Here is a 144,179-nt window from a genome sequence, read left to right on the forward strand (position 1 = left end):
TTGTTAATAAACATGTCTATTGCATTCACTCTTTAAAATAATGCTTCCCTCATTGTGTGCATCTCTAAAGAGCGCTATGGTTGTCATTCTGAGGCTACAGCAGTGAAGTTGTCAGCAGCTTCATCTTCATGTTGCAGCTACATTTATCATCATGAATTGCTGTGTATAGTTATGATGAGTGACTCTCAACGTTCCTCATTTCTGTCTACTATGGATGCATATGTGGCGCCCCTGAGGGTTCAGTCGCCTCAGAGGTACTGCATCTCATCCAGAGGTGTGGTATCCCACTCTCAGGTAAGGATGGAGTACTGCCCGGGACCCACACACTTGCATCCATTACACTCCACTTCAGAGGGAAGGGCGAGATTGCTCCTAAGGGAGAGCACAGTCCCTGGTCCCTGGCTGGAGGGTGGAACCATGTAGTGGGTGTAGGTGGAGGAAGTAGTTTAGGGGAGCACTTCAGTAGGAGTATAAGAAAGCAAGGAACCATCTAGAAGGGTTGAGTCCTGCTCAGGAGAGCAGTGGAGGAGGTCCAGGCTCCTGGCTCCAGTGCTTGGAGCAGGAGTTGAGAGGAGTGGGGCCTAGTAAGAGAGGCCCAGGAGAGAGAAAGAGGACGAGAGCAGAGGGACGGCTACAGAGACAGAGGGGATCCCAGGGGCATGGGAAGTGCAGGAAGCCACCCGTGCACCCGAATCTGCAGGAACGTGGAGGGATCAGGCCACAGAGGGGACCGGCCCCTAACTAGTGGAGAACTACAAGGCTCAGCTAGAAACCAGAGGCTGCTGCACTTTCAGGGAGCAGCTGCTCACAACCGCAACTAAATCGCCGAAAAGGTAGCCACATAGGATTTAGGGGACTGCAGGTTGCCCGCCAAGTTCCGAGGCTACCGGCTTGGGACACTGGATGCGAGGCGCAGGGCAGGAGGGTGAGAGCCAGCGCAGGAAGACGACTGAGGATGACACTCAGAATGGGGTCCCGTTAAGTACTCCTGAAATACCTGGGGGATTGCTGAACCCCTTCCTTGGTGAACGCTGGATGACGTGGGAGGTTACAAACTGGCCTTGGTAACCTGGAGTCTTGAACAACTGTGAGTAAATCTTGAAGACTGCACCCCACTGTGTCCTAGAATTATTATCTGCGCCATCCCCTGCACTACACTGCACAACAGCAACATCTACCTCATTAATCATCACTGCACCACCCTGGAGCTTAGCTGTACCTGTGGAGAGCTGAACCAACTCTGCTGCGTCACCATCAGCTCCAGAAGATCTGCACCGCAGCGGCGGCACCATATAGCCGCATACCACAGGTGGCATCACAAACATTAAACTATAAAAACTATAATTCCCTTTTGTTGACCGTCCTGGGTCACGGACCGGGTCACTGCCACCCTGACATCCCCTGCACCGACCAGCCCGGCACCGAGTACCCCACCGCCCAGGGGGCGCGTCAAACTTGCCATCACGAACAGGATATGAACCAACCCGTTATAACCGGGTATTGTGCACCTAGAGACTGTGTTGTATACTGAATGTGGTGCCAGCCCCAGAAGAACGGGTGCCATTATGTGTATTACCAAGGACGACAAGAAACCTCCCAGAATGGCGCCAAAAGTGCAGCCCGCCCCATGCGCCTGTGGCCCTATACCTAGACCTGTCCAACAGCCTGGGGAGGCCATCCCCAGATGGGGCCGACAGGAAGCAGCCATGGAACCGCCCCAGAAATGGGAGAGGAGAAGAGAAACCTTGGAGATAGGGCGGGGTCTCCAGCACAGCAGCCAGACCGCACCCGGCAGGCACTATGGAGGGAGACCAGCCTCAAACTCCGGCCCGTGGCTAGCCGCCTGGAGCAGTATCCCTCAACCTGGACGGAGTCGTGGCTAAATTGTCCCTGGAGGATACAGGGATTCCTCCGTGATGAGGTAGAAGAGCTGGGCCGGTGGATGGAGGAGGCCCAGCAAGCATCCGTCGCTATATGGAGAAGCCAGTTGCTGGAGAAGTTGGTGACCTGGCAGCAGTCAGCGCTGAGTTCCATCAGCAGCGCCCCAGCCCCGGCGGAGCCCCTTCTGGAAAGGGAGGCGATGGATAGTGACGGAGCAACCGCGGGAGCAGGTAGGAGCAGCATCCCTGTCCCGGGCGCCGGTCGCGCTGATCTACTCCTGGTCCCCCTACAGGAACCTCCTTCCCCAGGCGCTTCTAACACCGACCTGCTCCTGGGCCCCCTGCAGGAGCCACCTGCCCCCACACCAGAATGGGTGTACAGACGTGTGGACTGGGATTGGTCGGCGAAGGTGGAGAAGGAGAGTGTACACTTGCCATCCGAAGAAGATGACCCGGCTGGGCCATCTAGTGGTGGGTCAAAGTTCCCCCGGAGGGGGCCCCACTACTGAACTGTTAGTTAGAAATAAAGAGACTGTATATAGTTACCCGGAAGGGTAAAGCAGGAAAGATACGTGTTTGAAAAGTTTTGTTTATTTGCCTAGTGTACCCGGTTAAGGCACAAAGAACTGTCAGGCTGAGGACTTTGAGCAGCCAAAAACTTTTAAACTGTATATAGTTTGCACTTCTTAAGGTGCTTCTTATTGGTTTTATACAGACCACGGAACAAAAACCCGTTTGGCGTGGCCGAAGACATGGTCCAACAGCTGGATCACAAATTCCCTGCAGCCATGCCGAGGGCCTACATTGAGCGTTTTCGGACAGGTCCCTCAAATTGCACCTTCTTCAGTGAGATGGACACCCGGTTATAGATCTCACTGTATTGAGCTGAAAATTGTTTTATAGATGTGAAGAAAGTTTTATAATGTTTTATATATAAAGATAGAAACATGAAAATTTCAAGAAATGTGCCTCCCATAAAGGGAAGAAAAAGTTGTGTATTATTCTTCTAAGTGAATGCATTCTAAAATTTTGTATGTCTAAAATACCTTGTTTTTACTCTGTTCCATCTCGCGGACGTGCTGTGTTTTACCAGGGGGCATGTGGTGCCCCTACGGGTTCAGTCGCCACAGAGGTACTGCATCTCATCAAGAGGTGTGGTATCGCACTCTCAGGCAAGGATGGAGTACTGCCTGGGTCCCACACACTTGCATCCATTACACTCCACTTCAGAGGGAAGGGCGAGATTGCTCCTAAGGGAGAGCACAGTCCCTGGTTCCTGGCTGGAGGGTGGAACCATGTAGTGGCTGTGGGTGGAGGAAGTAGTTTAGGGGAGCACTTCAGTAGGAGTATAAGAAAGCAAGGAATCATCTAGAAGGGTCAGCAGTGGAGGAGGTCCAGGCTCCTGGCTCCAGTGCTTGGAGCAGGAGTTGAGAGGAGTGGGGTTTAGTAAGAGAGGCCCAGGAGAGAGAGAGAAAGGATGGGAGCAGTGGGAAGGCTCCAGAGACAGAGGGGATCCCAGGGGCACGGGAAGTGCCGAAAGCCACCCGTTCACCTGAATCTGCAGGAACAGGGAGGGATCAGGCCACAGAGGGGACCGGCCCCTAACTAGTGGAGAACTACAAGGCTCAGCTAGAAACTGGAGGCTACTGCACTTTCAGGGTGCAGCTGCTCACAACCGCAACTAAATCGCCGAAAAGGTAGCCACATAGGATTCAGGGGACTGCAGGTTGCCCGCCAAGATCCGAGGCTACCGGCAGGAGGGTGAGAGCCAGCGCAGGAAGACGACCGAGGAAGGCACACAGAATGGGGTCCCGTTAATTACTCCTGAAATTCCTGAGGGATTGCTGAACCCCTTCCTTGGTGAACGCAGGACGATTTGGGAGGTTACAAACTGGCCTTGGTAACCTGGAGTCTTGAACAACTGTGAGTAAACCTTGAAGACTGTACCCCACTGTGTTCTAGAATTATTATCTGCGCCATCCCCTGCACTACACTGCACGGCAACATCTACCTCATTAATCATCACTGCACCGCCCTGAAGCTTAGCTCTACCTGTGGAGAGCTGAACCAACTCTGCTGCATCACCATCAGGTCCAGAAGATCTGCACCGCAGTGGCGGCTCCATATAGCCACATACCATAGGTGGCGTCACGAACATTAAACTATAAAAACTATAATCCCCTTTTATTGACCGCCCTGGGTCACGGACCGGGTCACTGCTATTGTGACATCCCCTGCACCGACCGGCCCGGCACCGAGTACCCCACAGCCCAGGTGGCGCGTCACATGGACCTAACTATAGGGCCACGTTTACTAACTCATGCCTACCTGGCAGGGATTAGGAGCGCTTATCACAAGTCACCAAAAGATGGGATGTCAGTATAGCCAGATCACAAATTAGCTGGATGAGTCCCATGACAGGTGGCATGGTAGAAGTTCAGAACGGGCACTTTTTAATGTACAAGTTAGATGATTGGCTGTTGGTCATTAGTAAAAAAAAATCTTGGATTCTAGAAAACCCCTTTAAAGCACATTATAGACATAATGGTGGAGAGTTTTATTGCTTTGATTGTTAGATGCTAATAACTGGAATGTCTGTAGAAGAACAGAGAAAATAAATAGCTGATTCATCACAGCATTAAAGCTGTGAACAGCAAGCTGAAAACTTGTGACTAACACCTCTCATTCTATGTAACTTTTTAATATCCATACATAAATATATACCGTAGTGGTATCTGTTGCTAACAAAGTACACAAGTTAATGTGTTAACATGTAATAATTTCATTTTATGAAACAAGAAATTCCTAGGCATTATTATGATTTATATGTAATTTTCCCAATAGTTTTGACATGTTCTAAGTATGGAAATGATAATAAAAACAAATGGCACTTTTCTACGATAAGTTCATATTAGGACTATTTTCAAATGCGTGTACTACAGGCTCAAATTGCACCTGCATTAAGGATAAATATTCCTGCTCAACTGCGGGACTAAAGATCCAAGCTGACTGCTATGTGTATCGCCATGAAATTCAGATCCTTAGACCCGAGGTTGGGCTGGGACTGCAAGCCTAATAGGAGCACACAAATGTGGCTATAATTGGCTTGTCTGAAACAGCTTGAAACTGAAATTCCCTTTTTTGCTTTTCCTACTTGTTAGTCGCAGGTGATTTATCAGATCAATACTTACTATACTCTTTCAGATAAAAGTCAGTGGTATTGGCCACCTGGTTTCACAGTTTTAAGGTTGAAGAAAACCTAAGTCCATCAAGTTCAAACTATAACCTAAAATATTTATCCAAGGAAGGAAAAAGCACCATGAGGCAGATGCTATCTGCTCTATATTAGGTGAAAAATTCCTTCCTTATTCCAAGTATGGCAATCATAATGGTTCCTTGGATTAATGTCCCATCACAGAGGTTAGTAGTCATAACCTGTAATATAATATTTATCAAAAAAGGCATCTAGTCCCTTTTATAACTAAAGGAAACCTGTCAGAAACTTGAACTGCCTGAAACCATTAACACGACTTTGCAGCTCTTTATAAGATAACTCAGGTCATCCCTTTATAACACCAAAGTGATGCTTCAGCAGCAAGAAGTTGCATTTCAGTCTGGAAGTGCATTGGGGCGTGACAATGCACTTACAGCTGTCATGGGTGTGTCAGAGGTGACAGACAGTCGCCCTGCAGTTGGTTGCAGGAGATCTCTATGTTTGGCATTACAGACATCTTCTTAGATGCTGGCTGTCTCTAGGACCCAGCGCCTACCTCCCTCTGGCTAATTAGCTCCCTGGCCTGGGTGTATAAATACCTGGTGTGTCTGATAGGGAGGTGCCGGCGATATTCATTACTACTTGTGAGGCTTTAGGAAGAGCAGTACTTCGTCCTCTCTGGAGCTTGAGGCCGTGTGCACATTTGTTTGGAGTCGTCTAAAGTCAAACAATTCCCTCCTGTTTGTCTACCCTTGTCTATAGAGTTTAGTGGAGATCGACTAGTGCTCATCTCCTCCCTTCCCTAGCCTTAGCCATACGCCAGAGAAAGTCAGGGCAAGGCACGCATGCAGTGATTGGTGAAGAGCCAATATAGGGACGGTAGTTGAGACAGTGTGACACTAGACCAGACTAGGAGGTCTTCACTTCCCCTTTCCCTAGTTTCTGGCTCCCTTTCCCTCTTTCCTCTTTGTTGCACTAAGTCTTTCCCACACCTTGCGTGACACATGGGGGCAAGATGGAGACAACGGGGCCAGGATTTTGACAATGGGGCTAGGATGAAGACAATAGGGCCCAGCTTTCCCTAGTGTATGGGCTCCCTTTCCCTCTTCCCTCTGTGTTGCACTAAGTCTTTCCCACACCTTGCATGACAACAGCTCCTTGGCAAATGCTATATTCCAGAACCAGCAGCACCCTCCCTTAGCTGAGTGACAGTTCAGTGGCTGTGTACCAGAGCAAACAACCTGTCAATCAAGAGGGTGCTGCTAGTTTGGGGTCGTAAAGGGATCAACTGGATTATCTTTTAAAGGGCTACACAGCCATATTAAAGGTTCTGGATGGGTAAAAGTTTCTGACAGGTTCAATTTAAGTGAATTGACCATTATAACATGTTGTGGCAGAGAGTTCCATAATATCACTTCTCATACTGTAAAAAATTGCCATCTGTGATGATAATTGAACTTTCTTTCCTCTAGACTAGGGATGGGGAGCATCAAGACAGAGGGCCATTTGAGACCATCGATGTCCTTTTCTCCGGGTAGATTCCTGGGGACCACAGTGCTTGGGCTGACAGCGGTGTTTTGATTGTCACCGGCCCATCAATTTCTTCTTGCTCTATGAGCACACACATGCAGTGTTCTACTGAATGATGAGGCGTATGCAATGAAAGATTAAGTCCTGACACCAGTGCAAACGTCAGGATGCACTTTGTGGGCGGAGTTAGCGTGCAATTTTTACGGACCCCGAAGGATGGTATAAATATCCAAATGGCCCTTGGCAGAAAGAAGGTTCCCCACCCCTTCTCAACAAATATAGGTAGCCCCCTTGTCATTATTACTGGTATAGCAGAAAAAAAGATCATTACAAAGATCTCCATATTGCCCCTTCATATATTTGTTATAGATGAATGAATCTTTTGAAATTTGAATTTGCCATCTTTGGTGAATTTTGCCCCAAAACTTACATCAAATAAATTTCCCGTGAATCTCAGTAATACAAAGCCGTCAATTGCCTGGGAAATACGTGTGTAACACTCTGAGGTCTCTTAGGACTCTATTGAACCCCTTTAGAGCTTTTTAATTCAAATGCATTATGTATATATATTCTGGAATGCTACCAGGAATTATACTAGTGGGTTTTGTGTTCATGAATTCATGAATTCCAAGTTACCGCAATCTAGAGTGGCAACCAAAAGTTTTGCATTTTTTTAAAAGTGTAATTACTTCTGTCTGGTTGTTGTGATGCATTTTCTCTGGTGATTTTAGTAAACCAGAAGCAAATTGTTGTCAGCTATAAGGACAAAAATAGTGTTTGACATTGTTTTATCCCTTTATGTGTTAGTTTTCAAAATTTGCTTGGCCAAATGTTTTGCATATTTTGACATGGGTAGTCGAATTTTGCCTCCTTCTTTTTCTATGTGTGTGTTTTTAGGTTAAAACATGGCAAAGACAAAGCCAAATTTATCACCAGATGTCAGGACTCTTTTGCCTGAAGTCAGGCAAAAGCCAAAAAGAAGTAGCTATGGAATTCAACTGTTCTCAGAGTCAAGTGTCACGTATATTAAAGAAAGAAAAAGAAGGTTATAGAACAGCTGACAAACCTAGAAGTGCACAACCACGGAAAACTTCCTCAAGAGCTGATCACATTATTAAGAAAAAGTCAGTATCTGATGTCCATCAAAGTGTCAATAAAAGTGCTTGACAGATATCGCGCAAAATGAATGAAGAATATGGGGTCATAGTGAATCGCGAAACTGTGGTGCGACGGCTAAGAGCAGTAGGGGTGAATGCACGAGTTACAGTCAAGATGCCTTTCATCTCTGCAAAGAACCGGAAGGTCCGACTTGAGTTTCCCAAAAAACACAGCCAATGGAAAGAGACAGATTGGTCTAAGGTGTTGTAGTCGGATGAATCCAAGTTCAATCTGTTTGGGAGTGATTAATGTTGAGCGAGAACTAAAATGCTCGGGTGCTCGAAGCTCGGGCCGAGCTCGCCGTGATACCCAATGTTAGTCTATGGGAGACCCGACTATTTTTGCGGCTGCACCCCCGGCAGTCTTTTAAAAGCCTAACAAGTGCCCAAAACGATAGTGACAGTGCTCAAATGACATGGGGACAGCATGGGGATCACCCCAGGAAGCATTTCTGACCCCCAGGTCACTGTTGTCAACAACGTGGTCAGAGGTATGAAGCCACTTTTACAGGCTCATAATAAAACGTTCAAAAACTAAAGTGAAATTTTTTTCCCATGAAATATGTTAAGGAATTTCTTTTCCAGGGTAAAGACTTGTGTATAAGGTAAAATAAATAACCAAAACCAAAAATACTCGTCAACACCTTGGGCTATGTTCACAAGTAGCATTTTTTATGCGTTTTTGCACTTTTGTATTGCTTTCAACTGTGGCAAATGCATGCACCGGGAAATGTCATTTTAACATTTTACAACCTTATCTGGCCATGTGCTGTGTGACACATGCATACAGTGCTGAAAAGACATGGGGACAGCATGGGGAAGACCCCTGGAAGCATCTCTGACTCCCTGGTCACTGCCTAAAAGTGTGCCCATCAGAAGTGATCCTTGCCGCATCAGAAGATGCAGACTTGCAACTATCCTCGTTCAAGTCCTTGTCCCAGGGCAGTGTTCAATTGTACCTCCCCCATTCCTTGCAATGCAAGCGCAAATATTCAGCCAACCACCCACCCACCCACCCGCAGCCTGCAATACCATACTGCTAGCTTGCACTTGAAATGGGGCCTTTTAGTTTTGAGGAGGCCGAAGCTGACCACTACCTCATGGCTGCTTCGGCAGCGAGGTATCCATACTCAGCCCCAGCCGCCCGGCGGCCGGGTGTCCACGCTCGGTCCCCAACCGCATGGGGGCGGCCAGGTGTCCATAAACGGTCCCCAGCCGCCCCGATTTCTCTGCGGAACATCCCCACAGATTTTGCTTAGCCTGGCCTACTTTAGGGCAGCATTGGACGAGCCCACCAGAGAACCAGACTCCTCCGGTGGGCCCTGGCTTCTCCATCAGGGGAGTTGAGAGTGCCAAGGTGAGGAGCATGATGATGATGATAGAAGTTAGCATCTGCTTTGTTTTCTTGGAATGCAAGCGTAAGTGTGCAACCTGCCACCCACCCCCAGGCTGCAATACTATACTGCTAGCTTGCTTGCACTTGAAATGGGGCCTTTTAGGCATGTGGAGGCAGACGCCTGCCACCATGTCATGGCTGCGTTGGCGGCCCTTTTATCCATACTCAGTCCCCAGCCGCCCGGCGGCCGGATGTCCACACTCGGTCCCCAGCTGCCCCGCGGCCGGGTGTCCACACACGGTCCCCAGCCGCATGGGGGCGGCTGGGTGTCCATAAATGGTCCCCAGCCGCCCCGATTTCTCCTGTTACCGACCCACACACTTTTCTTAGACTAACCTGCTTTAGGGCAGCATTGGACGAGCCCACCAGAGAACCAGACTCCTCCGGTGGGCCCTGGCTTCTCCATCAGGGGAATTGAGAGTGCCAAGGTGAGGAGCATGATGATGATAGAAGTTAGCATCTGCTTTGTTTTCTTGGAATGCAAGAACATGTATGTAGTAGCGGCTAGGCCTTAGGTGGTCAGCGTTTTGGCGCATATCCTACCTCCTACGAGGATTGCTGGTTGTTTTCCTGCTACTATCGAAGTTCTATGACTCCGGTTAAAACAAAGCTTCAGGTGATAAATGATGGATGAGGTGGTGGCAAAGGAGAAAGAGCAGGAGGAACAGGGACCATTCACATCAATATCAGGCCAGTCAACCACACATGTCTTATAGGATATGTTTCTGTACCAAAAGGAGCGGTTTGAGGCACTCCAATGCCCCTTGGAAGTGACATGGAGGTCAGAGGGACTTAACTAAACCGTTTTTTCCATTTATAGCAACTGGGTCTCCTGTACACTGTTGGCCTAAGCAGTGAATGGAAAGGCTTTCCAAAAATTATGAGGAACTGCAATGCCCCTTGAAACAGACGTGGATGACAGCATACTAAAAACCTGCTACCCATTATTGGGGAGTGGGTCTCCGTTAGTTTTCGCCTTTGCATTGAAAAACAAAAGCTGACTAAAATTAGGAGGAAATGCAATGCCTGTTGGAAAAGTCGTGGAGGTTAGAGGTAATTAAAAACAACATTTCAATGCCCCTCAGAAGAGATGTGGAGGTCACAGTAGCTTAACAAGTCGGTTTAATGCCCCATGAAAAAGTGGTGGAGGTCACAGTAGCTTAGCAAGACGCTTTTAATGCCCCTTGGAAGAGACATGGAGGTTGCAGGAGCTTAACAAGACGGTTTTAATGCCCCTCGGAAGAGACGTGGAGGTGGCAGTAGCATAACAAGACGCTTTTAATGCCCCTTGGAAAAGTGGTGGAAGTCGCAGTAACTTAACAAGATGCTTTTAATGCCCCTCAGAAGAGACGTGGAGGTCAGAGTGGTATAACAAGACGGTTTTAATGCACCTCAGAAGAGACGTGGAGGTCAGAGTGGTATAGCAAAACGGTTTTAATGCCCCTTGGAAGAGACGTGGAGGTCAGAGTGGTTTAACAACACGCTTTTAATGCCCCTCAGTAGAGACGTGGAGGTCCCAGTAGCTTAGCAAGATGCTTTTAATGCCCCTCAGAAGAGACGTGGAGGTCGCAGTAGCTTAACAAGACGGTTTTAATGCCCCTTACAAGAGCCATACAGTACAGCATATTACAAACATTATTCCCATTATTGGGAAGTGGGTCTCCCATAGTCTTTGCTTATGCCTTCCAAGCAAAAGGTGCCAAAAATTAGGACGTAGTAACTTTCAATACCCTTACAAGAGCCATGCAGTACAGCATATTACAAACATTATTCCCATTATTGGGAAGTGGGTCTCCTATAGTCTTTGCTTATGCCTTCCAAGCAAAAGCTGCCAAAAATTAGGACGGAGGATCTTGCAATGCCCCATACAAGAGCTATGCAGTACAGCATATTACAAACATTATTCCCATTATTGGGGAGTGGGTGTCCCATAGTATTTGCTCATGCCTTCCAAGCAAAAGCTGCCAAAAATTAGGATGGAGGAACTTGCAATGACCCTTACAAGAGCCGTGCAGTACAGCATATTACAAACATTATTCCCATGATTCGGGAGTGGGTCTCCCACAGTCTTTGCTTATGCCTTCCAAGCAAAAGCTGACAAAAATAAGGACGGAGGAAATTTCAATAATGGCAACACGGACCACGGTCAACCTGGTGGTATAGTGGTGGTGGAGGCTGAGGATAAGGAGAAGAACATAAAACAGCCGAAATGAGGAAGCGTATACCCATGTGTGGGTGTGAAGCGGTGCATGTGAATGCACCTCCCGAAAAAACACAGTGGATTTGACTTTATGTTACTCTTGTGGTGGTGATGAGAAGTCTGGCCCAATTCAGCACTTGTTCATTTTGATAAGGGTCAGCTTGTCAGCATTGTTAGTTGACAGGCGAGTACGCTTATCAGTTATAATTCCCCCAGCGGCACTAAAAACACGCTCTGATAACACGCTAGCGGCAGGGCAGGCCAGGACCTCCAAGGCGTTCAGAGCGAGTTCATTCCAAGTGTCCAGCTTGGTTACCCAATAATTAAAAGGCACAGAGGAATCATGGAAGATGCTGGTACGGTCGGCAAGGTACTCCCTCACCATCTTTTGAAACTTTCCACTCCTTGTGAGAGTACCCAGCGCCTTGTGAGAATAAGAGAGTGAAAGTTCTCCTTGTAGCGGGGGTCTAAAAGTGTCACCAACCAGTAATGACTGTCACCCAACATTTTGACAACGCGAGGGTCACGGTTAAGGCAGCGTAACATAAAGTCAGCCATGCGTGCCAGACTGGTAATGGGCAAGACTTCCGTGTCCTCACCAAGATGACGACTGACCATGCTCTCCTCCTCCTCCTCCTCCCCCCCCCTGTCCTCAGGCCACCCACGCTGAATAGATGGAATGACAGTTGTACAGGTACTACCGTCTACAGCGCATGACACAGGCTCCTGTTCTTCTTCCTTCTCCTCCTCCTCCTCTCCCTCATTGTCCCCCAATGCACGTTGGGATGAGATGAAGCTGGGCTGTGTGTAATCGACCGCTACGGCTTATTGATCGGCGGCGCCAGCTGTTCTTATTATATTTTTTTCAGCACAGGCTCTCACTTTCTGGTATCATCCCCTTATTTAGTGCTTTAGGTTCCGCTGTGGTCATTAGCTTATGTTAGCTGTAGGGACCTATTTGGTTATCCATTAGGATCGTACTTTTATCCTTGTGGGGGCACCATTCAGTGTGGGGAAATAGGTACTGCTTTTTGCCATACTCTGCTTTTTCAGCCTTTTATGTGCTTCACTTGCCTTTACACATTTACCCTGTTATTTAACTAGTGCATTGCAGGGTCTAGGCATCATTGACCATCACAGATATTGCACTGAGCCTGTGCGCTCTGTATTTCTTCATTCATTGAATTATCATATATAGTATTTGTTGTATCATTATATACGTGATTCTATTATAATATATCAGCTGGCTCCTTAGACAGTGGTGTTTTTCCACTATTTTATGGTGTTTTATATGTTTGTTAGTTTGTTACTACATGTATATGTGTCAGGAAACATTTGTATTTAATAAATTGACATATTTTCATAGATTGATATTGCTATTGATCACTATCTATTTATTTATTTCTTGATCATTTTGGTGATCACTATTAGTTAGCATCTCCTCTTTCCCAAAAATAATTTTTCACTTGTTAGTTCATGAGATGCTGCAGGTAGATCCCGTTTATTAGATGGTGCCCTCCTCATTTATGGTGGTTGGTGGCTTATTGATCCATCTCATCATACTCTGTCTGCAATGCCTCCTCTTTAATTCTCTGCAGAGATCGTTGCAAAAGACAGACAAGTGGGATGCTGAAGCTAATGATGGCATCATCGCCACTCACCATCTGGGTGGACTCCTCAAAGTTTGTCAAGATGGTACAGATGTCAGACAACCAGGTCCACTCCTGAGGTCTTATGTGTGGAGTCTGACCTGAATTTCGACGGCCTTGTTGCAGCTGGTACTCCACAACTGCTCTCTTCTGCTCACAAATCCTTTGCAACATGTGGAGGGTAGAGTTCCAATGTGTGGGAACATCACACACCAGTCGGTGTGGCGGAAGCTGCAAACGCTGCTGCAACACAGCAAGGGCGGTGGAGGCTGTAGCTGACTTGCGAAAATGAGCTGACAGGCGGCGTACTTTGACGAGCAGATCTGGCAACTCGAGGTACGATTTAAGAAACCGCTGAACCACGAGATTAAGCACATGAGCCAGGCATGGTACGTGTGTGATCTCGCCTCGCCTCAGAGCCGCCACCAGGTAACGGCCATTGTCACACACGACCATGCCTGGATGTAGGTTCAGCGGTCTCAGCCACAGATCTGCCTGCTCTTTCACAGCTTTCCACAACTCACAAGCAGTGTGAGGTTTCTCACCTAAGCTTAGGAGTTTCAGCACAGCCTGTTGCCGCTTGGCGGAGGCAGTACTGCAGTGCTTCCAGCTTGTAACTGATGTGGTGATATCTGAGATGGAGGCTGAACATGAGGAGGAGGAGGAGGATGATGCGCAGGAGCTGTACACTGTGGGGGCAACTCTGGCTGACATAGGGCCCACAATCCTCGATGTGGGGAGGATGTGTTCCGTCCCAATGTCCGACTGGGTCCCGGCTTCCACTATGTTTACCCAGTGTGCCGTCAGGGAGATGTACCGTCCCTGGCCACAAGCACTTGTCCACGTGTCCGTTGTCAGGTGGACTCTCCCAGTAACTGCGTTGTTGAGGGCACGGCAGATGTTTTGGGACACGTGCTTGTGTAATGCGGGGATGGCACACCGGGCAAAATAGTGTCGGCTGGGGACTGAGTACCGAGGGACGGCCACCGCCATAAGGTTGCGGAAGGATTCCGTCTCCACCAGCCTAAAAGGCAGCATTTCCAACGCAAGCAGTCGTGAAATGTGAGAATTTAGGACTGTGGCCTGTGGTGCGTTAGCTGCGAATTTACGCTTTCGTTCAAAGGTCTGGGATATGGACAATTGAACGCTGCGGTGGGACGTGGACGTGGACGTTGATGCTGTTTCTTGAGAAACTGCCATAACAAGTGAAGACTGAGAGGAGGGGGCATCTTTGCATGCGGTATGGACAGGGGATTGCCTTGCACACACAACAGGGGGTTCTATTGCACGCACAACAGCGGAAGAAGCAGTGGTGACACCCGCTGACACTGGTCGTGGACCCTGGGGTTCGCCCCACAAAGTCGGGTGCTTTGCTGCCATTTGCCTGATCGTGCTGGTGGTGGTCAGGCTGGTAGTTTTGTCACCCCTGCTGATGCTGGCATGGCAGGTGGTACAAATGGCCTTTTTGGGGTTATCAGCAGAGTCTTTAAAAAAATTCCAGACTCTGGAAGACCTACCACTTGTACTGGCAACGTCCCTCGTGTTGGTTTTACAGGGAACGGTTGCCCGCCTTCTGTCTGCGGCCACCACACTGCTTCTTCCTGCCTCTTGGGGTACTCTGCCTCCCTCCCCCTGTGTGCTGCTGGCCTCACTCTGCATGTCCTCCTTCCACGTTGGGTCAGTTACTAGATCATCCACCACCTCCTCCTCTTCCACTTGCGCACCATGATCCTCCTCCTCACTTCCTGGCAATTGTGTCTCGTCATCGTCCACCTCTTGTGACAAATTGCCAGCGTCGACTTCCTGTGGCCGTGGCTGTTCAAATATTTGGGCATCGCTACATGGGATCTCCTCTTCCACCACTTCAAGCGGAGCAGGCGAGGGGCACAAATCAGGAAATGGACCAGTGAACAGCTCTTCAGAGTGTCCAAGTGTGGGATCAGTTGCTGTCTGACGACACTCGGCATGGTGGGAGGAAGGAGCATCAGGGTGAGGAGGAGTATGTGGTCGGGACTCACGGCTACTAAGAGTTGACCGTGTGGAAGACACGCCGGAGGTGGTAGTGCCCAAGTAACTGGAAGTATTATCTGCTATCCAATTAATAATCTTTTCACACTGATCAGTTCGCAATACTGGTGTTGCTCTTCAGAGTGTCCAAGTGTGGGATCAGTTGCTGTCTGACGACACTCGGCATGGTGGGAGGAAGAAGCATCAGGGTGAGGAGGAGTATGTGGTCGGGACTCACGGCTACTAAGAGTCGACCATGTGGAAGACACACCGGAGGTGGTAGTGCCCAGGTAACTGGAAGTATTATCTGCTATCCAATTAATAATCTTTTCACACTGATCAGTTCGCAATACTGGTGTTGTTCTGTGCTTCCCTAGCAATTCGGTCAAGAAGTGGGAGCGAGAAGATGTGGCTGTTGGTTGTGGCACATTTTCACCTTAGTCACGGCCCTGTCCTCTGCATGCACCATCACCAGAACGTCCAGTTCCACGTCCCTTGCCACGCGCCTTGCCCATTGTAAAGGATGTAAAATAGCTTACACTCGCACTATCAATGGAAAAAGGGTAATAAAAAGTAGATTAGAACCGTGGAAGAGGAAAACCACAGTTCTATTTCTCTGGCCTACACCCAACTCTTTTAAACAATCTGAACAATCAGGGAGAAAATATTACTGTTTTTCATTACGGAAAAAATACCAAAAGCTGAATAATAGAGATTTTTTACCGTGGAACAGCAAAACCACAGTTATAATTTACTGGTGTATGTATACCAGACTTTTTAAAATATATATATATTTGCGGCTGAACAGTGAGCGACACACTCAAACTGTTTTTTTTAGATACAAATGGCCCAAAAGTCGATAATACAGAGGTTTGAACCGTGGAACTGCAAAACCACACTTGTATTTCTCGGGCCTACACCAGACTATTTTCAACAGATATATTTGTGTCTGAACAATCAGGAGACGCTATTTTTTTTTTACGGCAAAAAATGCCAAAAGCAGGATAATAGAGATTTTTTACAGTGGAACAGCAAAACCACAGTTATAATTTACTGGTGTATACCAGACTATTTTCAACAGAAATATTTGTGTCTGAACAATCAGGAGACACTATTATTTATTTTTTTACGGCAAAAAATGCCAAAAGCAGGATAATAGAGATTTTTTACCGTGGAACAGCAAAACCACAGTTATAATTTACTGGTGTATACCAGATTATTTTCAACAGTTATATTTGTGTCTGAACAATCAGGAAACACTATTTTTTATTTTTTACGGCAAAAAATACCAAAAGCAGGATAATAGAGATTTTTTACCGTGGAACAGCAAAACCACAGTTATAATTTACTGGTGTATACCAGACTATTCTCAACAGATATATTGGTGTCTGAACAATCAGGAGACACTATTATTTATTTTTTACGGCAAAAAATGCCAAAAGCAGGATAATAGAGATTTTTTACCATGGAACAGCAAAACCACAGTTATAATTTACTGGTGTATACCAGACTATTTTCAACAGATATATTTGTGTCTGAACAATCAGGAGACACTATTATTTATTTTTTACGGCCAAAAATTGCGAAAAGCAGGATAATACAGAGATTTGACATCTGGAACTGCAAAACCACACTTGTATTTCTCGGGCCTACATGAGACTATTTTCAACAGATATATTTGTGTCTGAACAATCAGGAAACACTATTATTTATTTTTTGCGGCCAAAAATTGCGAAAAGCAGGATAATACAGAGATTTGACCCGTGGAACTGCAAAACCACACTTGTATTTCTCGGGCCTACACCAGACTATTTTCAACAGATATATTTGTGTCTGAACAATCAGGAGACACTATTATTTATTTTTTACGGCAAAAAATGCCAAAAGCAGGATAATAGAGATTTTTTTACAGTGGAACAGCAAAACCACAGTTATAATGTACTGGTGTATACCAGACTATTTTCAACAGATATATTTGTGTCTGAACAATCAGGAGACACTATTATTTATTTTTTACGGCAAAAAATGCCAAAAGCAGGATAATAGAGATTTTTTTACCGTGGAACAGCAAAACCACAGTTATAATTTACTGGTGTATACCAGACTATTTTCAACAGATATGTTTGTGTTTGAACAATCAGGAGACACTATTATTTATTTTTTACGGCAAAAAATGCCAAAAGTAGGATAATAGAGATTTTTTACCGTGGAACAGCAAAACCACAGTTATAATTTACTGGTGTATACCAGACTTTTTTAAATATATATATATTTGCGGCTGAACAGTGAGCGACACACTCAAACTGTTTTTTTTAGATACAAAATGCACAAAACTGGATTATACAGAGATTTCACCCATGGAACTGCAAAACCACACTTCTGTTTCCTGTGGCCTATACTAGACTCTTTTCAACAGATATATTTGTGTCTGAAAAATCAGAGACACACTTTTTTTTTGGGGGGGGGGGACACCAATAGGTTAATAAGATGTGTATTTGTACAGTGTGAAGGAGGAAAAAAAAAGAGGATTTAGATGAAAAAAAAAGGATTTTTCCTGGCCCCAGAGACCTGGAGCTAAATCCAGCAATTTCAAAACAGGAGCACACAGGACTGTAATGCAGCGTTTGCTGGTATAACCCCATTGCATCTCCTATACAGCCTGCCTGTCTGCCTGATATCTGGGATGGATATTAGTCCTGAGAAGGACTGTTTGTTTGATCTGGCAGCCTTTACAGACCCTACACTAACTATTTCGCAGGATAAATCTCTCCCTAGCTCAGCAGCGCTGTCCCTACACTGTCTAATCCGGAGCGACTGTGTCCAAGATGGCAGCGCCCGGTTTTAAATTCTCGAGGTGACGCTGTGCGGCCTGCCAATCACTGTAATGCCCACAAACAACATGGCTGCGGCATTACAGTGACTGGCTGGCAATCCCTGCATGTTCATTGGCTCTGTAAAGAGCTCCAAACAAGCAGGGCGGAGAGCCGAGCTCCCGCCCGAGTAACCCGGAAATGCTCGGTGCTCGCCGAACATCCCGAGTAGCGTGATGCTCGGGCGAGTGCCGACCAGTATCGAGCATGCTCGCTCAACACTAGTAGTGATAGCAAGCACTATATTTACCGCCCAATTTGAAAATGTGGATCTGCTTTTCTCTATCTGCTATTGGCCCTCTGCATGGAATCAATGGAAATATGAATGCTACTATGTACAAGGATATACTGGAGAATGTAATGCTGCCACATAGTAAAACCAAAGTAGGCATGGGATGGAGATTCCAGCAAGACAATGATGCTAAGCACAGTTTCAATTTAGTAAAAAATCGGTTATCTAAAAAAATGTTCGCCTGTTGCAATGGCCAAGCCAGTCACATGATTTAAACCCTATAGAGCAACTTTGGGGTGAGTTAGGCTGACGAGTTGGGGCCCGTACCCATAGCAATAAATATGAATTGTTTGCAGATTTGCAAATGGAATGGAACAAGATCCCTCAAGATGTCTCGAATACCGTAGTGGCTTCAATGCCCCATCAGTGTAGTGCAATAATTAAAACAAAATGTTACGCTACAAAATACTAAGTTATGGCATTGTGATTAATGAATTACTCTCGATGTTGTAATCAATAAATAGTATATGTAAAACTTTTGACAGACAGTTTTCTTTAATTTAATGACCATACCTACTGTATATTCAAAAGCATTTTGGTTCAAATTAAGGTCTTGCATGATGACAACTTCATGCACTTTCAATTCATCACCAGGGAAATGGCATCACAACAACCAGACAAAAGTAATCAGACTTTTAAACAAAATGCAAAACTTTTGGTCGCCACTGTATCTGTTTATTGGAAAATGGATGGTAACTGGTGGTAATCAGCTGCTGTATTCAGGTGGCATGTATGGGTCTAGGGCTGGACTTTTACAACAAGGAAATGTGCAAAAATATATATATTTTTTTACAACACACTTTATGAGGCAGAAATTTGGGTTCACCAGGAGGCACACTTTTCATGACACACAAGCCTTCATTTCAGGATTTTTCTTTAGTAGCATAATTAGGACTGAGAGGAATTAAACTGCCCTCCTTGTATTCAGTTGGTAAAGAATAAAAAAATATTGTGTTGTTAAAGCACTGTTACTGCATTGTATCACATATCATTTAATTTACAGTCATGCTGACTCTGCAGGTCCAGAGCTTCCCTATATCACTTGAATCTCCAAGGGAGGGTGGGGGAGAATCATATAGGGCGGCCAGCAGAATTGTCTCTGGTCAGCATTTTCCCTCCCAAGTGCCACAGCAAAAAAAAGGCCGACCCCAAAAGAGATGCAGGGTGTGTTATAAAGATGGAGCTAGGAGGGAAACCAGCCACCAATATGACACATGTCCTGATAAGTCTGGCCTCTGCATTAGGGAATGTTTCCGTCGCTACAATACATCTATAGAATAAGTGGATTTATTTTTTTTGTTTTTATACTTGCCACCTTCTGCCATTTTCTCTCTAATCATTTTTTATTTCTTCATCACCCATTAATAAGTTGGAGTACAAAAAAAAAAACAAATGAAAAAGTTAATGCGCACTATACCCTTAGATGAATACTGTAAGGGAAATTTGCTGAAATAGCATACCTTTTTTTGCCAGTTTGACTATGCCATGTCATCTAAAGCAGTCATTCTGAAATTTCTACTGTTTGATGTTATAGACTTGACTGTTTTTCATAGAGGATACCTAGTACATGAGCTGTTCCTGGTCTATAAAGAATGGGCTTTCTTATTATTTTATTTGGGTTTTATAAAACCCATTATACCTGCTAAAACTGCCCTCATGTACTGTGGCATACTGCCTCTTTATGTATTCTGTAAAAGGATGGGTTGTTCTGCGCAGATGGCGGTTCCTACCTTGCCGTGCAGGGACCTGTTCTAGTGTGCCAGCGTCACATGGCACATCCATCCCTCATATAGGGATTGATTGTGCTTTAGAGATGTTGTACAACTAGTCCCTTTTCTAAAAGAGTGGCAATAGCCCTGTGAATGTGTTCAGCTTTGCAACATTGTTACAATCCTCCATTTTGAAACATGTTGCCTTTCATTTCAATGCAATTTTTTCCAGTTCTAATGAAATAACTGTGGCATGCTCTGTGAGCACGGAATAGTCGTATTTACTGGCAAATGTGGTGCTGGGTACCCCATATATATGAATTTGTGACTTAAAAAGACAGGGTGCTCCATCTCTTTTGGGTCCGATCGTTCAGTCAAACTATACTAATGGGGTTATGTTTGAGCTCAAGAGGAATAGCTTGATAAATTTTGGTTTCCATTTCCTCACCTCTCACTACTATGTATTGAAAATTTGTCCTAAAAATTATGCTTTTGTGAAAAAAAAAGAAATTTTGTTTTTTCACACTCATTTTGAAGTAAATCCTTTAACAAAACATGGGTTAAAAAGGGTTACTCATTATAGCCATAAAATAATTCATTAGGGGGTGAAGTTTAGAAAATGGGTTCAATTGTGGAGTTGCTGCTGTTTTGGCACATCAAGAACTTTATTTCAGCCAAATTTGTGTTCTAAAATTCAAATAGTGCTTCTTCCTCTCCAAGCCCTGTCATTTATCCAAACATTTATTGTCACACTCAGAAGAAAGTGGGTAACAAACTAAGTGGTCCACTTTTTCCTGTTACCTCTTGCAAAAGTGAAAAATTTGGCTAACACAACATTTTTGTAAAAAAATTGAAATATTTTTATATGACGATCTAATGTTATCACATTATGTGTAGTACCTGTGGGTTCAAAATCCTCACTATACCCCTGGATAAAATCTTTGATGGGTGTAGTTTCCAAAATGATAGCACTTGTATGGAGTTTCCACTGTTTAGGCACATCAGGGGCTCTCCAAACATGACATGGCGTCCGCTATCATTTCCAGCTAATTTTGCATTGCAGAAGTTGAATGGTGCTCCTTCCCTTCCGAGCCCTGCCGTGCACCCAAACAGTTTTCCACCACATATGGGGTATCAGCGTATTCAGGAGAAATTGCCCAAATTGTATTCTGTATTTTCTCTTTTTACTTTTTTGAAAGTGAAAAATTTGGGCATAAAACAGAAGTTTTGTAGTAAAAAATATGATTTTTATTTTCTCGGCTCAACGTCATAAACTTCTGTGAAGCATCAGGGGGTTCAAGGTGCTCACCACATATCTAGATAAATTCCTTGAGATGTCTAGTTTCCAAAATGGGGTCACTTGTGGGGGATTTCCACTTTTTAGGCACATCAGGGACAACATGTAATGCAACATGGCGTCCGCTACCGATTCCAGCCAATTTTGCGTTGCAAAAGTCGAATGATGCTCCTTCCCTTCCGATCCTTGCCGTGCACCCAAACAATAGTTTTCCACCACAAGTGGGGTATCAGCATATTCAGGAGAAATTGCACAGCAAATTGTATTGTCCACTTTCTCATGTTAACTTTGTGAAAATGCTAAATTTTGGGCTAAAGTAAACTTTTGTGGGAAAAAGTAAAATGTTCATTTCTTCCATTCACATTCCATTAGTTCCTGTGAAGCACCTGAAGGGTTAATAAACTTCTTGATGTGGTTTTGAGTACCTTGAGAGGTGCAGTTTTTAGAATAGTGTCACTTTTGAGAATTTTCTGTCATATAGACCCTGCAAAGTCACTTCAAATGTGATGTGGTCCCTAAAAAAGTGGTTTTGTAAATTTTGTTGGAAAAATGAGAAATCGTTGGTCAACTTTTAACCCTTATAACTTCATAATGAAAAAAAAATTTTGGTTCCAAAATTGTGCTGATGTAAGGTAGACATGTGGAAAATGTTATTTATTAGCTATTTTGTATGACATAACTCTCTGATATAAAGGCATAAGAATTGAAAGTTTGAAAATGTTTTTCACAAATAAACCCAAGTCATATCGAAGAAATTTTATCTATCATGAAGTACAATATGCCCCGAAAAAAAAATCTCAGAATTGGGATATGTTGAAGCATTCCAGAGTAATTACCACATAAAGTGACAGTGGTCAGAATTGAAAAAATTGGCGTGGTCATTAACCTACAAAGTGGCTCGGTCCTTAAAGCCCCCGTCACACTAAGCGAGATCGCTAGCGAGAACGCTGCTGAGTCACAAGTTTTGTATTGCAACAGCAACCTCAGTAGCGATCTCGCTACGTTTGACACTTAGCAGCGACCAGGCCCCTGCTGTGAGATCGCTGGTCATGTCGAAATGGTCTGGACATTTCTGTGATCGTTGAGGCCCCGCTGGGTAGCATGCATCAGTGTGTTTGACACCTTACCAATGACCTTGTTGACGACTCAGACATAGAAACACATAGGCGTGCATTGTTATACAGATCGTTACGGGTCGCTGCATCGCTTCTGCGTCGTTGGGAAGATCTGACTGTTTGACATCTCACCAGCGACCACATAGCGATGCAGCAACGATCCCTGACAGGTCGTATCGTTGTCGGGATAGCTGTAGCGTCGCTTAGTGTGACGGGGCCTTTAGGCGTTAAAGGATAAGTAAAAACTTATGTTGTGGTTGCTTATCACCCAAGTGAACCTCAATCTATACATTTGATAACAAACCCCTATCACTGTTTTATTATTCTTTCTCTCTCCCCTTGCTCCCATCCATAGAGATTTTATATTTTCATTGACCTCACATATACTATCACGCAGAATTAATTTTTATGAGCTCATTTCTGAAAAGCTTACAGCCCTGTAAATTAACAGCCAGTCACAGTTCTCATCCAGCCATGTCTCCGTTACCCCCAGTATCATAGTTTTCTTCCAACAATATTAAAGTCTCCATCTTGTTTGTGAGTCTTTTGGCATTAGTGTACATGCACTTTATGCATTTTTCTGTATCTATAATCCACCTCTTTTTACTAATTGTTATGAACCCTCATTCCAGCCCCATAAGCCATTGGTGAACTACCTATTTTTATGACTGGTAGTCTCTGAAGATGAGTAAATCTTTTAAAATGTTAAGTCTCCAGCTTCACCAAATATTTCCCAAAAATTTGATTTACGGCGAATCAGTTTCACACAAATCACAGGTACTGCGATTGCCCTGAAAATTCGTGCATGACAGTTTGAGGTCTCCAGCGAACTTTCAAAAATTGAACGCAAATTCGATTCACATCTAATGGATTCGCTCATCTCTAGTAGTCTCCCGTTCCTGATTATTTGCTACTTAGGGAAATCATGTCCAATGGCTGCTTGTCCCTCTCCGCATTAAAAAAGCATGGATACTTGGCCAAGTTGAGCAAGCATATTTATGGTGGAATTAAGAAAATTAGCTGTCCAACAAGCAAGTTTTTAGCGGACACCTATCTGATGTTAGTAGGCAGATGAAGCTGAGGTTTTTTTAAATTTCAAAGTTGAAAGGAGGAAGGATATCTCAGTGCAAAAATGTAAAAATTCCCACTAAAGCAATCCGTAAACGTCAGATAGCTATTGATGTCCGGCATATTCAGCTAACAACTTTCTCTGTGGACCCCTTTATATCTGCATGCATGTTTATTTCTACAGGGAAAGGAGAATAAATAGCTAACCATTTATAGTGTTTATAAAAAGCTTGTCGTAGGGCACGGGTTAGGCCATGGGTGGCGTAAATATCCAGCATTTCAGGTGGAGTCCATCATTTGATATTGCACACAAAGATTTTTGAAGACTTTAGAAAATTTCCATTGGATGAACGTGATCCTTTTATTTTCTCTTGAGCTACTGGTGAACTTGATGAGATCTTGTTAGCAGTGTCAAATGAGTAAAAAAATGCAGATGTCTCAGTATCTGACAGTGTTATATAGCAACATATCTAGTAAAGCTGAAAAAAGACAAACATCTATTAAGTTCAACCTCTCATTCTCCGCATGTATTGATCCAGTACAAAGCAAAATGAAACTGTTAGGCTCAGTTCACACCTCCTCATCCTTTTTGTCAATTTCCTTGTAGAAAAAAAAAAAGGTTTTATAAACACATTAATTGGAGTTAAAAGTTAAATGTATAATAATATTCTTTTACAATTGGACATAATAATTTCCAAAAATAGCATACATCATTAAAATAATGACAGGCATTTTTTTCATTCCCCCAGAATAACCTTTATCGAATCTTTTCTATTAAACCAAATTCAAGACAAAGCTAAGTGAGAAACAAACTGTTCTCCCAAAAAACCTCAATATTACTCAATATTGTATTCAAGTACTCAACATAATAATATTACCATCAAACAGGAACAGTTAGTATGCCGGGTGAACCCGTGATTTATTTTATAGATATTTCCCTTTGAATGAATCTACATGTCACACCCCTAAAGATAAAATTTGGAACACTGTTCTTTTATGATCCAAAAAAGATAAATACATGATTTAAAATCCAGACTACTTTTTTTTCCTGAACCTGATGTGTAAATATTAATAATATAGCAATATATAAATATATAATATTGTATATAGTAATAATTGCAAAATTAATTCTGTATAGTCTAAGGCCACGTTCACACGTTCAGTATTTGTTCAGTATTTTACATCAGCGTTCGTAAGCCAAAATTAAGAGTGGAACAGTCAGAGGAAAACAGTCTTCTGGAGCCGTTTTACAGATGATATCCTGTTTATCTGGTCCGGGGACCTTTTATCTTTAAACCAATTTTTAACAGAACTTAATACCAACGATTTTGATTTAAATTTTACCTCTACAACCAGCATCGACCAAGTTAATTTCCTGGATCTCAATATTTATATTCACCAAGGCCAATTATGCACACACACTTTTTTTTAATCCTTCAGATGCCAATAGTTATATCCATTTGGATAGCTGTCACCTCCCCAGTTTGCTTCTTAATGTTCCAAGAAGCCAATATATGCAGCTACATACAAACTGCTCACAACCGCAGGATTTTGACACTAAAGCTAAACTACTGACTAAAAAATTCCTTAATAAAGGTTATGAGGAGCAATTTTTGAACACAACCAAGAACCAAGTGAGAGAGATACCTTGCTCTGAACTCCTCACTAATAATATGAATCTGAGAAAATAAGACCCCTCCAACTCCAAGAGTAATATCCCCATTATTTCAACACACAACTCGAATGTCTGTATACTTAAGAAAATTGTCAAACGACATTGGAACATCCTAAAGGGTGATAAAATTATAGGAGAATTAATTCCCCAGGTCCCCAAATTCATTTTTAGAAAAGCTAAGAAGCTAAGCAATATTGTGGCTCCCTCAATACAACCCCCCCCAACTACTCTCCTAAAAAACCCTCCCTTTAACATCGTAGGTTATTTCCCTTGTAAAATATTTAAGGTGTGTAAAACACTTCACACAACAAAACAGAAATCAATCACCCATGGGAAAATTGAATACACCATAAATGATCATATCACCTGTAACAGCAAAGGAGTGATATATGTTCTAAGGTGTCCATGTAAAAAACTATATGTGGGTCGCATCATATGATCCCTGGACAAAAGATTAGACGAACACCTTAGGATTATTAGAAATCAATTTGAAGGCCATCCCCTAACAAAACACTTTAGAGAAAAACATGGGGGTTCTACCAATGACATATTAGTTACCGGTATTCAGATAATACAACAACATTGGAGACAGGGAGACTACATTAAACAAATGTCTAGGGCGGAAAGCAACTGGATCTTTAAATTAGATTCTATGAGACCCAGAGGCTTGAATAGTGAAATTGAATTGTTTGCTTTTAATTAACATAAATGAACTAATCAGGACCAGCATACAGTTATATGAAAAAGTTTGGGCACCCCTATTAATCTTAAGCTTAATGTTTTATAAAAATTGGTGTTTTTGCAACAGCTATTTCAGTTTGATATATGTAATAACTGTTGGACACAGTAATGTTTCTGCTTTGAAATGAGGTTTATTGTACTAACAGAAAATGTGTAATATGCATTCAAACAAAATTTGACAGGTGCATAAGTATGGGCACCTCACCAGAAAAGTGACATTAATATTTAGTAGATCCTCCTTTTGCAAAAATAACAGCCTCTAGCCGCTTCCTGTAGCTTTTAATGAGTTCCTGGATCCTGGATGAAGGTATTTTTGACCATTCCTCTTTACAAAACAATTCCAGTTCAGTAAAGTTTGATGGTCGCCGAGCATGGACAGCACTGTTCAAATGATCCCACAGATGTTCAATGATATTCAGGTCTGGGGACTGGGATGGCCATTCCAGAACATTGTAATTGTTCCTCTGCATGAATGCCTGAGTAGATTTGGAGCTGTGTTTTGCATCATTGTCTTGCTGAAAGATCCATCCCCTGCGTAACTTCAACTTTATCACTGATTCTTGAACATTATTGTCAAGAATCTGCTGATGCTGAGTTTAATCCATGCGTCCCTCAACTTTAACAAGATTCCCGGTGCCGGCATTGGCCACACAGCCCCAAAGCATGATGGAACCTCCACCAAATTTTACTGTGGGTAGCAAGTGTTTTTCTTGGAATGCTGTGTTTTTTTGCCGCCATGCATAATGCCTTTTTGTATGACCAAACAACTCAATCTTAATTTCATCAGTCCACAGGACCTTCTTCTCACCATTCTTCTTCTCTGCCTTTCTGATGTTTTTCTTGGCCTGCCACTTCTGGCCTTAACAAGAACTGTCCCTGTGTTCTTCCATTTCCTTACTATGTTCCTCACAGTGGAAACTGACAGGTTAAATCTCTGAGACAGCTTTTTGTATCCTTCCCCTGAACAACTATGTTGAATAATCTTTGTTTTCAGATCATTTGACAGTTGTTTTGAGGAGCCCATGATGCCACTCTTCAGAGGAGATTCAAACAGGAGAACAACTTGCAAGTGGCCACTTTAAGTAGCTTTTCTCATGATTGCATACACCTGGCTGTGAAGTTCAAAGCTCAATGAGGTTACAAAACCAAAAAAAGTGCTTTAGTAAGTCAGTAAAAAGTAGGTAGGAGTATTTAAAACAAGAAAATGATAAGGGTGCCCATACTTATGCACCTGTCAAATTTTGTTTGAATGCAGATTGCACATTTTCTGTTAGTACAATAAACCTTATTTCAAGGCAGAAACATTACTGTGTCCAACAGTTATTACATATATCAAACTGAAATAGCTGTTGCAAAAACACCAATTTTTATAAAACATTAAGCTTAAGATTAATAGGGGTGCCCAAACTTTTTCATATAACTGTATATAAAGAAGCACCAGGCAATGAGGGACCATCCCTAATGAAGGATACCGCTGATATATGAAACGCATAGGAAATTTGGCCCTCCATGCCTCCTATACAGATCACCGTCACGTGACCATAAGAGGACCGATGTCACGCAGGTCCTCCTGCTGTAACTACAAGCACACCAACACTGACAGTTCGCGGCACTCTCGGAGTTTCCGATCGGGACTCCCCCAAAAGCTCCACCCAGATTCAGGTCCTAAAAGCCTCGGCTCCCCCGGTGGATCTCAGAATCACTAAGAACTCAGAAAGGCCCCGAAGCAGATTATCCTCAGCTACCGCGGTATCACTTGCATACAGCCAAAGGTATGCCTCTGCATTACCAATGTGAAAGGACCTGTATTTAACATCACAAAGTGGAGTCTTTTACCTCACGTATTCCCGTACTAATAGGCTAAGTAAGGTATTTCACTGCATATTAATATATACTTACCAATGCCTGTAGAACAGTTCTAATACGGTTACCTGCCTTGCAGACCAGCAAGCCTGTACCAATTAAGCACTAATATAGCTCATTCACTGGGTCAAATATTGTTGCACTAGCTCTATGACTAACTTATACCAAGGCTGAGGTCTCCTCACAAAAGATACTACAGAGTACTTCAGCCAATCTCCACAACAGGGAGACAGAGACTACCTCTAGGTAAATCGCACTGAGCTCTAGGACCTAATAGGTTGAGCCTCAGGGTTTATCACTAACCTTCACCCTTATATCTAGAGCGCCTATGATTACCTCCATTTACTGAATCTCCTGGACTTCACTGACAAGCCGCCTACTCTCCTCTACAGGTAAACTAGACTAACCAATAGACTGTAGCCTGTTTTGCTGATAATCTCAATACTAATATCTCTGTCCGGTCAACAGCACTAAATAGGACGCATAATCTGACCACCCATTTCCAATCAAATATGTCTATCCACGCTGACCTCTATCAACCCCCAGGTAAATCCATACCCATATCCATCCGCCAATTTGTATTAATCATTGTATATCTACCTAATGTCCTCTGTTATAGGGAACCATCTACCCTTGGATCTCCTCCTAGTACTACTACCCCCCTTGGATATCCACGGATTAAGAATATAGGATTTTATTTTAAGAGAAAACTTATTTTAAGTACTTCAATAAAAATAATTTTAATAAGGTCACATATATCTCTCTCTTTTATTAACCGGTTGTCCCTGGGCTCCAGAAAACTGGCGCAGGTAACTCCAAAACTATTTGTTATTCCAACCATAGCTTATGGTCGCTATTTTTACCTGCAGCAGGTCCATCTGGGTGTTTTTACTAGCACCCCTACCTACTATACCTTTTATTATACTCACCCACGGCGAGGTCCAGTTCAGTGGGCGGTGCTCACCTTGATCCGGCACCTCTTCTCTTCTTGAGTTGCTGTCGTATTCAGCGCAAATTTGTTGTAGATGCTACAAATTTGTCTTCAACAAAATGACGCCGGAGATCGCGCTATGAGCAGGCGCTCATTCCGGCACCATCCTATTTAAATAATGCAGGTGACGTGCTGCAGGGAAGTGGTGGAAAGGTGAGTAGAAGTGTTTGTTTTTTTATTTATGGATGGATGGATATACCAAGATATACTAAGATGGGGGACCAGGATTGGGGAGCATATACCAGGATAGGGGACCAGGATGTGGGGGGAGCATATACCAGGATGGGGGGACCTTATATCAGAATGGGGGACCATATACCAAGATAAGGGAGCATATACCAGGATGGGGTAGCATATACCATGATGGGGAACCAGGATGGGGTAGCATATACCATGATGGGGAACCAGGATGGGGGAACATATACCAGGATGGGGGAGAATGTACCACAATGGGGGACCAGGATGGGGGAACATATACCAGGATGGGGGATCAAGCCACACTCCTCCTCCAGCCTCTATGGAGATCACAGTGTATTCAACAAAATGGCTCTGTATAGCGAGGTATGCGCACGTGCTGATTCCGGCGCCATTTTATTTAAATAACGCAGGTGACAGGCTGCAGGGAAGTGGTGGAAAGATGAGTAGGATTGTTTTTTTTATTGATGGATGAATGGGGAGCATATACCAAGATGGGGGACCAGGATTGAGAAGCATATACCAGGATGGGGGGACCATGTACCAGGATGGGGGATCATATACCAAGATGAGGGAACATATACTAGGATGGGGGAGCATATATCATGATGGGGGACCAGGATGGGGGAACATATACCAGGATGGGGGAAGCATATACCATGATGGGGGACCAGGATGGGGGAACATATACCAGGATGGGGGACCAAGATTGGGGAGCATATACCAGGATAGGGGACCATATACCAATAAAAATACTCGCCACCTGGACGTACAATGGGTTTAATAGCTAGTATAAATGTAAAAAGAATAAAACTGGAGATGTTATATTTACATTTTCTTGTGAAAGTATAACTTTTTCCACTTACACTTACAGTAACCGAGTTCCTATTGAATTTATACAAAGATAGACTTTTGGTTTTTAGTAAATTGCGATAATACAACAATATATTTAACACGTCTCATTGCCCTATCCAAGAATATTTGACCCACTGCTCTACGGGCTGGGCTTACCCTGGCTTACCCTGGAGGATCGTGACTAAGTATCTACCAGGTATTCACTAGAGCCTCTGATGGTGAGGATAGGCTGTGTTGCCGGTAAACACCAGGTACCACTCCAGGGCAGTCCCCGGGACTGCAGCAGCTGACAAGAAGGTCAGAGACTCGAGGAAGAGGTACAGGTGGACTAGAGAAAAGCATGGTCAGTGAGTCCGAGGTCGGGTCAGGCAGCACAAGATAACTATACAAAGCCAGGATCAGGAGTGGAGAGGTCAGACAGAACGAGTAAACGAGCCAAGTCAGTCAGTCCGAGGTCGGGTCAGGCAGCACAAGATAACTATACAAAGCCAGGATCAGGAGTGGAGAGGTCAGACAGAACGAGTAAACGAGCCAAGTCAGAAAAAGGGAAGACACACAGATTGCTGGAGGTGGACAGGATCCAATGTTCGGGCGAGGAGTGTTAGGAGGAGCTGCCTAATAAAGCCCTGCTAGCACGGCATAGGCTGGAGAACCTAATCTCTGCAGAACACAGCAGGGTTAAGTTCCTGGAGAGACCCGACACGTCCCCCTAAGGCTAAATGAATTCCACAAGCTGATGCAGCAGTGCTGAAAGAAGCAGACTCGGCTGGGCAGCCTGATGCAAGGAGAAACCGCATGATGTGTACAGGAGCTCTGAAGAGGCATGTGAGTTACCGCTGTGACACACACATTTCCCATCAACTTTTCCTGTAGGTACTATAGAATGTTGCCATTTTTCGGCTTAATTTTCTGCAGCATCCCGCAGCGAAAACACACTAAAAATACACATGCGTTTTTTACCTACAGATTTTTTGCATCTAACATAATTCTATGGGGGAATATCTGCACATAAAACTCAGTGTACCCGCAAGAGAAATTGTCATGCTGTTGATTTGAAATATGCATCACTGGCAGTACATGCTGCGCTAAAAAAAAAGCACAGTGGATATGAGATTTCTTAATAATATACCGTACTTATACATTATAAGTATATGTCTATGACACTTCAATAGTCATACTTATCCTGTTCTTTTTTACTCCTCTTTTTTGTCGTTGGACCATTATTAAAGGGAATCTGTCATCCCCCTGGGCAATACCAGACCTCTACTATATGCATCCATGGTATATAAAAGTAAATCTATACATACCTGTATGGCACATAGTAGAGGTTTGATTGCAGATAAATCTGGTTTTGTAAAGTCTGATTTCCAGAGGCTTGGCGTCCGGGGGACGCCAAGCAAACCTCTCCTATCTGCTTACTATTCCCCTAGATCGCCGCCTATCCACCCCTCCCCTGCACGTCACAGGGCCCTGTGACAGGCCCTGTGATGTGCCCTGCTTTGCCTCCCCTCCCGCGCATGCACAAAGCGCCGCTCCCATGGAGTGCGCTTTGTTTCCCTCTGGCCCCGTTTGGGTGCGTATGGGAAGGGGGGGAAGAAGGTAACTTGCCAATTTTATAATCAGTTTACCACTTTTGGCAAAAAAAATTGAAAGCTAATGCTTACTACAATTTAATTTTTTTTATTATTATTATTATTATTGCTACTGAGGATTTTTAACCTTTGCATACCTACGATACATATTTAGACATATTTGTATGCTTTTCTAATTAACTACTTTCTTTCACAAAGAAAAGATTATGTAATTTCACAAAGGTTTGCCAAAAAATGTAAAAGGCTCTGGGACGCCAGTAAACCACATGCAAATTCAAGAGGGAGATAGTGGTACAATGAAAGAGCTAGAGGCCAGGAAGAAGACAATTCAAGGTAAATGATATAAATAAAAATGTAGAGCCAGTAAAGACAGTGAAGAGAAAGCAATATAAAGAGGTGATCAAGAAGGAATCAAGTATTTATTTACAGCACTGGAACTGTGTATATCTTGAAAGCTTCAGAATCTCAATACTGGAAAGGTTGTAATTGCTCATAAAATACACATAAGGGAGAGGGGAAAGAGAGAGAACCCCACTGACCATAAGAGCTTACACTCTACTGGAGAGATAGTGCTCCACTGACCATGAGAGCTTATACTCTACAGAAGAGAGAAAAAGAGAGAGGACCCCATTGATCATAAGAGCTTACACTTTGCAGGTGAGATAGAGAGCCCTACTGTCACAAGTGTGCCGCAGCCTGCTGGGACCTGTGGTGCATGTGGGATCAGAAGATCACTGAGATTAGCTGATCACAGGCCCTCTATGGAGTCTACACAACCATTCAAATAAGTGGTTAAGGTTTATTGTTTCTTTTGGTATGGAAGGGGTTAAGAGTCTGCTAAGATTACATTTGGCTTTGGTCTCAGCTGCTGCTTATTGGTAACACTCCCCTTCACTATTTAAGCTCAATCCTGGCTTCCTCCCATGCCATCAATAGGTTTTTCTATCCTGTACCATACTTGCCCGGAATAGTGGTGGTGTTCCTGGAGAAGCTTTAGAGTTCTTGGAGAAGTTGTTTGTGTTCCTTTTGATTTCTGTGGACTTCCATTTGTTTTTGTGTTTCCCTTTTTTGCTACTTTCCCTGTGTTGTCTTATTGTAGTAGTAAGACTAGTGTCTTGCTGCCCAGCTCACTATCTAGGCTTAAGACCCAGGGTCAGCCAGGGCTTCGGCATGTGATGGCACACAGGGGGGGAGGACCCATCTAGGGCTAAAGGGAGCGCAGGAGTCAGCATAAAGTGAGTGTTGAGGGGTCACCATCTTCTCCCTCTCCTTATCGTCAGGGCTCCCTTTTACTAGCTTCTTCACCCTCTCCCTTTGCGATGGAAGCCGGGCATCTCCTTGCCCTGGCGTGACACCTGTTGACCATAACAGCAGATACTTACCCAGTTACTCTGGAGATGGAAGATGACTCTTCCATACAAACTGTGCACCACTGTGCATACTGCATGCTGTGAAGATTCACAAGTCTGCCGTCACCTGCAGTGACTGCAGTCTTGAGCCCCAAGCCTGCATGTTAGTGTTATACTGACAAGCAGACTATTAGACCCTACTTCTGGCATGATCTAATAGGCATAGTCATATGGTAGATATGATTTCCATAGCAACTAGAGATGAGAGAATCTGTTCAAAGCCAATGGAATTCACCTTGAATTTTACAAAAAATTCAGATCCTCCTGAATCAGAATATTTTGTGATTTGTGTCATGCTAATCCTTATGTCAAGCTGATTTGTAGAGGGACAATAAATGGGTGAAGAAGAAAGAAAATAATACTCATCTGTCCACTGCCACAGCCCCCATTGGATCATCCACTCATCTGCCTCCAGCATCTTCTTATCCGTGTCATTCAACATCCTCTTCCTTAAATTTTTGCTGGGGCTTCTAGCACCAAGTAGGCCTCTAATGTGACAATGGAGAATTTGTGTCTCCAAAGGCCAACTTAGCTCATCAGGCGAGAAGCACATTGTAACATCACTATGTGCATTCTGACGTCAGAGGCCTACTTGGTGCCAGAAGCCCTGAGTGAAGGTTGAGAAAGTGGACATCACGTAGCATGGAGAATAATAGAAGCTTCTGAAGGGAGCAGGATGAGGAGCTGCAGCAGTGAGTATTATTTTTATCACCCTACATTTATTATGCTTTGGTGTCTATGTAGCACCCTGAGGACTCGGCTGCTACAGGGGTATTGCACCTCGACCCAGAGGTGTGGTATTCCACTCCCGGGTAAGGATGGAGTGTGGAACTGAGCTAGTAGGCTGCAGGATCTGCCACGACCCTCACCAAATCCACTAGAAAGGCACACCAAGCATAGGGTCAGGGAGCCCAGAGGAGGCTTGACCACCAAGAGACCCGAGGGAGCCGGCCAAAAGTGGATCCCTGGTGGGAACGGCCAGAGGAAGGGAGAGTCAGAAAAGAGCTCAGGACCACGCTCCGGAATTGCCTGGGGGTTGGCCGAGTCCAGGACCTGGTGGACGCAGCACGGCTCGGGTGGTCACTCAAGGCCAGAGTGACCAAAAGAACACCAGTAAGTAAAAACCCTGAACTGCATCTCCTGACTCTGAATCTTCTTTCTGCATCATCACAACCCCCATCATCTACACCTGCTGCCCTGAGGCCATACCCCTCCCGTTGGGGGTTATACCATCACTGCTGCACATATACCACCGGCCTCAGTGGACTGCTCTGCAGCGGCGGCTTCAAAGCCGCACTCAACGGGTGGCGTAGTCGACAATCAAGTTAACATCTACTGCCATAGACTGCCACTTAGTTTGACACCCTGGGCACAGACCGGGTCACCGCCACAAGGACTACTACCCCCATCGAGATCCGGCTCCGGGTATCCCCTACAACACTGGCCCAGGGGGCGCGTCAACTTTTGGCGTAGTCGGCAGGATAACGTGCCCGCAACCACCGGGTACTGCGTGCCTGAAGAAAAGTTCGCATTTACCTCAAAAAGAAGTCTCCCGCCGATTCCAGAGGGTCCCCGCCATCGGACGCCATCTCGGATCGGTTCCCGCCATTTGCCCGTCATCTGCAGCTTTTTCCCGCCATCCACGGAGTTTCCCGCCACTGGGAGACGATTCCCGCCATTTCAGAAGATTTCCCGCCCTGGCAGAGCGGACGCCATTATGGGCGTGCCAGAGGGTGGCAAGAGGCCACCTCCCATCGTGGGCCAGGACCAAGAATGGCGCCAAAAACGAAGACCGCCCCCACCAGCAGAGACTGTGATGCTTGAGATGTCCATCAGCGTGGGGGGTCTGCCCCTGGAACTGACAATCACCAAGTTACCCCAGGACCGCCCTCAGTATGGGCGTATACAGAACAAAAGAGAGAAGATGGGAGCAGCTTGGAGAAGTCTGGAGGAGTCGTACCCGGAGATGGAGGCGGAGGCAGGCAGCACCGACCCAGCGGTCAGGAGCCTGTTGCAAGCGACAACCCCAGAAGGCCTGGTGTAGATCCTGGCGCAGCTCCCCAGAGATCGGGAGCATGCACGGACCGCACTGGAGGGCTTGGCTCAGAGGATGGCCCGAGTGCAGCGAGACGTACTGGCCACATGGAGCAGAGAGATGGCCCTGCAGGCAGGAACCCGCCAACGGAGTACGCCACCCGAGACGAGGAGTCAGACCGCCTCTGAGGATGGCGCAGGAGGAATCAAGGCCGGAGACGATGCCGAGGAAGGAGCTAAACAAACGGAGGCAGGTAAAGGGGACGTCACTACCCCGAGCCGAGAAGCCGTGAGCCTGCCCCAGCTCCCCGTCGCAGAGCCCGAAATTTCCCCTGCCGTGCCCGTCGTTGCACCGTCACCGCTCCCGACTAGGCCTCAAACAGAAGACGCGGCCGCGCTCCCCGTGACGTCACGCGCCTCAAATCAGAGTGTGACCAAACAGGAAGCGCCACCGGCCTGGTCGCAAGGCCGAGTGCCCCCGGGCGCCGCAGTACCAACAGCGCCCTCTACCTCCACTGAGCCACCGGCCTGGTCGCTGGGCCAGGTAACCCCGGGCGCCGCCGTCTTCACGGTGCCCTTTACATTCAGGGTGCCCCAAGCCTGGTCGCAAGGCCTGGTGAACCCGGGCGCCGCCACCACCACAGCGCCCTCAACGTCCACAGCGCCACACCTGGGTGAAGACCTATTTGCCCAGCACACATGCCCGGATGGGCAGCCCTTTGTGTGGCCACCGGAGTTCCACCATCCCCGACTCCGGAAAGAAAGACCTCTGGATGAGCCCCTGAACCCGGCTCCGGCGCCCGTCAAGATCACCCCGCTCTCGTTAGAGGAGGCGCAGTTCGAGTGGGACCCCGCAGGAGGAGACCTCATCGGGTTCACTCAGGAGACCCGGGCGGCCGCAGCTGAGCGTGCAGAGTGCTGCCGGCAGCAGTTAGAGGTCTTTGACAGAGAAAGAAGAGAGAGGCGGGTCCGTGAGCAGCGGCTGCAAATAAAAAGTGCAGAACAGAAGAGCCGGACCAGGAGGAACCCCCGTGCAGCCCACGGTCCCCGTGCCACCGGGACTGTAATTAAATTCCAACTGCAGCACGGGTGGGTCTTCATCAGAGATCATCACACCCCCGGCGACGTCTTCGTGACCAGAAGAGATGTCGAGTCCCACCTACCGGAGGGACACAGAGGTCGTGACCTTTACCTGGGTGATGAGGTCACCTTTACCCGGCACCAGTGTGCCAAAGGACCCTATGCACTTCATGTACATCGCCTGACGGAAGAGGAGTTGCGGTGTGAGGAAGGTCAAGAGGACCCGGACGGGTCTGAAGCCTACCCTCAGGAAGGAGCAGGAGGGCATCGTCACCATTAAGAGGTGAACTGAAACTGTAAAATAGTTACCCGTAAGGGTATATGCCATGCTGCTAATTTAAATATGTTCCCCGTTGGGACAAGTGTGAACTGTTCCAGTGTGTCCCATTTCCCCACAGGCTGAGGACTGTGAACAGCCATTCCTGTTCCCCACTGGCCGAGGACTGAGAGCGGCCACCTCCCTTTGTATATAGTTGCGCTTTCTAAGGCGCCCCCTACTGGTTTTATAGGAACTGTGTTTTTTTTCCAGAAGAGACTGTTGCACTTTATCCGGTCACAAGTTGCACCGTGGCCGGAGGAACAAGAATGTTAATAATGAAAAGTTTTATATGAAGAGTTTATTGCTGCTGATAATGTTTATAATGTTTAATATGTTTATGATGTTTTGAAAAAATTGTATGTTTTGGAATGTTTATTCTTTTACAGCCCGAGGACGTGCTGTGATTTACCAGGGGGGAATGTAGCACCCTGAGGACTCGGCTGCTACAGGGGTATTGCACCTCGACCCAGAGGTGTGGTATTCCACTCCCGGGTAAGGATGGAGTGTGGAACTGAGCTAGTAGGCTGCATGCACTCCATACATCCCATTTCCGGGGGACAGAACAACGGTACACCCACCAGTATATGTGCAGGTACGACAGCGTCTGTCCCTGGCTGGAGTGGGAGGGGGGTGGAACATCCCAGTAGTGTAGGGGCAGATAGGGGGAGTACTCTGGGTAAAGCTAGGAGCCCATTGGGTGCTGGTCACCTGGGTTCACACATAGAGGGAGTATATAAGGTGGGCACCATCTTAGATCAGGGTTGAGTTCAGAGAGTCAGGCAAGAGGAGCAGAGCAGAGGAGCTCAGCCAGGAGGGCTGACAGGGAGCTGTGGCTCCGGCTGGGCCCAGCTCCAGAGCAAGGCCTGCAGAGAGAGAGAGAGAGAGGAGTCAGAAGGACCCAGAGAGAAAGACAGAAGGAACCCCAAGAACCCAGAAACAGACCAGAACGGGTGAGGGGTTGGCGGACATGGGTACCGGAACCCGAACTGGTGGAGGCCACTTATCCTCAGCCAGGAACCGGAGGTCGTGGTCAAGATTTGCCACGACCCTCACCAAATCCACCAGAAAGGCACACCAAGCATAGGGTCAGGGAACCCAGAGGAGGTTTGACCACCAAGAGACCCGAGGGAGCCGGCCAAAGGTGGATCCCTGGTGGGAACGGCCAGGAGGAAGAGAGAGACAGGGAAGCTCAGGACCACGCTCCGGACTGCCTGGGGGTTGGCCGAGTCCAGGACCTGGTGGACGCAGCACGGCTCGGGTGGTCACTCAAGGCCAGAGTGACTAAAGCAACATCAGTGAGTAAAAACCCTGAAACTGCATCTCCTGACTCTGCCTCTCCTTCCTGCATCATCACAACCCCCATCATCCACACCTGCTGCCCTGAGGCCATACCCCTCCCGTTGGGGGTTATACCATCACTGCTGCACATATACCACCGGCCTCAGCGGACTGCTCTGCAGCGGCGGCTTCAAAGCTGCACTCAACGGGTGGCGTAGTCGACACTTAACAACATCTACAAAGACTGCCACACACTTAGTTTGACACCCTGGGCACGGACCGGGTCACCGCCACAAGGACTACTACGCCCATCGAGATCCGGCTCCGGGTATCCCCTACAGCACTGGCCCAGGGGGCGCGTCATCTACATAAGACACATTTGATTTGCACCTAATAATTTTGGTGCAAATCAAATTTCCTGGTCAAATTCAAGCAAACTGCCGAGTCCAAATGTTGGCAAATTTTCTCATCACTAACAGCAAACCCTCAGCGCTCCATGATCTCACTGTGTCCTTACCATTTATGTGACATATATACAGATTAATGAGGAAACCTACTCCACATCAGGTTGTATATGTTCATCCATTTACAAGTGATTAAAAATGGTTGGAAAAAATAGTGTAAAGTATTAGTATTTTTTAGATTTTATGAGATGCTTTAATACTTTTTTTATAGTCAGATAATCATTAGATTATTTTTAATAGATATTAACTCTGATTCATCAAACATATTCTGGCATAAAACTGTTGGAAATATCAAACAGTATATAGAGAATTAACACCGGCACTATAATTTCATTTAGAATTTATTAATTCACAACTGGATAAGTCCAAAATATATCAAAATACTCGAAATAAGCAACACCTGAGTGACGGCATATATAGCTACATTTACCAAACATGTTTTTAATGGACAGAATGTAACCTGATCCCTAAGTGAGCTAATAATCTGTCTTGTCTCTCAGGATGGATTTTAGCAGTATGTTAGCATAAGTGATGCATTCAGAAGGCAGATGAGAGAAAAATAAGTGGCTTATAAGTTGAGAAAGCGGAATTTGTTTCTTTGTAGTCAGATATAATACAAAGTTCATTATATTTACTTTATGCAAAGGTTGTTAAAATGACAGTGACCATTTAAATTGTGAGCCTTATTGGGGACAAAAACTAATATGAATACTAGTGACCTTTGTGTAGCATGGCAGAATATGTTCACACTAATAAGCAACAGGAAATAAATAAAAAAATGGGGACAGTGCAAAAATATTAGCAAAAACATCTGCAATATTTGAATATGCTGTAATTGATTTTTTCTTTTATTCACATGCAGTCAAGGTAGCTGGACGGCAAAAAAAACTCCACATACCTATTCCTTAATCAAAATTCAATATGTGCTCCCTCGGAATCTTAAATCATTGGAATAACTATAGCCATTGCAGTTTTAAGTTTCCCAGAGGTAAAGGGAACCCAGTCTTAAACAGCGTTCATGTTTGAAGGGAAAAAAGGGAGGAGTAGTATATTATCTAGCTGTATTTCCTCTCCACTATATAGAATATCTGATCTATTACACCACTGTCTATCCTTTGGTTAATTCTAAAGTAAATGTAGTACCACAACAGTTTACATTACTACTGTCCAAATAATAACCTATATGCAAAAAGAGCACAAATTAACATTATTCAAAATAGCGCCACAGTTTCTGAAATGTTTTGAAACATACTTATTAAAACTACTAAAATAAAAGGAGAGTAAGTACAGAAAGTAGGAAACAAGGAGAAAGCATAGAGCAGGGGTGGGGAACCTCCGGTTTACAGTGGGTACGGAAAGTATTCAGACCCCTTAAAATTTTTCACTCTTTGTTTCATTGCAGCCATTTGGTAAATTCTAAAAAGTTATTTTTTTCTCATTAAAGTACACTCTGCACCCCATCTTGACTGAAAAAAACAGATTACGTCCTGACATTGGCCAGTGCTAGCATCAGGAAGTTCTTTTGTGGGTGGAGTCAGCTCGCTTTGTGCTTGATTTCCACTGATGAAGACAGTAGCTGCAACCCCAGCATCTCCTGTGATGTACAATGAAAGAAATAATTATTTGATCCCTTGCTGTTTTTGTAAGTTTGCCCACTGACAAAGACATGAACAGTCTATGATTTTAAGGGTAGGCTAATTTTAACATTGAGAAATAGAATATCCAAAAAAGAAATCAAGAAAATCACATTGTATAAATTAGATAAATTTATTTGCATTTTGCAGTGAGAAATAAATATTTGATTCCCTACAAACCATTGTGAGTTCTGGCTCCTACAGACCAGTTAGACGCTCCTGATCAACTCATTACCTGCATTAAGCTGTCTTATATAGTCACCTGTATAAAAGACTTCTGTCCACAGACTTAATTAATCAGTCAGACTCTAACCTCGACAACATGGGCAAGACAAGAGGGGATTGTAGGGAGAGAAAATAGGAAGCGCAGGCTTCTAAGTGTAGTAGTTAGATTCCAAGGGTATATACTCAGTATAAATCCACTCACCTATTTGGTATCTTGAGGTAAAGCATGTAAATCCAATCAGTGGATCACTCCATTCCTCTTTCCATTCAGTTTGCTGCAGAAATCTGGGAGCTGATGAGAGCACTGGACAGAGCTTTCATAGGCAATACCACTTTGTAAATGTTTTTTCCCAGCAATATGCGCTCCTGAAGGATGATGATGGAACTTGATATTCGGATTCAAAGAATTTTTATTTCAAACTAAAATACAACCGGTTTTGACTTCTTTGAGTCTTCCTCAGGTATAACATCATGTCTTCTAAAATGTTATTGAACATACTAAAAGTGTGATTTCATACAGAAATGTAAAATCCTGCAAAAATGTACATTATGACAAAATTTAAAACCTTTTCTTTCTTCATATTGAAACCATTATCAAATACAATTTAGTAGAAAAAAAAAAATATATATATATATATACACATATATATATATATATATACATACATACACATATATACACATACATGCATATATGCATATATACACACGAAAAAATATATACACACATATATATATATATATATATATATATATATATGCATGCACATGCATACCTGTCGACATTTGCATGTCAAATACCCTCTATAATATCATTTAATCCATCTGGGTATAATGTACCCAGACGGAAGATCCAATATGATTCTTTCCGGTTTAAATTTTGTACCCTATTAGTACAATTCTCAGGTATTTGCTCCAACGGGGTCACGGAAATATTAAATATTTTATTATGCTTCAAACATAAGTGCCGAGATAAGCTCTGTATATATATATATATATATATATATATATATATATATATATATATATTATTTTTTTTTTTCTACTAAATTGTATTTGATAATGGTTTCAATATGAAGAAAGAAAAGGTTTTAAATTTTGTCATAATGTACATTTTTGCAGGATTTTACATTTCTGTATGAAATCACACTTTTAGTATGTTCAATAACATTTTAGAAGACATTTTATATATGGTAAAATTATAATTATATTTATAGTGTTTTTAGAAAAGAAAATGCTTTCTGTGTGAAGGAAAGGAGAAAAAAAAGAAAAAATTTGTGTGTAAAAAATTTTTTTTTTTTTTTAAAACTGTATGAAAGTCATTTAGTATATGGGTTTTGTTAGATTCCTCAGAGTGCAAAATCCTGCATATCTGAGTATCTGGGTGTGTCTGAAAAACAGATCTTTCAGTCTCCACCCAAAATAACAAGCAGGGATATCTGCTATAAAATGTGTGTAGATAGATCTGTTTATATGCATGATGTTATACCTGAGGAAGACTCAAAGAAGTCGAAATCGGTTGTATTTTAGTTTGAAATAAAAATTCTTTGAATCCGAATATCAAGTTCCATCATCATCCTTCAGGAGCGCATATTGCTGGGAAAAAACATTTACAACATGGGCAAGACCAAAGAGCTTTATAAGGATGTCAGGGACAAGATCATAGACCTACACAAAGCTACAACATCATATGTAAGATGCTGGGTGAGAAGGAGACAACTGTTGGTGCAATAGTAAGACATCGATCTGGGGCACCATGCAAAATCTCACCTCGTGGGGTATCCTTGATCATGAGGAAGGTGAGAGATCAGCCTAAAACTACACAAGGGGAACTTGTTAATGATCTCAAGGCAGATGGGACCACAGTCACCAAGAAAACCATTGGTAACACATTACGCCTTAAAGGTTTAAAATCTTGCTTTGCCCGCAAGGTCCCCCTGCTCAAGAAGGCACATGTGCAGGCCTGTCTGAAGTTTGCCAATGAACACCTGGATGATTCTGTGAGTTATTGGGAGAAGGTGCTGTGGTCAGATTAGACAAAAATTGACCTCTTTGGGATTAACTCAACTCGCCGTGTTTGGAGGAAGAGAAATGCTGCCTATGACCCAAAGAACACTGTCCCCACTGTCAAACATGGAGGTGGAAACATTATGTTTTGGGGGTGTTTCTCTGCTAAGGGCACAGGACTACTTCACAGCATCAATGGGAGAATGAATGGAGCCATGTACCGTAAAATCCTGAGTGACAACCTCCTTCCCTCCGCCAGGACATTAAAAATGGGTCATGGCTGGGTCTTCCAACAAAGGATTGGCTCAAAAAGAAGCACATTAAGGTCATGGAGTGGCCAAGCCAGTCTCCAGACCTTAATCCCATAGAAAACTTATGGAGGGAGTTGAAGCTCCGAGTTGCCAAGCGACAGCCTCAAAATCTGAATGATTTAGAGATGATCTGCAAAGAGGAGTGGACCAAAATTCCTCCTGACATGTGCGCAACTCTCATCATCAACTACAAAAAACGTCTGACTGCTGTGCTTGCCAACAAGGGTTTTGCCACCAAGCATTAAGTGTTGTTTTCCAGAGGAATCAAATACTTGTTTCTCACTGCAAAATGCAAATAAATGTATCTAATTTATACAATGTGATTTTCTTGATTTTCTTTTTTTTGGATATTCTCTCAATGTTAAAATTAACCTACCCTTAAAATTATAGACGATTTATGTCTTTGTCAGTGGGCAAACATACAAAAACACTGTATATACCCCAGCATCTCCTGTGAGGTATATGCCCCAGCGTCTCCTGTGATGTATATATCCCAGCGTCTCTTGTGATGTATATGTCCCAGCGACTCCTGTGAGGTATATGCCCCAGGATCTGCTGTGATGTATATGCCCCAGCATATCCTGTGATGTATATTTTCCAGCCCCAGTATCTCTTGTTATATGTGTGCCCTAGTCCCCATATTTCCTGTGATGTACAGTGGGTACGGAAAGAATTCAGATCCCTTTACAATGTAAAAAATTTTTCAAATGCATTAAAAAAGAAAAACTGAAATATCACATGATCATAAGTATTCAGACCTTTTCTCAGACACTCATATTTAAGTCTCATGCTGTCCATTTCCTTGTGATCCTCCTTGAGATGGTTCTACTCCTTCATTGGAGTCCAGCTGTGTTTAATTAAACTGATAGGACTTGATTTGGAAAGGCACACACCTGTCTATATACAGTGGGTACGGAAAGTATTCAGACCCCTTTAAATTTTTCACTCTTTGTTTCACTGCAACCATTTGGTAAATTCTAAAAAGTTCATTTTTTTTTCTCATTAAAGTACACTTTGCACCCCATCTTGACTGAAAAAAACATAAATGTAGAAATTTTTGCAAATGTATTATAAAAGAAAAACTGAAATATCACATGGTCATGCTCAGACACTCATATTTAAGTCACATGCTGTCCATTTCCTTGTGATCCTCCTTGACTTGGTTCTACTCCTTCATTGATGTCCAGCTGTGTTTAATTAAACTGATAGGACTTGCTTTGGAAAGGCACACACCTCGCTTTATAAGACCTCACAGCTCACAGTGCATGTCAGACCAAATAAGCTCAAAGGAACTGCCTAAGGAGCTCAGAGACAGAATTGTGGCAAGGCACAGATCTGGCCAAAGTTACAAAATAATTTCTACATTATTCAACGTTCCTAAGAGCACAGTGGCCTCCATAATCCTTAAATGGAAGAAGTTTGGGACCACCAGAAGTCTTCCTAGACCTGGCCTTCCAGCCAAACTGAGCAATCGTTGGAGAACAGCCTTGGTGAGAGAGGTAAAGAAGAATCCCAAGATCACTGTGGCTGAGCTCCAGAGATGCAGTAGGGAGATGGGAGAAAGTTCCACAAAGTCCACAAACTATCACTGTAGCCCTCCACCAGTCGGGCCTTTATGGCAGAGTGGCCTGACGGAAGCCAATCCTCAGTGCAAGTCATATGAAAGCCCGCATAGAGTTTGCTCAAAAACACATGAAGGACTCCCAGACTATGAGAAATAAGATTCCCTGGTCTGATGAGATGAAGATAGAACTTTTTGGTGATAATTCTAAGCGGTATGTGTGGAGAAAACCTGGCACGGCTCATCACCTGCCCAATACAATCCTAACAGTGAAACATGGTGGTGGCAGCATCATGCTATGGGGGTGTTTTTCAGCTGCAGAGACAGGATGACTGGTTGCAAATGAAGGAAACATGAATACGGCCAAGTGCAGAGAAATCTTGGATGAAAACCTCTTCCAGAGTGCTCTGGAGCTCAGACTTAGCCGAAGGTTCACCTTCCAACAAAACAATGTGTAACATACCTGACGGTGTCCATGCATAGTGGTCCATCTCCCACTGTGCAAGAGCGCGCACTTGATCTCCAGTCCAGACTGCTAGCCTGGCTTCCCTCCATGCTGTCTGCTTGCCTCTGTTTCTGCTGCTTAAGGGCGCCGCCCGATCACTTCCTGCTTCTTGTAGCTGCTGCAGGCACACCCCTTGTGTGTCGTCAGCCTATTGCTGTCTGTCACCTGGTATTTAACCCAGCTCCTCCCTGGAATCCATGCCTGAGTATTGTGTTCTGTCAGTTGGCTTCCGGTCACTGATGTGCCAGGTCATGTCTATGCTTCCTGCCTTGTGATATCAGTTCCCGTGTCTGAACTGTGTCCTGTCTGAACTATCTTCTAGCCTGTTGTCTTCTGCCTATCCTGGAGGCTGTATTTCCAGGCCAGTGTGAACACGCTCCTAGCCTGTTCTTTCCGCCTTCTAGGGGCCGCATACCTAGACCCGTTCCTGTATCTTGCCTGTTCCTGTCTGAACACGCTCCTAGCCTTTTCGTTCCGCCTTCTAGGGGCCGCATACCTAGTCCCGCTCCTGTATCTTGCTGCTGTGTCTGTTCTTATCTGAATACTCTCCTAGCCTGTTACCTGTTTTTCTCCATGTCCGTACCTTCCCTTTTCCTGCAGAATCTGATCCCGTACCTAACTGCTACTCGTTGTCCCTGTACTCCCGTTCGTGAGTTTAGAGTCCACTCGCTACTTCATTGCAAGTATCCTGTGTGTACCTGGTTCTGCCTTTCCCTTCCAGTCTGTTCTCATGTGAACAGAGCCCTGTCCACTCTGCTCTGCCTTGCTCTCCGCTCCGGCGGTTCTTGCCTGCTCTTCCTTGCTCACCGCTCCTGCGGTTTCCGCTCTGCTCTGCCTCGCTCACCGCTCTTCTCTGACCCTTTGCTCGCTGCTCCGGCAGTCTCGCTCTGCTCTCACCCTTTGCTTGCTGCTCTGGCAGTCTCGCTCTACTCTGACCCTTTGCTCGCTGCTCTGGCAGTCTCGCTCTGCTCTGACCCTTTGCTCGCTGCTCCGGCAGTCTCGCTCTGCTCTGACCCTTTGCTCGCTGCTCCAGCAGTCTCGCTCTGCTCTGACCCTTTGCTCGCTGCTCCAGCAGTCTCGCTCTGCTCTGACCCTTTGCTCGCTGCTCCGGCAGTCTCGCTCTGCTCTGACCCTTTGCTCGCTGCTCCAGCAGTCTCGCTCTGCTCTGACCCTTTGCTCGCTGCTCCGGCAGTCTCGCTCTGCTCTGACCCTTTGCTCGCTGCTTCGGCAGTCTCTCTCTGCTCTGACCCTTTGCTCGCTGCTCCGGCAGTCTCGCTCTGCTCTGACCCTTTGCTCGCTGCTCCGGCAGTCTCGCTCTGCTCTGACCCTCTGCTCGCTGCTCCGGCAGTCTCGCTCTGCTCTGACCCTTTGCTCACTGCTCCGGCAGTCTCGCTCTGCTCTGACCCTTTGCTCGCTGCTCCGGCAGTCTCGCTCTGCTCTGACCCTTTGCTCGCTGCTCCGGCAGTCTCGCTCTGCTCTGACCCCTTGCTCGCTGCTCCGGCAGTCTCGCTCTGCTCTGACCCTTTGCTCGCTGCTCCGGCAGTCTCGCTCTGCTCTGACCCTTTGCTCGCTGCTCCAGGAGTCTCGCTCTGCTCTGACCCCTTTGCTCGCTGCTCCGGCAGTCTCATCCTGCTCCTCTCTCGCTCACCGCTCCAGGCGGCCTTGTCCTGCTCTTCTCTCGCTCACCGCTCCAGGCGGCCTCGTCTTGTTCTGCTCTTGCTCGCCGCTCTGGGCGGCCTCACTTTGCTGTTTGTCCACCGCATCTGCGGTTCTGTTTCTGAGTCCCAGTCTGTACTGGGTCCTATTCACTCGGTGCTCCAACCTGTCGTACCTGCCAGTACCTCCCTGCCTGCATACCAGTCGTGCTTACCAGCATCCGCCAGTCTGCATACCAGTTGTGTCTGCCTATACCCAGCAGTCTGTGTGCCAGCCTAACCTGCCTGTTCCTGTATTCCCCTGTGTGGGTCAACAGCCGTATCCGGGGTCTGTCCTGGAGTAGCACCTGGTCCCTCTGCTCGGTTCCTCCTTGGTGCACTGGCGTCGTATGCCGTCGTGCGACCCTGGTCGGATCGGGTGGATACTTAGTTACGCCCCTCCAGGCATTCACTCTCCGGCACGGTCCAGTGGAATCACTACATATACACGCACACGCCACACAGCCCGGGCGTGTGCATTACAGCATTCTCAGGCCATGGTTCCCGTTGAGCCCCACGGCCTTCGCTCTCTGAGACCTTTTCCAGCGAATACGTGCATCTAGAAGAAATTTATTTATTTCTTTTTTTGCTACTAGCTGAGTTCCAGGCGAATTTCGCACCCGTCCAGATGGAGCTTTCTGCACCCGTTCCTGCAGATCCGCCATGGTACTATGGGGATCCAAGACAGAGTCGTGCATTTGTGGAGCAATGCATGCTACACTTCAAGTTCTACCCTCTTTGTTTTCCCACCGATCGGGCTAAGGTGGGATTCATGATGTCTTGCCTAGCGGGTGATGCCTTGAAATGGATCACCCCCCTATGGGACGCACAGGATCCTATCGTCCTGGACATAATGGCCTTCCTGGTGGCCTTTCTAATGGTCTTCGATGACCCTAATCCGGAGGCTCCTGCTGAAGCTTCACTTCCCAATAACCCGGAGCAGCCCCGTTGGGTAATGTGTGTGGGTAGCGCACTAGTCTTCCTGCCCGAAGAGACTACTGCCCACCCAGAATCCACACAGGATGACTACGCTCTCCAGAATACTTCTCCCAACCTCAAGAGGCAGTCCAGACGTGCTAGGCGTAGAGGCAAGCCGTCACGCCAGGGTCTGTCCTCCCAATGACCTCCTGACCCCAACCTTGAAGTCCCTGCTGAAGCTTCACTTCCCTGTATCCTGGAGCAGCCCCGACGGGTTATGTGCGTGGGTAGCGCACCAGTTCTCCTGGCCGAAGAGACTTCTGCCCACCTAGAATCCACACAGGAGGACTTCTTGCACCCGGTATCTGATGCTTCACCAACTTTAACCGGTGAGCCTGTCCAAGGGTACTCCGAAGCAGTGATTACCTCCGAGTCTGTGCATATCTACTACCTGGCGGAGGACCCCCTGTTGCCTCCTGAATCCTCCGGGATACCACCTGATGACAAATGGAGAGAGACTTCCCTACACCCGGTACCCGATACTTTGTCCGCTCTGTCCTGTGAGCCTCACAATGGGTACCTCAAAACGGTAGTTAACCCCGAGTCTCTACACCCCTCCGACCAGGCAGAGGACCTCCAGTTGTCTCCAGAACCCTTCGAGGTGCTACCTGGTAGCGAATAGACAGAGTCTTCCCTATACTCTGTACCTGATACCTCGCCCGCTTCGTCCAGTGAGTCCAACCTAGTGTACTCCGGAGCAGAGGTTATCCCCGAGTCTCTACACCCCTCTGACCAGACGGAGGACCTCCAGTTGTCTCCTGAACCTATCGGGGTGCTACCTGATAGCGAATGGACAGAGACTCTCCTATGCTCGGTACCTGATACCTCGGCCGCTTCTTCCAGTGAGTCCGACCTAGTGTACTCCGAAGCAGAGGTTATCCCCGAGTCTCTACACCCCTCCGACCAGGCGGAGGACCTCCAGTTGTCTCCTGAACCCTTCAGGGTGCTACCTGATAGCGAATGGACAGGGACTCTCTTATACTCGGTACCTGATACCTCGCCCGCTTCTTCCAGCGAGTCCGACCTAGTGTACTCTGAAGCAGAGGTTACCTCCGAGTCTCTGCACTCCTCCAACCCAGCGGAGGACTTCCAGTTGTTTCCTGAACCCTCTGGGGTGCTACCTGATAATAAGTGGAGAGAGACTTCCTTGTGTGCTGTTCCTGGTACTCCACCCATTTCGTCTGCTGCTGAGGATGGCTGGATAGGAGGTAGCATCCTAGCTACTCAGATGAGATCAGTTTTTCCTGTGAACAGTGGAAGTGATCTCCTTGAAGTGAAGGATTGGCCCTCGAATTCCCTGCGGAACATTCTGGCAGGCCTGAAGAAGAGGGGGCGTAAGGGGGGGTACTGTAACATACCTGGCGGCGTCCTTGCATAGTGGTCCATCTCCCACCGTGCAAGAGCACGCACTGGATCTCCAGTCCAGTCTGCTAGCCTGGCTTCCCTCCATGCTGTCTGCTTGCCTCTGTTTCTGCTGCTTAAGGGCGGCGCCCGATCACTTCCTGCTTCTTGTAGCTGCTGCAGGCACACCCCTTGTGCATACTCAGCCTATTGCTGTCTGTCACCTGGTATTTAACCCAGGTCCTCCCTGGAATCCATGCCTGAGCATTGTGTTCTGTCAGTTGGCTTCCGGTCACTGATGTCCTGTCTATGCTTCCTGCCTTGCGGTATCAGTTCCCGTGTCTGAACTGTGTCCTGTCTGAACTATCTTCTAGCCTGTTGTCTTCTGCCTATCCTGGAGGCTGTATTTCCAGGCCAGTGTGAACACGCTCCTAGCATGTTCTTTCCGCCTTCTAGGGGCCGCATACCTAGACCCGTTCCTGTATCTTGCCTGTTCCTGTCTGAACACGCTCCTAGCCTTTTCGTTCCGCCTTCTAGGGGCCGCATACCTAGTCCCGCTCCTGTATCTTGCTGCTGTGTCTGTTCTTGTCTGAATACTCTCCTAGCCTGTTACCTGTTTTTCTCCATGTCCGTACCTTCCCTTTTCCTGCAGAATCTGATCCCGTACCTAACTCCTACTCGTTGTCCCTGTACTCCCGTTTGTGAGTTTAGAGTCCACTCACTACTTCATTGCAAGTATCCTGTGTTTACCTGGTTCTGCCTTTCCCTTCCAGTCTGTTCCGTGTGAACAGAGCCCTGTCCCCTCTGCTCTGCCATGCTCTCCCTTCCGGCGGTTCTTGCCTGCTCTGCCTTGCTCACCGCTCCTGCGGTTTACGCTCTCCTCTGCCTTGCTCACCGCTCCTGCGGTTTCCGCTCTGCTCTGACCCTTTGCTCGCTGCTCCGGCAGTCTCGCTCTGCTCTGTCCCTTTGCTCGCTGCTCCGGCAGTCTCGCTCTGCTCTGACCCTTTGCTCGCTGCTCCGGCAGTCTTGCTCTGCTCTGACCCTTTGCTCGCTGCTCCGGCAGTCTCGTTCTGCTCTGACCCTTTGCTCGCTGCTCTGGCAGTCTCGCTCTGCTCTGACCCTTTGCTCGCTGCTCCGGCAGTCTCGCTCTGCTCTGACCCTTTGCTCGCTGCTCCGGCGTCTCACTCTGCTCTGACACTTTGCTCGCTGCTCCAGCAGTCTCGCTCTGCACTGACCCTTTGCTCGCTGCTCCGGCAGTCTCGCTCTGCTCTGACCCTTTGCTCGCTGCTCCGGCAGTCTCGCTCTGCTCTGACCCTTTGCTCGCTGCTTCAGCAGTCTCGCTCTGCTCTGACCCTTTGCTCGCTGCTTCGGCAGTCTCTCTCTGCTCTGACCCTTTGCTCGCTGCTCCGGCAGTCTCGCTCTGCTCTGACCCTTTGCTCGCTGCTCCGGCAGTCTTGCTCTGCTCTGACCCTTTGCTCGCTGCTCCTGCAGTCTCGCTCTGCTCTGAGCCCTTTGCTCGCTGCTCCGGCAGTCTCGCTCTGCTCTGACCCTTTGCTTGCTGCTTCGGCAGTCTCATCCTGCTACTCTCTCACTCACCGCTCCAGGCGGCCTTGTCCTGCTCTTCTCTCGCTCACCGCTCCAGGCGGCCTCGTCTTGTTCTGCTCTTGCTCGCCGCTCTGGGCGTCCTCACTCTGCTGTTTGTCCACCGCATCTGAGGTACTGTTCCTGAGTCCCAGTCTGTACTTGGTCCTATCCACTCGGTGCTCCAACCTGTCGTATCTGCCAATACCTCCCTGCCTGCATACCAGTCGTGCTTACCAGCATCCGCCATTCTGCATACCAGCCGTGTCTGCCTATACCCAGCAGTCTGTGTGCCAGCCTAACCTGCCTGTTCCTGTATTCCCCTGTGTGGGTCAACAGCCGTATCCGGGGTCTGTCCTGGAGTAGCATCTGGTCCCTCTGCTCGGTTCCTCCTTGGTGCATTGGCGTCGTATGCCGTCGTGCGACCCTGGTCGGATCCGGTGGATACTTAGTTACGCCCCTCCAGGCATTCACTCTCCGGCACGGTCCAGTGGAATCACTACATATACACGCACACGCCACACAGCCCGGGCGTGTGCATTACACAATGACCCTAAGCACACAGCTAAAATAACAAAGGAGTGGCTTCAGAACAACTCTGTGACCATTCTTGACTGGCCCAGCCTGAGCCCTGACCTAAACCCAATTGAGCACCTCTGGAGAGACCTGAAAATGGCTGTCCACCAACGTTCACCATCCAACCTGACAGAACTGGACAGGATATGCAAGGAAGAATGGCAGAGGATCCCCAAATCCAGGTGTGTAAAATTTGTTGCATCATTCCCAAGAAGACTCATGGCTGTACTAGCTCAAAAGGATGCTTCTACTCAATACTGAGCAAGGGTCTGAATACTTAGGATCATGTGATATTTCAGTTTTTCATTTTTAATAAATTTGCAAAAATTTTTACATTTCTGTTTTTTTTCAGTCAAGATAGGGTGCGGTGTGTACTTTAATGAGAAAAAAAATGAACTTTTTAGAATTTACCAAATGGCTGCAATGAAGCAAAGAGTGAAACATTTAAAGGGTTCTGAATACTTTCCGTACCCACTGTAAGACCTCACAGCTCACAGTGCATGTCAGACCAAATGAGAATCATGAGCTCAAAGGAACTGACCAAGGAGCTCAGAGACAGAATTGTGGCAAGGCACAGATCTGGCCAAGGATACTAAAGAATTTCTGCAGTACTCAAGGTTCCTAAGAGCACAGTGGCCTCCATAATCCTTAAATGGAAGAAACTTGGGACTACCAGAAGTCTTTCTAGACCTGGCCATCCAGCCAAACTGAGCAATCATGGGAGAAGAGCCTTGGTTTGAGAGGTAAAGAAGAACCCCCAGATCACTGTGGCTGAGCTCCAGAGATGCAGTAGGGAGATGGGAGGAAGTTCCACAAAGTCAAATATCACTGCAACTCTCCACCAGTCAGGCCTTTATGGCAGAGTGGCCTGACGGAAGCCTCTCCTCAGTGCAAGACATATGAAAGCCCGCATAGAGTTTGTTCAAAAACACATGAAGGACTCCCAGACTATGAGAAATAAGATTCTCTGGTCTGATGAGACGAAGATAGGTGAAAATTCTAAGCGGTATGTGTCGAGAAAACCAGGCACTGCTCATCACCTGCCTAATAAAATCCCAACAGTGAAACATGGTAGTGGCAGCATCATGCTATGGGGATGTTTTTCAGCTGCAGAGACAGGACAACTGGTTGAAATTGCAAATCGAGTTTTAGGACAAACCCATCTCCTGAATGCCCATCTACACCTTTCTGATTACAGGCTTGTCTGATTGAATACTAGCTGGTCGTATTGCACAATTGGCCTCCATTTTGCAAATGTGGCAATGATTGCTCAAATAGGATGATTGCAGTGGTGTCATCCCCTTCATTTGAGGAGATGGGTTTGTCCTAAAACTCGATTTGCATTGGTTTGTGACATCACGGTGATCTATATGTATATCATCCTGCCTTATTGCATTGTATACACTTTCATAGGTGCATGTGACCTTTGTATGTCTGCCCTCATAAAATATTTTGGGTTTTGTGCAATATTGGCCACCGAAGACATTCTCTAATATTAGCCTGTGTGGGTATATGGATTTGGATTCTTATTTATTCTCATGATCATGTTGAGAGGTTTCTAAAGTAGATGGATTTATAATCAGTGGACTCTCCACTAGATTTTTTACTTCTGTTTTAATGTTTTTGGTATGTTCACGACTTTGTATATGTGTCTATATATATAAAAATAAATTGGTTTATTTTTGTACTTCTCTATATACTATTTGAGCTATTTTTTCAGGTGATCACTGCTTAGTTGCATGCCTTCTTTTTTCCTTGGTATATGCACAAACATGGCAGTGGAGATGGCTCGTATGCTTTGTAATAGTTAGATCACAGATGTCCATGCAAACACAGTGCACCGCATGTTACGCAAGTGGCCCAAAAAAAGGTGAAGAAACCTCAACATCAATATCGTCATAAGAAGCATCATCTCGAGTTTGCAAAAAAGTACAAAAAGTCGGCAGTAGAGGATTAGAAACGGGTGATAAAGTCAATGACTGGGCTCTCATGGGTGAAACAGGTCTGGAAGAAACAAGCAAAAAAGGGGCTAACGGATCGAAAAATTGAGGGAACTGTCAAGTTCGGTGGAGGAAGCCTGATGATATGGGATTGTTTCACAGCCAAAAGTGTTGGATACTTGACCAGGATCAATGGTGGTCTCAATGCTGAGCTATATGTGAGCATCCTACGAGACGAGTTACTTCATACACTCGAGTACTATGGGTATGAAGTAGACAACGACCCGAAGCATACATCCAGATTGGCAAAGAAATGATTCAATGACATTGAAGTAGAGGGGCTGGATTGGCTCCTCACAGTCCCCAGACCTCAACCCAATCAAACACTTGTGGGTAGAGTTGAAGAAAAAGCTGTATACATACCTAAGTGAGTTGACCAGTATGCATCAACTTTACGAACGCGTAGAAGAGACCTGGGAACAGATTTCGGTCAAGACATGCTTGAAAGCCAAATGTGGATGTACAAAATACTAACAAAATAATAAAAATTAAAATTCAGATTTTTAGGAGAAAAACAGTAACAATGCAGTGACATGACAATAATCTGCATAAGTAATCATATTCTAAATAGTTGCAAGTCAAATTTATGTATGAAATAGCCAACATGATTGTCTATAAAATGATGGTAGTCTAACGTTCGAAGCAGTAGTGGATGATGAGATATGGTGCCTGAAAGTGTTACCATTTTGCTTATCAGTGTATTTACAGCAGTCTCAGAGTCTCCTATGTGATGTATATGCTTCAGCCCCAGTGTCTCCTATGTGATGTATGTACAGCATTCTCAATATCGCCTATGTGATATATATAGAGCAGTTTCAGGGTCTTCTTTGTGATGTATATGCAGCAATCTCAGTGTCTCCTATGTGATGTATACTCAGTCATTTCAGTGTCTCCTATGTGATGTATATAAAGCAGTCTTGGTGTCTCCTTTGTGATGTATATAGAGCATTCTCAGTGACTCCTATGTGATGTATGCAGCAGACCTCCCACTTACTGAGTTCTATAAATGTAACGTGAGCAGTCATGAATTCCCCACTGTAAGGAGACCTGCAGTGTAATATACATCTGTGTTCAGAACTTACTGCTGCGAGCCGTTCTTTTTAAAATTCATTGAGCACAGTCAAGGGAGCTCAAGACTGACGCAAATCTGGAAAAGCAGCTGCGTGTAGTATCATCATTACCCTCACACATCTCACCAAGGAGAAGCAGTTCCACGGAACACACTATTTATGAGTTAATTAAAAGTTTGATCAAATTTAGCAGGATAAATTCCAAGTTGGTAATTTTGTATGACCCCTGAATGAAGGTATAAACATTCAAATGGTCCCTGGTAGAAAAAAAGTTCTCCACCCCTGGCGTAAAGGGAAACGGGCTTTAGGGTGCAGGTTGTATGCGGTGTCAGTTTACACATAATATTATTTTGTATTTAAAGGGAATCAGTCTCCTTGATCCCCCCCCCTAATCTGAGAGCAGCATGATGCAGAGATAGAAACCTTGAAACCAGAAATGTGTCACTTACTAATTTTTATAAAATCACTGTTTTATCAGCAGGAGATCATCATCAGAGGACTAGTAATCCTGCTACCATATAGTGCTCCATATTCATAAACTCTGCATAACCAACTCCCACCACTGATTGGCAGCTTTCTTCCTATGCACAGTAAACCCAGAAAGCTGTCAATCAGCGGTGGGGGCGGGGTTATACAGAGCTCAGCATTCACTGAACTGGTAAATCTGCAGCAGAAAAATTTTGTGTGTGTGCGTGTCTGTATGTGTAGTTTTTAACTCTTTATGGACGTGTCTATTTTTTGATTTTTGTGATTTTGCTTTTTCCTCCCTTTGTTACAAGAAATATAATAGTTTATTTTTCAATCCATGTAGCCACATGAGGGCTTATTTTTCGTAGGACGGGTTTTAGTTTTGTATGACACATTTTATTTTACCATAGAATGTACTGAAAAACAGGTAAAAATTCTTATTTGGCTGAAATGATGAAAAAAAAAACAACTTAATTCTGTCATTGCCTTTTAGGTTTTGTCTTTACAGCGTTCACTGTGACGTAAAAGTGACCTGGCAATATGATTCTCCAGATTAGTACAATTACAAAGATACCAAACTTATAAGATCTTTTCATATTTTAATGGCAACATTTTTTTATAACCTTGTAATATACAAAAAATATACAAAAAAAATTGTGTCACTTAGACCTATAACTTTTTATTTTTTCTATGGAGCTGGGTGAGGAATTAAATTTTAGAGAGCTAAGCTGACACTTTCATTGATACAACTTTTGGGCACATATGACATTTTGATTGTTTTTTACTATTTTTTTCAGAGAAGTGCATCAACCGAAAAATGGCAGTTCCAGAGGTGTTTTTTGTTTTCAGTGTTTTACATATTACTAAAACTGATTTCAGATTTTGATAGGTGTGAGTTTTTAAATACAACTACACCAAATATGTTTTATGTATTTATTTAAAAATTTTTATTATTATTTCTATATTTTTGAATGGGACAAAGGGTGATATTTAAATTTTTATTTAAAAGCAAAATAATTTTAATTTCATCTTATTTCTTAGTTCCCTTAGAGGACTTGAACCTGTGGTTATTACACTACGATATACTGCAATACTACAATATTACATATGGAAAAAATGATAATCTGTCTAGCACTCAGTCTTCAAATTTACAAATAAAACAGAGTTTTATTAATCCATTAAAAAGTTGATGTACGAAAAACACACGTTTAAAAACAGGACATTATAAAAAAAGTCCTACGCATTTCGAACCTGAAAATATAAACTGTTCCAGTGGCTAAGAACCATTTATATTTCTTTCTTTTTGCATACTTTTTTTTTAGAAAATTGCTATTGGCACCTTCGAAAATCTAGGTAAACATCTGAATAACTATAAGGGCCATTAAAAATTGAAGAATAGATTAAAAAAATCATTAACAGCGTCAGGTTTCATAACGGAAAAAACAAACGTGATTATTTTTAACTCTTTTCCATGTAATGTTACCACTGGCATAACATGAAGCTTATGGGCACAAATGCAAAATCTCCAACCGGGCCCTTAACTATAATGGGTCTGTAAAAGTACTGATCTTCTAATATGCATTGAAGGGGCCAATTGGGCCCCTTAGAGTCCAGGGCCCGGGTGCACCTGCCAACGACTGTATCTACTATAGTTACATCCCTGAATGTTATATATGTTTTTTTAACTGCTTTCTGTAGATTTCAGGTATAAATAAAAGTTATTTTTTTTCTACAGCAAATCTGAGCAATTTTCAACAATCACTGAACAGGTTAACGATGTACAATATATTGGATTTGTTGAATAAGTGCATTCACTGTTCAATCTGATTTGAAAAAAGAAATATGTTTGAAAAAGATTTTCCCACTGCATCTCACTCTTGTATCTCCTGCCATCATGCATCATTCCCAAAGTGCATGACAGAAAAAGGCACTTTATGGTGTTAAAATCAGAAAACGTCTCTGGAAACACTCGAGAAGCACATAACATGTGAGCTCCCCTGAGAAGATTTTAGCTTCTAACCAGCAAAATCCTGAGGGCAAAGTGGTGCAGCGGGGAGCAAATACGAAAACATCAAGAAGAACTTAGACATGTGCTTTCAATAACAACGTTGAGCTGCGGAATACAAGATATCAAGATACAGGTGTCTCGATTTAATTTCATACAACAATATGACAATGAAACGAGGCTTAGGAATACTTGCCATTCCCATCACTTCATAATTAGAAAAGTTTTCTAATTGGAATATTTTGTAAGGCTAAACAATGTATTTCACGTTAATTCCGAAAAGATACAATATGTTTTATGATTGTAACCAATACGGAATTGTGTTTCAATAACGTCCTCACACTAAAAAAGAACACATGAGACCCTGTAGCTTTTTGAAGAATGTGAAATTTAATGTGGGACTTTTAGTATTTGTTTTACCAGTTTTTAATAGAAAAGAAATGGTTTTCCATTAAATCCATACCAATAATCTACTCAGGCATTCATGCAGAGGAACAATTACAATGTTCTGGAATGGCCAACCCAGTCCCCAGACCTGAATATCATTGAACATCTGTGGGATCATTTGAAGAGGGCTGTCCATGCTCGGCGACCATCAAACTTAACTGAACTGGAATTGTTTTGTAAAGAGGAATGGTCAAAAATACCTTCATCCAGGATCCAGGAACTCATTAAAAGCTACAGAAAGCGACTAGAGGCTGTTATTTTTGCAAAAGGAGGATCTACTAAATATTAATGTCACTTTTCTGGTGAGGTGCCCATTCTTATGCACCTGTCAAATTTTGTTTGAATGCAGATTGCACATTTTCTGTTAGTACAATAAATCTAATTTCAAGGCAGAAACATTACTGTGTCCAACAGTTATTACATATATCAAACTGAAATAGCTGTTGCAAAAACACCAATTTTTATAAAACATTAAGCTTAAGATTAATAGGGGTGCCCAAACTTTTTCAGATAACTGTATAAGTACACAGTGCTATATACTATTATGAATGCAATATATTAAGAGGATAAAAACTTTGATGGTAGATCTGCAGTAGATATAACTGTGATTTTGTTAGAACCCTCCTGTTTGTTTTTTCCATCTTGTGTTTTTGGGTCACGTGACCATCTGCCTATATTTTCCAGCTCTGCCCTTTTGGCTGTGCTGGACTTCAGTTTTGTTTGACTGTTTTGCTAGCCAGGTGCTTCTGTGCCTATCTCTGTCAGTTTGCTTGGTCCTTCTGGGACCTCTAGTACCTTTTTGTCAGTTTATCTTTTCGTGTTCTGCAACAACCTTCTCTGTTCAGGTGGTGTCCCATTTTTGTCCCAGTCCTTAGTTCTTTTAGGGACCCCTTCCTTTATGCTATAGGTCTTCGTTCAGACTAGCCGAGGACTAAGCCGGGTCTGTTCGCAACGAACAGGCAGCCCGCTACATCGTAGGGATTCAGCTTAGTCTTAATGTAGGGAGAGCTTTCCCCTTTCTTTCCTTAGTACTTGTTGCAGATCACAACAGATTTTATGAAAATGACACCAAGCAGCCTAGTAAGTGACACATAGCTGGAATAAGGGTCTCTGGCACTACATTATGCTGCTCTCAGATGGGGTAGCAAAACCTGGTAACAGATTGCCTTTAATCCCTTCATGACATCTGTGTTAACAGGTGTTTACAGTGAGAGGACTTAAGACAGGTACATCATAGATTTCTGTCCAGAGTGAACATTTAGATAATGGAGTTAGGCTAAGTTTATGTGGCGCTGAGTCCCAAATGTGACTCTGAATCACTACTCAAGGACAAGCCGAGAGACAGGGTAGTCAATAGGTCCGGGGTCAGATACAAAAACAGCTTGTAATAAAGAGACAAAGGCATAGTCAGTTCACTGTCCGAGGTCAGAATTCCAGGATGGTAACGGATCAAGACAAAGGGGATAGGCAAGGATGGTCAAAGGCAAGGTCTTAGGTCGGGCAGCAAAAGATCAGAAACAGAGCACTGGAAAACAAGGTGCACACACACCATCGAGCTAAAGCTATGACTGGCAATAATCGAACACTAACAGCCAGCTAAATAGCCAGATAATCATCTAGAATGGGAGACACCTGAAAGAAACCCAGCATGCCCCTGCTCTGATTGTCGGCTGAAGTGTAGCTCACAATACTGACAGCTCAGCATGCCCCTGAGATTGGATGGCTGAGCTGTCATTAACAATACTGACAGCTCATCACGCCCCTGCCTCAGTTTGGACTGTTGTGCTGTCACTCATATTACTGACAGCTCAGCACATCCCCACACCAAATTGGATAGTTACGAGTCAATCACAATACTGACAGCTCAGCACTACCCTGATTCTATAGGGTGGCTAAGCTGTCACTCATTGTGTCAAAGACACAGTGATTGGTGGAATTGTGACAGTACCCCATCTTCTAGGGGGGGGCGGCCGGACCCCAGGTTTCCCAGGAAACCTATGATGGAAGGCCCTGAACAAACGGTCAGACTTCACAGAACGAGATGGAACCCAGGATCACGCTTTGGGCCGTATCTCCTCCAGAGAACAAGATATTAGAGGAAATTTCAGACCCTCCGAGAATCCACAATTCTCTGCGCCTCATATTTCACACCTCCATCAACAGAAACCAGAGGAGAAGGGGACGATGGAGACAAAACCAAAGGGACAAACATTTTTAACAGGGATCTGTGGAAAACATTCAGAATGCAAAGAGACGAAGGAAGTTTTAATCTAAAAGCCATCGGATTGACACCCTCCAGAATCTCATAAGGGCCAATAAATGGCTCCACATGGTGTGAATGATCAATTATCCTTCAGCTCTTTACTTTGTATTGTTCAGACCATGTGGAGCCATTGTTTGTAGCTTGTAGATCCACTTTGTCTCCATCTGGAGAATCAATTTATCCCAATCACCCCCCCCCCTCGGTGGGGCAATTATCTTGTCACAAACAATGGCTCCACATGGTCTGAATGAGCAATTATCCTTCAGCTCTTTTCTTTGATTGTAGGGTATAATAGGGATAGGAGTGTAGGGAGAGCCGCCGCAGAGTGGGAGTGCCAATTGCGCAGGTGTTTTAGGGTGCCAACCTCCACTGACAGGTAGGGATAATTTTGCTAGTATCTTACTAGGGAATGCTAGTCCCTCTCTCCTTCCTTTAGATGTGTCCCTGCCCTTGCCACCCCTGCCTTGGTTTTTCGTCCCTTTGTGCTTTCTTTTGGACATGATGTGTGCTCATGATTTACATTGCCTCTTGACCGCTGACTTTTTTTGTCTTGTGAGGACTTTCAGCCATGGCCCCCCTTGGGGACTGGGTAGCACTGTATATATTGTGCTGCATATGGAATGTAATGGGAGTTGTTTCCTGGATGGGCAGTTTAGCAAGGAAACACCCCCTGACTGGAGTGAGGATGGGTACCGCAGGTTGAGTGTGCCGGGTTCCCACCTCTTCCATCATGTGGGCAGTACTTTTCCCACACGATGTGGCCACTCCTCCATGCATCATCTGGGTTGCGCGCACCTGTGGACGCGTGCACTGGATGTAGCGCTTGCGTGTCACAGCCGGCACTTGCGTTCCACATACCGGATGTGATGTAGCCGAAACCGGAAGTGACGCGCCCGCGCGACCAGGGAGCGCGGTCAGATATAAAAATGATGATAGGATCACCTGTAAAGTGTGCTGCCTGTGATAGGCTTGGCAACAGACACCCCTTTCTCCCCTGATGAGCGACTGAGGTGCTGAAACGCGTTGGGAGCGTTGTATTAGATGTGGATGGCGGTCGCAGAGGTATCGATGCCCCACTCCAGTGAGCTGTCCTGCTAATGAAGCGTGAACCGACAACAGGCATGTTGAGGCTGTTCCAATATTGTATTAAGTTTGAACCCTCACACAAAATCACTGGTTGTCAGAGATGTTGCACGCTTAATGGGATATGGTATTTGACAGCTCTATTATTTTGCTGGCCATTGTCTTAAGTATACATGTGGGGCACATTTGTTGTGCAGGCCTTATATACTTTTGTCTATAACAAGTACATATTTATGATAGGTAGCTTTGTGTCACTATCATTTGCAGGCACAAATTGTTTTTAGGTCCTAGGGACGTCTTATATCTTTTTTACCTACGTGTTTAATAAAGGTTATGTTTTAACCTCTTTCACTACTTTATCTGCTTCATATTATTACTCCCTACAGATATCCCTAAGTTTCTGGATGACAACCTCCATCCCAGGGCCTTTATAATTTATCCTAGAAAATTCACCAAAATGGGGATGAAAACCATGATTCCAAAAAAAAAAGGCGAGATTTCAGTGGACTGATTGACCCAACCGTTAAAGGCGAACTCAGCAAGGGGTAAAAATGAGGACCAGTCCTACTGCTAAGAAACAACAAAACACCTTGAAACATCTTAACATTTGTTCCAACGATTGATTTGTTTTCTCTGTCTGACAGTTGGTTTGAGGGTGTTTGGCAGAGAAAAACGACAAAAAAGTCAACCCCAATTTCCAACAAAAAGCTCTCCAGAATTTGGAGACAAATTGCACCTCCTATGAGATACAATGTTAAGAGGAATTCTATGCAATCTCACCAAATGACTGATGAACAACCTGGAAAGTGTTTCATTACTCGGCAATCACGATAAAGGAAAAAAAGCAGCCCGATGTTTATAGCTGCTGTCCCCCCTCCTTTTTTCCTCTCAATCCCGTGCTCCACTTTGAGACATAGAGTAGGCGATGGGGAAGTTATTTATACTCCCTCCTAGATCTCTGTTCTGCGTAGCCGCTGTATTTCACGATGGCACGCACTGTGACTCACATCTAGCTTATGTGGTTCAGCACTTCTGGGTGATTTCCTGGTTGTGCGTTCCACATTGGCACGCATACAAGCAGGAGGGGAGATCCCTCCTCCCCCTGCTTTGATCTCTGGCAACTGCTCTTCTGGTGGTGCGTCTCAGCGTGACACGCACAACGGATGTTAATTCATTTCCTAGCAGCTATACTACCAGCCGTGCGTTCCAGCGTGACACGCACGCTGGCTGTGCACATGCATTGATATTGCGCTCTATATGTCTCAGCTTGTTTTCATCAAGCTTGTAAGGAGCACAGGGAAAGCCTGGCATTGGGATTGTGTTGGCCCTCTCCTTAGACCCCATAGTGGATTCATCGCTGAGGGACATTTACTGTGTCCGGTCCGGTCTGTATATCCACATGCTCTTTTGCTTGACCATTGGGTGTGGGTGTGTTTTGAGGTGTATATATACTAGATATTTTGGACATTGACTCTATACCCCTGAGGAAGCCAGAACCTAATGGTGTAACGCATAGGGTTATGCAATGTTGACATCCCCCTTTCTCTCCACTGTGACCTTACATGGTTGGTATACTTTATCTATTTACCTATTCTCCCCTTCCCACTATGACCTATTGGGTACTGTCCGCTTTAGGGAGAACATAGACATATCTTCTTTCCTCCTGTTCAAATTATTTATTTATTCTATATCTTTATAATGTATAATTTATTTGGGGGATACATTTTAGCCATATGTCTACATTATTAGAATTATTTATTCTTATACCATATCGGTGGTGCATTTTTTGATATATGAATTTATGTGTATTCAGTACTTTTTGGATATATGCTAAAACCTTTTTAAGGGGTCATCTTTGTCCAGATGTTTGTTTTTCTGTTTTATATGTCCTTTTAACTATGTTTTTTAACAAGTGGTGTTGTATGTCCTGACTATAATAAAATTTACACTATGTTTTCAATACACTGCCTCTATACTTGATTATTCATTACGCTTGGTGCCTGTTCTCCCTCCACTTCCTTTCTTTCTACATTGTCTCTTTTGGGACCTTGGCACGAGTGTATGTTTAGATATATGGTGGTGCTGGGCCATATCCTTGCGTCTGAAAAAAAATTTCGGCTAGTGTCCAGTGATGCAGAGCCGCGTTGGAAGAAAACACATTAACAAGATAACTTCACTGTATTCAAACAATACAGTTATATGAAAAAGTTTGGGCACCCCTATTCATCTTAAGCTTAATGTTTTATAAAAATTGGTGTTTTTGCAACAGCTATTTCAGTTTGATATATGTAATAACTGTTGGACACAGTAATGTTTCTGCCTTGAAATGAGGTTTATTGTACTAACAGAAAATGTGCAATCTGCATTCAAACAAAATTTGACAGATGCATAAGTATGGGCACCTCACCAGAAAAGTGACATTAATATTTAGTAGATCCTCCTTTTGCAAAAATAACAGCCTCTAGTCGCTTCCTGTAGCTTTTAATGAGTTCCTGGATCCTGGATGAAGGTATTTTTGACCATTCCTCTTTACAAAACAATTCCAGTTCAGTTAAGTTTGATGGTCGCCGAGCATGGACAGCCCTCTTCAAATGATCCCACAGATGTTCAATGATATTCAGGTCTGGGGACTGGGATGGCCATTCCAGAACATTGTAATTGTTCCTCTGCATGAATGCCTGAGTAGATTTGGAGCGGTGTTTTGGATCATTGTCTTGCTGAAAGATCCATCCCCTGCGTAACTTCAACTTTATCACTGATTCTTGAACATTATTGTCAAGAATCTGCTGATACTGAATGGAATCCATGCGTCCCTCAACTTTAGCAAGATTCCCGGTGCCGGCATTGGCCACACAGCCCCAAAGCATGATGGAACCTCCACCAAATTTTACTGTGGGTAGCAAGTGTTTTTCTTGGAATGCTGTGTTTTTTTGCCGCCATGCATAATGCCTTTTTGTATGACCAAACAACTCAATCTTGGTTTCATCAGTCCACAGGACTTTCTTCCAAAAAGAAATTGGCTTCTCCAAATGTGCTTTTGCATACCTCAGCCGACTCTGTGGCGTGCTTGCAGAAACGGCTTCTTTCGCATCACTCTCCCATACAGCTTCTCCTTGTGCAAAGTGCGTTGTATAGTTGACCGATGCACAGTGACACCATCTGCAGCTAGTTGATGCTGCAGCTCTCTGGAGGTGGTCTGAGGATTGTCCTTGACTGATCTCACCATTCTTCTTCTCTGCCTTTCTGATGTTTTTCTTGGCCTGCCACTTCTGGCCTTAACAAGAACTGTCCCTGTGTTCTTCCATTTCCTTACTATGTTCCTCACAGTGGAAACTGACAGGTTAAATCTCTGAGACAGCTTTTTGTATCCTTCCCCTGAACAACTATGTTGAATAATCTTTGTTTTCACATCATTTGACAGTTGTTTTGAGGAGCCCATCATGCCACTCTTCAGAGAAGATTCAAACAGGAGAACAACTTGCAAGTGGCCACTTTAAGTAGCTTTTCTCATGATTGCATACACCTGGCTATGAAGTTCAAAGCTCAATGAGGTTACAAAACCAAAAAAAGGGCTTTAGTAAGTCAGTAAAAAGTAGGTAGGAGTATTTAAAACTAGAAAATGATAAGGGTGCCCATACTTATGCACCTGTCAAATGTTGTTTGAATGCAGATTGCACATTTTCTGCTAGTACAATAAACCTAATTTCAAGGCAGAAACATTACTGTGTCCAACAGTTATTACATATATCAAACTGAAATAGCTGTTGCAAAAACACCAATTTTTATAAAACATTAAGCTTTAGATTAATAGGGGTGCCCAAACTTTTTCATATAACTGTATATCTCCACATTATTGTCAAAATCTGTATTCAAACAAGCAACACTCACATTCAAATCAGCCCTCACCTACGTTAAACAGGCCTACTTCACAACCCTCATATCTTCCTTATCCTACAACCCCAAACAACTATTCAATACTTTTAACTACCTCCTCGACCCTCCACTGCCCCCTCCGACCTCCCTCATTGCTGCTGAGGACTTTGTTACACACTTCAAAATTGACCAAATAAGGCAAGCCTTCATTGTCCGACCGCCACAACTTCTTTGTTTTCCAGACCCTTCCCCTTTAACCTCCCTCTCCAACATCACCGAATGAGAGCTTACTCGCCTCCTCTCCAAATCACACCTCACCATTTGAGCACTTGACCCCATCCCATCCCACCTCCTCCCCAACCTCACCCTCACACTCATCCCATCTCTTCAACCTATCACTAACTTCTGGTACCTTTCCCTCTGCTTTCAAACATACCACAATCACGCACATTCTCAAAAAGCCATCCCTTGATCCAACCGCTTTGTCCAGCTATCGCCCCATATCGCTGCTCCCATTCACCTCCAAACTCCTTGAGCAACAAGTTCACGCTGAGCTCTCCTCTCACCTCTCATCTAACTCTTTCTTCGACAACCCACAATCTGGCTTCTGTCCCTACCATTCCACCAAAACTGCCCTGATAAAACTTACTAATGACTTACTTACAGCCAAAGTTAGCAAACAATTCTCCATACTCCTCCTCCTAGACCTGTCCTCTGCCTTTGACACAGTTGACCATTGCCTCCTACTACAGATTCTCTCTTCCTTTGATGTAAAAGACCTTGCCCTAACCTGGATCTCCTCATACCTTTCCAACCGCATATTTAGTACCTCCCACTCCCACACTACTTCCTCATCCTGCCCTCTTTCTGGAGTCCCTCAAGTCTCCGTCCTAAGACCCCTACTCTTCTCCATCTATACCCTTGGCCAGGGACAGGTCATAAAGTCCCATGGTTTCCATTACTACCTGTATGCTGATGACACTCAGATCTACTTCTCTGGCCCAAACTTCACCTCTCTGCTATCCAGAATCCCAGCGCATCTATCAGACATATCCTCCTTCTTCTCCTCTCGCTTCCTTAAACTAAATGTGGACAAATCTGAACCATCATCTTTCCTCCATCTCGCGTATCTTCCCCATCTGATCTATCTATCTCAATAAATTACATCACTCTTTCCCCTGTACCAGAAATCCACTGCCTCGGCATAACCCTCGACTCTGCTCTGTCCTTCAAACCACACATCCAAGCCCTTGCCACCTCCTGTCGCCTCCAGCTCAAAAATATTTCCAGAATACATCTTTTCTTCAACCTTCAATCTACTAAACTGCTTGTGCATGCCCTCATCATCTCTCGCCTCTACTACTGCAACATCTTCCTCTGTAGCCTACCTGCTAACACCCTTGAACCTCTCCAGTCTGTCCTTAACTATGCTGCCTGCCTAGTTAATCTCTGTCCTCGGTACTCCTCTGCTACCCCCCTTTGCAAATCTCTTCACTGGCTCCCAATTGCTCAGCGTTTCCAGCTCAAACTACTAACACTGACCTACAAAGCCATTCATAACCTTTCTCGTCCGTACATCTCTGAACTAATCTCCCAATACATTCCGTCACGTAATCTCCGGTCCTCCCAAGACCACCTCCTCTCCTCCACCCTTATTCATTCTTCACCCAATCGCCTCCAAGACTTCTCCCGAATATCACCCATCCTCTGGAATTCTGTACCTCAACATGTCCGATTATCCGCCACATTCGGATCCTTCAGACAGAATCTGAAAACCCATCTCTTCAAGAAAGCTTACAACCTGTAATGACCATGCTGCCGCGTCACCACCAACAGAGCGGCTGCAACCCCACAACCTACTGTCTTCTTCCCCATCCTGTAGAATGTAAGCCCGCAAGGGCAGGGTCCTCTTCCCTCTGTATCTGTCTATCATTGTTAGTTCATCTACTTTAAGTGAAATCTGTATTTTGTATGTAACCCCAGCAAGTTCAGCACCATGGAATCAATGGTGCTATATAAATAAATAATAATAATAAAAAATGAGCCTGTTTGCTGAATCAGTCAACCACCACCCAAGTAACAGTTTTTTCCATTAGACAAAGGCAAATCTGTGATGAAATCCATGGACAAATGAGCCCACAGTCTTTCTATAATAACAGATTTTAGCATGTGCGTAAACTTTACAAGTGGATACAAAATCTTTAATATCATTATTTATACACAGCCACCAAAAGAGGCTAGTAATAGCCTTCTGTATAGCTGTGATCCCAGAATGACCACTCAAGATGGAATCATGAAACTCCTGCAACAGGAGCAATCTTAGATACACAGGTACAAATAATTTGAACCCTGGTGTAGTGGACGTTGCCAATGACAGGATCAAGGCTGCCTAACAAAGCGTCAGCCCTCACATTCTTGGACCCCGGCCTGAACATGATAGAAAAACTGTGGTATTGCAGTAAATAGATTCAAGCCCACTACAAAATATAGTGGGAAAAAAAGTTTTTAAAACTATAACAGATAAACATACAAAACAATCCATTTTCTTTATTTTTACATAAAGAAATGTAAAGAATAGAAAAAAAATTATGATATTTTGCATTGCCACATCTGCAAATGTCAGATCTATCAAAATATAAAATTAATTAACCCTAATAGTTAATGATATACAGCAAAAACAATCAAAATTGGACTTTTGGTCACCTCATATCCTTCCAAAATTCATTAAACACATATCAAAACAGAAATATAAAAATGATATACAGTATGTGCAAAAACTGGCAACACAAACCAAATGTTTTTCACAGATTTATTTATTTTTTTTTACCCTATTCATAGTGGCAAGGAGAGTCATCTTGCCAGGTAATTTTTATCATACAATGAACGCTGTAAAAGCAAAACCCCCCAAAAAATAATATCGAAATTGCATTTTTCACCTTTTCAATCCACATGGAATTTTCTTCTTGCTTCCAGTATAGTAGAAAAATTAATCATTTCATGTAAAACTGCAACTCATTGCATGAAAAACAAGTCTTCATATGGTTATTTCAATGGAAAAAATAAAAACGTTATGACTAGTGTTGAGCGAGCACTAAAATGCTCGGGTGCTCGAAGCTCGGGCCGAGCTCACTGTGATACTTGGATGCTCGACCCGAGCAAAGAGCCCAATGTTAGTCTATGGGAGACCCGAACATTTTTGTGGCGGCTCCCCCGGCAGTCTGTAGAAAGCCTAAAAAGTGCCCAAAACGATTGCGACAGTGCTCAAATGACATGGGGACAGCATGGGGATCGCCCCTGGAAGCATTTCTGACCCCCAGGTCACTGCTGTCAACAACGTGGTCAGAGGTATTAAGCCACTTTTACAGGCTCACAATAAAACGTTCAAAAACTAAAGTGAAAGTGCTTTCCTGTGAAATATGTTAACCCCTTAACGACCATGGGTCTTTCTGTTTTTGTGTTTTCCTTTTTTGCTCCCCTTCTTCCCAGAGCCAGAACTTTTTTAATTTTCGTTCAATATGGCCATGTGAGGGCTTATTTTTTGCGAGACGAGTTGTACTTTTAAACACCATCACTGGTTTTACCATATCGTGTGCTGGAAAATGGGAAAAAAATTCCAAGTGCAGTGAAACTGCAAAAAAAATGCAATTCCACAGTTGTTTTTTGGGTCCTTTTTTTACCACGTTCACAGATTGCAAAAACTGACCTGCCATCATTATTTTCCAGGTCGTTACGAGCTCATAGACACCAAACCTGTATAGGTTCTTTTTTATTTAAGTGGTGAAAAAAAAATCCAAAGCTTGCTAAAAAAAACAAAAAAAAAGACGCCATTTTCCGAGACCCTTAGCTTCTCCATTTTTCGGGATCTGGGGCCAGGTGAGGGCTTATTTTTTGCGTGCTGGGCTGACATTTTTATTGATACCATTTTGGGGTAGATCCGATGTTTTGATCGCCCGTTATTGCATTTTATTGCAAAGTTGTAGCTACCAAAAAACTGTAATTCTGGCGTTTAAAATTTTTTTCTCGTTACGCCGTTTACTGATTGTATTAATTCTTCTTTTATATTGATAGATCGGGAGATTCTGAACGCGGCGATGCCAAATATGTGTATGTGTTTTTTTTTTTATATATATATATTTTATTTTGAATGGGGCGAAAGGGGGGTGACTTAAACTTTTATATATTTTTTATTTTTTTTATTTTTTTAAAAACTTTTTTTTTACACTTTCTGCTTGCTTCTATAGTCTCCAGAGGAGACTAGAAGCAGCAGTTGTCTGATTGCTTCTACTGCATACAAGCGATGAGCAGATCGCTTGTATGCAGGAGAAATGCTCACTTGCTATGAGCGCTGACCACTAGGTGGCGCTCATAGCAATTGAGACATGACAACCACAGGCGTCTGCGGCAGACCCTGAGTTGTCATGCCCACTCATTGGTGACCCGCGATCACGTGACGGGGTCACTGATGGGCGGGGCTTAGGACTCCCGGAAGCGCGAGTTAAATGCCACTGTCAGAGATTTAACATGTTAACAGCCGCGGGTGGATTGCGATTCCAATAAACAGGTGACGTGCTCGCTTCAGTGCGGGCTCACCGCCGGAGCCCCCCGCTGAACCGGCCTTCCCGACCTGGTGCGTACTATTACTGACCAGGTCGGAAAGGGGTTAAGGAACATCCTTTCCAGGGTATAAGGTAAAATAAATAACCAAAACCAAAAATACTCCTCCACACCTTGGGCTATGTTCACAAGTAGCATTTTTTATGCGTTTTTGCACGTTTGTATTGCTTTCAACCGTGACAAATGCATTCACCGGGAAATGTCATTTTAAATTTTACAACCTTATCTGGCCATGTGCTGTGTGACACATGCATACAGTGCTAAAAAGACAAGGGAACAGCATGGGGAAGACCCCTGGAAGCATCTCTGACACCCAGGTCACTGCCTAAAAGTGTGCCCATCAGAAGTGATCCTTGCCGCATCAGAAGATGCAGACTTGCAACTATCCCCGTGCAAGTCCTTGTCCCAGGGCAGTGTTCAATTGTACCTCCCCCATAACTTGCAATACAAGCGCAAGTATGCAGCCTGCCACCCACCCACCCCCAGGCTGCAATACCATACTGCTAGCTTGCTTGCACTTGAAATTGGGCCTTTTAGGCATGTGGAGGTGGAATCTGGCCACCACGTCATGGCTGCGTCGGTAGCCTGGAATTCATACTCAGTCCCCAGCCGCCTGGCGGCTGGGTGTCCACGCTTGGTCCCCAGCCGCCAGGGGGCGGCCGGGTGTCCATACTCAGTCCCCAGCCGCCCCGCGGCTGGGTGCCCACACACAGTCCCCAGCCACGTGGGGGTGGCTGGGTGTCCATAAACGGTCCCCAGCCGCCCCTATTTGTCCCGGTGCGCCTTATACACAAGCGCGCATACCAAAACATTACCTGTGCCCTCCCCAGTGCATTTAGTGGGAAGGACAGCCTAACCACAAACACGTGGACAAGTGAATGTGGCCAGGAATGGTCCATCTCACTGACGCCTTCACACTGAGTTAATATTGTGGAAGCCGGGACACAGTTGGACACTGGGATGCAACACGTCCTCCTGACATAGAGGATTGCGGGTCCTGGGTCAATCAGGCTTCAACACAAAGTTCAGAAGGTAGACAGCAGCAGTGGTCGGCCTCCTACACAACGAGTAAATTATTCATGATCATGAGGCCATCTACCTCCTTAGCTTTCTGTTCCTTGGAATGCAAGCGCATGTATGTAGTAGCAGCTAGGCCTGAGGTGGTCAGCGTTTTGGCGGATATTCTACCTCCTTCGAGGATTGCTGGATGTTTTCCTGCTACTATCCCAGTTCTATGACTCCCGTTAAAACAAAGCTTCAGGTGATGAATGATGGATGAGGTGGTGGCAAAGGAGAAAGTGCAGGAGGAACAGGGACCAATCACATCAATATCAGGCCAGCCAACCACACATGTCTTGTAGGATATGTTTCTGTACCAAAAGGAGCGGTTCAGCTACACAGTTATAAGGCATACAGTGAATGCAATGCCTACCAAAAATTTCGAGGCACTCCAATGCCCCTTGGAAGTGACATGGAGGTCAGAGGGCCTTAACTAAACCGTTTTTTCCATTTATAGCAACTGGGTCTCCTGTACACTGTTGGCCTAAGCAGGGAATGGAAGGCTTTCCAAAAATTATTAGGCACTGCAATGCCCCTTGAAACAGACGTGGATTACAGCGTATTAAAAACCTTCTACCCATTATTGGGGAGTGGGTCTCCCTTAGTGTTCGTCTATGCATTGAAAAGCAAAAGCTGACAAAAATTAGGAGGAAATGCAATGCCCGTTGCAAGAGTCGTGGAGGTTAGAGGTAGAGATGAGCGTTGTTCTACTCGAACTGTTCGCCAATCTCAAATTCGAGCTGTTTTGGGCGGTGTTCGAGCCGTTCGGCGAACACGAACAATTTGAGAAAAATTCGGCTGTTCGAGGTTATGTTCGATAACTGTTCGTGCACCAAAATCATAACTGGATTTTTTCTCAGTAATGATGAAAATTAATGTTAATACGCAGTTTGAGTGTACAGCGGGGTGGGGGGAGGGGCAGGGGATGGATCTCTGCAGGAATAATGAAGAACTCCATTTTCTTTTCTCTTTCCCGCATTTACAGTGGGGAGGTGCAATCTGTCAGCCTATCAGCAGCGCACACACGGAGCGAAGTGCTTTTTTTCACACAAGCAAGGGCATGTGTCATTGGCAGTGTATGTCACATGTCCTTGCCCTATAAGACCCAGCCATTTTCCCTGTCGCCACCATTTTCTCACTGCTGCAGCTGCGTGTTAGACGGCACCGCTGTTGCTGTGTGTGCTATACCTTGTTAATTTCAAGCCAATTTTCGCACAAATCTACAGATAGCTTGGGAGTAGGGAATAGTTGTGATTGCAGTCCTTTTAAGGACTAGGTTACAGCATTTCCTACGACTTTTATCAGGCAGGTCTGTGCTCCTAAATAGATAGATTGTGGGAGTAAAGACTAATTGTAATTGCAGTCCTTTTCAGGACTAGGTTACATCAGTTCCTATCAGTTTTTGCCAGGCAGGTCTGTGCCAGTGCTGTGCAAGTTTTTTTCAAAGCATTTGGCTGAATCTAGCAAAGCTAATCCTTTTTGGCCTATTGCAGAGTTTGTTAGTCAGTGGAGTAGCCTATCTGTGTTGCAAGACATACCACCTGTGTATAGAATACCAATTTTTTTACTGCACCTAGTGAAGTAAAATCTTTTGGGCATAGCATCATTCTATTAGTCCATCTATACTGACCTCCATCAGGTTGCAAATTGAATATAATTTTTTTCTGCATCTAGCTCTGAAAAAATATTTGGGCTTCTAGCAGTGTGTGGGACTTGTTCTATTAGTCCATCTATACTGACCTCCATCAGGTTGCAAACTGAATATAATTTTTTTCTGCATCTAGCTCTGAAAAAATATTTGGCCTTCTAGCAGTGTGTGGGACTTGTTCTATTAGTCCATATATACTGACCTCCATCACGTTGCAAATTCAAAATAATTTTTTGTCTGCATCTAGCTCTGAAAAAATATTTGGCCTTCTAGCAGTGTGTGGGACTTTCTCTATTAGTCCATCTATACTGACCTCCATCAGGCTGCAAATTAAAAATAATTTTTATCTGCATCTACCTCTGAAAAAATATTTGGCCTTCTAGCTGTGTGTGGGACTTGTTCTATTAGTCCATCTATACTGACCTCAATCAGGTTGCAAACTGAATATAATTTTTTTCTGCATCTAGCTCTGAAAAAATATTTGGCCTTCTAGCAGTGTGTGGGACTTTCTCTATTAGTCCATCTATACTGACCTCCATCAGGTTGCAAATTAAAAATAATTTATATCTGCATCTAGCTCTGAAAAAATATTTGGCCTTCTAGCAGTGTGTGGGACTTTCTCTATTAGTCCATCTATACTGACCTCCATCAGGTTGCAAATTAAACATAATTTTTTGTCTGCATCTAGCTCTGAAAAAATATTTGGCCTTCTAGCAGTGTGTGACTTTCTCTATTAGTCCATCTATACTGACCTCCATCAGGCTGCAAATTAAAAATAATTTTTATCTGCATCTACCTCTGAAAAAATATTTGGCCTTCTAGCAGTGTGTGGGACTTGTTCTATTAGTCCATCTATACTGACCTCCATCAGGTTGCAAATTGAATATCATTTTTTTCTGCATCTACTTCTGAAAAAATGTTTGGGCTTCTAGCAGTGTGTGGGACTTGGTCTATTAGTCCATCTATACTGATCTCCATCAGGTTGCAAATTAAAAATAATTTTTATCTGCATCTAGCTCTGAAAAAATATTTGGGCTTCTAGCTGTGTGTGGGACTTGTTCTATTAGTCCATCTATACTGACCTCCATCAGGTTGCAAACTGAATATAATTTTTTTCTGCATCTAGCTCTGAAAAAATATTTGGCCTTCTAGCAGTGTGTGGGACTTTCTCTATTAGTCCATCTATACTGACCTCCATCAGGTTGCAAATTAAAAATAATTTATATCTGCATCTAGCTCTGAAAAAATATTTGGCCTTCTAGCAGTGTGTGGGACTTTCTCTATTAGTCCATCTATACTGACCTCCATCAGGTTGCAAATTAAAAATAATTTTTTGTCTGCATCTAGCTCTGAAAAAATATTTGGCCTTCTAGCAGTGTGTGGGACTTTCTCTATTAGTCCATCTATACTGACCTCCATCAGGCTGCAAATTAAAAATAATTTTTATCTGCATCTACCTCTGAAAAAATATTTGGCCTTCTAGCAGTGTGTGGGACTTGTTCTATTAGTCCATCTATACTGACCTCCATCAGGTTGCAAATTGAATATCATTTTTTTCTGCATCTACTTCTGAAAAAATGTTTGGGCTTCTAGCAGTGTGTGGGACTTGGTCTATTAGTCCATCTATACTGATCTCCATCAGGTTGCAAATTAAAAATAATTTTTATCTGCATCTAGCTCTGAAAAAATATTTGGCCTTCTAGCAGTGTGTGGGACTTGTTCTATTAGTCCATCTATACTGACCTCCATCAGGTTGCAAATTGAATATCATTTTTTTCTGCATCTACTTCTGAAAAATTGTTTGGGCTTCTAGCAGTGTGTGGGACTTGGTCTATTAGTCCATCTATACTGATCTCCATCAGGTTGCAAATTGAATATAATTTTTTTCTGCATCTACTTCTGAAAAAATATTTGGGCTTCTAGCAGTGTGTGGGACTTGGTCAATTAGTCCATCTGCACTGACCTCCATCAGGTTGCAAATTAAAAATAATTTTTATCTGCATCTAGCTCTGAAAAAATATTTGGGCTTCTAGCAGTGTGTGGGACTTGGTCTATTAGTCCATCTATACTGATCTCCATCAGGTTGCAAATTAAAAATAATTTTTATCTGCATCTAGCTCTGAAAAAGTATTTGGGCTTCTAGCAGTGTGTGGGACTTGGTCTATTAGTCCATCTATACTAACCTACACCAGGTTGCAAATTCAATATAATTTTATTCTGCATCTAGCTCTGAAAAAATATTTGGGCTTCTAGCAGTGTGTGGGACTTGTTCTATTAGTCCATCTATACTGACCTCCATCAGGCTGCAAATTGAATATAATTTTTATCTGCATCTAGCTCTGAAAAAATATTTGGGCTTCTAGCAGTGTGTGGGACTGGGTCTATTAGTTCATCTATACTGACCTCCATCAGGTTGCAAATTAAAAATAATTTTTATCTGCATCTAGCTCTGAAAAAATATTTGGGCTTCTAGCAGTGTGTGGGACTCATTGTATTAGGCCATCTATACCAAGCTCCACCAGCTTTGAAATTAATAATAATTTTTAGCTGCATCTAGCCCTGAAAATAATTTTTCCCAATAGTGGTAGCAATAGAAATATGGGGCGCGCGCCTGGCTAACAAAAATATAAGCTTCATAACACAAAACACCAGCCTAGCGCACTGCATTAATAAGATGGCATCATCGTCTCTCCCAGTGCTAGGCCTACTACGCAGGCTAGCATTCCTGTGCCTAAAACACAATGTATGGGTCCGCGCTAGCCACTATGCTGAGGGGTATAAAGCTGCTGCTAACGCTTTATAACAATTCAATTGGCAGATTTTCACAGAGCTCTTCCACAACGCCCACCCATCGGGCAACAGTTGCCCACCCTCCCTATGGGATCCAGTGGCGAAAAGTTGATGCCATTAATCAGAGCGTCAGTTGCCCCGTCAACGTGGCAAGCATACGGTAAGGCATGGGAAGAGTGGACACGACTAGTAGCAGGCAGACGGGTTGACCAATGTGAACAAGCCAGATCGCAAGTCACCATAGAATTTCTCCACCAGCTAATGATGAGGGGCATATCAGGAGCGTCAGCGCAGCGGTGTCTGACCGGAGTAGCATTTCACTTCCAACTACTGAATTGGGGAGATGTGACAAAGATTCATCATCAGACAATCCATAAAAGGGTGGAAAAGGGGTCAGCCAAGTCAGGAATGTAGACGTCCCGTCCCGTGTCACTAAAACTGATTTCTCACATCATATCCCTAACACCACTAACATGACACTCACAATTTGAAGCAACACTAATGTCTACTGCATTTGTGATCGCCTTCTTCGGGGCGCTATGTATAAGCGAATTAGTCCCTCAATCCAAAATTACCACCAGTGGAGGCTTATTACACCAGGACGTAGTCATAGCCAATAATGCAATACGTCTACGCATACACCAATCGAAAACGGTTCCAGCGGGCAGGGGTACTTGGGTACTTCTACAACCCACAAACGGTACACTGAGTCGGGTAACAATAGTAAAAACATATCTAACCATCAGATCACAAAGTAATTTCTTCCTATCACACATTGATGGAACGCCATTATCAAGATACCTGTTCCAAGCTATATTTAATAAATGCATAACATCGGCAGGGAACCACCCCAAAGATTACGGGACACACTCATTCCGCATAGGTGCGGCCACGGAAGCAGCAAGAGCAGGACTGTCAGAAACGGAAGTTCAGAGGATAGGGAGATGGCGATCCACGTGTTTGGCGAGATACATAAGACTGGACTTGTTATCCTAACGTGGTTTGTTTCTTTTACAGGTGACGCTAAGCCAACAGTGTGAGTGATAGGCCACTCGTATATATATTGGGCACAAAAAAGGGCGAAAGTCCGCCCAGGCGGGAGGAAATTAGAGTTTCATAACACATATTTCAACTGGAGAGGTATTAGAGGCCTGCTATGGCCACAGGTACTAATGGAGGTAATCAAGGTAGGGAGAGAGGCAAGAGGTCCGGTCATCTTAGTTATACAGGCCGGGGGAAACAACCTAGGTCATCACAAGAGTGCATAACTAATGGCAATAATGAAACTAGACACTGAGCGCTTCAGAGAATTTTTCACAAAATTAGCTATAGTATGGTCAGAGATTGTGCCAATAGCGGTATGGCAAGGTGCGCGAGACATCACGGCCATCGAATGGACAAGGCGGGTAATAAATAATCGGATGGCAAAATTTAGAAGAGACAGAGGCGGTGTAGTGATACGACACCGACAACTGGAAGGACATAAAGCAGGCCTCATACGGCCCGACGGTGTTCACTTATTAGATATTGGACTGGACATATTCCTGTCAGGACTCCAGGACGGAGTGGAACAAGCGTTAAGAGTGATGGGTGGGGGTCAGAGTCCTGCATACGAGTACGCTGGATCCTCCGTGGCCTGGAAATAGAAAGGACATGTTGGAGAGTTACACTTGTTGGCCAACTTGCCGGAGTGGGGACCCAGGGCATGCTGCAACAAGCTGAATTATTTTAGAAATAAAATGCCTTTCTAATGGAATGAGTATAAAGAGTTAATAAAGCTGTGACCGATCCTCACCCATCCAGTTGTAAGAGTTACATTATTGTATTGTCCATGAAAGGGGGGCGGTAGGGGGGCTGAGCGTCTGGGTTTGGTTGGGGGTCCCCACAATCTGCCTAGGCTAGATTCATTTAAAAATTCTTATTAGATACACAGGCGGTGCAGCTTGCTTCGCAGCTGGGCTACTACGCCCAAAGTATTGCCTAGGCTAGATGCAGTTAAAAATTCTACGCTGACTAGCAGACACTGAAGATTTGGAGCAGACCTCTGAGTAAACAGCTCTTCAGACTCAACCATCTGTGTTACCCCAAGCCATAGTGTATGTAGTTTCTTACAGTTAAAAGGGGGGGGTGCGACCCAACCCACCTGGAATTGACGATGCCAACGTCACGTAAGACACAGCAAGGGGACTCCCAAAATTGTGGCACAGACACCACTTAACCCTAGAACGCATACCTGTGGCCTTGCAGGCCCGCCCAGTTAATTGTTTTCTATTTTCTGCAAGATTATTTTAGTTAGAATTTTGAAACTCTAGGTATTCTTCATGTATATAGTTGTTTGTCATTTGAGTTTGAGTTATTCCATGTTATTTGCACACGGGCCTAAAGGGCCCCAGGTATGTGAAAGTGTAGATTTTTATGGTCATGCGTTCTAGGGTTAAGTGGCATCAATTGCCCCACTGTTGCTTAAAACGGTTGGTGAGGTGATTTTACCAAATCCCCAAGCTTTTATTCTCCCAAGGATGACACAGGGGTAGAAATGTCCTTGCGAATCCATGATTTGTTCATCTTTATGAACGTGAGTCTGTCTACATTCTCAGTGGACAGCCGCGTGCGCTTATCTGTCAGCACACCACCAGCAGCGCTGAACACAAGTTCAGAGAGAACGCTGGCTGCATGGCATGACAAGATCTCCAAGGCGTGAGTGGCGAGCTCCGGCGATTATTCCAGATTGGAATACCAAAATGAGCAAGGGTCCAGTGACACAGTCATGGCTTCGATGTTCACTTGGAGATTCTCCTGTACCATCCTCTCTAGGCATTGACTATGTGTCAGACTTCTTGTCTCCTGTGGCCCTGCAAAGGATGGTCTAAAAAAGTGGTGAAACGATTCCACAAAATTGCTGTTACCAGCAGATACTGTGTTACTGTTACTGTTTGAGTGATGAAGACTCGACAGTCCCACCGTTGGCAAGTTGGACTGTGAGATTCACTACATGCACCACTGGTGTTTTGTGGAAAAGCACATGTAAGATTCTGCAACAGCATCTGCAGATACTCCTGCATTTGTCAATACCTTTTTATGGCAGGAATTATTTCGGCAAATATACTTTTGTACCGGGGATCTAAGAGTGTGGCAACCCAGTAGTCGGGATTACTTCGAATTCTGACAATCCGGGGGTCATGTTGCAGGTAGTGCAGCAAGAAGGCACTCATGTGTCTTGCGCATCCAGAAGTACCAAGTCCTTGTTGTGTTGGTAGCTAGGTAAGAATCATGCTTCCTTCCTCTGCCCTCTCCCTCCAACCTCGCACAACAGAAATGTGATCAAGGTCTCCCTCATCTGATGAGTCTTCCATGCCCATCGCCAGTTCGTCCTCCACTTCTTCCTCGGCTCCTGCACCTTCCTCAACAGTTTGGCTGCTACCATGCGCCCTGGTTAATCCCTCTCCCCCACCCTCCCATGCCTGCCGCCTTGGTGCTGCCAACCGTCTGGACCTTGGAGATGTTATCCCTTCCGCATACGACTCCTCCTCTACTTCCTCCACCTCCTCTTGTCCCACCACCTGACTCTGAATTCTGTTTAATGTGTGCTCCAGCATGTAAATCACCGGAATAGTCATGCTGATAATGGCATCGTCGTCAACACTAAACATCTTCGTCGCCATTTCAAAACTGTGCAGAAGGGTGTGTGGCGCCCCTGAGGGTTCAGTCGCCACAGAGTTACTGCATCTCACCCAGAGGTGTGGTATCTCACCCTCAGGTAAGGAAGGCGTATGGCTCGGGACCCTGACTCCTGCATCCAACACATACCCGCAGTGGGGGTAGGGCGAGATTGCTCCTAAGGGAGAGCACAGTCCCAGGTCCCTAGCTGGTTTGAGGGTCCTATGTAGTGGGTGCTTAGGGGAGCAGCTTAGGGGAGCACATGACAAGGAGAGTATAAATAGGAAGCCATCTTAGAAAGAGCAAGCCAGACAGAGGAGGAAAAGTGACAGGAGCAGAGACTAGGCATGAGCTCTGCTCCGGAGGCGGGCCTAGCCTGGGAGGCCCAGGACTGAAGGAGAGAAGAGAGGAGTGGGAGCTGGAAGGCTCCAGGAACCGAAGGGACCCTACGGCTACGGGCCGTGCAGAAGGCCACCCGTACTCCCGCTGCTACCAGGAGGTAGAGGGGTCAGGCCAGATAAGGGGAACCGGTCCCTCAACTAGCGGAGAAACAGCAAGGCTCAACTAGAAACCGGAGGCTGCTGCATTTCATGTACTGCAGGCCAAAGTCCACACCAGTCTCACTAAGAAGGTAGCCACATAGGACCCAGGGGACGGAACACACGTCACCCGCCAAGGCCCGAGGATACCGGATAGAAGTGTCACTGGGTGTGAGGTGCAGGGAGAAGGCCAGAGAAAGGACACACAGAAGGGGGTACTGCTAAGTACTCCGGAGCTATCTGGGGGTGGACTGAGCCCCTCACTGAGTATGCACAGCACGACGGGGGAGATTGCTCTGGTACCTGTAATCTGGACTACAACCACTGTGAGTAATATCTTGAGACGGCATCACACGGACTCTGTGTTCTTTACTGACTGCACTACAACCACCATCATCCACCCACACTGCCCTGAAGCTACACTCTTCCTGTGGTGAGTAATAATACCGTTGCTGCAAAACCACCAGCTTCAGAGGACTGTTCCGCAGCGACGGCCCCTTTGGCCGCACTCCACAGGTGGCGTAGTCAGACATTATAAAATCCATATATACAAATTACCCTTGGATTGACCGCCCTGGGTCAGGGACTGGGTCACCGCCACAGTGACTACAACCCCCAGCGTCTACCGGCCCGGCTCAGGGTACCCCATGGCCCAGGGGGCGCGTCAACTTCATAGGTCCCTGATCTGAGACTACTCCTGCAGCGTGATTTGCCCCACCTCTGGATCTCATTGGCCCAGGCTATACGTCAGAACGTATTGCACCAGGGCTTGTCGGTGCTGCCACAATCGCTGCAACATGTGCAGAGTTGAATTCCACCGTGTCGGCACATCGCATTTCAGCCGGTGAACTGGCAGGCCCAACGACTTCTGTAGAGATGTAAGTCGTTGAACTGCGGGATGCGAACGGCGGAAGTGAGCACACAGCGACCGTGCCCTCTGCAGAAGGCCATCTAGTCCGGGATAGTGGGCTAAAAATTGCTGGACAACCAGGTTCAACACGTGAGCCATACAAGGCACGTGTGTGACATTGCCCCGGCGAAGTGCAGGTTTGCAGCATTGTCGCACATGGCCTTCCCTGGTTGCAGGTCCAGTGGAGACAACCTTTCATGAAACTGGGTCTCCAGAGCTGACCACAACTCCTCAGCTGTGTGACTCACATTTCCCAGACATTTCAAAGTAAACACTGATGCCGTTGAGCCCTGCTGCCAGCATAGTAAGGAGGTGTGCAGGATTCCTTCTGCGCAGTTAGAAAGCAGGTGGCATTACCAGACAGGCTTTGGGTGCAGGTGGAGGACCGAGAGGAGGTTGAGGAGGCAGAAGCAGTGGAGGAACTTCGAGATAAAGAGGATTGACGCACAACTCGTGGGGACGGTAAGACTTGGACAGCAGCCCCTTGTCCTGCTGTCACCATAGTTACCCAGTGCCCAGTCAGCGACATGTAACGCCCCTGTCCATGCCTTCTCGTCCAAGTGTCTGTGGTGAAGTGCACCCTGTCACACACAGAGTTTCTCAAAGAAGCGGTGATGTTGTGTGCGACATGCTAGTGGAGCGCAGGCACACCTTTCTTTGAGAAGTAGTGCCGACTGGGCATCTGGTACTGGGGCACTGTGACGGACATAAGGTCTTGAAAATCCTCTGTGTCCTCCAGGTGGAAAGGCAGCATTTCTGTAGCCAACAGATTGCAGATGGTGAAATTCAACCTCTTAGCTTTCTCATGGCTAGGAGGAAATGGTCTTTTACTTTTCCACATCTGAGGGACCGAGGGCTGGCTGTTGTGCTTAGACGGTGTTGAGTAGGGTGTCCCCGGCAAACTGCCGGTCTGTGAGGAAGATGCAGGTGGACATGTTAGGTTGCCTTGATCCAAAGGTGGTGCTCTCGATGTCGGAGAGCGCTCAACACTAGCAGGTGTTTCCACTTCCCAATGAACTGACGACCTGCCAATCACACTGGCTGTTGCGGGTAAAGAGGTGGCAGGTCTGCGTCCAAAAACATGTGTGACTGCTGTCCCCCCAGTCACAGAGGATGAAGAGGCTGCGGATGCACAAGATGGGGCAGACGGTGGTTGGCCCAGCCGGCTAGGCCGCATTGTAGCACAGTGAGCTTCCCACTGCAACTTATGCTTCATATCCATGTGACGGTACATGCATGAAGTACTCAAACTATGGATTTTTTGGCCTCTACTTAGCTTTTGCTGACAAATATTACAGCTAACACGAGTTGGGTCATCCTTATCGATCTGAATAAATGCCCAGGCTATGCAAGGCTTAGAGCCCATGTGACCTGAAGAGCCACTACGACTTGTGGTCAGAGGCAGAGTTGTGGTTGAGGATGCAGTTGTTGACGTGCTTCCAGTACTCCGTCTCTGTTCAGGAAGGCGCAACCTAACCTCGTCGTCAATAGCATCTGTGACGCCCCGCTGCGCTTGGTATCACAGATCCTAGAAGAGTGCATTGATGGAATCCTCCACAAGAGGCCCCCATAAACATTCACACATCTCCACCTTCCACCTCAGACCAGCAGAGGGAGCCCGTTAGGGATATAAATAGGGAAGGTGGAGCTAGGCAGTTCAGTTCCTCTGAAGAGTTCCTGCAGTAGAGAAGCCTAAGAGAGGTCAGTCTGCAGTGGAGCTCAGTCTAGTCTAGAGAACGCAGTTAATAGTTCAGCCGTGGAGCACGAGGCTCCTGCTTGCTAGATTCAGGGAGCCCAGATAGAGCTTAAGGTGTGCCGGTGCCGTAAGATCAGTGAAGCGCGGCAAGCTGCCGTTAGTGTGTATAGCCTAGTGAGGGCCCGAGTAGGCCGAAGGCGAGTGGCGAGTTAGTACATAAGGGTCAGAGGAGCTTAACCAGCTCACCCCGAAGCATTTACCGGACACAGGATCCGAGCTTACCGGTATCTCTATGACCCAGTAAGGCATAACCGGAATCCCTGGAGAACTACAAGTCCCAGGATCGCTAAGGTGCTGATATGTACCAGAGCCAGGAGACGCTTAGGCCCCGCATACTGGGAGCGTGAACTCCAAGAGAAGGCCCTACCACAAGGTCAGCCAGCGCAGGACAGAGACAAAGTTAGGCCTAGCTCCAGGCAGGTCAGAAACTTACTACGCAGAGGCAAGAAACAGGAGGCCCTACACCCGCTCATTGGGGAGGATCCTGATATGCACCCTTCACCCTACAGTGCTCCGTGATGTGCCTGAATTTCCACCAGTAAAAGGTACTGAAGTGACTACCGTGTCCGTTCCCGTTCTTGCTCTGACCCAGCTGGGTCTCGCCTGTCCTGCATTCCCCCTGCATACGCTGCCCTGAGACCTAGGTCCACCTGTGGGGAGCTATACCATCGAGCTGCCTTATCACCGGCCTCAGTGGACTGCTGCAGCGCTGGTGCTTGTCACCAGATACCACAGGTGGCGTCATGAACTCTTATAAAATTAACAATTATCCACCCTTTTAAAGAGAGACCCCAGGGTACGGGCTAGGGAGCCGACCACCGCGACATCCCCAAGGCCAGGCAAATGCCCGGGTACCGAGTCATCCCCATCCCCAGGGCTAGTCACATCCTCCTCCACCTCCCCTGCTGACCTCATCGACTGGCTGACTGTGGGTTGACAGTAAGTGGGATCTCCAACCTCGTCATCATCACCCTGTGTGTTATCACACCCGTCGTCCTCAGAGCCAACCTCTTCCTGCCCTGACCGAAAAGTCAAGTTGTCGCTCCAATCAGGTATTTGAGTCTCATCATCGTCTTCATCATTGTCTCCACCAACAGGAGTTACAGTTTGGGAACAAGGGTATACATTATGCTCAGAACCTTCTTCATCTGGTCCTGGATCCGACTTATAAAGATTCTGGGCATCAGATCAGATCATTTCCTCATCTGGATTAACAGAAGCTCTGGAGCAGACCTCCGTTTCCCAGGCTATAGTATGAGTAAACAGCTGTGCAGACTCAACCATCTGTGCTACCCCATACTCAGACGGGCAGCTGGAGACTTGGGAGCTGTGAGGAAGCAAGTGCGATTGGGGTGACACCTCTGAGGACTGGAGCATTTGTGATGTTGAAATTGAGGTGATGGAGAGCCCACTTGAAGGAGCACTTGATATCCGTTGAAGCACCTGCTGTTTTTGTGCCTCATTTAGAATTTGTAGCGATGGGCGTGTCCGTAAGAATGGGATCGTATCACATTGTCCACGAAAAGAAGTCGACATCTTAGTTTGGCTGGAAGATGGTCTTTCTTCTGCAGATGTTACTCCCCCCCCACCGTGGGGGGCCTCGACCCACCGGCGGACAGGCACCAGTATTGGGATAGGGGGGCTGGCCGTCAGGGTCCACCGCGGCTCTGGCACAAACCCGGCGACACAGAGGTGGCACGGGCAGGAACGGACTGGCCGTGTCGGCTTCTCACTTTTTGGATTTTAGAAGGGCATGACATGCCTATATCTGTGTCTCCCCCTCCTTTTACTCCTCCACCTCTTTTCTTTTCGCATGACTATATGTACTTGTCACTTTTCCATGTGTTAGTTGTGTCTTCTGAGCAGTTTGTCAGCTTTTGGACACCTTTGAAGGTGTTTTCTATGTGTTTCTATGTGTTTTTGTTTGCCTGCCATTGGTTTTAACGGTGTTCGAAGGTGTTCGACGAACAGTTCGACGAACAGTTCGGCGAACACACGGGTGTTTGACGAACCGAACTGAACTCGAACACTACGGGGGTGGCTCAACACTAGTTAGAGGTAATTAAAAACAACATGTCAATGCCCCTTGGAAGAGCTGTGGAGTTCAGAGTGGTTTAACAAGACGGTTTTAATGCCCCTTAGAAGAGACGTGGAGTTCAGAGTGGTTTAACAAGACAGTTTTAATGCCCCTTGGAAGAGATGTGGAGGTCACAGTAGCTTAACAAGATGGTTTTAATGCCCCTTGGAAGAGACGTGGAGTTGAGAGTGGTTTAACAAGACAGATTTAATGCCCCTTGGAAGAGTGGTGGAGGTTACAGTGGAATAAAAAGACAATATCAATGCCCCGTGGAAGAGACGTGGAGGTCACAGTAGCTTAACAAAGACGGTTTTAATGTCCCTTGGAAGAGTGGTGGAGGTCGCAGTGGAATAAAAAGACAATATCAATGCCCTGTGGAAGAGACGTGGAGGTCACAGTAGCTTAACAAGACGCTTTTAATGCCCCTTGGAAGAGTGGTGGAGGTCGCAGTGGAATAAAAAGACAATATTAACGACCCTTGGAAGAGACGTGGAGGTCACAGTAGCTTAACAAGACGATTTTAATGCCCCTTACAAGAGCCATGCAGTACAGCATATTAAAAACATTATTCCCATTATTGGGGAGTGGGTCTCCCATAGTCTTTGCCTATGCCTTCCAAGCAAAAGCTGCCAAAAATTAGGAAGGGGGAACTTGCAATTAGTGTTGAGCCACCCCCGTAGTGTTCGGGTTCGGTTCGGTTCGTCGAACACCGGGATGTTCGAGGAACTGTTCGTCGAACTGTTCGTCGAACACCTTAGAACACCGTCGAACACCGTTAAAACCAATGGCAGGCAAACAAAAACACATAGAAACACATAGAAAACACCTTCAAAGGTGTCCAAAAGCTGACAAACTGCTCAGAAGACGCTTTCTTTAAAAAAGCCGGCCGGCAATTCAGCAGCGGCATACACCGGTACCCGACAATTTAGACAAGAAGGAATAGAGCCTCACACATAGATTAGATAGATAGAAACATGTCAGTCACATATATATGAAGTACAGTGACAGTGTTGCTTACTGTACTTGTCATTTAGTGTAAAGGATTTATTAAAAAATATAATAGTGTTTTCATGCACTGTCTCTTTAAAAAAGCCGGCCGGCAATTCAGCATCTGTACCCGACAATTTATAACAGACAGAATAGAGCTTCACACATAGATTAGATAGATAGAAACATGTCAGTCACATATATATGAAGTACAGTGATAGTGTTGGTTACTGTACTTGTCATTTAGTATTAAAATAAAGGATTTATTATTAAAAAAAAATTGGCGTGGGGTTCCCCTTAATTTTAGTCTCTAGCGGAGGTTAAGCAGACAGCTGGGGCAGATGTTTGAAGCCTGGGAAGGGAGTAATACCCACGGAGCTTCCCAGGCTACTAATATGAGCCCCCAGCTGAATACATAGCCTTTACTAGCTATTAAAATGGGGGACCCCCCCAAAAAAATGACGTGGGGTCCCCCCTAATTTAATAGCTAGCAAAGGCTAGGCAGACAGCTGGGGGCTGATATTAATAGCCCAGGAAGGGAGCCATGAATATTGGCCCCCTCCCAGGCTAGAAACACCAGCCGTCAGCCGCCCCAGAAATGGCGCATTCATAGGAATGCGCCAATTCTGGCACTTAGCCTCGCTCTTCCACGCTGCCCTGTAGCGGTGGCAGGGGGTAATAGGGCTGGGGTTGATGTCAGCTTATAATGCCAGCTGACATCAAGCCCAGGTTAGTAATGGAGAGGCGTCTATAAGACACCCCCATTACTAACCCCATAGTCAAAGTTAAAAGAAAACACAAACACCCAGAATAAAGTCCTTTAATTGAAATAAAGACACAATCCTTTATTGTTCTAAATTAAACCATACTTACCATCACGCCCATTCCAGCTGAAGCCAACGATCTCCTGCAATAAAAGAAAAATAATAAAGCAACATCATCCTTACCTTTCCATGGTTCCCACGACAGCTTCAGCTCTGCTACATCGAGATGACAGGCTGGACCGCAGCAGAACGCTGCCATCCAGCCTGTCATCCCGCAGACACTGAGAAGCGCAGGCATGCTTGCGCTCTGCAGTGTCTGGCTGTGACGGCATAAAGATGAGACGAGTTCATGTCCAATGAACTCGGCGCACCTCATGCACGTCACTGACAGCGTGGGAAAATTCTCACGCTGAAGCGCTGAGTGCAGGAGAATTCTCCCACGCTGTCAGTGACGTGCATAAGGTGAGCTCATGTCCAATGAACTCAGCTCACCTCCTGCACGTCACTGACAGCGTGGGAGAATTCTCCTGCACTCAGCGCTTCAGCGTGAGAATTCTCCCACGCTGAAGCGCTGAGTGCAGGAGAATTTTCCCACGCTGTCAGTGACGTGCATAAGGTGAGCTCATGTCCAATGAACTCAGCTCACCTCCTGCACGTCACTGACAGCGTGGGAGAATTCTCCTGCACTCAGCGCTTCAGTGTGAGAATTCTCCCACGCTGAAGCGCTGAGTGCAGGAGAATTTTCCCACGCTGTCAGTGACGTGCATGAGGTGAGCCGAGTTCATTGGACATTAACTCGGCTCATCTGGATGCCCTCACAGAGAGACACTGTGGAGCGCAAGCAAGCCTGCGCTTCTCAGTGTCTGCGGGATGACAGGCTGGATGGCAGCGTTCTGCTGCGGTCCAGCCTGTCATCTCGATGTAGCAGAGCTGAAGCTGTCATGGGAACCATGGAAAGGTAAGGATGATGTTGCTTTATTAATTTTCTTTTATTTCAGGAGATCGTTGGCTTCAGCTGGAATGGGCGTGACGGTAAGTATGGTTTAATTTAGAACAATAAAGAATTGTGTCTTTATTTCAATTAAAGGACTTTTTTCTGGGTGTTGTGTTTTTTTTAAATACTTTACTAGAAATTCATGGTGGTCATGTCTAATATTGGCGTGACCCCATGAATTTTGGGCTTAGGGCCAGCTGATAATGCCAAGCTGGCCCTAACCCCTTTATTACCCAGTGAGCCACCGCATCAGGGCCCTGGATGAGTTGGGTACAGCGCCAGAAGATGGTGCTTCTATGAACGCGCCATTTTCCGGGGTGGCTGCGGACTGCAATTTGCAGCTGGGGTGGCCCAGAAAGCTTGGGCCTCCCTGCGCTGCGGATTCCAGCCCCCAGCTGCATAGTTGTACCTGGCTGGACACAAAAACAGGGCGAAGCCCCACGTCAATTTTCTTTAAATTATTTCATGAAATAATTAAGAAAAAAAGGGCTTCCCTATATTGTTGTGTCCGGCCAGGTACAAATAGGCAGCTGGTGGTTGGGGGCAGCCCGTTCCTGCCTGCTGCACCTGACTGGACACAAATATAGTGCGAAGCCCCACGTCAATTTTTTTTTAATTATTTCATGAATTTCCTGAAATAATTAAAAAAAATTGAAGTGGGGCTTCGCACTATATTTGTGTCCAGCCAGGTACAGCAGGCAGGAACGGGCTGCCCCCAACCACCAGCTGACTATTTGTACCTGGCCGGACACAACAATATAGGGAAGGCCTTTTTTTCTTAATTATTTCATGAATTTCATGAAATAATTAAAAAAAAAATACGTGGGGCTTCGCCCTATTTTTGTGTCCAGCCAGGTACAACTAGGCAGCTGGGGGCTGGAATCTGCAGCGCAGGGAGGCCCAAGCTTTCTGGGCACCCCCCGCTGCAAATTGCAGTCCGCAGCCACCCCGGAAAATGGCGCGTTCATAGAAGCGCCATCTTCTGGCGCTGTACCCAACTCATCCAGGGCCCTGGTGCGGTGGCTCACTGGGTAATAAAGGGGTTAGGGCCAGCTTGGTATTATCAGCTGGCCCCAAGCCCAAAATTCATGGGGTCACGCCAGTATTAGACATGACCGCCATGAATTTCTAGTAAAGTATTTAAAAAAAACACAACACCCAGAATAAAGTCCTTTAATTGAAATAAACACACAATTCTTTATTGTTCTAAATTAAACTATACTTACCATCACGCCCATTCCAGCTGAAGCCAACGATCTCCTGCAATAAAAGAAAAATAATAAACCAACCTCATCCTTACCTTTCCATGGTTCCCACGACGGCTCCAGCTCTGCTACATCGAGATGACAGGCTGGACCGCAGCAGAACGCCGCCATCCAGCCTGTCATCCCGCAGACACTGAGAAGAGCAGGCTTGCTTGCGCTCCTCAGTGTCTCGCTGTGACGGCATCCAGATGAGCCGAGGTCATGTCCAATGAACTCGGCTCACCTCATGCACGTCACTGACAGCGTGGGAAAATTCTCACGCTGAAGCGCTGAGTGCAGGAGAATTCTCCCACGCTGTCAGTGACGTGCATGAGGTGAGCTCATGTCCAATGAACTCAGCTCACCTCATGCACCTCACTGACAGCGTGGGAAAATTCTCCTGCACTCAGCGCTTCAGCGTGAGAATTCTTCCACGCTGTAAGTGACGTGCATGAGGTGAGCCGAGTTCATTGGACATGACCTCGGCTCATCTTTATGCCGTCACAGAGAGACAATGTGGAGCGCAAGCAAGCCTGCTCTTCTCAGTGTCTGCGGGATGACAGGCTGGATGGCGGCGTTCTGCTGCGGTCCAGCCTGTCATCTCGATGTAGCAGAGCTGAAGCTGTCGTGGGAACCATGGAAAGGTAAGGATGAGGTTGCTTTATTATTTTATTTTTATTACAGGAGATCGTTGGCTTCAGCTGGAATGGGCGTGATGGTAAGTATGGTTTAATTTAGAACAATAAAGAATTGTGTCTTTATTTCAATTAAAGGACTTTATTCTGGGTGTTTGTGTTTTTTTTAACTTTGATTATGGGGTTAGTAATGGGGGTGTCTTATAGACGACTCTCCATTACTAACCTGGGCTTGATGTCAGCTGGCATTATAAGCTGACATCAACCCCAACCCTATTACCCCCTGCCACCGCACCAGGGCAGCGTGGAAGAGCGAGGCTAAGTGCCAGAATTGGCGCATCCTATGAATGCGCCATTTCTGGGGCGGCTGACGGCTGGTGTTTCTAGCCTGGGAGGGGGCCAATATTCATGGCACCCTTCCTGGGCTATTAATATCAGCCCCCAGCTGTCTGCCTAGCCTTTGCTAGCTATTAAATTAGGGGGGACCCCACGTCATTTTTTTTGGGGGGGTCCCCCATTTTAATAGCTAGTAAAGGCTATGTATTCAGCTGGGGGCTGATATTTGTAGCCTGGGAAGCTCCGTGGGTATTACCCCCTTCCCAGGCTTCAAACATCTGCCCCAGCTGTCTGCTTAACCTCCGCTAGAGCCTAAAATTAAGGGGAACCCCACGCCAATTTTTTTAATAATAAATCCTTTATTTTAATACTAAATGACAAGTACAGTAAGCAACACTATCACTGTACTTCATATATATGTGACTGACATGTTTCTATCTATCTAATCTATGTGTGAAGCTCTATTCTGTCTGTTATAAATTGTCGGGTACCGCTGCTGAATTGCCGGCCGGCTTTCTTAAAGAGACGGTGCATGAAAACACTATTATTTTTTTTAATAAATCCTTTACACTAAATGACAAGTACAGTAAGCAACACTGTCACTGTACTTCATATATATGTGACTGACATGTTTCTATCTATCTAATCTATGTGTGATTCTCTATTCCTTCTATTCTAAATTGTCGGGTACAGATGCTGAATTGCCGGCCGGCTTTTTTAAAGAGATGGTGCATGAAAACACTATTATTTTTTTTGATAAATCCTTTACGCTAAATGACAAGTACAGTAAGCAGCACTTTCACTGTACTTCGTATATATGTGGCTGACATGTTTATATCTATCTAATCTATGTGTGAAGCTCTATTCTTTCGGTTCTAAATTGTCGGGTACCGGTGTATGCCGCTGCTGAATTGCCGCTTTCGTGTTTCACTGTGAGCACAGTTCCCATCGATTTGGGCAATCACTGTAATGCCACAACCACCATGGCTGTGGCATTACAGTGAGTGGCAGACAATCCCTGCATGATTGGTGCTCTAAATAGCGCCAGACATGCAGGACACGCTTTTGGTGCACGAACAGTTATCGAACATAACCTCGAACAGCCGAATTTTTTGCAAATCGTTCGGGTTCGTCGAACAACTCGAACACCGCCCAAAACAGCTCGAATTTGAGATTGGCGAACAGTTCTAGTCGAACACCGCTCATCTCTACTTGCAATGTCCCTTACAAGAGCCATGCAGTACAGCATATTAAAAACATTATTCCCATTATTGGGGAGTGGGTCTCCCATAGTCTTTGCCTATGCCTTCCAAGCAAAAGCTGCCAAAAATTAGGACAGAGGAACTTGCAATGCTGGCAACATGGACCATGGTCACCCTGGTGGTATAGTGGTCGTGGAGGCTGAGGATAAGGAGAAGAGCAAAAAACAGCCGAAATGAGGAAGCGTATACCCATGTGTGGGTGTGAAGCGATGCATGGGAATACACCTCCCGAAATAACACAGTGGATTTGACTTTATGTTACTCTGCTGTCATTTGGTGGTGATGAGAAGTCTGGGCCAATCCAGCCCTTGTTCATTTTGATAAGGGTCAGCTTGTCAGCATTGTCAGTTGACAGGCGAGTGCGCTTATCAGTTATAATTCCCCCAGCGGCACTAAAAACACGCTCCGATAACACGCTAGCGGCAGGGCAGGCCAGGACCTCCAAGGCATACAGAGTGAGTTCATTCCAAGTGTCCAGCTTGGATACCCAATAATTAAAAGGCACAGAGGAATCACGGAGGACGCTGGTACTCCCTCACCATCTTTTGAAACTTTCCACTCCTTGTGAGAGTACCCTGCGCCTCAGGGCCTGTAAGCTGGGCAGGTCTCAGAAAACTGTCCTAGAACAATGACAGTGTTCCCCTGCCTCTGCTGGATTGGAGTTGCGTCTCTCTCGCCTGTATGCCTTAGCTGGGCAGCGAACTGTGACCTCTGCCGCTAGCGTGTTCAGATGGGAATTTTTTAATAGTTCTGCAGCAAGGGCCTTCTGGTACTCCCCATTTTTTTAGACCTCTCCAACTCAGGAATAAGAGAGTGAAAGTTCTCCTTGTAGAGGGGGTCTAAAAGTGTCATCAACCAGTAATGACTGTCACCCAACATTTTGACAATGCGAGGGTCACGGTTAAGGCAGCATAACATAAAGTCAGCCATGGGTGACAGACTGGTAACGGGCAAGACTTCCGTGTCCTCACCAAGATGACGACTGATAGTGTTGAGCGATCACTAAAATGCTCGGGTGCTCGAAGCTCGGGCCGAGCTTACCGTGATACTCGGGTGCTCGACCCGAGCAACGAGCCCAATGTTAGTCTATGAGAGACCCGAGCATTTTTGCAACAGCACCCCCAGCAGTCTGTAGAAAGCCTAAAAAGTGCCCAAAACGATAGTGACAGTGCTCAAAATACATGGGGGCAGCATGGGGATCGCCCCTGGAAGCATTTCCGACCCCCAGGTCACTGCTGTCAACAAAGTGGTCAGAGGTTTTAAGCCACTTTTGCGGGCTCACAATAAAATGTTCAAAAACGAAACTGAAACGATTTTCCTGTGAAATATGTTAAGGAATTTCCTTTCCAGGGTAAAAACTTGTGTATAAGGTAAAATAAATAACCAAAAACAAAAATGCTCCTCCACACCTTGGACTATGTTCACAAGTAGCATTTTTCATGCGTTTTTGCACTTTTGTATTGCTTTCAACCGTGACAAATGCGTTCACCGGAAAATGTCATTTTAACATTTTACAACCTTATCTGGCCATGTGCTGTGTGACACATGCATACAGTGCTGAAAAGACAAGGGATCAGCATGGGGAAGACCCCTGGAAGCATCTCTGACCCCCAGGTCACTGTCTAAAAGTGTGCCCATCAGAAGTGATCCTTGCCGCAACAGAAGATGCAGACTTGCAACTATCCCCGTGCAAGTCCTTGTCCCAGGGCAGTGTTCAATTGTACCTCCCCCATTCCTTGCAATGCAAGCGAAAATATGAAGCCAACCACCCACCCACCCGCAGGCTGCATTACCATACTGCTAGCTTTCACTTTAAATGGGGCCTTTTAGTTTGGAGGAGGCCGAAGCTGGCCACTACCTCATGGCCGCTTCGGCAGCGAGGTATCCATACTCTGTCCCCAGCCGCCTGGCGGCCGGGTGTCCACGCTCGGTCCCCAGCCGCCAGGTGGCGGCCAGGTGTCCATACTCGGTCCCCAGCCGCCCTGATTTCTCCTGTCACCTTCCCCCACACTTTTCTTAGCCTGGCCTGCTTTAGGGCAGCATTGGACGATCCCACCAGAGAACCAGACTCCTCCGGTGGGCCCTGGCTTCTCCATCAGGGGAGTTGAGAGTGCCTAGGTGAGGAGCATGATGATGATGATAGAAGTTAGCATCTGCTTTGTTTTCTTGGAATGCAAGCGCATGTATGTAGTAGCGGCTAGGCCTGAGGTGTTCCGCGTTTTGGCGCATATCCTACCTCCTCCGAGGATTGCTGGATGTTTTCCTGATACTATTCCAGTTCCATGACTCCCATTAAAACAAAGCTTCAGTTGATAAATGATGGATGAGGTGGTGGCAAAGGAGAAAGAGCAGGAGGAACAGGGACCATTCACATCAATACCAGGCCAGTCAACCAGATATGTCATGTAGGATATGTTTCTGTAATAAAAGGAGCGGTTCGGCTACACAGTTATAGGGCATACAGTGAGTGCAATGCCTACTAAAAATTTCGAGCCACTCCAATGCCCCTTGGAAATGACATGGAGGTCAGAGGGTGTTAACTAAACCTTTTTTTCGATTTATAGCAACTGGGTCTCCCATGCACTGTTGGCCTAAGCAGTGAATGGAAGGCTTTCCAAAAATTATGAGGAACTGCAATGCCCCTTACAAGAGCCTTGTGTGGCACCCCAAGGGTCTGGTCACCACAGTAATAGAGATATTACGTCGGAGAGCAAGTGGGAGGTTTCCTGGTCAGGATCCCTTAAACATGCAACATCCTCCTGCCCCAGTCCTGGGAGGGGAGAATTCTGTCCTTATAAACTGGATCTGGGGCGGGGTTGAGTGAGTCAGAGAACAGTCAGAGTCAGAGTGAGAGCAAGGGAAAGTAACAGCAAGGAGCTCTGTAGGAGCTAGGAGCTAAAGACCAGGTGCTGGAAGCTGAGCAGAGCTCGCCCTGGCAGAAGACAATAGGAACCGGACACAGGAGTCCGAAGCTGTGAGGACTTATTTATCCAGCAGCAGAAACCAGCCGGCAGGGGATTTCAGGTCCTCTGGCCATAGAAGCCCGGAGGCTCAGTCACAAGCAAGGGACCAGCACCGCCGTCGTGGAGCGGAGGCTAACAGAAGGCCCCAAGTCAACAGCCATACGGGTGAGCACTACACGGTACACTCAGGGATGTGGGCTACTTCTACCCGCTTACAGCAAGGTAACCAGGAAGAGTGCAGACAGACGGGGAGGCCTACAACTCCACCTGGCCAGGGGAACTCCTGCTTGCTCACAGACTGACCAGGCCTCTTATGCTAGCCAGTACTCCCGGGAGGGTCTACCTTATAATCATCAGTAAAGACCCTGAACTGCACTGCAAAGACTCTGAGTCGTTCCTGCTGCGCTCGTGCACCATCACCCCCATCATCCACACTCACTGCCCTGAGGTTATACTCCTCCCGAGGGGAGTTATCCCATTCTATGCTGCACACACAACACCAGCCACAGCGGTCTGCCTCGCAGCGGTGGTACTCCCTGACCGCAATCCACGTGTGGCGCAGTCGGACAATTAACCTCAAAACCTAAGAAAGACTGCCACTGGTTTGACCAGCCTGAGCCACGGGACCGGGTCACCGCCACGGAGACTACAGACCCCAGAGACCCGTCACCGGGTATCCCACACACGCGTACACGTGGCCCAGTGGGCGCGTCACATGCAGTACAGCATATTACAAACATAAGTCCCATTATTGGGGAGTGGGTCTCCCATAGTATTTGCTTATGCTTTCCCAGCAAAAGCTGCCAAAAATTAGGACGGAGCAACTTGCAATGCCCCTTACAAGAGCCATGCAGTACAGCATATTACAAACATAAGTCCCATTATTGGGGAGTGGGTGTCCCATAGTATTTGCTTATGCCTTGCAAGCAAAAGCTGCAAAAATTAGGACGGAGCAACTTGCAATGCCCCTTACAAGAGCCATGCAGTACAGCATATTACAAACATAAGTCCCATTATTGGGGAGTGGGTCTCCCATAGTATTTGCTTATGCCTTGCAAGCAAAGCTGCCAAAAATTAGGACAGAGCAACTTGCAATGCCCCTTACAAGAGCCATGCAGTACAGCATATTACAAATATGAGTCCCATTATTGGGGAGTGGGTCTCCCATAGTATTTGCTAATGCTTTCCCTGCAAAAGCTGCCAAAAATTAGGACGGAGCAACTTGCAATGCCCCTTACAAGAGCCATGCAGTACAGCATATTACAAACATAAGTCCCATTATTGGGGAGTGGGTCTCCCATAGTATTTGCTTATGCTTTCCCAGCAAAAGCTGCCAAAAAATAGGATGGAGCAACTTGCAATGCCCCTTACAAGAGCCATGCAGTACAGCATATTACAAACATAAGTCCCATTATTGGGGAGTGGGTGTCCCATAGTATTTGCTTATGCCTTGCAAGCAAAAGCTGCCAAAAATTAGGACGGAGCAACTTGCAATGCCCCTTACAAGAGCCATGCAGTACAGCATATTACAAACATAAGTCCCATTATTGGGGAGTGGGTGTCCCATGGTATTTGCTTATGCTTTCCCAGCAAAAGCTGCCAAAAATTGGGACGGAGGAACTTGCAATGCTGGCACCCTGGTGGTATAGTGGTGGTGGAGGCTGAGTATAAGGAGAAGAAGATTAAACAGCCAAAACGAGGAAGCGTATACCCATGTGTGGGTGTGAAGCGGTGCATGTGAATACACCTCCCGAAATAACACAGTGGATTTGACTTTATGTTACTCTGCTGTCATTTGGTGGTGATGAGAAGTCAGGCCCAATCCAGCCCTTGTTCATTTTGATAAGGGTCAGCTTGTCAGCATTGTCAGTTGACAGGCGAGTGCGCTTATCAGTTATAATTCCCCCAGCGGCACTAAAAACACGCTCCGATAACACGCTAGCGGCAGGGCAGGCCAGGACCTCCAAGGCGTACAGAGCGAGTTCATTCCAAGTGTCCAGCTTGGATACCCAATAATTAAAAGGCACAGAGGAATCACGGAGGATGCTGGTACGATCGGCAAGGTACTCCCTCACCATCTTTTGAAACTTTCCACTTCTTGTGAGAGTACCCCGCGCCTCAGGGCCTGTAAGCTGGGCGGGTGTCAGAAAACTGTCCCAGAACGTTGACAATGTTCCCCTGCCTCTGCTGGATTGGAGTTGCATCTCTCTCACCTGTACGCCTTGGTTGGGCAACGAACTGTGACCTCTGCCGCTAGCGTGTTCAGATGGGAATTTTTTTAAGAGTTCTGCAGCAAGGGCCTTCTGGTATTGCCTGCCCCATTTTTGTAGATCTCTCCACCTCAGGAATAAGACAGTGAAAGTTCTCCTTGTAGCGGGGGTCTACAAGCGTTACCAACCAGTAATGACTGTCACCCAACATTTTGACAACGCGAGGGTCACGGTTAAGGCAACGTAACATAAACTCAGCCATGCGTGCCAGACTGGTAACGGGCAAGATTTCCGTGTCCTCACCAAGATGACGACTGACCATGCTCTCCTCCTCCTCCTCCTCTTCCTCCTCCCCCCTGTCCTCAGGCCACTGAACCGACGGTATGACACTTGTACAGGTACTACCGTCTACAACGCATGATAGCAGCTCCAGTTCTTCCTCCTCCTCCTCCTCCTCCTCTCCCTCATTGTCCCCCAATACACGTTGGGATGAGATGAGGCTGGGCTGTGTGTAATCGCCCGCTACGGCTTCTTGATCCATCTCATTATACTCTGGCTGCAATGCCTCCTCTTTAATTCTCTGCAGAGAGCGTTGCAAAAGACAGACAAGTGGGATGCTGACACTAATGATGGCGTCATCGCCACTCACCATCTTGGTGGCCTCCTCAAAGTTTGTCAGGATGGTACATATGTCAGACATCCAGGTCCACTCCTGAGGTCTTATGTGTGGAGTCTGACCTGAATATCGACGGCCTTGTTGCAGCTGGTACTCCGCAACTGCTCTTTTCTGCTCACAAATCCTTTGCAACATGTGGAAGGTAGAGTTCCAACGTGTGGGGACATCACACACCAGTCGGTGTGCCGGAAGCTGCAAACGCTGCTGCAACACAGCAAGGGCAGCGGAAGCTGTAGCCGACTTGCGAAAATGAGCTGACAGGCGGCGTACTTTCACAAGCAGATCTGGCAACTCGGGGTACGATTTAAGAAACCGCTGAACCACGAGGTTAAGCACATGAGCCAGGCATGGTACGTGTGCGATCTCACCTCGCCTCAGAGCCGCCACCAGGTTATGGCCATTGTCACACACGACCATGCCGGGATGTAGGTTCAGCGGTCTCAGCCACAGATCTGCCTGCTCTTTCACAGCTGTCCACAACTCACAAGCAGTGTGAGGTTTATCACCTAAGCTTATGAGTTTCAGCACAGCCTGTTGCCGCTTGGCGGAGTCAGTACTGCAATGCTTCCAGCTTGTAACTGATGTGGTGATATCTGAGATGGAGGCTGAACATGAAGAGGAGGAGGAGGATGCGCAGGAGCTGTACACTGTGGGGGCAACTCTGACTGACATAGGGCCCACAATCCTCGGTGTGGGGAGGATGTGTACCGTCCCAAGGTTCGACTGGGTCCCGGCTTCCACTATGCTTACCCAGTGTACCGTCCCTGGCCACGAGTCCGTTGTCAGGTGGACTCTCCCAGTAACTGCGTTGTTGAGGGCACGGCAGATGCTTTGGGACACGTGCTTGTGTAGTGTGGGGATGGCACACCGGGCAAAATAGTGTCGGCTGGGGACCGAGTACCGAGGGATGGCCACCGCCATAAGATTGCGGAAGGATTCCGTCTCCACCAGCCTAAAAGGCAGCATTTCCAATGCAAGCAGTCGTGAAATGTGCGAATTTAGGACTGTGGCCTGTGGGGCGTTAGCTGCGAATTTCCGCTTTCGTTCAAAGGTCTGGGATATGGACAATTGAACGCTGCGGTGGGACGTGGACGTGGACGTTGATGCTGTTTCTTGAGAAACTGCCATAACAAGTGAAGACTGAGAGGAGGGGGCATCTTTACATGCAGTATGGACAGGGGATTGCCTTGCACACACAACAGGGGGTTCTATTGCACGCACAACAGTGGAAGAAGCAGTGGTGACACCCGCTGACAGTGGTCGTGGACCCTGGGTTTCGCCCCACAAAGTCGGGTGCTTTGCTGCCGTGTGCCTGATCATACTGGTGGTGGTCAGGCTGGTAGTTTTGTCACCCCTGCTGATGCTGGCATGGCAGGTGGAACATATGGCCTTTTTGGGGTTATCAGCAGAGTCTTTAAAAAAATTCCAGACTCTGGAAGACCTACCGCTTGTACTGGCAACGTCCCTCGTGTTGGTGTTACGGGGAACGGTTGCCTGCCTTCTGTCTGGGGCCACCACACTGCTTCTTCCTGCCTGTTGGGGTAATCTGCCTCCCTCCCCCTGTGTGCTGCTGGCCTCACTCTGCATGTCCTCCTTCCACGTTGGGTCAGTTACTAGATTATCCACCACCTCCTCCTCTTCCACTTGCGCACCACGATCCTCCTCCTCACTTCCTGGCAATTGTGTCTCTTCATCGTCCACCTCTTCTGACAGATTGCCAACGTCGACTTCCTGTGGCCGTGGCTGTTCAAATATTTGGGCATCACAACATGGGATCTCCTCTTCCACCACTTCAAGCGTATCAGGCGAGGGGCCCAAATATGGAAATGGACCAGTGAACAGCTCTTCAGAGTGTCCAAGTGTGGGATCACTTGCTATCTGACGACACTCGGCATGGTGGGAGGAAGGAGCATCAGGGTGAGGAGGAGTATGCGGTCGAGACTCACGGCTACTAAAAGTTGACAGTGTGGAAGACAGACCGGAGGTGGTGGTGCCCAGGTAACTGGAAGTATTGTCTGCTATCCAATTAATAACCTGCTCACACTGATCAGTTCTCAATACTGGTGTTGTTCTGTGCTTCCCTAGTAATTCGATCAAGAAGTGGGAGCGAGAAGATGTGGCTGTTGGTTGTGGCACATTTTCACCTTGGCCACGGCCCCGTACTCTGCACGAACCATCACCAGAACGTCCACTTCCACGTCCTTTGCCACGCGCCTTGCCCATTGTAAATGAAGTAAAATAGCTTACACTTGCACTATCAATGGAAAAAGGGTAATAAAGAGTAGATTAGAACCGTGGAAGAGGAAAACCACAGTTATTGTTTACTGGGGTATACCACACTTTTTTAAATAGAGATATTTGCGGCTGAACAGTGAGCGACACACTCAAACTGCTTTTTTTTTAGATACCATAGGCCCAAAACTGGATAGTACAGCGATTTCACTTGTGGAACTGCGAAACCACACTGGGATGTCGGGCCTACACAAGACTATTTTCAACAGATATATTTTTGTGTCACAACAGTCAGGAGACACTACTGTTTTTCTTTACGGAAAAAACTACCAAAAGCTGAATAATAGAGATTTTTTACTGTGGGATGGCAAAACCACAGTTATTGTTTACTGGGGTATACCACACTTTTTTAAATAGAGATATTTGCGGCTGAACAGTGAGCGACACACTCAAACTGCTTTTTTTTTAGATACCAAAGGCCCAAAACTGGATAGTACAGCGATTTGACCCGTGGAACTGCGAAACCACACTGGGATGTCGGACCTTCACAAGACTATTTTCAACAGATATATTTTTGTGTCACAACAGTCAGGAGACACTACTGTTTTTCTTTACGGAAAAAACTACCAAAAGCTGAATAATAGAGATTTTTTACCGTGGGATGGCAAAACCACAGTTATTGTTTACTGGGGTATACCACACTTTTTTAAACAGAGATATTTGCGACTGAACAGTGAGCGACACACTCAAACTGCTTTTTTTTTAGATACCAAAGGCCCAAAACTGGATAGTACAGCGATTTGACCCGTGGAACTGCGAAACCACACTGGGATGTCGGGCCTACACAAGACTATTTTCAACAGATATATTTTTGTGTCACAACAGTCAGGAGACACTACTGTTTTTCTTTACGGAAAAAACTACCAAAAGCTGAATAATAGAGATTTTTTACCGTGGGATGGCGAAACCACAGTTATTGTTTACTGGGGTATACCACACTTTTTTAAATAGAGATATTTGCGGCTGAACAGTGAGCGACACACTCAAACTGTTTTTTTTAGATACAAATGGCCCAAAAGTGGATAATACAGTGGTTTGAACCGTGAAACTGCAAAGCCACACTTGTATTTCTCGGGCTTACACCAGACTATTTTCAACAGATATATTTGTGTCTGAACAATCAGGAGACACTATTTATTTTTTACGGCAAAAAATGCCAAAAGCAGGATAATAGAGATGTTTTACCGTGGAACAGCAAAACCACAGTTATAATTTACTGGTGTATACCAGACTTTTTTGAATATATATATATTTGCGGCTGAACAGTGAACGACACACTCAAACTGTTTTTTTTAGATACAAATGGCCCAAAAGTGGATAATACAGAGGTTTGAACCGTGGAACTGCAAAACCACACTTGTATTTCTCGGGCCTACACCAGACTATTTTCAACAGATATATTTGTGTCTGAACAATCAGGAGACACTATTTATTTTTTACGTCAAAAAATGCCAAAAGCAGGATAATAGAGATTTTTTACTGTGGAACAGCAAAACCACAGTTATAATTTACTGGTGTATACCAGGCTTTTTAAAATATATATATACAGTATTTGCGGCTGAACAGTGAGCGACACACTCAAACTGTTTTTTTAGATACAAATGGCCCAAAAGTGGATAATACAGAGGTTTGTACCATGGAACTGCAAAACCACACTTGTATTTCTCGGGCCTACACCAGACTATTTTCAACAGATATATTTGTGTCTGAAAAATCAGGGAGACACTATTATTTTTTTTTTTACAGCAAAAAATGCAAAAAGCAGGATAATAGAGATTTTTTACCGTGGAACAGCAAAAGCACACTTCTGTCTCTCTGGCCTACACCAGACTATTTTCAACAGATATATTTGTGTCTGAAAAATCAGGGAGACACTATTATTATTTTTATACAGCAAAAAATGGCAAAAACAGGATAATAGAGATGTTTCACCGTGGAATAGCAAAACCACAGTAATAATTTACTGGTGTATACCAGACTTTTTTAAATATATATATTTGCGGCTGAACAGTGAGCGACACACTCAAACTGTTTTTTTTAGATACAAATGGCCCATAGAACTGCAAAACCACACTTCTATTTCTCTGGCCTACACCAGACTATTTTCAACAGATATATTTGTGTCTGAAAAATCAGAAGCACACTTTTTTTTTTTTGGGGGGGGGGACACACCAAAAGGTTAATAAGATGGGTATTTTTACATTGTGAAGGAGGAAAAAAAAAAGAGGACTTAGATAAAAAAAAAGGATTTTTTTTGGCCCCCGGGACCTGGAGCTAAGTCCAGCAATTTCAGCAACAGGAGCAGCACACAGGACTGTAATGCAGCGTTTGCTGGTATAACCACTGCGTCTCCTATACAGCCTGCCTGCCTGCCTGATATACCTGGGATGGATATTAGTCCTGAGAAGGACTGTTTGTTTGCTCTGGCAGCCTTTACAGACCCTACACTAACTATTTTGCAGGATATATCTCTCCCTAAATCAGCAGCGCTGTCCCTACACTGTCTGATCCGGAGCGACTGTGTCCAAGATGGCGGCGCCCGGTTTTAAATACTCGAGGTGACGCTGTGTGGCCAGCCAATCACTGTAATGCCCACAAACAACATGGCTGCGGTATTACAGTGACTGGCTGGCAATCCCTGCATGTTCATTGGCTCTGTAAAGAGCGCCAAACATGCAGGGCGGAGACCCGAGCTCCCGCCCGAGTAACCCGGAAATGCTCGGTGCTCGCCGAACATCCCGAGTAGCGTGATGCTCGGGCGAGTACCGAGCAGTGTCGAGCATGTTCGCTCAACACTAGTTATGACTCTTGGAATTAGGGGCGGTAAAAAGAAAAGTGCAAAATTAAAAATAAGTCCTGGAGGGAAGGAGTTATAATTAGGCCATTAGGCTGGATTCAGACATGTGTATGAAATATCATCTATTTTTAATATGTAGTGCTCCATATGGCCCCTTTTCACGCAAATTTGTCATTTATATGTCTGTTTTTAATATCTGTACTACATTCGCGTTTTTACATTGACAATAAGAAAAAAACTTTCTATGTAGTCTTTGCAATTGATCTGTTAAAAATGGATGCCATCTGTGTTTTTATGCACCTATTGAGTTTACTGGGTGTAATTTGGAGACTAGTGCATGCTACATCTCTTTTGGCTCCTCTGAACTATGCCATTCCCTTACATTAGTCAATGTGCTGTCTGTCTTTTTAACATGGACAGCTCCAGGTCCGAAAAAATGTAAATCTGAATGAGGCTTTAAGCAAATACAAAAAAAAAGACTTCCGAATCCTCCTGACTAGACTGTTTCCTACACGCTCAATTGTGTGAGGCTGGAAACAGCCTAGTAGGATTCTGGCCGGGAATATGCATATCGCATACTTGCATGACTGCAGTTCCTGGCACTGACACTAGAGATTCCTCATAGAGTGCAGTATGTGAGGACTCACAAGTCTGCAGTCACATAGAGTTATACATAGAGTGACTGCCGCAACTGCAGACTTGTCATTTTAGACCTGCGGTAAGCAACGCCAAACTGGCCCATCGGTGCACTAGAAGATCCTCTTGTGTTTTAAGTCTCTAATATAATAATAAGCCCAAAAGGTTCAGTAAAAGGCAAGTCCATTTGGAGCTTACTTGGCAGCCAATTACTTGCTTTTCAGTTGCTCAGGTTTATATTGGGTTGATATGCAAATTGCCTCTTCAGAGAAAAAGAGGACTTGAACTATATAGCGCCACCTATTGGCAGCAGCAATCAGCAGCAGTAAACCCTTTCACCATCCCTGCGATGTTCCATTTTTAGTTTTCGATTTTCCTCCCTTTCTTCCAGGAGACATAACTTTTTTAATTTTTCATCAATATGGCCATATGAGGGTTTGTTTTTTGGAAGATGAGTTGTACTTTTGAATGACAACATTGATGTTACCATATAGCATACTGAAAAACAAGAAAAAAAATTAAAGTGTGGTGAATTTGTAAGAAATGTGCAATCCACAATGTTTTTTTTTTAATTACCATGTTCATTATATGCTAGAACAGATCTGCCAATACGATTCTCCAGGTCATTACGAGTATGCAGATACCAAACATGGAGCTGATGGTTTTATTGATATTATTTCGGGTTAGATACGATGTTTTGATTGCTTGTTATTGCATTTTATTCCAATGTTATGGCGGCCAAAAAAACGTAATTCTGGCATTTTGATTTTTTTTTTGTTATGCCGCTTACCGATCTGATTAATTTACTTCATATTTTGATAAATTGGACATTTCTGAACATAGCGATACCAAATATGTATATATATTTTTTAATAGTTTTATATTAAATGAGGCAAGGGGTGATTTGAACTTTTGTTTTTTTTTTATTTAAAAAAAAAATTAACTATTTTTTTTACTGGCTTCAATAGTCCCCTTAGGAGACTTGGAGCTGCGATCATCTGATCGCCAGTGCTATGCATAGCAGTGCTTCATCACTGCTATGTGTAGTATAAATCATGATCTCCTATGAACACCAGCCCGTAGAGATTTACAATGACAGGCATGGGGGTCTTATGCAGACTCCCGTCTGTCATGACAACTCATTGGCACCCCACGATCACATAACAGGGACACAGCCGATGACATACCTACACATCATGGGTCGTAAAGGGGTTAACAAATAATAGATTATGATCTAAATAATGGATTAAATCTTATTGAAAATATGCTTTGCAAGTGTAATGTTGTAATAACAACAAGCTTGCATTTTAATTAAAAGTTGTCATGTACTGGTTATGTATTCATACAAAGTAACCCAATTTGACACTGCAGACAAGGATTGCGTTAAAGGACTACATTTTGTGGCCTCTAGTAACTTCAATCTTTACAAACTTTACTTGATTGTAATACATTTTCCAGACTTTTGACTATAAAAAGTCATTGAGTAGTACATGGACGATGTGTTAAAGAAGATGTCCACTACTTGGACAATGCCTTGTCATCCTCCACTCGTGGCCTGTCACTGTCCCTTCCTACTGTCGAATTGAACATGACGAGAAAATCAGAAAGCAGCTGCAGCCCAGACTTCCTCTCTTCAATGTTCCATTCGTTCGAAGGCGGAGACAGTGACGCCAGCACTGATTGGGTGTCGGCGTCGCATGTCACAACAACAGCACGGGAGCCACGGGGAGAGCTAGTACTCACATCGCAGGAACAGCGCCAGCACGGGAGGTGAGTATCACCTTCTTTGTTTTATGGGGGCCAAACATTTAGATCAAGAAGGGGTTGTCCAAGTAGTGGACAACCCCTTTAATATTATGGGATCATGATGTGGAACTCATAAATGCACTCATGTGTCACAAGAATGACAATCAAAAATCAAAAATTTACAGGGTACAGCAGTAAAATTCACATCAATTTTCTTGACATTCGTTTGTGAGAAAACCTAACCACTGAAAAATGAATCACCAATCTCTAGCAGAAGCTGCAAGCAGGCAATATCACATTGAATGCCCATAGCTGCGATCTTAGTCACACAATAAAATTTGTACCTGTAGGAGAATGCACAAGAGCCAGGCATAAATGTTCAGAGAATGCAGATTTTGAAGTTTCTAAACAAAAGATTACCAAAAGGAGGATTAGATAGAGCCAAAAGGAGAGTAAAATCTAAAACACAATGGAAATTGTTGCAAAATATACATGGTATGAAACAAACACCATCATTAGTTTTTTTTCAATGGCATACAGCAACAATTTCAAAGATATGCTAATTTTTTGTATTAGTATTTACCTGTGTAAGGTGTCAAGTGTGTGGCAAAACTGGTAAATCACTAGGTAATTTACCTTCACCAAGTTTATTTCGTACCACAGGTAATATCTTCAATAAAACATGGTTGTCCCTGAAGGGGCTTTTCAAATGTGGCGGCTCAAGTTATATCATATGCTGATATGTTTTAAAGACTACACAGTATTTTTCAACAGATGAGACAAAAAGTGTATGTGATAAAAAAGTTTTATCAACTGTGATTCACACCCTGTCATATACTGTACATGGCTCAGTGCACCTGTTGTAACCGCACGTTACGTGTAAGGCACATCTAGAAAATTAAAAGTCAGGATTGCCAAACTCATAACAGTGATTGAGAAAGCAATGTCTAATGCTTCGCGTTTGAACAGACATTTTGTTAAAAAATATAACAAAGTACTAATTTTTTCCATTATTTTGGAATTGAAAAAGTGTGAAGCCCAATATGAGGAGCTAGTTGGGAAAAGTAAATGTATAATAGAGCGGCATTTTTGACGTTAGATACACTAATGGTCTAAGTTACAAAAGTGATCTTTTTAGCAAGAAAAAAGAAACCAAGATTACGGTCAAATGGGTACAATGAAATATAAATGTTATTAAAGAAATAATCAAGACGTGCATTGGGTATGCAATGAGAAAAACTAAAAGGAGAAGTATATCGTATGCAAATTCATGGTACCCATAGTATGAATTGAAAATTAATAAAGAATAAATAGAGTAAAATGTGGTAGCTGCTGTGAGATGGTATCTAAGTATGCAGTGTTTATTTCCTGTACATTTTGGTATATAGCAAATGCAAATGTATAGTAAATATAAATGAATCAAGGTATAAAGTGTGTTGAACTAATATAATAAAGTGCAAGTGCAGATAGCTTTTAGCCTCTTGTCACTGAGTAGCTAATCTTTCAAAGATGTCAGCATGAGACTTTATCAAATTTAGAAGCCGAGGTGTAGAGATGAGCGAACCTTTTTTAATGTTCGGTTCAGATCAGCGAATGCACCAATTTTCGCCGAACAGTTCATAGAACATATCCAAACCCCACTGAATTTAATGTAAGGCAAAACCAAATGCATGGAAAACACCTTCAGTGTGGACCAAAAGCTGTCCAAACAGCTCAAATTAGGGGAAGAAACCAGGAAAAGTGGCATCAATTGACCCACAGTAGAAACTTTATATTGGCACAGAAGCAGTCAGCCATGGGCTGAGATACCAGGGTCTGGGCGAGTATTTTCAGCTTTGAATTTATTTTCAAATTAAGAGGAGATGGGGGAGGGAACGGTGTAGGCCTGCTGAGCTGGGAGCCCAGTTACCTCATGAAATAGCTCAAACTGCTTTTCTGCTCAGCCACACTCAGGAGGCTCAAACATCAATTTTGTAGACTGCTATTAGTAGAACATTTTAAGGATAGTAACATAGGTAGTTGATTGATCAATTGACCCACAGTAGAAATTTTATAATGTCACAGCAGCAGTCAGTCATGGGACATGTATGAGATTTCAGGGTCTGGGCCTGCATTTACAGCTTTGAATTTAATTTCAAACCAAGAAGAGGTGGGTGAGGGACTGGTGTAGGCCTGCTGAACTGGGAGCTCTGATACCTCATGCAATAGCTCAAACAGCTTTTCTGCTCAGCCACACTCAGGTGGCACAAATATCAGTTTCGTAGACTACCAATGTTCGAAAAATTTAAGGACAGTAACACAGGTAGTTGACTGAAAGTAAGTGCAGGCCTGCCGGTCTGGGAGCCCTATTGCTACAGGCAACATACATGAAGGAGACCCAACTTGGAGTGCAAACATTTCCAAAAATTAGGGGCAGGCACCTCTAAAGTGGCATCAATTTCCCCAGGCAACCCACCAGATGGAGAACCAACTTGGAGTCTCCACATTTCAAAAAATTATTGCCACATACCCCTAAAGTGGCATCGATTTCCCCAGAGTAGAAATAGTATAATGGGGCTCTGACACCCCTTCCACTACAGGCAACCCACCATATGGAGACCTAACTTTGAGTCTACACATTTCAAAAAATCGTTAGTAATATCAGCAGCAGTAGCAACAGCAGAAACAGAAGCCATGACAAAGATGTCACAGACTGCAATAACGCAAGATCAATGCGGCACACTAAAAACTGCAGCATCACTTAGTCTGCCCAGTCTGCAACTCGGGTGCAAAAATCATTGGAGATCCATGGCTTGTTCAACTTGATGAAAGTTAGGTGGTCCACACTTTCAGGGGACAGCCGGATGCGCTTATCTATCAGGACATCACCAGCAGTGCTAAAAGCACGTTCTGAGAAAACGCTGACTGACAGTCATGACAGATCCCCCAAGACGTGACAGGTGAGCTCATTCCACTCTTCCATTTTTGAAGACCAAAATGCAAAAGGGTCCAAATCCCCCCTAATGGCATTGATATTGAACTTGAGATACTCCTGCACCATTCTCTCTAGTCATTCACTACGTGTCAGACTTGTACTCTGTTCTGCTGGTGCATGGGTCGGTCTAAGAAATATGTGAAATGACTAACAGAAATTGCTTCTGCCACTTACACTGCTGCTGCTAATGTTTTTGCATTGAAAATTCAACATTCCCGGGGTTGGTAGTGTAGAACTGCGATGGAAAACTACTCTTAAGATTGTCTACAAGTGTGTTTCGATTCTCCAGCATGCGAGCGTCCGTTTCTGGCAAAATTGTACCATGGATCTAACAGAGTGGCAACCTAGTAGTCAGCACTAATCCTAACAATATGGGCATCATGTTGCAGATAGTGCAGCAAGAAGACGCTCATGTGTTGGGTGCTTCAATGAAGTCCAAGTCCATGGTGTGTTGGGGTAACACTCAATCTTGCTTCCTCCTCCCCCTCCCACCAACCACAGACAACAGATATCCTTTTCATCTTCTGACTGTTGCTCGCCCATCACCTCTTCCTACTCCTCCATCCACTCTTTGGCTCCTGCACCTTCACTAACTGTTTAGTACCATGAGCCCTCTTTGATCGCTCTAATCCACCCTCCCATGGCACCCACCTGTGCGACGACAGTCCGGAACTTAGAGATATTGTTATTCCTTCCGCATCCTCCTCTGCTTCCTCTTCTTCCTGTGGGACCACCACCTCTTCCCGCAGACTGTTCAAAGTGTGCTCCAGCATGTAGATGACCGGAATAGTGATGTTGATGATGGCATCATCAGTGCCAACCATCTCAGTAGCCATTTCAAAACTGTGCAAAAGGGTCCAGAGTTCCTTCATCTGTGCCCATTCTGCAAGGGTGGTTTGCACCATGTCTGTACTGTGTTGGCCCAGGCTAGGCAAAATGAAATACTGCACCAGGGCTCATCACTGCTGCAACAGTCACTGCAACATGTTCAGAGTGGATTTCCACTGTATCAGCACATCACATATCAACCTGTTAACGGGTAGGCCGAAAGACCTCTATAACAAGGCAAGTTGATGACAGGGTGCGAATGGTGGAAGTGAGCACAAAGTGACCATGGTTACTACAGCAGCACATCCAGGCCGGGATAGTGGCAAAGAAATTGCTGTACCACCAGGTTGAGAACGTGAGCCATACAAGGCACGTGTGTGAGGTTGCCCCGGCATAGGGTCGCCACCATTATCACACACGGCCTTCCCTGGCTCCAGGTTCAGTGGAGACAGCCATTGCTCAAACTCGGCTGTGTGACTGCGATCTCCAAGGCATAATAATTTAACACTGCCTGATTGGGTGAGCCCTGGCTGCGCAGTACAGAGGTGGGCGGATTCTCTCTGCCCTGTTGGAACATGTGTCTAATTAAGGCAGAGGTTGAGGGTGCAGGTGGAGGCCCTAGAGGAGTTGGAGAAGGCAGGAGCAGTGGAGGAAGTGTTAGATAATGAGGTTTGTCCTGCAATCCTTGGAAATTCCAAGACTTGTGGAGCAATCCCTTCCCGGCCTGCCCCCACAGCCACCAGAGTAACCCAGTGCCCAGTCAGCAAGATGTAACAACATTGATTTTTTAAAGGAAATCATGCTATTAGGACAAAGAATATAGATTCTGAAATGTGGACTCCTGGCTGGACAAAAATATTAGCACAAAAGATTTATATGCTGAAATGTGGCCTAGTTTCTGGACCAAGCTATTAGCACAAAGAATTTAGATTCTGAAATGTGGACTCCTAGCTGGACAAAAATATTAGCACTAGTGATGGGCGAGCACTAAAATGCTCAGGTGCTCGATGCTCGGGTCGAGCACATTGGAATACTCTGGTGCTCGACCCGAGCAACGATCCCAATGTAAGTCTATGGGAAACTCGAGCATTTTTCAGGCAGCTCCCCCTGGCGGTCAGCAGAGGGCCTAAAAATTACCCAAATCGATGGGAACAGTGCTCAAATGACATGGGAACAGCATGGGGAAGACCCCTGGAAGCATTTCTGACTCCCAGGTCACTGCTGTCAACAATGTTGGTGCACGCGTCTTCTTGTGCAAAGACATATGTCTGTCCTTTCCCCACTGTAGATTTTATCTGATATTTAGAGGTGCCAAACTGCAGAGCCTACAGAGTCCGAGCTCTGTCTTTGATCACCCAGCCATCTACTGGTGAGGTGAGCAGCTGCTAATTTAGCCACAAGCAGCTCCCACAATGCCCCTCACCTGATGGTTTAGTGTGCCCTATAAATTTAGAAAAACCAAAGACAAGCAAAATACCCAAATTGTCAAGTGACATACATATGCACAAGGGCAGAGAGACTGAACCCCTAGTAGAAACATAGACTTGAGAGGCAGAATGAACCTTTCAGCTCAGACAAAGGGCGGCCACACCCTTTATATGCACTAAACCACACTAAACTACAAAGAAAAAACCTGGGAGTCTGAACTGAAACGTAAATTGATGTGCATGCAAAATGTAAATGCATGTTCACATAAGGCCACAAGACAGAGAAAAACCAAAGACAAGCAAAATACCCAAATAACTGGAAGTAAATGGGTAAATCGCACAGTGCAAAAATAATGATAAATAATAAAGGGTATTTAGTTAACATAATTTTGATCAAAGTAATGTAAAAGCTATCCCACCACGTCACGGTAACCCTTATGGGACAGTCCTAACTCTAATATTAAAACCTTACCATTTGTCAAGTGACATACATATGGACAAGGGCAGAGAGACTGAACCCCTAGTAGAAACATAGACTTGAGAGGCAGAATGAACATTTCAGCTCAGACAAAGGGCGGCCACACCCTTTATATGCACTAAAGCACAGTAAACTTCAAAGAAAAAACCTTGGAGTCTGAACTGAAACGTAATTTGATGTGCATGCAAAATGTAAATGCATGTTCACATAAGGCCACTAGACAGAGAAAAACCAAAGACAAGCAAAATACCCAAATAACTGGAAGTAAATGGATAAATCGCACAGTGCAAAAATAATGAAACATAATAAAGGGTATTTAGTAGTGTTGAGCGAACATGCTCGACACTGCTCGGTACTCGCCCGAGCATCACGCTACTCGGGATGTTCGGCGAGCACTGTGCATTTCCGGGTTACTCGGGCGGGAGCTCGGGTCTCCGCCCTACATGTTTGGCGCTCTTTACAGAGCCAATGAACATGCAGGGATTGCCAGCCAGTCACTGTCATGCTGCAGCCATGTTGGTTGTGGGCATTACAGTGATTGGCTGGCCGCACAGCGTCACCTCGAGTATTTAAAACCGGGTGCCGCCATCTTGGACACAGTCGCTCCGGATTAGACAGTGTAGGGACAGCGCTGCTGATTTAGGGAGAGATATAAACTGCGAAATAGTTACTGTAGGGTCTGTAAAGGCTGCCAGAACAAACAAACAGTCCTTTTCAGGACTAATATCCATCCCAGATATCAGGCAGGCAGGCTGTATAGGAGACACAGTGGTTATACCAGCAAACGCTGCATTACAGTTCTGTGTGCTCCTGTTGCTGAAATTGCTGGACTTAGCACCAGGTGTCGGGGGCCAGGAAAAATCCTTTTTTTTTCATCTAAATCCTCCTTTTTTTCCTCTTTCACACGGTATAAATACCCGTCTTATTAACCTTTTGGTGTGTCCCACCCCCCCAAAAAAAAGCGTGTCTCTGATTTTTCAGACACAAATATAACTGTTGAAAATAGTCTGGTGTAGACTAGAGAAACAGAAGTGTTGTTTTGCACTTCCATGGTTCAAACCTCTGTATTATCCATTTTGGGCCATTTGTATCTAAAAAAAAAACAGTTTGAGTGTGTCGCTCACTGTTCAGCCGCAAATATCTCTATTTAAAAAAGTGTGGTATACCCCAGTAAACAATAACTGTGGTTTTGCCATCCCACAGTAAAAAAATCTCTATTATTCAGGTTTTGGTATATTTTCCATAAAGAAAAACAGTAGAGTCTCCAGACTGTTGTGACACAAAAATATATCTGTTGAAAATAGTCTTGTGTAGGCCCGACATCCCACTGTGGTTTCGCAGTTCCATGGGTCAAATCGCTGTACTATCCAGTTTTGGGCATTTGGTATCTAAAAAAAAAGCAGTTTGAGTGTGTCGCTCACTGTTCAGCCGCAAATATCTCTATTTAAAAAAGTGTGGTATACCCCAGTAAACAATAACTGTGGTTTTGCCATCCCACGGTAAAAAATCTCTATTATTCAGCTTTTGATAGTTTTTTCCGTAAAGAAAAACAGTAGTGTCTCCTGACTGTTGTGACACAAAAATATATCTGTTGAAAATAGTCTTGTGTAGGCCCGACATCCCAGTGTGGTTTCGCAGTTCCACGGGTCAAATCACTGTACTATCCAGTTTTGGGCCTTTGGTATCTAAAAAAAAAGCAGTTTGAGTGTGTCGCTCACTGTTCAGCCGCAAATATCTCTATTTAAAAAAGTGTGGTATACCCCAGTAAACAATAACTGTGGTTTTGCCATCCCACGGTAAAAAATCTCTATTATTCAGCTTTTGGTAGTTTTTTCCGTAAAGAAAAACAGTAGTGTCTCCTGACTGTTGTGACACAAAAATATATCTGTTGAAAATAGTCTTGTGTAGGCCCGACATCCCAGTGTGGTTTTGCATTTCCACGGTTCAAATCGCTGTACTATCCAGTTTTGGGCCTTTGGTATCTAAAAAAAAGCAGTTTGAGTGTGTCGCTCACTGTTCAGCCGCAAATATCTCTATTTAAAAAAGTGTTGTATACCCTAGTAAACAATAACTGTGGTTTTGCCATCCCACGTTAAAAAATCTCTATTATTCAGCTTTTGGTAGTTTTTTCCGTAAAGAAAAACAGTAGTGTCTCCTGACTGTTGTGACATAAAAATATATCTGTTGAAAATAGTCTTGTGTAGGCCCAACATCCCAGTGTGGTTTCGCAGTTCCACGGGTCAAATCGCTGTACTATCCAGTTTTGGGCCTTTGGTATCTAAAAAAAAAGCAGTTTGAGTGTGTCGCTCACTGTTCAGCCGCAAATATCTCTATTTAAAAAAGTGTGGTATACCCCAGTAAACAATAACTGTGGTTTTCCTCTTCCACGGTTCTAATCTACTCTTTATTACCCTGTTTCCATTGATAGTGCAAGTGTAAGCTATTTTACTTCATTTACAATGGGCAAGGCGCGTGGCAAGGGACGTGGAAGTGGACGTTCTGGTGATGGTTCGTGCAGAGGACGGGGCCGTGGCCAAGGTGAAAATGTGCCACAACCAACAGCCACATCTTCTCGCTCCCACTTCTTGACCGAATTACTAGGGAAGCACAGAACAACACCAGTATTGAGAACTGATCAGTGTGAACAGGTTATTAATTGGATAGCAGATAATACTTCCAGTTACCTGGGCACCACCACCTCTGGTCTATCTTCCACACGGTCAACTTTTAGTAGCCGTGAGTCTCGACCGCATACTCCTCCTCACCCTGATGCTCCTTCCTCCCACCATGCCGAGTGTCGTCAGACAGCAAGTGATCCCACACTTAGACACTCTGAAGAGCTGTTCACTGGTCCATTTCCATATTTGGGCCCCTCGCCTGATACGCTTGAAGTGGTGGAAGAGGAGATCCCATGTTGCGATGCCCACATATTTGAACAGCCACGGCCACAGGAAGTCGACGTTAGCAATCTGTCACAAGAGGTGGACGATGACGAGATACAATTGCCAGGAAGTGTGGACGAGGATCGTGGTGCGCAAGTGGAAGAGGAGGAGGTGGTGGATGATCTAGTAACTGACCCAACGTGGAAGGAGGACATGCAGAGTGAGGCCAGCAGCACACAGGGGGAGGGAGGCAGAGTACCCCAACAGGCAGGAAGAAGCAGTGTGGTGGCCGCAGACAGAAAGCAGGCAACCGTTCCCCGTAACACCAACACGAGGGACGTTGCCAGTACAAGCGGTAGGTCTTCCAGAGTCTGGAATTTTTTTAAAGACTCTGTTGATAACACCAAAAAGGCCATATGTTCCACCTGCCATGCCAGCATCAGCAGTGGTGACAAAACTACCAGCCTGACCACCACCAGCATGATCAGGCACATGGCAGCAAAGCACCCGACTTTGTGGGGCGAAACCCAGGGTCCACTACCAGTGTCAGCGGGTGTCACCACTGCTTCTTCCACTGTTGTACGTGCAATAGAACCCCCTGTTGTGTGTGCAAGGCAATCCCCTGTCCATTCTGCATGTAAAGATGCCCCCTCCTCTCAGTCTTCACTTGTTATGGCAGTTTCTCAAGAAACAGCATCAACGTCCACGTCCACGTCCCACCGCAGCGTTCAATTGTCCATATCCCAGACCCTTGAACGAAAGCGGAAATTCGCAGCTAACGCCCCACAGGCCACAGTCCTAAATTCGCACATTTCACGACTGCTTGCGTTGGAAATGCTGCCTTTTAGGCTGGTGGAGACGGAATCCTTCCGCAATCTTATGGCGGTTGCCCGGTGTGCCATCCCCGCACTACACAAGCACGTGTCCCAAAGCATCTGCCGTGCCCTCAACAACGCAGTTACTGGGAGAGTCCACCTGACAACGGACACGTGGACAAGTGCTTGTGGCCAGGGACGGTACATCTCTCTGACGGCACACTGGGTAAACATAGTGGAAGCCGGGACCCAGTCGGACCTTGTGACGGAACACACCCTCCCCACACCGAGGATTGCAGGCCCTATGTCAGACAGAGTTGCCTCCACAGTGTACAGCTCCTGCGCATCCTCCTCCTCCTCCTCATGTTCAGCCTCCATCTCAGATATCACTGTTAGAACTCTCCTGTTAGGTTTTTTCTAGTTTGCTGGTCACATGACCTTTTTTGCCCATTTAATCCGGCTCCGCCCTCCTGGCCTTGCTGGACTTCATTGTAATTTCTACTCTTGAGCTAGCTTGGTGCTCTGTTTCCTTTCTTAGTCAGTTTTGCTAGGTCTTCGGACCTCTATGTTCTATGTTGTTTGTTTGTCTTATTTTTGCTACAATTTCTGCTAGGAGGTGTCCATCTTTCTCAATGTCCCTATTTCTTGTAGGGATCCCTTCCTCACATCTATAGGTCTTCGTTCAGACTAGCCGAGGACTTTAGCGGGTCTGATCGCAGGATCAGGTTTCCCGTTACATCGTAGGGATCCAGCTTAGTTCTATTGTAGGGACAGATCTCCTGTCTTTCCTTCGTGCTTGTAGCAGATCATAACAATCACCACATCAGTTACAAGCTGGAAGCATTGCAGTACTGCTTCCGCCAAGCGGCAACAGGCTGTGCTGAAACTCATAAGCTTAGGTGATAAACCTCACACTGCTTGTGAGTTGTGGACAGCTGTGAAAGAGCAGGCAGATCTGTGGCTGAGACCGCTGAACCTACATCTCGGCATGGTCGTGTGTGACAATGGCCATAACCTGGTGGCGGCTCTGAGACGAGGTGAGATCACACACGTACCATGCCTGGCTCATGTGCTTAACCTCGTGGTTCAGCGGTTTCTTAAATCGTACCCCGAGTTGCCAGATCTGCTCGAGAAAGTACGCCACCTGTCAGCTCATTTTCGCAAGTCGGCTACAGCTTCCGCCGCCCTTGCTGTGTTGCAGCAGCGTTTGCAGCTTCCGGCACACCGACTGGTGTGTGATGTCCCCACACGTTGAAACTCTACCCTCCACATGTTGCAAAGGATTTGTGAGCAGAAGAGAGCAGTTGTATAGTACCAGCTGCAACAAGGCCGTCGATATTCAGGTCAGACTCCACACATAAGACCTCAGGAGTGGACCTGGATGTCTGACATATGTACCATCCTGACAAACTTTGAGGAGGCCACCAAGATGGTGAGTGGCGATGACGCCATCATTAGTGTCAGCATCCCACTTGTCTGTCTTTTGCAGCGCTCTCTGCAGAGAATTAAAGAGGAGGCATTGCAGCCTGAGTATGATGAGATGGATCAAGAAGCCGTAGCGGGCGATTACACACAGCCCAGCCTCATCTCATCCCAACGTGCATTGGGGGACAATGAGGGAGAGGAGGAGGAGGAGGAGGAGGAAGAACAGGAGCTGCTATCATGTGTTGTAGACGGTAGTACCTGTACAAGTGTCATACCGTCGGTTCAGCGTGGGTGGCCTGAGGACAGGGGGGAGGAGGAAGAGGAGGAGGAGAGCATGGTCAGTCATCATTTTGGTGAGGACACGGAAATCTTGCCCGTTACCAGTCTGGCACGCATGGCTGACTTTATGTTACGCTGCCTTAACAGTGACCCTCGCGTTGTCAATATGTTGGGTGACAGTCATTACTGGTTGGTGACACTTGTAGACCCCCGCTACAAGGAGAACTTTCACTCTCTTATTCCTGAGGTGGAGAGGTCTACAAAAATGGGGCAGTACCAGAAGGCCCTTGCTGCAGAACTCTTAAAAAATTCCCATCTGAACACGCTAGTGGCAGAGGTGGCAGTTCGTTGCCCAACCAAGGCGTACAGATGAGAGAGATGCAACTCCAATCCAGCAGAGGCAGGGGAACACTGTCAACGTTCTGGGACAGTTTTCTGACACCCGCCCAGCTAACAGGCCCTGAGGCGTGGGGTACTCTCACAAGGAGTGGAAAGTTTCAAAAGATGTTGAGGGAGTACCTTGCCGATCGTACCAGCGTCCTCCGTGATTCCTCTGTGCCTTTTAATTATTGGGTATCCAAGCTGGACACTTGGAATGAATTCGCTCTGTACGCCTTGGAGGTCCTGGCCTGCCCTGCCGCTAGCGTGTTATCGGAGCGTGTTTTTAGTGCCGCTGGGGGAATTATAACTGATAAGCGCACTCGCCTGTCAACTGACAATGCTGACAAGCTGACCCTTATCAAAATGAACAAGGGCTGGATTGGGCCAGACTTCTCATCACCATCAAATGACAGCAGAGTAACATAAAGTCAAATCCACTGTGTTATTTCGGGAGGTGTATTCAAATGCACCGCTTCACACCCACACATGGGTATACGCTTCCTCGTTTCGGCTGTTTTATCTTCTTCTCCTTATCCTCAGCCTCCACCACCACTATACCACCAGGGTGCCAGCATTGCAAGTTCGTCCGTCCTTATTTTTGGCAGCTTTTGCTTGCAAGGCATAAGCAAATACTATGGGACACCCACTCCCCAATAATGGGACTTATGTTTGTAATATGCTGTACTGCATGGCTCTTGTAAGGGGCATTGCAAGTTGCTCCATCCTAATTTTTGGCAGCTTTTGCTTGGAAAGCATAAGCAAATACCATGGGATAACCACTCCCCAATAATGGGACTTATGCTTGTAATATGCTGTACTGCATGGCTCTTGTAAGGGGCATTGCAAGTTGCTCCGTCCTAATTTTTGGCAGCTTTTGCTTGGAAAGCATAAGTAAATACTATGGGAGACCCACTCCCCAATAATGGGACTTATGTTTGTAATATGCTGTACTGCATGGCTCTTGTAAGGGGCATTGCAAGTTGCTCCGTCCTAATTTTTGGCAGCTTTTGTTGGGAAAGCATAAGCAAATACTATGGGACACCCACTCCCCAATAATGGGACTTATGTTTGTAATATGCTGTACTGCATGGCTCTTGTAAGGGGCATTGCAAGTTGCTCCGTCCTAATTTTTGGCAGCTTTTGCTTGGAAAGCATAAGCAAATACTATGGGAGACCCACTCCCCAATAATGGGACTTATGTTTGTAATATGCTGTACTGCATGGCTCTTGTAAGGGGCATTGCAAGTTGCTCCGTCCTAATTTTTGGCAGCTTTTGCTTGCAAGGCATAAGCAAATACTATGGGACACCCACTCCCCAATAATGGGACTTATGGTTGTAATATGCTGTACTGCATGGCTCTTGTAAGGGGCATTGCAAGTTGCTCCGTCCTAATTTTTGGCAGCTTTTGCTTGCAAGGCATAAGCAAATACTATGGGACACCCACTCCCCAATAATGGGACTTATTTTTGTAATATGCTGTACTGCATGTGACGCGCCCCCTGGGCCGTGTGTACATGTGTGTGGGATACCCGGTGCCGGGTCTCTGGGGTCTGTAGTCTCCGTGGCGGTGACCCGGTCCCGTGGCTCAGGCTGGTCAAACCAGTGGCAGTCTTTCTTAGGTTTTGAGGTTAATTGTCCGACTGCGCCACCCGTGGATTGCGGTCAGGGAGTACCACCTCTGAGAGGCAGACCGCTGAGGCTGGTGTTGTGTGCGCAGGAGAGAATGGTATAACTCCCCACGGGAGGAGTATAGCCTCAGGGCAGTGAGTGTGGATGATGGGGGTGATGGTGCACGAGCGCAGCAGGAACGACTCAGAGTCTTTGCAGCACAGTTCAGGGTCTTTACTGATGATTATAAGGTAGACCCTCCCGGGAGTACTGGCTAGCATAAGAGGCCTGGTCAGTCTGTGAGCAAGCAGGAGTTCCCCTGGCCAGGTGGAGTTGTAGGCCTCCCCGTCTGTCTGCACTCTTCCTGGCTACCTTGCTGTAAGCGGGTAGAAGTAGCCCACGTCCCTGAGTGTACCGTGTAGTGCTCACCTGTATGGCTGGTGACTTGGGGCCTTCTGTTAGCCTCCGCTCCACGACGGCAGTGCTGGTCCCTTGCTTGTGACTGAGCCTCCGGGCTTCTATGGCCAGAGGACCTGAAATCCCCTGCCGGCTGGTTTCTGCTGCTGGATATATAAGTCCTCACAGCCTCGGACTCCTGTGTTCGGTTCCTATCGTCTTCTGCCAGGGCGAGCTCTGCTCAGCTTCCAGCCCCTGGTCTTTAGCTCCTAGCTCCTACAGAGCTCCTTGCTGTTACTTTCCCTTGCTCTCACTCTGACTCTGACTGTTCTCTGTTCTCTGACTCACTCAACCCCGCCCCAGATCCAGTTTATAAGGGCAGAATTCTCCCCTGCCAGGACTGGGGCAGGAGGATGTTGCATGTTTAAGGGATCCTGACCAGGAAACCTCCCACTTGCTCTCCGACGTAATATCTCTATTACTGTGGTGACCAGACCCCTGGGGTGCCACACATGGCTCTTGTAAGGGGCATTGCAGTTCCCCATAATTTTTGGAAAGCCTTCCATTCACTGCTTAGGCCAACAGTGCACAGGAGACCCAGTTGCTATAAATGGAAAAAAAGGTTTAGTTAACACCCTCTGACCTCCATGTCATTTCCAAGGGGCATTGGAGTGCCTCGAAATTTTTGGTAGGCATTGCACTCACTGTATGCCCTATAACTGTGTAGCCGAACCGCTCCTTTTGTTACAGAAACATATCCTACAAGACATATCTGGTTGACTGGCCTAATATTGATGTGAATGGTCCCTGTTCCTCCTGCTCTTTCTCCTTTGCCACCACCTCATCCATCATTTATCACCTGAAGCTTTGTTTTAACGGGAGTCATAGAACTTGGATAGTAGCAGGAAAACATCCAGCAATCCTCAGAGGAGGTAGGATATGCGCCAAAACGCTGACCACCTCAGGCCTAGCCGCTACTACATACATGCGCTTGCATTACAACAAAACAAAGCAGATGCTAACTTCTATCATCCTCACCATGCTCCTCACCTTGGCACTCTCAACTCCCCTGATGGAGAAGCCAGGGCCCACCGGAGGAGTCTGATAGTCCGGTGGGCTCAGCCAATGCTGCCCTAAAGCAGGCCAGGCTAAGAAAAGTGTGGGAAAGGTTACCGGGACAAATAGGGGTGGCTGGTGACCGAGTATGGACACCCTGGAGGCTGGGGAGCAAGCGGGGACACCCGGCCACCAGGCGGCTGGGGACTGAGTATGGATACCAGGCCGCCGACAGAGCCTTGGCGTGGTGGCCAGATTCCACCTCACATGCCTAAAAGGCCCAATTTAAAGTGCAAGCAAGCAAGCAGTATGGTATTGCAGCCTGGGTGTGGGTGGGTGGCAGGCTGCATACTTGCGCTTGCATTGCAAGGAATGGGAGAGGTACAATTGAACACTGCCCTGGGACAAGGACTTGAATGGGGATAGTTGCAACGACAGGTGCAAGGTGGGAGGCATCTTCGCATGTACCATGAACAGGGGTTTGGCATGCACACACTACAGCGGAATAGGCTCTCCTTCCCACTAAATGCACTGGGGAGGGCACAGGTAATGTTTTGGTATACGCGCTTAATCTTATGTATAAGGCACACCAGGACAAATAGGGGCGCCTGGGGACTGAGTATGGATACCTCGCTGCCGAAGCAGCCATGAGGTAGTGGCCAGCTTCGTCCTCCTCCAAACTAAAAGGCCCCATTTCAAGTGCAAGCTAGCAGTATGGAATTGCAGTCTGGGGGTGGGTGGGTGGCAGGATGCACACTTACACTTGCATTAAAAGAAAACATAGCAGATGCTAACTTCTGTCATCATCATCATGCTCCTCACCTTGGCACTCCCAACTCCACCGATGGAGAAGTCAGGGCCTACCGGAGAAGTCTGGTTCTCTGGTGGGCTCGTCCAATGCTGCCTAAAGCAGGCCTGGCTAAGAAAAGTGTGTGGGGGGATGTTCCAAGGAGAAATAGGGGCGGCTGGGGACCGTTTATGGACACCCGGCTGCCCCCAGGCGGCTGGGGACTGTGTGTGGACACCCGGCCGCGGGGCGGCTGGGACCGAGTATGGACACCCGGCTGCCGGGTGGCTGGGGAATGAGTATGGATTCCAGGCCGCCAACACAGCCATGACGTGGTGGCCAGATTCTGCCTCCACATGCCTAAAAGGCCCAATTTCAAGTTCAAGCAAGCAAGCAGTATGGTATTGTAGCCTGGGGGTGGGTGGGTGGCAGGCTGCATACTTCCGCTTGCATTGCAAGGAATGGGGGAGGTACAATTGAACACTGCCCTGGGACTAGAACTTGCATGGGGATAGTTGCAAGTCTACATCTTCTGATGTGGCAAGGATCACTTATGATGGGCACACTTTTAGACAGTGACCTAGGTGTCAGAGATGCTTCCAGGGGTCTTCCCCATGCTGTTCCCATGTCTTTTCAGCACTTTATGCATGTGTCACACAGCACATGGCCAGATAAGGTTGTAAAATGTTAAAAAGACATTTCCCGGTGAATGCATTTGTCATAGTTGAAAGCAATACAAAAGTGCAAAAACGCATAAAAAATGCTACTTGTGAACATAGCCGAAGGTGTAGAGGAGTGGTTTTGTTTTTGGTCATTTATTTTAACTTATACACAAGTCTTTTCCCTGGAAAGGATGTTCCTTAACATATTTCACAGGAAAAAAGTTTTACTTTCGTTTTTGAACGTTTTATTGTGGGCCCGTAAAAGTGGCTTAATACCTCTGACCACGTTGTTGACAGCAGTGACCTGGGGGTCAGAAATGCTTCCTGGGGCGATCCCCATGCTGTCCCCATGTCATTTGAGCACTGTCACTATCGTTTTGGGCACTTGTTAGGATTTTAAAAGACTGCCGGGGGTGCTACCGCAAAAATGCTTGAGTCTCCCATAGACTAACATTGGGCTCGTTGCTCGGGTCGAGCACCCGAGTATCACGGCGAGCTCGGCCCGAGCTTCGAGCACCCGAGCATTTTAGTGCTCGCTCAACACTAGTATTTAGTTAACATAATTTTTATCAAAATAATGTAAAAGCCATCCCACCATGTCACTGTAACCCTTATGGGACAGTCCTAACTCTAATATTAAAACCTTACCATTTGTCAAGTGACATACATATGGACCAGGGCAGAGAGACTGAACTCCTAGTAAAAACATAGACTTGAGAGGCAGAATGAATCTTTCAGCTCAGACAAAGGGCGGCCACACCCTTTATATGCACTAAAGCACACTAAACTGCACAGAAAAAACCTGGGAGCCTGAACTGAAACGTAATTTGATGTGCATGCAAAATGTAAATGCATGTACACATAAGGCCACTAGACAGAGAAAAACCAAAGACAAGCAAAATACCCAAATAACTGGAAGTAAATGGATAAATCGCACAGTGCAAAAATAATGAAACATAATAAAGGGTATATAGTTAACATAATTTTTATCAAAATAATGTAAAAGCCACCCCACCACGTCACTGTAACCCTTATGGGACAGTCCTAACTCTAATATTAAAACCTTACCATTTGTCAATTGACATACATAAGGACAAGGGCAGAGAGACTGAGCCCCTAGTAGAAACATAGACTTGAGAGGCAGAATGAACCTTTCAGCTCAGACAAAGGTCGGCCACACCCTTTATATGCACTAAAGCACACTAAACTACAAAGAAAAAACCTGGGAGTCTGAAATGAAACGTAATTTGATGTGCATGCAAAATGTAAATGCATGTTCACATAAGGCCACTAGACAGAAAAAAACCAAAGACAAGCAAAATACCCAAATAACTGGAAGTAAATGGATAAATCGCACAGTGCAAAAATAATGATAAATAATAAAGGGTATTTAGTTAACATAATTTTGATCAAAATAATGTAAAAGCCATCCCACCAAGTCACGGTAACCCTTATGGGACAGTCCTAACTCAAATATTAAGACCTTACCATTTGTCAAGTGACATATATATTGATCAAAATTATGTTAACTAAATACCCTTTATTATTTATCATTATTTTTGCACTGTGCAATTTATCCATTTACTTCCAGTTATTTGGGTATTTTGCTTGTCCCCACTCCCCTCTTTTGAGGTGCACTGTGTGCGCATCTATTCCCCCTCTGACCTCCAACTGGCCATCATCTACTGACCCCCAGGGATAGCGACCACTTTCTTAGACCACTTCACCACCTGGCTGCTTCACTTCCTTTCCGCTGACGTCCCCACTATCATAATGGGTGACTTCAACATCCCCATTGACACTTCCCACTCGTCTTTCTCTAAGTTCCCATCCCTCACTTCCTCCTTCGGCCTTACTCAATGGTCTTCTGCAGCTACTCATAAAGATGGCCACATACTGGACCTCATCTTTACCCGCCTCTGTTCCCTATCAAACCTCTCTAACTCACCTCTCCCTCTCTCTGACAATAACCTCCTCACATTCTGTACCCTCTCCTCTCCAGGTGCACAATCCCCACTCCACAAACTTACACACGCTCACAGAAACCTCAAACACCTTGACCTACACTCACTCTCGGAATCCCTCCTCCCTCTTACAGACATAAATTCCTTACATAATGCAGATGTTGCTGCCGCTTTATATAACACCACAATAGCTGCAGCTCTCGACTCGATCGCCCCTCTCACACATACCAAAGCTTCCACAATCAACAGGCAACCCTGGCACACCAAACTTACTAAAGTACTCCGACGGGCCTCCAGGGTTGCGGAGCGGAGATGCAAAAGGTCCCACTCCATCGAGCACTTCATTGCATTCAAACAATCCCTCACTATTTTCAAGTCCACACCCACTGCAGCAAACAAACATACTTCTCATCTCTCATATCCTCCCTGTCCCACAACCCTAAACAGCTATTTAACACTTTCAATTCTCTCCTTCGTCCCCCAGCACCTCCTCCCTCTTCTCTCATCTCAGCCGAAGACTTTGCCTCATTCTTCAAGCTGAAGATTGACACCATCAGACAAAGCTTTTGCCTAAAGTCCGCACAACCCCTCCTCATATCTACTCAACCTTCCTCCTCCAAACCCAACTTCTCTACCATTACAGAAGGTCAAGTCTCCTCTTTACTCTCCAAATCACACCTCACCACATGCAAACTTGACCCAACCCCATCCCACCTCATCCCTAACCTTACCACAGTCTTCATCCCAACCCTTACCCACCTCTTCAACCTGTCACTAACAACCGGTGTCTTCCCTTCATGTTTCAAACATGTCTCAATCACACCCATCCTCAAAAGCCTCCTTTGACCCATCCTCTCTGACTAGCTACCGCCCCATATCACTTCTCCCCTATGCCTCAAAACTACTAGAACAACATGTCCACCTTGAACTGTCCTCCCACCTCTCCTCCTGTTCCGTCTTCGACCGCCTACAATCTGGCTTCCGACTGCATCACTCGACTGAAACTGCCCTGACCAAAGTCACCAACGACCTACTAACGGCCAAATCCAAGTAATACTACTCTATCCTCCTCCTTCTGGAACTGTCATCTGCCTTCGACACAGTCGACCATTCCCTCATGCTACAGATTCTCTCATCTCTTGGCATCACGGACTTGGCCCTATTTTGGATCTCCTCATACCTAACAGACAGGACATTCAGCGTCTCCCACTCACGCACACCACTTCCTCATCTCGCCCCTATCTGTCGGTGTCCTCCAGCGTTCAGTTCTAGGACCTCTGCTCTTCTCCATCTACACCTTTGGCCTGGGACAGCTCATAGAGTCTCACTGCTTTCAGTATCACCTCTATGCAGATGACACACAGATCTACCTCTCTGGACCCGATATCTCCTCCCTACTAACCAAAATCCCACAAGGTCTGTCCGCCATCTCATCCTTCTTCTCTGCCAGATTTCTAAAACATAACATGGATAAAACAGAGTTCATCATCTTTCCACCCCCTTATTCATATCCCCCATCTGACCAATTCATCAACGTCAATGGCTGTTCACTCTTCCTAGTCCCACAAGCTCGCTGCCTTGGGGTAACCCTGGACTCTGATCTCTCCTTCAAACCACATATCCAAGCCCTTTCCACTTCCTGCTGACTCCAACTCAAAAAATATCTCCCGGATCCGTGCATTCCTCAGCAAAGACTCTGCAAAAACACTAGTGCATGCCCTCATCATCTCCCGCCTTGACTACTGCAACCTCCTGCTCTGTGGCCTCCCTTCCAACACTCTTGCGTCCCTCCAATCTATCCTAAACTCTGCTGCTCAACTAATCCACCTGTCCCCCCCGCTATTCCCTGGCCTCTCCCCTCTGTCAATCCCTTCACTGGCTCCCCATTGTCCAGAGACTCAAGTTCAAAACCCTAACCATGGCATACAAAATACAAAGCCATCCACAACCTGTCTCCTCCATACATCTGTGATCTAGTCTCCCGGTACTTACCTGCATGCATCCTCTGATCCTCACAGGATCTCCTTCTCTACTCCCCTCTTATCTCCTCTTCCCACAATCGCATACAAGATTTTTCCCGCGCATCCCCCCTACTCTGGAACTCTCTACCCCAACACATCAGACTCTCGCCTACCATGGAAGCCTTCAAAAGAAACCTGAAGACCTATCTCTTCCAACAAGCCTACAACCTGCAGTAACCACAGCCCCACCACTTTACTGCATGACCTCCTCTACCCCCACCTACTATATTCTCACCCATCCCTTGTAGACTGTGAGCCCTCGCAGGCAGGGTCCTCTCTTCTCCTATACCAGTCGCTGACTCGTTTTGTAAAGATTATGTAAATGTTTTTGCTATGTATACCCCGATCACATGTAAAGCGCCATGGAATAAATGGAGCTATAATAATAAATAATAATAATAATAATAATAATGTTGTCAGAGGTATTACGCCACTTTTACGGACTCACAATAAAACATACAAAAACAAAACTAAAATGGATTTTCCTGGGAAATATGTTAAGTAACATCCTTTCCAGGGTAATGAATTGTATATAAAGGAAAATAAATAACCAAAACCAAAAATACTCCTCCACACCTTGGGCTATGTTCACACGTAGCATTTTTGATACGTTTTTGCACTTTTGCATTGCTTTCAACCATGACAAATGCATTCACCAGGAAATGCCATTTTAACATTTTACAACCTTATCTGGCCATGTGGTGTGTGAGATATCATCAGACACATCGTGTTTCATTTATGAAGGAGGAACTCTGAAAGTCAAAAGCCTATGTTTATAGGGCCATCAGGTGGCCTTTACAATTCTTAAAGGGCCAGCAGTCGGCCCTCACTATTCTTAGAGAGCCATCAGCTGGCTATGTTTTATTGTTCCCATTGCTAAAGAATGGGTCTCCTATACTGTTATTGCGTATGCAGTGAATGACAGGGCTGCTCAAAATTTGGACGCACCCCAATACCACTTTGAAAATTTGGACGCACCCCAATACCCCTTGGAAGATACTTAGCGGAGGGCCTCCTGGAAACAATGTTCCCATTATTTGGAAGTGGGTCTCCCATTATGTTTGCCTATGCAGTGAATGCAAGGATTTTCAAAAATTTGGAAGCACTCCAATGCCCCTTGGAAGAGACGTGGAGGTCAGAGGGCCTATTGAAAACAGTGTTCCCATTATTAGGAAGTGGGTCTCCAATTGTGTTTGCCTATGCAGTGAATACAAAGGTTGCCAAAAATTTTGAGGCACTCCAATGCCCCTTGGAAGAGATGTAGAGGAGGGCCTCCTGAAAAAAAAATGTTGCCATTATTAGGAAGTGGGTCTCCCATTGTGTTTGCCTATGCAGTGACTGCAAGGGTTGCCAAAAATTTTGAGGCACTTCAATGCCCTTTGAAAGAGACGTAGAGGAGGGCCTCCTGAAAAAAAATGTTCCAAGTATTAGGAAGCGCGTCTCCGATTGTGTTTGCCTATGCAGTGAATGCAAGGATTGCCAAAAATTTGGAAGCACTCCAATGCCCCTTGGAAGAGACATGGAGGTCAGAGGGCCTCCTGAAAACAATGTTCCCAATATTAGGAAGTGGGTCTCCCATTGTGTTTGCCTATGCAGTAAATGCAAGGGTTGCCAAAAATTTGGAGGCACTCCAATGCCCCTTGAAAGAGACGTAGAGGATGGCCTCCTGAAAAAAAATGTTCCAAGTATTAGGAAGTGGGTCGCCCATTGTGTTTGCCTATACTGTGAATGCAAGGGCTGCCAAAAATTTGGAGGCACTCCAATGCCCTTTGGAAGAGATGTGGAGGAGGGTCTCATAAAAAAATGTTCCCATTAGAAAGGAGCAGGTCTCCTATACTTGTAATGCACATGCTCTAAGTGTATGGGGTGACAAACATTTACCCCTGGGGGGTATACATGAACATACTGTATAAAAAATTTTTTTTACGGGCATCATAAACACCCTTTAAAAAAATTATGTGGGTGTTGCATCACGGACCACGGTCACCCTAGTGATATGATGGTGGAGGATGAGGAGAAGGAGGAGGACAAGAGCAAATAGCCAAAATCAGGAAGCATATACCCATGTGTGGGTGTGAAGAGGTGCACGGGAATACACCTCCCAAAAAAAGATACTGGATTTGAGTTTATGTTACGCTGCTATCAGTCGGTGGTTTTGAGAAGTCTGGCCCAATTCAGACCTTGTTCATTTTTATAAGAGTCAGCCTGTCAGCATTTTCAGTTGACAGGCGGATGCGCTTTTCAGTTAGAATTCCAACAGCGGCACTAAAAACCCGCTCTGATAAAACTCTGGCGGCAGGGCAGGCCAATACCTCCAAGGCATAGAGAGCCAGTTCATTCCATGTATCCAGGTTGGATACCCAGTAATTATAAGGCACAGAGGAATCACGGAGGATGTTGGTACGGTCGGCAAGGTGCTACCTCAGCATCTTCACAAACTTTTCACTCCTCATGAGAGTACCCTGCGCCTCAAAGCTTGTTCGATGGGAGGGGCTGAGAAAATTCTTCCAGAACTTTGACAGTGTTCCCCTGCCTCTGCTGGATTGAAGTTGTGTCTCCCTCATCTGTACTCCTTAGTTGTCCAATGAACTGTGACTTCTGCCACCAGCGTTTTCAGATGAGAATTTTTTTAATAGTTCAGCAACAAGGGCTTTCTGGTACTGCCCCATTTTTGTAGACCTGTCCGCCTCAGGAATAAGAGATATAAAGTTCTCTTTGTAGTGTGGGTCTAGAAGTGTCACCAACCAGTAATTACTGTCACTCAAAATTTGGAGAACGCGAGTGTCATGGAAAAGGCAGCGTAACATAAACTCAGCCATGCGTGCCAGACTGCTAACAGGCAAGACTTCCATGTCCTCACCAAGAGGATGACTGACCAAGCTCTCCTCCTCCTCTTCTCTGTCCTCAGGCCATCCACGCTGAACAGACACTATGACAATTCTGCAAATAGTACCATCTATAGCGCATGAAACTAGCTCTTCCTTCTCCTCCTCTTCCTCATTGTCACCCAATCCACTTTGGGATGATATGAGGCTGGGCTGTGTGTAATCACCCTGTATGGTTCCTTGCTCCATCTTATTCTGCTCTGCCAGCAATGCATTCTCTTTGATTGTGAGCAGAGAACATTTCAGAAGACAGAGAAGCGGGATGGTGACGCTAATTATGGCGTCATCGCCGCTCACCATCTTGGTGGAGTCCTCAAAGTTTTGGAGGATGGTACATATGTCTGACATCCATGTCCACTCCTGAGGTCTTATGTGTGGAGTCTGAACTGAATACCGACGGCCTTGTTGATGCTGGTACTAACAACTGCCCTCTTCTGCTCACAAATCCTTTCCAACATCTGCAGTGTAGAGTTCCAACACGTTGGGAAATCACACACCAGTCTGTGAGCCGGAAGCTGCAAATGCTGCTGAAACAAGGCAAGGGCGGCGGAAGCTGTAGGTGACTTTCTAAAATGGGCACACAGGCGGAGTACTTTAACAAGTAGATCCGGCAGCTCCGGGTAGGATTTGAGAAACCGCTGAACCACGAGGTTAAGCACATGGGCCAGGCATGGTTCGTGTGTGAGCTCGCCTCGCCTCAGAGCCACCAGCAAGTTCCTGCCATTTTCACACACGACCATGCCTGGCTGTAAGTTCAGCGGTGTGAGCTACAGATTTGCCTGCCCTTTCAGAGCTGTCCACAACTCTTCAGCGTTGTGCGGTTTGTCACCTAAGCATATTAGCTTCAGCACAGCCTGTTGCTGCTTGGCCGAGGCAGTGTTGCAGTGCTTCCAGCTTGTGATTGATGTGGTCATTTCAGAGATGGAGTCTGAAGAGGAGGAGGAGTCTGAGGAGGATGAGTTGCAGGAGCTGTAGACTGTGGGGGCAACCCTGATTGACCTGGGCCTGCAATCCTTGGTGTCAGGAGGACGTGGTCCATACCAAGGTCTGACTGGGTCCCGGCTTCCACTATGTTAACCCAGTGTGCCGTCAGTGATATGTACCGTCCCTGCCCACAAGCACTTGTCCACATGTCCGTGGTTAGGTGGACTTTCCCGGTAACTGCGTTGTTGAGGGCATGGCTAATGTTTCGGGACACGTGCTTGTGTAATGCAGGGACGGCACAACGGGAGACATAGTGGTGGCTGGGAAGCGAGTATCGAGGGACAGCCGCCGCCATCAGGTTGCGGAATGCTTCCGTCTCCACGAGCCTAAAACGCATCATTTTGAGCGCATGCAGTCATGAAATGTGAGAATTTAGTAGTGTGGCCTGTGGGGCGTTGGCTGCGTATTTGCGCTTGAGTTCCAAGGACTGGGGTATGGACAACTGAATGCTGCGCTGGGAAAAGGACGTGGACGTGCTTCCTGATGGTGCTACTTGAGAGTGTGCAACGACAGGTGCGAGGCAGGAGGCATCATCGCATGCACCATGGACAGGGGATTGGCTTGCATGCACAACAGCGGAAGAAGCAATGGTGCCACCTGCAGACACTGTTCCTGGACCCTGGGGTTCGGCCCAAAAAGTCGGGTGCTTTACTGACATGTGCCTGATCATGCTGGTGGTGGTCAGGCTGGTAGTTTTGCCACCTCTGCTGATGCTGGCCTGGCAGGTGGTGCAAATGGCCTTTTTGGGGTTATCAGCAGAGTCTTTATAAAACAACCAGACTCGAGAAGACCTAATAGTTGTACTGGCAACTTCCTTCGTGTTGGTGTTACGGTGAACAGTGGCCTGCCTTCTTTCTGCTGCCACCAGACTGCTTCTTCGTGCCTGTTGGGTTGCTTTGTCTCCCTCCCCCTGTCTGCTGCTGTCCTCGCTCTTCATGTCCTCCTGCCAGCTTGGGTCAGTTACTATATCATCCACCACCTCGTCTTCCACTTCCGCACCCTTGTCCTCTTCCTGACTTTCTGGAAATTGTGTCTCATTATCGTACACCTCTTGTCACACTTTCCCACCGTTGCCTTCGTGTGACCTTGGCTGCTCAAATATTTGGGCATCACTACATGTGATCTCCTCTTGCCCCACTTCAAGTGGACTGGGAGAGAGGCCCGAATCTATAAATGGAAAAGTGAACAGCTCTTCAGAGTGTCCAAGTGTGGGATCAGTTGTCTCCGGGCACTCGGCATGGTGGGAGGAAGAAGGGTGAGTAATATACAGTCCAGACTCAAGGCTACTGAGACTTGACCATGTGGAAGACAGGGTGGAGGTGGTGGTGGCAAAGTGACTGGAAGCATTATCCACTATCCAACCAACAACCTTTTGACACTGCTCTGGGTTCAGTAGTGTTGTGCTGCGGTCCCCTAGTAATTGGGACAGGAAGGTCGGGCGAGAAGATGTGGGTGTTTGTTTTGGCACAATTTCAGCTTGCCCACGGCCTCGGCCTCCGCATGCACCATCACTATCACGTCCAGTTCCCTGTCCCTTGCCACTCGCCTTGCCCATTTTAAATGGAGGACAATATCTTCCATGCTCACTACAAATGGCTGAATTTGGAGCAAAGTTATATGTAACCCATGTGATGGAGAAACCACAGTTTTAAATACCTGGCCTGTAGGTAACTATTTTGAACAGCAAATTGGTGTCAAAAACTTTGCTGACACACTGGAAAAAAATTTGAATGGAGGCCAAAAATGGCAGTATTTTCAGCGCAGTTATATGTGATCCATGTGACAGACAAACCACAGTTTTAAATAGCTGGATTTTTAGCGCTGTAATATGGAAAGGACCTGGCTGTATTCTGCAGTGCCAACAAGCAAATGTCGCAGAAAAACAGTGTTCTCTGGATTGTTTTTTAAGCAAATAATGAGGATTAAGATCCAAAAAAAATTATTCCTCGCCCCTGAGACCTGGGCCTTCGTCTAGAAATATCTAACAGCAGCAGAAGGCAGAACTGGAATGGAGCCTCTTGTGCTATATGCACTGCAGTCTGCTATATACACTGCCTGCCTGCCTATATACACTACCTGCCTGATATCTCTGCAGATGGATTAGTCCTTAGAAGGACTGTTTGTTGAGATGGATATGTGTAATGTACTTGTTTTCTCCCTACACTACCTAATACACAACCAAATCTCTCCCTAGCTCAGCAGAACCTCTCCCTACACTTTTGACACAGAGTAGTGTCAAGAGGTTCTTGGTTGAATAGCAGATAATGCTTCCAGTCACTTTGCCACCACCACCACCACCCTGTCTTCCACACGGTCAAGTCTCAGTAGCCATGAGTCTGGAACACATATTCCTCACCCTGATCCTCCTTCTTCCCACCATGCTGAGTACCCGGAGAAAACTGATCCCACATTTGGACACTCCGAAGAGCTGTTCACTTTTCCATTTATAGATTCGGGCCTCTCGCCCGGTCCACTTGAAGCAGGGTATAAGGAGATCGCATACAGCGATGCCCAAATATTTGAGCAGCCATGGTCACATGAAGGTGACGGTGGGAAACTGTCTCAAGAGGTAGATGATAATGAAACACAATTTCCAGAAAGTCAGGAGGATGACTAGGGTGCAGAAGTCAAAGACGAGGTGGTGGATGATGAAGTCACTGACCCAAACTGGCAGGGGGACATGCAGAGCGAGGACAGCAGCACACAGGGGGAGGGAGGCATAGCACCACAACAGACAGGAACAAGCAGTGTGGTGGCCACAGACACAAGGCAGTCAACTGCTCCCAGGAACACTAAACACGACGGCAGGTGCCAGTACAACTGTTAAGTCTTCACGAGTCTGGTTGTTTTCTAAAGACTCTCCAGATAACCACAAAAAGGCCATTTGCACCACCAGCTAGGCCAGCATCAGCAGGGGTAGCAAAACCAGCAGCCTGACCACCACCAGCATGATCGGGCATATGAAAACAAAGCATCCAGCTAAATGGGCCGAACGCCAGGGTCCATAAACAGTGTCTGCGGGTGATAGCACTGCTTGTTCCGCTGTTGTGCGTGCACGCCAATCGCCGGTCCATGGCGCATGTGAAGATGTCTTCTCTCTCACCTCTCGCCCACTCTCACCTAGCACCATCAGCAAACACGTCCACGCCCTTGTTCCAGCGCAGCGTTCAGTTGTCCCTACCCCAGTCCTTCGTGGCGGCTCTGAAGCGAGGCGAGCTCACACATGTACTATGCCTGGCCCTTGTGCTTAACCTAGTGATTCAGCGGTTTCTCAAAACCTACCCGGATCGGCCGGATCTGCTTGTCAAAGTATGGCGTGCATGTGCCCATTTTAGAAGTCAGCTGCAGCTTCCACCGCCCTAGCCGTGCTTCAGCAGCGTTTGCAGCTTCCAGCTCACCAACTGGTGTGTGATGTCCCGACATGTTGGAACTCAACGTTGCTGATGTTGGGAAGGATTTGTGAGCAGAAGAGGGCAGTTGTTATCTACCAGTATCAACACGGCCATCGGTATTCAGGTCAGCCTCCACACATAAGACCCCAGGAGTGGGCATGGATGTCAGAGATCTGTGCCATCCTCCAAAACTTTGAGGACTCCACCAAGATGGTGAGCGGCGATGACGCCATAATTAGTGTCACCATCTCGCTTCTCTGTCTTTTAAAACGCTCGCTGCTCACAATTAAAGAGGATGCATTGCAGGCAGAGCACGATGAGATGGAGCAAGGAACCATACAGGGTAATTCCATACAGTCCAGCTTCATCTCATCCCAACGTGGATTGGGTGACAATGAAGAAGTGGAGGAGGAGGAAGAACAGGAGCTAGTTTCCTGTGCTATAGATGGTACTACCCGCACAACTGTCATACCGTCTGTTCAACGTGGATGGTCTGAGGAGAAGGAGAAGGAGGAGGAGAGCATAGTCAGTCGTCCTCTTGGCGAGGACATGGAAGTCTTGTCTGTTAGCAGTCTGGCACACATGGCTGAGTTTATGTTACGCTGTCTTTCTCATGACCCTCTCGTTCTCCAAATTTTGGGTGACAGTCATTACTGGTTGGTGACACTTCTAGACCCATGCTATAAGGAAAACTTTCTATCTCTTATTCCCACGGTGGACAGGTCTGCTAAAATGGGGCAGTACCAGAAGGCCATTGTTGCGGAATTATTAAAAAAATTTCCATCTGAAAACGCTGATGGCAGAGGTCACAGTTCGTTGGACAACCAAGGAGTACAGGCAAGAGAGACACAACGCCAATCCAGCAGAGCCGGGGGAAATCTGTCAAAGTTCTGGGACAGTTTTCTCAGACACTACCATCGCACAAGCTGATGCGTGGGGTAGTCTCACAAGCAGGGAAAAGTTTGTGAAGATGCTTAAGGAGTAGAGATGAGCGTTGTTCTACTCAAACTGTTCGCCAATCTCAAATTCGAGCTGTTTTGGGCGGTGTTCGAGCCGTTCGGCGAACACGAACAATTTGAGAAAAATTCGGCTGTTCGAGGTTATGTTCGATAACTGTTCGTGCACCAAAATCATAACTGGATTTTTTCTCAGTAATGATGAAAATTAATGTTAATACGCAGTTTGAGTGTACAGCGGGGTGGGGGGAGGGGCAGGGGATGGATCTCTGCAGGAACAATGAAGATCTCCATTTTTTTTTCTCTTTCCCGCATTTGCAGTGGGGAGGTGCAATCTGTCAGCCTATCAGCAGCGCACACACGGAGCGAAGTGCTTTTTTTCACACAAGCAAGGGCATGTGTAATTGGCAGTGTATGTCACATGTCCTTGCCCTATAAGACCAAGCCATTTTCCCCGTCGCCACCATTTTCTCACTGCTGCAGCTGCGTGTTAGACGGCACCGCTGTTGCTGTGTGCGCTATACCTTGTTAATTTCAAGCCAATTTTCGCACAAATATACAGATAGCTTGGGAGTAGGGAATAGTTGTGATTGCAGTCCTTTTAAGGACTAGGTTACAGCATTTCCTACGACTTTTATCAGGGAGGTCTGTGCTCTTAAATAGATAGATTGTGGGAGTAAAGACTAATTGTAATTGGAGTCCTTTTCAGGACTAGGTTACATCAGTTCCTATCAGTTTTTGCCAGGCAGGTCTGTGCCAGTGCTGTGCAAGTTTTTTTCACAGCATTTGGCTGAATCTAGCAAAGCTAATCCTTTTTGGCCTATTGCAGAGTGTGTTAGTCAGTGGAGTAGCCTATCTGTGTTGCAAGATATACCACCTGTGTATAGAATACCAATTTTTTACTGCACCTAGTGAAGTAAAATCTTTTGGGCATAGCATCATTCTATTAGTCCATCTATACTGACCTCCATCAGGTTGCAAACTGAATATAATTTTTTTCTGCATCTAGCTCTGAAAAAATAATGTATGTGGATTTTCTCAAACAGCACTTCCTGCCATGGTTCAAGAAGAAGAACCGTGTATTTCACAGCAAGATCATTTTACTGCATGATAATGCACCATCTCATGCTGCACATAAAATATCTGCATCTCTGGCTGATATGGGCATAAAAGGGGACAAACTTATGGTGTGACCCCCATGCTCCCCTGACCTCTACCCCATTCAGAACCTTTGGAGCATCATTAAAAGGAGTGTCTATGATGGCGGGAGGCAGTTCACATCTAAGCAACAGCTCTGGGAGGGTATTCTGTCCTCATGCAAAACAATTGAAGCAGAAACCATCCAAAACCTGACAAATTCAATGGACGAGAGAGTTCAGAAGCTCCTTTCGAACAAGGGGTCCTATGTGAAAATGTAACATCACCTAGAATAAAGTTTTGAGTTGAAAACTGTTTGATTTCAGTTTCTAACAACCTGCTAATGCTTATAATTTCAAAAATGACCATTTTTTTGGTCTTTATTAAAATGAAAAGGTTGATCGAAAAGTTTGGGGGATCTAAGAGTGTGGCAACCCAGTAGTCATGATTACTTCGAATTCTGACAATATGAGGGTCATGCTGCAGGTAGTGCAGCAAGAAGGCACTTATGTGTCTTGCGCATCTCAGAGCCACAAAAATTATTTTCCGGGCTAGATGCAGCTAAAAATTATTTTTAATTTTAAATCTGGTGAAGCTTTAGTATAGATGGCCTAATAGGATCAGTGCTGCACACTGCTACAAAGCCCAAATTATTTTCCAGTCAAGATACAGATAAACATGATTAGTAATTTGAAAGCTTAAAACGGTTGGTAGGGTGATTTTAACCAATCATCAAGCTTTTACTCTCCCCAGGATGACACAGGGGTAGAAAAGTCGTTTCGGATCCATGATTTGTTCATCTTTATGAACGTGAGTCTGTCTACATTATCAGTGGAGAGCCGCGTGCGCTTATCTGTCAGCACACCAAAAGCAGCGCTGAACACACGTTCAGACAGAACGCTGGCTGCGGGGCATGACAAGATCTCCAAGGCGTAAGTGGCTAGCTCCGGCCATTTATCCAGATTGGAAGCCCAAAAAGAGCAAGGGTCCAGTGACACAGTCGTGGCTTCAATGTTTACTTGGAGATACTCCTGTACCATCGTCTCTAGGCGTTGACTATGTGTCAGACTTCTTGTCTCCTGTGGCCTTGCAAAGGATGGGCTAAAAAAGTGGTGAAATGATTCCGCAAAATTGATGTTACCAGCAGATACTGTGGTTCTGTTACGGTTTGAGTGCTGAACACTTGACGGTCCCACGGTTGGCAAGTTGGAACTGTGAGATTCACTACGTGCACCACTGGTATTTTGTGGAAAAGCACATGTAAGATTCTGCAACAGTCTCTGCTGATACTCCTGCATGCGTGCATCCCTTTCTATGGCAGGAATAATTTCTGCAAATTTACTTTTGTACCGGGGATCTAACAGTGTGGCAACCCAGTAGTCAGGATTATTTCTAATTCTCACAATTCGAGGGTCATGTTGCAGGTAGTGCAGCAAGAAGGCACTCATGTGTGTTGCGCATCCAGGAGCACCAAGTCCCTGTTGTGTTGGTGGCGAGGTAACAATCATGCTTCCTTCCTCTGTCCTCTCCCCCCAACCTCGCACAACAGAAATGTGATCAAGGTCTCCCTCATCTGATGAGTCTTCCATCAGTTCGTCCTCCACTTCTTCCTGGGCTCCTGCACCTTCCTCACTAGTTTGGCTGCTACCATGCGCCCTGGTAAAACCATCTCCCCCACCCTCACATGCCTGCCGCCTTGGTGCTGCCGACCGTCTGGACCTTGCAGATGTTAGCCATTCCGCATACAACTCCTCCTCCTCTACTTCCTCCACCTCCTTTTGTGCCACCACCTGACTCCGAATTCTGTTTAACATGTGCTCCAGCATGTAAATCACCGGAATAGTCATGCTGATAATGGCATCGTCAGCACTAAACATCTTCGTCGCCATTTCAAAACTGTGCAGAAGGGTGCATAGGTCCGTGATCTGAGACCACTCCTCCAGCGTGATTTGCCCCACCTCTGAATCTCGTTGGCCCAGGCTATACGTCAGAACGTATTGCACCAGGGCTTGTCGGTGCTGCCACAGTCGCTGCAACATGTGCAGAGTTGAATTCCACCGGGTAGGCACATCGCATTTTAGCCGGTGAAGTGGCAGGCCCAACGACTTCTGTAGAGATGTAAGTCGCTGAGCTGCGGGATGCGAACGGCGGAAGTGAGCACACAGCGACCGTGCCCTCTGCAGAAGGCCATCTAGTCTAGGATAGTGGGCTAAAAATTGCTGGACAACCAGGTTCAACACGTGAGCCATTATGGAGTTCATCTTTAGCGCTTTCAGGGATCCTAAAGGGGCCGACAATCTCTCTCCCCATGATTCCAGCCCAAAACATTACTCCACCTCCTCCTTGTTGGTGCTGTTTGCGTGGGGTGTCCATCAACCAGCCATCCTCCACTCCATCCATCTGGACCATCGAGCGCTGCACGGCACTCATCCGTGAACAAAACTGTTTTGAAATCAGTCTTCATGTAATGTTTGGCCCACTAGAGCCGTTTCTGCTTGTGTGAAGTGGATAGAGGAGGTCAACAGGATGGCGTATGCACAGCTGCAAACCTCTGAAGGACCCTGCATCTTGTTGTTCGGGGGACGTTGGAGGCACAAGCAGCTTCAAAAACTTGTCTGCTGCTATGACAAGGCTTTTTTGCCGCTGCTCTTTCAACCTGACGTAATTGCCTGTAGTAAAGAGTCCTCAATTTACCCTTATCAGCACGCACACGTGTGTACTGTGAATCAGCTACATACTTCTTGATTGCCAAGACACTTCATCCTGATCATCGCACAATGTTGATTGTAGTCATGCCTTGACCTAAACACTCCACAATTTGTTGCTTCTCAGCAGCCGACACATCCTTTTTCTTTCCCATTTTGGCAGAAAATGTAGGCTGCTTAATAATGTGAGAGAGCCTTCTTAAGTAGTCTTGCCTTTCATTGGACACACCTGCCAAACTAATTAGCACAGGTGTCTGCAATTGCTTACAGTGATATAAAGAGCCCTGACACACATCACCATCAATGAGTTTAACTGACAAACAAACAAATTCTTCCCTTATCACTCCTAAACACTTTTTGCATAATAATTTGGAACGCAGTGTACATGTGCTTTTCCACAAAACACCAGCGGTTCACGTAGTTAATCTTACAGTTCTAACTTGCCAACCGTGGTCTGTATGGAGTTGTTCAATAAAGGGCCCAAAATTAAGATAACATAGATGGGAGAGGTCTCTATGAATAGGAATTCCTAAGTATCTGATACCCTGTGAGGGCCAGGCAAAGGGAAAGTTGGACTGGATGGAATCCTATATGGATTTGGGGAGGGAGACATCGAGGGCCTCAGACTTCGCTGCATTGATTTTAAAATTTGACCATGTAACAAAGTGATCTATTTCAGCCATAACAGCATGGATGGATATATGTGATTGAGTGATATATACTAGGACATCATCAGCAAATAGAGAGCACTTGTACTCGGTGCCTTCCACCTCAATCCACCTAATATTGGGGTTATGGCGAATTGATGAGAGCAGGTGCTCCGTCACTAGGATGTATAAGAGAGGGGACAGAGGACATCCCTGCCTTGTCCCATTGGTGATTGTGAAAGGTGATGAAAATGTTCTGACGCACCCCCTGGGCCTTGGGACACCCGGAGCCGGACCCTTTTTGGTGGATGCTGGTGGTTGTAGTCTTCGTGGCGGCGACCCGGTTCCGTGGCTCAGGGCGGTCAAACCAGTGGCGGAACTATTTATGTGGTTTTGATGTTTAAATGTACGACTACGCCACCCGTGGATTGCGGTCAGAGTGAACCGCTGCTACAGGGCAGACTGCTGAGACTGGTGTTGTGGGTGCAGCAGAGCGTAGCATAACTCCCCACGGGAGGAGTATAGCCTCAGGGCAGTGTATGCGGAGGATGGGGGTGATGGTGCAGGGCAGCAGCAGTAACGACACGGAGTCAGTGATGCAGTTCAGGGCCTTAACTCACAGTTCTTATTATCCAGACCACGTCTGCAGGTAACGGCTGCCCACGTCGTACTGTGCTCACCAGGTGAGGGGCTCAGACAACTCCCAGATAACTTTGGAGCACTTCACAGGACCCCCTTTGTGTGTCCTTTGTCTGACCTTTCTTACCAACACTTCTGTCCGGCTGCCTCGGGCCTCCTCTTGGTAAACTTGGCGACAGTTTCCCTGACCCTATGTGGTGCCTTCCTAGCGGGTGTAGCGAGGGGCTGCGCCACATAAAATGTCAGAGCCTCCGGTTTCTAGCTGAGGGTCGTTTCCTGCCTCCACTAGTTCGGGGACCGGTCTCCCCCTTTGGCCTGACCCCTCCACGCAGGTGGATTCGGGCGTGCGGTGGCGACTCGCCCGTCCGCACCCCTGGGATCCCTTCATTCCTCGTTCCTGGAGCCTTCTCCGCTCCTCTTCCTTCCTTCTCCCTCTTCCAGGCCTGGGCCTCTGTTACTAGGCCCGCCTCCGGAGCAGAGCTCATGCAGAGCCCCTGCTCCCTGCCACTTCTGCTCAGACTTCTCTGCACTGAACTAAGATGGTGCCCACCTTTTATACTCCCTTCTCAATGCACCCAGGAACTGCTTCCTCCCTGCTCCTGCACTACAGGGTTCCCCTTCCTCAGTGTTCCCTCCCCCCACTCCAGCCAGGGACAGGGACTGTCGTGCCCATCTCAGGGGCATATTGGTCGCCCTGCCCCACGGCAATGTGGTGTAATGCATGCAGGTGTCGGGTCCTGATCCACACTCCATCCTTACCTGAGAGTGAGATATCACACCTCTGGGTGAGGTGCAATACCTTTGTAGCAACCGAGCCCTCAGGGTGCTACAGTTCCATTTATCTTCAGCCTAGGTGACGTATTGTGATACAGGGCCGTGATTTTGGCTATAAAAGGGTCCCCTAGACCCCTACCTCAAGCTTTTTAAGAGAATCATATATGGTGTGCCAGGAGACTCTATGGAATGCTTTCTCAGCATCCAACGAGAGTATCTAATTACAAATTTTTAACTGCATCTAGCCCAGGAAATACTTTGTGCCTAGTAGCAGTGTCTGCTAGTCAGCGGATTATCCCGGCTGTTAAGCAAGCTACACCACCTGTAGTTTAGACACTTAATTTTTTCAAAGGAAATGCTTCGGGACCATGGGATACTTAGTGAAGAGCATCAGGAGGCACCCCAAGGCATAGGGGCTGGGACTGGCAGTAGGATGCCTTGCGGTGGATAGCCGAGCTCGATCCTTATAAAAGCTTTTTAACTGCAGCAGCTTTAGTGGACGCTACTGGAGCTGGAATTACACGGCTGCTGGCATGAGACTTGCCCTCCAATAGATCCTTGTAAATGGATTTAAAGTGTATTCATTCAAATTAGAGAGACAATTTAAATTATAAAGCTTAGAGATGCCTCCACCACAGGGGGGCTCGCTCGACCCACCAGCGGACAGGCACCAGTATTGGGAGAGGGGGGCTGGCCATCAGGGTTCACCGCGGCTCTGGCACAAACCCGGCGACACGGAGGTGGCACGGGCAGGAGCGGACTGGCCGTGTCGGCTTCTCACTTTTTGGATTTTAGAAGGGCATGACATGCCTATATCTGTGTCTCCCCCTCCTTTTACTCCTCCACCTCTTTTATTTTCGCATGACTATATGTACTTGTCACTTTTCCATGTGTTAGTTATGTCTTCTGAGCAGTTTGTCAGCTTTTGGACACCTTTGAAGGTGTTTTCTATGTGTTTCTATGTGTTTTTGTTTGCCTGCCATTGGTTTTAACGGTGTTCGAAGGTGTTCGACAAACAGTTCGACGAACAGTTCGGCGAACACACGGTTGTTCGACGAACCGAACCGAACTCGAACACTACGGGGGTGGCTCAACACTATTAAGGAGTACCTTGCCGACCACACCAATGTCCTCTGTGATTCCTCTGTGTCTTATAATTATTGGATATCCAAGCTGGATATGTGGCATGAACTGGCTCTCTGCGCCTTGGAGGTCCTGGGCTGCCCTGCAGCTAGCGTTTTGTCAGAGCGGGTTTTTAGTGCCGCCGGGGAAATTATAATTGATAACCGCATCCGCCTGTCAACTGAAAATGCTGACAGGCTGACTCTTATAAAAATGAATAAGGGCTGGATTGGGCAAGACTTATCAACACCACCGACTCATAGCAGCATAACATAAACTCAAATACAGTGTATTTTTTTGGGTGGTCTAACTCTATTCCCATAAACCTCTGTCTTCACACCCAGACATGGGTATATGCTTCCTGATTTTGTCTATTTTCTCTTGTCCTCCTTCTTCTCCTCATCCTCACCCTCCACCACCATATCACCACCATATCTACCATATCACCATATGTACGTCTCTTGCAAGGGGCATTGGAGTGCCTCCAAATTTTTGGCAGCCGTTGCATTCACTGCATAGGCAAACAGTATGGGAGAACCACTTCCTAATAATGGGAACATTTTTTTCATGAGGGCCTCCTCTACGTCTCTTGCAAGGGGCATTGGAGTGCCTCCAAATTTTTGGCAGCCGTTGCATTCACTGCATGGGCAATAACGATATTGGAGACCCACTTCCTAATAATGGGAACATTTTTTTAATTTGGCCCTCCTCTTCGTCTCTTGCAAGGGGCATTGGAGTGCCTCCAATTTTTTAGTAGCCATTGCAGTAACTGCATACGCAAGAACAGTATGGGAGACCCGCTCCTTTCTAATGGGAACTTGTCGTTACTGAGGCCCTTCTCTGTGTCTCTTCAAAGGGATATTGTGATGCGTCGAAAGTTTAGGCAGCCGTTGCAGTCCCTTCATACGCAGTAACTGCATAGCAGAACCGCTCCTTTCTAATGGGAACATGTCATTACTGAGGCCCACCTCTATGTGACTTTAAATTGGTATTGGGGTTTTTACTAAATTTTGGCAGCCGTTGTACTCACTGCATACCCTATAACTGGATTGCAGAGCCGCTCCTTTCTAATGGGAACATGTCGTTACTGAGGCCCACCTCTATGTGTCTTTAAATTGGTATTATGGTTTTTACTAAATTTTGGCAGCCGTTGTACTCACTGCATACCCTATAACTGTAGAGCAGAACCGCTCCTTTCTAATGAGGACATGTCGTTACTGGAGCCCACCTCTATGTGTCTTTAATTTGGTAATGGGGTTTTTCCTAAATATTGACAGCCATTGTACTCATGTTGTACTTATTTTTCCCCCAGCAAGCGATAGATGTTATGGCGCCATTTTGCTGGAGGAAAAATAAAGTTGCCTGCAGCAATATGACGCCACTGGCCACGCTTGCACAGTATCATCTCTTGGCAAACAAAAGATGCTACTGTTAGAACCCTCCTGTTTGTTTTTTCCATCTTGTGTTTTGCGGTCACGTGACCATCTGCCTATATATTCCAGCTCCGCCGTTTTGGCTGTGCTGGACTTCAGTGTTGTTTGACTGCTTTTCTAGCCAGGTGCTTCTATGCCTATCTCTGTCAGTTTTCTTGGTCCTTCTGGGACCTGTAGTACCTTTTTGTCAGTTTATCTTTTTGTGTTCTGCAACAACCTTCTCTGTTCAGGAGGTGTCCCATTTTTGTTCCAGTCCTTAGTTCTTTTAGGGACCCCTTCCTTTATGCTATAGGTCTTCGTTCAGACTAGCCGAGGACTAAGGCGGGTCTGTTCGCAAGGAACAGGCTGCCCGCTACATCGTAGGGATTCAGTTTAGTTTTACTGTAGGGATAGTTTTCCCTTTTCTTTCCTTAGTTCTTGTTGCAGATCATAACAGTAAGTCCAGCCCAAAAAAAGCTAAAAGGAAAGAAATTCGGGGATCAGTATGGCTTCCGTCCAGGCTTTGGCTCAACGCTTGCAGGGATTTTCTCTGGAGGTGGCCGAGCTCCAGCAACACGTGAGTAGCTGTTCTGGAGCGCATTTTGTGGAACCCAAGGTAGGACTGCCTGATGTTTTTTATGGTAAACAGCAAGATTTCCTTTAAAAATGCTTGTTTGTTATATTTTCGTTTGAGACCAAGGTCCTCTGGGAATGAATCACAGCGCATTGGTTTTAATATGTCACTTTTGCGCAATGAACCACAAGGGTGGGCCTATTCAATCCAACCTAATGATCCATGCTTAAGGTCGGTAGATGAATTTTTTTCTGCTATGGGTCTATTATATGACGATCCTGATCGAATCTCATCTGCTGAGGTAGAACTCAGGCGTTTGAATCAGGGGTCAGGTGATGTTGAAAGTTATTGCACACACTTTAGAAGATGGGCTTCAGAAGTCAAATGGAATGATTCTGCTCTGAAATGTCTATTTCTTTCTGGTCTGAGTGAAAGGGTTAAGGATTTGCTAATTGCATTCCCCGCACCTGAGACTCTGCAGGATGCCATGCAATCAGCTGTTCATGTGGATAGGAGGCTGAGATCTAGGCAGAATGAGGTAAAGACTCCTGTAATGCCAGGTCCTATTCCCCAGAAAATCTGCTCAGACGGCAGAGAACCAATGGAGGTTGGGGCGATGTCGCTCCGCTCTCAGGAAAGAGATCGGAGGTTCGCCGGGGGATTGTATCTTTATTGTGGTAAAGCTGACCATTTGATTAAGTATTGTGAGCTTCGTTTAAGTAAAGAAAAAAAAAGTCAGGTATGCCCGTATAGCTTGTTTACGCTCTGCAGGAGTATTTCTTTCAGGGGGTACTACTTTGCAGGAAAATTTGATTGAATTTCAGGTATTTGTGGATTGTGGTTCAACACATAATGTGATTGATAAAGGGGTTTTGGAAAAACTTAAATTGAAATCCAAACCTTTGTCATCACCTATTTCTGTGATTGCAATTGATAACACTCCCTTGAAATGTATTACTCACATGGTTGCTGCATTTCCCCTCACTATCAATGGAGTTCACCAAGAAATTTTGGACTTGGTTGTATTAAATAATTTACCCTCTCCGGTCTTTCTAGGATTGCCTTGGTTAAAACTGCACAATCCTTTGCTGGATTGGTCTACTAATGTGATTAAGTCTTGGAGTCCGAAGTGCTATGATAAATGTTGTAATGGTCGCATTGTGGCTGTGGAAAAAGAGGAATTACCTGTACCTATTCAGGATTTTTGGAGGGTTTTTTCGGAGGAGTCGCAAGTTTTACCTCCTCATAGGGATTATGATTGCGCCATTGAGTTTGTTCCGGGAGCTACTCTTTCCAAGAGTCGCTTGTTTAATCTGACTATCCATGAAAGAAAGGCCTTGGAGGAGTAAATACAGACTAGCCTGGCTGCTGGTCACATTAGACCTTCTAAGTCGCCTGTGGCAGTTGGATTTTTCTTTGTTAAAAAAAAGGATGGGGGTTTACGTCCATGTCTAGATTTTCGTGAAATTAATAAGATTACCATACGCAATTCCTACCCATTTCTGTTAATTCCTGACTTGTTTAACCAGTTAGTGGGGGCCACGTGGTTCTCTAAGATTGATCTCCTGGGGGCATACAAGTTTGTTACGAGTGAAGGAGGGTGATGAATGGAAAACTACTTTTAACACTCCCGTAAGACATTTTGAGAATCTGGTGATGCCTTTTGGTCTTACCAATGCACCTGCATTTTTTCAGAACCTTATTAATGACATCCTGAGACCTTTGATTGGTAAGAATGTGGTTGTGTATTTAGATGACATTTTGATTTATTCGCCAGATCTGGAGTCCCATTGGCAGAGTGTACGTGAAGTTTTGCAGTTATTGAGTGACAATTCACTCTTTGCTAAGCTGGAGAATTGTGAGTTCGCTGTGCAGAAAATTAGTTTTTTGGGCTACATTGACTCCAGCGAGGGGTTTGAGATGGACCCGGTGAAGGTTCAGGCTGTGCAGGAATGGCCTAGGCCTATTGGTTTGAAATCTATGCAGAGATTTTTGGGTTTTGCCAATTATTACAGGAAATTCATTACGAATTTTTCTGTAATTGTTAAGCCTCTAACCGATCTCACCAGGAAAGGTGCTAATATGGTCCAGTGGACTACTGAGGCCATTGAAGCGTTTAAGTATCTCAAAGAGAGGTTCAGTTCTGCCCCTATCCTTATGCAGCCTGATGAGACAAAGCCTTTTTTGCTTGAGGTCGATGCTTCATCAGTGGGGGTCGGAGCAGTTTTGTCTCAGGAGAACAGGGATGGAGTACATCCTTGTGCCTTCTTTTCGAAAAAAATTTCGGAAACCGAACTGGATTATGATGTTGGAAATCAGGAGTTGCTGGCTATTAAACTCGCGTTTGAACATTGGCGTCATTTTTTGGAAGGCGCTAGATTTCCTATTCAGGTTTTCACAGATCATAAAAATTTGATCTATCTGGATGCTGCCAAGCACTTAAATGCCCGTCAAGCTAGGTGGGCACTTTTTTTTCTCGGTTTCATTTTTCTGTTACCTATATCCCTCGTACAAAGAATGTTAAAGCCGATGCTTTATCTTGCAGCTTCTCTCCTACAGTCAGTGCCGAGGAGGAGGAGAGCATTTTACAGAAAGGAGTTGTGGTGGTGGCATTGGACTCCATTTTGGAGAATGGGATTCTGAAAGCTCATGATGATGCTCCATCTAACACTCCCCATGGGAGGTTGTTCATGCCTAGAACCTTTAGGAGAGATTTGTTTGTGGAGTGTTATGAGTCTCGGTTGGCAGGTCATCCAGGAATTTGTGAGACTAAGAGACTTATCAGTTGCAGTTTTTGGTGGCCTGGATGGCAGAAAGAAGTCATCAAGTGGGTGCATGAATGTACTGTGTGTGCTAGGTCAAAGGCTTCACATACTCCTGCTGCGGGATTGCTTTGCCCTCTGGAGGTTCCTAGTGCACCTTGGACTCATCTCACAATGGATTTTATTACTGATCTGCCTGTGTCCGAGGGTTTTACTGTCATCTGGGTGGTTGTGGACCGTTTTAGTAAGATGTGTCATTTGGTTCCATTCATTAAGTTGCCCTGCGCCAAGACACTCGCTAAGGCGTTTGTTAAGGAGATTGTCAAGCTTCATGGCGTTCCCACGGATATTGTTTCTGATATGATAGAGGACCTCAGTTTGTGGCTCGCTTTTGGCGTGCTTTTTGTGACAAGATGGGAGTCCATTTGTCATTTTCGTCTGGGTATCATCCTGAGTCTAATGGACAGACTGAAAGAAAGAACCAGGATGTAGAACAATTTTTGCGTTGTTTTGTAGCGGACAATCAAGAGGTGTGGTCTGAGTTTCTGCCTCTCGCAGAATTTGCTCTTAACAATCATACATCCTCCTCAGCTGGGTGTTCTCCTTTTTTTTGCTGTACTGGGAGACATCTGTCTTTTGGTTCGTTCTCCAAATTGGGGTTGGCGGTGCCAGAGGAGGAGAATTTTTCCGGTGATTTGGAGAGAGTTTGGACTAATGTACATTGCAACCTTCAAGAGGCTAACAAGAAGTCCAAGAAGTGTTTTGACAGGAAACGTAAGGAGGTTTTGTTTACTGTGGGTGACATGGTTTGGTTGTCCTCAAGGAACTTGCGATTGAGGATTCCACATGGATTTATATAGTGTGACCAAGTGGACAAGCACTTTCCAAGTGATGCTAAAATCGCTTGGAAAGCGCTTGTCAACCCGCATGCGGAAATGCATGTGAATAACGCTTCACATCCACATTTCCCTGGCAGGAAAAACGCATGTACAATCCACATGCTTTTTTTCTGCCAGGGAGATGCAGAAATGCTAGGGAAAAATCCGTAGCATTTCTGGATCGTGGGCACATAGCCTAAAGTGAAGTTGTGCACTATTCCTTGTTAGGGTAATTATTCATTTGGCTCTGTTTTAGACGAGATCCTAGAGAAAGCGGCAGGCAAGAAAAACACTCCCCCCTCCCCTCCTTTCCTAGATATAGGAAATCCTTTAAGGGCTCAGGAGGTAGAGGAAGAAGAAGTCACAGAAAGGACAGTGAAAGTGGCGGACATTTCTTGGGGAGCGATAAGAGTGAGAATAGGGGTTCTTATTCAATAAACCCATCTCCAACAAAAGAGGACCCATACAACTATGATGCCAGGCTGCGGGTGGGGGGATGGTTAAAGCTTTTTTATCGTTAGTGGGCCTTGCTGCCAGCTACCCGGTGGGTAGTGAATGCTCTTTCCTGGGACCACAAGCTAGTTTTCTTTTCCATGAAGAATAATAGAGACTCAGGTATTGATAAAAAAAACAAGGGGACATTGGAACCGGGGGTTCTAGAACTATTAGAAAAATAGGTATTGGTCAGCGTACCAGAGTCAGACATCGAGAAGGGTTTTTACAGCATACTGTTTTTAATAAAAAAAAGATGGTTCCCATAAAACTATTATCAATTTAAAAGCACTGAACCGCTACCTAATATTTGAAAAATTCAAAATAGAAACTCTGAGATTTAAGGTAAAACTGTTATATTTATTTTGCATTATGGCAGTAATAGACTTGAAGGATGCATATTACCATATCCCAATTCACCCGGATCCTCAGAAATATCTGAGTGGTGGTAAAGATCATTGGGGAACCTTCTGCACCTACAGTAACAATTTCTTACTTTCGGACTTTCTTTGGCACCCAGAATTTTTACCAACAGAGTGGCAGAAGTGATGCCTTATATAAGGAAAAGGACATTTTAATATTACCCTATTTAGATGATTTTCTAGTAATATGAAAATCAAAAGACTGTACGAAGGCAATAGCACAGGTCCTATCTGTCTTGGCAGATCTAGGATGGATAGAAAGGAGACTATTATCTGCCAGGGGCTCTCACAGAAATTAGTGTCCACTCTCCTTTTAAGTA

The sequence above is a fragment of the Phyllobates terribilis genome, unplaced genomic scaffold (genome assembly GCF_046119375.1).
Source record: "Phyllobates terribilis strain yellow unplaced genomic scaffold, ASM4611937v1 Scaffold_4__5_contigs__length_816908805, whole genome shotgun sequence".
Lineage (NCBI taxonomy): Eukaryota > Metazoa > Chordata > Amphibia > Anura > Dendrobatidae > Phyllobates > Phyllobates terribilis.